The 144,179-nt window shown below is 49.6% G+C and overlaps 4 protein-coding genes across 13 annotated transcripts; 2 read left to right on the forward strand and 2 right to left on the reverse strand.

The window, feature by feature from the left end:
* Positions 1–2,036: 2,036 nt before the first annotated feature.
* On the forward strand, positions 2,037–19,255 carry LOC133359742 (actin, gamma-enteric smooth muscle). 3 transcript variants are annotated; one of them, XM_061578269.1, is made up of 7 exons: positions 2,037–2,212; positions 2,895–3,043; positions 10,618–10,942; positions 11,930–12,091; positions 12,580–12,771; positions 13,598–13,779; positions 15,606–19,255. In XM_061578269.1, the coding sequence occupies exons 2-7, from the start codon at positions 2,918–2,920 to the stop codon at positions 15,747–15,749; spliced, it is 1,131 nt and encodes a 376-aa protein (XP_061434253.1). In that variant the 5' UTR covers positions 2,037–2,212; positions 2,895–2,917; the 3' UTR covers positions 15,750–19,255. The 3 variants fall into 3 exon arrangements, with proteins under 3 accessions (XP_061434253.1, XP_061434246.1, XP_061434258.1); XM_061578262.1 differs by having other exon boundaries at positions 2,048–2,212; positions 2,898–3,043; XM_061578274.1 differs by having other exon boundaries at positions 2,068–2,212; positions 2,892–3,043.
* A 1,709-nt stretch (positions 19,256–20,964) lies between these two features.
* On the reverse strand, positions 20,965–46,882 carry LOC133359755 (DBH-like monooxygenase protein 1). Of its 2 annotated transcripts, XM_061578287.1 has the most exons (15): positions 46,201–46,882; positions 45,276–45,641; positions 44,368–44,511; positions 43,918–44,097; positions 42,935–43,018; positions 41,087–41,269; positions 40,047–40,149; positions 39,493–39,728; positions 38,163–38,248; positions 37,129–37,225; positions 35,847–35,906; positions 33,832–33,962; positions 32,610–32,760; positions 32,291–32,448; positions 20,965–23,386 (listed from the first exon to the last, which is right to left on the reverse strand). In XM_061578287.1, exons 2-15 carry the CDS (start codon positions 45,567–45,569, stop codon positions 23,281–23,283), a joined length of 2,013 nt encoding a protein of 670 aa, XP_061434271.1. In that variant the 5' UTR covers positions 45,570–45,641; positions 46,201–46,882; the 3' UTR covers positions 20,965–23,280. The 2 variants fall into 2 exon arrangements, with proteins under 2 accessions (XP_061434271.1, XP_061434277.1); XM_061578293.1 differs by having other exon boundaries at positions 39,655–39,728; positions 45,276–46,881.
* Positions 46,883–60,437: 13,555 nt separating this feature from the next.
* On the reverse strand, positions 60,438–108,913 carry LOC133359771 (RNA-binding protein Nova-1-like). Its single transcript, XM_061578304.1, is given in 5 exon segments — positions 60,438–66,111; positions 66,113–66,265; positions 68,097–68,263; positions 77,373–77,516; positions 108,133–108,913. Coding segments are annotated over 5 exon segments (1,443 nt in total). The 5' UTR covers positions 108,275–108,913; the 3' UTR covers positions 60,438–65,274.
* Positions 108,914–123,288: 14,375 nt separating this feature from the next.
* On the forward strand, positions 123,289–129,563 carry CCSAP (centriole, cilia and spindle associated protein). Of its 7 annotated transcripts, none has more exons than XM_061578330.1 (5): positions 123,290–123,311; positions 123,508–123,633; positions 124,708–125,227; positions 126,734–127,062; positions 128,313–129,563. In XM_061578330.1, the coding sequence occupies exons 3-5, from the start codon at positions 124,843–124,845 to the stop codon at positions 128,484–128,486; spliced, it is 888 nt and encodes a 295-aa protein (XP_061434314.1). In that variant the 5' UTR covers positions 123,290–123,311; positions 123,508–123,633; positions 124,708–124,842; the 3' UTR covers positions 128,487–129,563. The 7 variants fall into 7 exon arrangements, with proteins under 7 accessions (XP_061434343.1, XP_061434314.1, XP_061434307.1 ...); XM_061578339.1 differs by lacking the exon at positions 123,290–123,311 and adding an exon at positions 123,346–123,382; XM_061578359.1 differs by lacking the exon at positions 123,508–123,633 and having other exon boundaries at positions 123,289–123,311.
* Positions 129,564–144,179: the final 14,616 nt, after the last annotated feature.

Genomic DNA, 144,179 nt, shown 5'->3' on the forward strand with positions numbered 1-144,179 from the left:
AGTCTGCAAAAGTTTCATGATGATAATAATGATGATGATGATGAAACTCTCTGGCAATGAGTGAGGGCAGCCGTGGAGGCTTCTGTTTGGATTTACTGCAGCGGTGGCCCAAGCGGTGAGTGAGGGCAGGTGACAAGAGCTGGGCACTGAGCACACGCGTATTGCATGATGCAGACAGAACCGTTGGCTTTGCATTCCGTCTCTGTGCAGGTGATGGTGGATATGCACGTGGTTTGTAATGCAGCAGCGAGGGTTGGTAGGTCGCACAGATGTTGCGAACCTCCCTACCCCGTGGGTGGGCATCGAGGAGAATGCAGTACAGCAAACATGCGGACTCCACGTGTTCCGTCTGTGTGGGATAGAGTGCTTCCCCCTCGCACGCGTAGGTTTTCTCCGGATTCTCCAGTTTCTTCCCACATGTAAACGCTCTAATTGGTCGATAACATCTTAATATATAGAGGACTGCAGAGCTCGGGCAATTGTAGGTAGAGCCGGCTCGCCGTCTGGCTATATCTGCCTTCTCACTTGTTTGTGGTTCCTCCTCGTGTCCTCTGTGTCGTTCGAGAGTGAGTGCATACAAGTTGATATTAGACGTTAGATACTATGCATGTGCATGGTAGCACGTTCGCTGTGAGCACCGTTAATTTGGCATTGCGCAATAGCGCGCTCTTGGCATAGCCAGCGCACAGGGCGCGCGCCTCGCTGTGTCGGGGGAACTCCCGGCAGTTCTCCGTGCCAAGGCTGGGCATCGGACTGCCAAACGCAGTGGTCCACGACCCAGGGTGGTCACGTTGAAATCACGCCGTGCGGACGGAAACATCGCAAGCACCAACTGCAACGGGGGGGTTGGCTGGCCACATCTAAGGCGAACGGGAACACGCATAATGAATTCGTGGTTAACATGAATTCACGCGTGCACGAATGGGTGACTGGACGATAACATGAGTGAATAAATTGGCGAATGAATGGTTGAATTTATGCACGGATAACGTGAATTAATGAATACATCGAGGTATGCTTACATTGATCAATGCATTTTTTTTATGTATTAACGAATAAGTTAATGCATTATTGCACAAAGGAACAAAAAAACACATGGATTAATGAAACTCGACTATGTTTAATATTTTCGCGGATAGTCGAGTTGCAAACAAGAGGAGTTATGCAATTGCAGTTCACGGGACATCCTCCATAAAGGACATTAAGGCCCTCCAATTAGACTAGGTTTAAACTATAACTTTACTACGAAATATATTTATCTTGCCAGGTCAGGCCCACTGAGCTATGTAGCTCTTTTTCAGAAGCGACCTGGCCACAAATGACAGCTCAACGTAGTGGCTTATCGCGTGGAAATATATAGCAGCCAAATGCTTTAAACGCACTTTGATTTTAAATGTGGAAGGTAAAACCGGAGGACCCGGAGAGAAACACGCAAACTCCAAATATACAGCAGCAGGCGTCAGGGTCGGAATCGAACCCACGACCTCCTCCGCACCAGGCCAAGGTAGTTAACGTCTCATCGCCACCATGGCGAGATGAATGCCCTCTGCAGCATTTTCACGTTTCATCTGCCCATTTAAAATCGCACCGCTGTTAACAAACACAATTTTAAAAACCATAACAACCACGCAACGCATTTCTATCCCACCACTGAGTCGTTAGCGGCGAGAGCCCTCTTCGCTAAATGGACTACTCTTGGGTGGGAACTCTCTCTTCCGACGAGAAGTCGTCGTTCTCGGCTGTCACGTTGCAGCATTGACACCCCCCCCCCCCGTTTCAGCGTTGATATCTCGTTGTATTCCGCCCAGTTTGCGTGCCCCTACCGTTTGGTTTCCACTCTCAGCAAAAAAGAAAACGTGGTGGGGAGGGGGGTTACAGTTGTTTGAAGGTGTCCTTTTAGGGAAATCGTTCCCTTGTAATTGGTATTCAAAACTAAAATAATAAATGACGTTACAGTGCGGGAGCCCTTGACCATTAATGGGCTTTTTTTCCCATTTTCTCTCCCGCCTCCTCGCAGAAGCGTGGCGGGCGGCTACCAAATAAGGCGTCCTGGGGAATCTGGCGTTCTCGCGAAAGTATTTCGCACGCGGAATGCAGCCGTGTGGGTGACGGTATAAAAACGGGTAGCACGCGGTCAAAACGCCCCACCAAAAACTTTGTTCGCCTCGGAAATCTCTCGCACGCAAAAAATACATAAACGAGCCGTGAAAAGGTAAGAAAGTGCGCGTTTAATTTTATTGGCAGTACTTGCTGACGGCGGTGTATCGAGTTTTTTTTTGTCCTCGGTTTACTTGTGGATTTGGGTAACACACGATATTGTCTGACAAACTCTGCCCTGAGTACTGTGGGGTTGTTAGAAGCTAGAGAGTTCGATCAAAAATCAAGTTCGACAACAGCACGATCGTACGAGCTGAGCGACTTTCTAAAAAAAACTACATTTTAAGCTGTTGAAAATATCGACTCACGTGTGTGTGTCATTTAAACGTGATACAAATGTAAACCTGCAATGTTAATAGGGCATGTGCATAGTGAGGACTGCTCGAACAATCTGCATTTAATTTCAATTTAGCAAATGGAATAACAACGGATTTTGTGCAAGCGATACTTCTTGGTTCGATGTCACTTAAATTGGCATCACCTGTACAGGAACACTTTTCCTCGTGTTAGCTGCTGCTGTTGCTATTGCGGTAACGTGCAAAGTGGATCGTAGTCAACGTTGATGTTGTAAATCGTTCGTATTTTAAAACGTTGATATTGTAAAAATGTTGATGGTTTAAAAGGTTGACGTTGTAAAATGTTGATGTTTTAAAAGGTTGATGTTTTAAAACCAGCGGTGGCACAATTCTGACACATCGTGTGACACCTGCACGATGACTGTGTGGTTACTGCAGCAGCAGCCACCACCACCACCATCATCATGTGCGACGAGGAGACGACGGCTCTTGTGTGCGACAATGGCTCTGGGCTTTGCAAGGCGGGCTTCGCGGGAGACGATGCCCCCCGCGCCGTCTTCCCCTCCATCGTGGGGCGGCCCAGACATCAGGTAACGACGGGTCCCGTGCCATCATCACCGCGTCCACCTCTCAGAGCTGAGCGCGTGACACGAGAGAGAGAGAGAGACGCGCGCACTGCGGGGAGGCAATCTTCACGTGCCGTCGTTTTTTGCGGTGTGGTTGGGGTTTTAAAAATATATTTTTTGGGGGGGTTAGAGAGCGGTTTTGTGTTTATTTTGTGTGTGTGGTGTCGACACTGCTCTGTCGCGAGACGCACAACCTTGGTGGCTGGTGGCCTCACCACGCGGTTCGAGAGACAACGAAGGGGATTTCAACAGCGTTGCTTCAAAGCCGGGGGGGCGAGGGGGGGCTTACTAGTACGCTGCGAATGTTGCTGAAGAGACCCAGTTCCAGCTCTGTGGATACTTTTTTTGGGAAACCCAGCAAAAGGGCATCGCTCTAGGACGCCGACTGAGTGACCTTGGGGTGCTCTCTCGCTCATCGGATCCCTGCAGTGCAAACACAGATTCTGATTCTGAAACGAGGCACGCTGGAAGCTGCGTGGTTCCACGGTCGACACGGAGTCTCTGGGGCCGTCAAGCTGCCGAGTTTCGTCGCGATTCGCCCAGGGAGACTGAGCCGACCGCAAGCAGATGGGCTGCTGTGGACTGAATGACGATCCAGCCACGCCACGTGTGTCTGAGTTAGTGAGTTAGTGAGTTTCGATTTAAAGCTTTCGTGACTGCAGGGATTCATTCATCTTCTTGGTTCTTTCGGTAAAGTCACGTCGAAGGGAAATAATAAAATAATAAAAATAAAACATAATAAAATGTTTTATTTTTACTATTTTATTATTTCCCTTCTACGTGAGTTTACCAAAAGAACCAAGAAGAGTTAGTGAGTGTGTGTGAGTTAGTGAGTTAGTGTGAGTGTATGTGAGTTAGTGAGTTAGTGTGAGTTGGTGAGTGTGTGTGAGTTAGTGAGTTAGTGAGTGTGTGTGAGTTAGTGAGTGTGTGTGAGTTAGTGAGTTAGTGAGTGTGTGTGAGTTAGTGAGTGTGTGTGAGTTAGTGAGTTAGTGTGAGTTAGTGAGTGTGTGTGAGTTAGTGAGTTAGTGTGAGTTAGTGAGTGTGTGTGAGTTAGTGAGTTAGTGAGTTAGTGTGAGTTAGTGAGTGTGTGTGAGTTAGTGAGTTAGTGTGAGTTAGTGAGTGTGTGTGAGTTAGTGAGTGTGTGTCGGGTCCCTCCAGTGGTGGAGCGCTAGTGTAGCGGTAAGCGCGCTGCGCTACGAACCTGCCCACCCGGGGTCGTATTCCCGCTCAAGGCCAACACAAGTGACGATGATCTGAACCGGTCCTGGGCCTCCCCTAGGGCGACTCGGCCTCAAATTAGTATATGGTGCGATGTGTAAACATCGTCACTGGGGAGACAAAGGCGGCCGGGCGTGGTGCAGGCCACCCCCCTCGTGTGCCGTGCTGGCCTTGTTAAGGCTATACGGGGGATCTTTGTCTTTTGAGTGTGTGTGTAGACATTCGTTAAATCGGAGTGAACACGTAGAATACACTCGCTGGATGTTATACTTAATGTGGTAGGCTGAGTTGGGATTTTTTTCTTAAATAAAATAACGCGCAATTTATTTTTGTGATGTATAACTTACACACAATATAGTTCAATGATAAATTACGGTTGAATAAATATATTTTCCATTTGGTGAATTTATAAGGCAAGTTTCATTATGGTATTTTGCCTTGATTCATTTTAAGGTTTTACAAGTCCAGTGTACACCAATAGTTCAGTTTTAGTTATGAGCTGTAATATATAAGCATTTACAGATTTTCACATTCATTTGTTAGCGTGTATGTAAGATGAGCCTTTACACAGTTCTATTCCTCTTTTGATACAATGCAGCGTACACGGGCAATGATCACTCTTGAGATAAGCCATAATGAATACAGCATTATTATGCAAATGTCTCTCTTAATGAATCTACCCACATAATCCATCCCATCGTTAATGCCTTTTCATTCGGTGGTTGAATAACGGCTCAAGTATCACAGTCAACAATCTTTATTTAATTTTAAAGCTTTCGAGACCAATATTGTGATTAAAAATCTATTTTTTTGGGGTCATCGCGTGAGTAAAAATGTTGTGTCGTAAACCCTCCGCCACCCGACACAGCCAATTAATGAAGTTGTCACGTGAACAAACTTGCCAATTCGTTCTCTGCTTCAGCATTCCGGGGTATAGGAGGCAACTTGATAAATTGTCTGTCGGCTACGGGAGGGTGCATCACACCGATGTTACTCACACGATCTGACCAAGAAACCAAATATGTACCGTCAATCTGCGTTGTGATTCGCTAAGCACGTGGGCTTGCCCTGTGGAGTGACTCATGGGCAGTGAGGTATGTTGTGTTACACGAGGAGACTTTTGTTAATTTGGGGAGCAACGTTGACATTTAGTTTGTGAAGAGTCTGGTGTAACAGCGGGCAGTTTCCACGTATCGATCTTCATGCATCTGTACGAACAGCAACATTACTTTTGCTCCTTACGTTAAGTATTCAAAGCGTGCCTAATATGCTTGTTTTTATACATACTATCGGGTTTGGTAGGGGGTGGGTAAGATTGGGTAAAAGGCCTCGTTTTGTCCTGGTGCTGACAGAAGTGGCGTCACCCGCCACGGTCAGGTTGAGGTGCACATGGGAGCCCCACTCTATAGAGGCCCTGCTGCTGCTGTTGGTGTCTGCAGCTCAACAGAAAAAGCACGTGCGAGCACCAGGACAAAAAATGCCTTTTAGCCCACGTAGGCCTCTTTACTCCCTACTATCCGGCACAGGCCGCGCTGTGAATCTGTGCCAGTCGTCGCGTTGCACAACTCCGGGGAGCTTTCTCTGCCGACGTATCGAACTTGCCCCTGTCTCAACAATGTCCAAGTGGCAGCCTCATGCCACGTTCTATGCTCATATTATACCTTTTTAGAAAGGAAAAAAAACGAACCGCCACTGAATATAAAAATTGAACTGAGATTCACGAAGGGAAACTACTACGGGAGCTGGACGAGGTTGAACTTCCTCGTACCCACAAAGGCAATGGGCATGAGGTCACTTGGACTGCAGCGCGTGCATTCCCCCCTACACTGACCTGGGGCTTGGCCACCACAGTCCTCGTGACTTACATTCACTCGCGGGGATTTGTATCCTGAAATGCAGCTCCTCTGAGCATGTCTGGGTCAACATTTAACGATGTCCGTGTCGCTGAGATGTCACGGTGTTCATTGTGTTCTCGGTAACGTGAAGACACGTTAACAGGAGGGCCGCAATCAGGTTATCGTTTCTTTGTTGCGACCCAACACCCGTGGACCGTGTAGTAGACCACTCTGGGCTGCACTCCTTCATTGGAGGAGGCAAAGTAAAACGCCGCAAATTCCCTCTCCCGAAGCCCTCTCGTGGCTAGCAGGCCTCGCCATTGGCACGTCGCTCTCGTGCTTATTGCCATCGTGCGCCAGAATAGAGAGCGATTATGAAATAGTGACATGTTCTCGATCTCACGATCGAGATACGAAGAATCATTATTCAAAGTTGTTCACATTATGGTTTTTCTCTCTCTCTCATGATTTTAAAGTCGGTCACGTAGTTTTTTTGTTTTGTGTATTTCGCTGTCGTACGGTATTCAGTTCCTAACGCCTGAGCCTCAACTCGACTCGTGTGCTTCGTCTCGACAAGTTTCCTGGACTTTGGGTGACCAGGCGGGATGGGACTATAGGGGAGGGTGGGGGGTGGGGTCCAGCAATATCCTGGTGCCACTCATGGCCATACAAGGGGATTGACTTCCAAGATCGAGTTGTGGTTTGGGGGATCTCGAGGGGGCGTGCGACATTTGAAGAGGACTCGCCCACGTCAACGTTGGAGTCCGCGGCAGATCACGGGCCTCCAGCCGAGTGGCACAGCGGTCGTCTCGCAGCGTACGTTGGGACCTCTTTCGCAACCGCGCATAGCCGAGCGTGCCAAATCGGAGGCGCAATCTCAAGGCCACCTTCTTGGTTCTTTCAGTAAAGTCACGGAGAAGGGAAGTAATAAAATAATAAAAATAAAACATAATAAAATAATTCTCACGACGTTTCGGCCACAACGCAAGCAGCCGTCTTCAGGTGGAGAACAGGTCTGTCAAGTAGACAGAGTCTGAATGGCACGCTCCAGGCTTGGAGCGACTATTTATGCTGGGGTGGAGGGGCGAAGAGCGTCTTGACAAAATAATTTGCATATCAAGAGGAATTTAGCATATTTATGGGAAATGCAGATATGCGATTAGTACTACTTGTGATATGCGTAGGAGGTTTGGCGAGGGGTTTAAAGTCATTATGCCCATGCATTATGCAGGAATCCACATTCAGGGAGTCAGGGGCCTCGACCCAATATTTGTTGTTGTTGCTGCAGCTGGGAGTGGCCCGCGGACACCTTTGTTAGACACGTGACGAGCAAAGTTAGCCAGTTGCCCCATCTCGGTCGGGATGGCCGGGGTTTTTTTTTTATCTGAGCTCACGTCACGGTGAGGTGGGTTGGTGGCTGCTGGTTGGTGCGAGCAATGAGACGGAGCCTCTACTCCACCACTATGAAAACAAATTAAGAATAGGTTTTTACCCTTTCTGGCAATTTAACAGGAGGTGTTAAGATGTTCTAACGCCAAATAGAAACCTTTCGCAAGGAATCAAGTCTGCATTAACCACACATTATTGTGGTGAAGATGCAAATAAACTCTGATAATATATGGCGTTGTCTTTGAAATTGATTGGGCTACACCAGAGCCTGCACTCTTTATGGCCTAGTTTCACTACCAGTGTCAGACCAGAGAACGCCAAAGGCGAACAGGACAAGGACAATGCACGGAACAGAGTATTTAGAGCTCGGGGTGAGCAAGAGGTGTCTGTATCGTGTTTGAACATCTTAACGCCTGTTTTGTTGCCAGAAAGGGTAAAAGCTCGTCTCATGTTTCGGTAAAGTCACATAGATAGAAAAATATAATAAAAATCACCACGTTTCGATCGCAACACAAGCAATCGTCTTCAGGTAAAAAAAATACAGCAGGCGGACTGCTGAGGCAGGAATAAATATGTTATAAATACCTGCCTCAGCAGTCCGCCTGCTGTATTTGTTTTACCTGAAGACGATTGCTTGTGTTGCGATCGAAACGTCGTGATTTTTAAAATTATTTTTCTATCTACGTGACTTTAACGAAAGACCCAAAGAGTATGAATTCCTGCAGTCACGAAAGCTTTACGTCAAGATCTAGTCTTATTTTTCATACTTTGGTACTTGCAAAAACGTCCTGTGATATCTACTACACGAAGTTGGTGCCATTGGCCCACAGGAGACTCATCGACCTGGGGTAGTCCTTCCTTTGTATTACCCAGGGCCCCAACTACCCTCATGTGGTGGTGCCCTCGTCACGACTGGAGCGGTTCCATCTGCCCTTTGGTGGTCGCGTTTCACTCGGGGTGCCACGGCCCCTTGACCTGAGCCCTCTCTCCGTCTTGGCCACCTACTGTTAGGCAGTTGCTCGTGAGCTTGTCCATCTGCCACTGTTGGAGGGGGCTGTGGGACTTGAGGATTTCTGAATAATATTGCTCCACGTGATATCGTAAGCTGTACAGATTCCTCCATCTCTCCAAATTGAACCTACCAGGATTTCAGTGTCGAAACCAATGATGATTAGAATCCTTCGATGAACAGTAGAGGGATGCTCTGCATTACAGCGGCATTAACTATATATCTTGAACTTAAATATATACGTTCAAGAAATGTACCTTATTTATTTATAAATACATGCAGATAAGGTTAACAAAAGCACTTAAGATAAAGTGTAATCTCGACGACTCAAATAAGTTCACGAGGGCCTCACCTATGCAGCCCATGTGACCGAAGTTGTAGTGTGTGTATGTTAACACACTGTGTGTTAAGGGGCCGTCCATAAATGACGTCACTCACCTGGGGGGGGGAGTCAGACATTTGTGACGATGTGTGACGAGGGGGGGGGGGTGAGAATGTGACGTCACAACAAAATGCGCAACTTTAAATAAATATAGACAACACGTTCTACTTAATTAAATAGACTTTTTAATAAATGTTTTCTCCTACAACATCAGAGTGCAGCGCCACAGGAAATACGCACTATAATGACAATAGTTTAAAGCGATTTGAAGCATGTATTTTTTTTGGGGGGGTTCAGAGCTTTGTGACGTCATATTTGAGGGGGGGGGGTCTGACTTTTTGTGACGCCGTGTGACGAAGGGGGGGGGGGGGTCAAAATCGTAATTCATGGACGGCCCCTAACATACGGTGTGTATGTTAACACTGCGCATGCGAAGCTTGTCAAAGTGACTCATAAATCCAGAACAAAGACTCCTCCTGCTATTGCCCCCATTCAGTTGGAGGGCTCGAGACACTGCGTGGTCTCTGAGGGAGATGTACACCATGTGCGTTGAGTTGTATGTAGGTATGTTGAACCTTTTTCGCACCGTACGTAGCCGACCGTGCTAATCGGAGGTGTGTGGGATAAGGACAACAAACTAAACGCGAAAATCAGTTTTAAGGAAGTTAGTTTTTCAATCTCGATGATTTAAAAGTGCATAACTCCAGTGGCTTCCTCATATGGGAAGGACGAGTTGCACAAACAGCGTGAGAACAAATATCGGTGACGAGACGAGTCTATCAGAGCCCCAGCTTAGACATGTCGGTGCCCGGGGAAAGGTGCCACCTTCACAATCCCTGTGGGCCACCAGCCTGCTCACTGCTCTGCTTCATTTCCAGAAATTCTGCTGAAATGAAGCTAAACGGTCCCACTCCCGCTCCGGGCCTCGCCACAGCAATGGAGGTCCACACTACAAACATGCAGTGTGGAACTTGTCGCGACGATCCTGCGGGTAGTCGGATAATAACGCGAGGTTTCAACAGCTCCTCGCGTTTGACGTGGGCTCACACTGAGCGTGAGTGAGTGTGGGGAGCGGTGGTGCAGCGGTTAGCGCACGGTGCTACGAACCCGGTGACCCCAGTGAGTTCGATTCCCGTTCACGAGCACCAACACGTGTGACGATTATCTGAACCTGTCCCGGGCCTCCCCTGGGTCGACTCGGCCTCAAATGAGTACCTGGTGCTGTGTGTGAAAAACATCGCCACTGGGGAGGCAAAGGCGATCGGGCGTGGTGCTGGCCACCCACCCCTTCTTGTGCCACAGCGCCAGCCTTCATAGGTGCACTTCGCTAATAGCACTTGCCCCAACAGTCTGTTAGGGCTACACGGGGGATCTTTGTCTTTGGGGAGCGAGCGGTCGTATAGCGGTTAGTTCTCTGTGCTACGAACCCAGCCACCCGAGTTTGATGTCCGCTCACGGCCACCAACGCACCGTGTCGAATACCTGAACCTGTCCCGGGCCTCCCCTGGGTCGACTCAGCCTCAAGTGAGTACCTATGTAAACATTGCCACTGGGGAGACAAAGGCGGCCGGGCGTGGTTTCTGGCCACCCACCCCCTCGTGTGCCACAGTGTCGGCGGCCTTCGTAGGCGCTGCTGGCTGACAGCACTTGCCCCGACAGTGTGCTAAGGCTACACGGGGGGGATCTTTGTGGTGCGTGCGTGCAGGGCGTGATGGTGGGCATGGGCCAGAAGGACTCGTACGTGGGCGACGAGGCGCAGAGCAAGCGCGGCATCCTCACCCTCAAATACCCCATCGAGCACGGCATCATCACCAACTGGGACGACATGGAGAAGATCTGGCACCACAGCTTCTACAACGAGCTGCGCATCGCTCCCGAGGAGCACCCCACTCTACTCACCGAGGCGCCCCTCAACCCCAAAGCCAACCGCGAGAAGATGACCCAGATCATGTTCGAGACGTTCAACGTCCCGGCCATGTACGTGGCCATCCAGGCCGTGCTGTCGCTCTACGCGTCCGGACGCACGACCGGTGAGGCCCTTTCGCTTTTGCTTTGACTCTCGCAAAAGGCGAACTGCTTTGAGGTGTTTGAAAAACAAAGAAAAAAGCCATCAACGCGTGCTCTTGTCTTTATGAATCAACGTAACATTTGGCATGTTCATGAGATCAACGTAATATTTTGACATGTCTGTCAGATCAACGTAACTTTTGACATGTCTTTGAGATGAACATGACATTTGACATGTCTGTCAGATGAGCATAGCAGTTGGCATGTCTATCAGATCAACATAAGATTTTATATGTCTGTGAGATGAACTGAGAAAGGTATGGAGGTATTTCTATGTAAGGACACTTATCATTGGTAATACTGATAAGGCATGTCTACCTCGTCTGGTCGAGTGGAGGATGCGTAGCAGATAACCTTGCCATCCATCTCCATAACATCTTGTTTTTGTTGATGCTTAGACTATGTACCACGGACATTGCTTCTGCTTTGAAGCAAATGGGCCAATATCACAATGTCCGTGACGTGTTACGGACATACATAATACTGTGTCGGTGGATAGTTTGTCTCGTGTAAAGAGTTATCACTTGGAAATGTGGTTCCATATACAAAGTGGATATCAAACAGTGATCTATTAGACTGGGGATGACCATTGTAGAAGCGAAATAAATAGTCAAATACAGCTCAGGAAAAACAAATATAAAGTTGATTACGTATACAGATGTTTCCGGATCATAGGCTTTGAAATGGAAAGATGTTACTCTACTACTAAAGAATATTTTTGTCCCTTTTTAAAAAGTGCACAGAATCACTTTTTTACGTAGAATTTTCCCAGTCCACCGCAAGATCTGGATGAAGCTACACGCCCCATTGTTACATTCAGACGACATAGCAGGCGCGGTGAAGCCCGTATTGAGGGTTAGAATACACTCAGAATTGAGTGGCATGAAACTACGCATGGGAGTGTTGTCAGGCCTCACCACGAACCAAATGTTCATTTTTTCCTGCTCCAGGTATCGTGCTGGACTCTGGCGATGGAGTGACCCACAACGTGCCAATCTACGAGGGCTACGCGCTGCCACACGCCATCATGCGCCTGGATCTGGCCGGACGCGACCTCACGGACTATCTCATGAAAATCCTCACCGAGCGAGGATACTCGTTTGTTACCACAGGTACTTGATGGAGCACGATGTCCAAATCAAATGAGAAATAACGCGAATCGATCGCGCGGTGGTATGGGTCAGTGGTTATTCGTTGCAAGGCCACCGTGGGCCACTGACGGCCCACTGGTGGCCTTTAGTGCGGCCCCTGACGTGCGGCCCCCGACAATACACAAAGAGCGACAACACCATCCCATCATTATCGTGCCGCTGCCACACCGATGATGTCTTATTGGCGAAAGTGCCCCCCCTGGTATAGGTCAATATTCATCATCGATAATAATATTCATGATTTCAACTTGTAGCGCACGGTGATCCAGACTGAACACCTATCTGTGTGAAAATGGTTTTCTCCCTTTCGCACTTCTTATTTACTGGGTTGTTGTTGTTAACTATTTTCCGCCTTTCCACGAGAACGATTGTTTAAGGGCGCTTTATGAATTTAACTGATTATTGTCGACACCCGCCGTTGCCGTTTTTTTGTTGTTGTGTCGAATAAGCCGAGCGGGAGATCGTTCGAGACATCAAGGAGAAGCTGTGCTACGTGGCGCTGGACTTCGAGAACGAGATGACGATGGCGGCCTCGTCGTCATCGCTTGAGAAAAGCTACGAGCTGCCCGACGGGCAGGTCATCACCATCGGCAACGAGCGCTTCCGCTGCCCCGAGACGCTCTTCCAGCCGTCCTTCATCGGTGAGCCCAGACGCTCCCCCGTCACTCCCAGAGGGTCACACACCCCACCACCCACCCCCCACGTTGTTTAATCTCGCGCACGCGCACGCATCGCCAGGCGTGCACTTGGTGAGGCGAAGTCATCCATAATAGAGTTTTTTTGGGGGTTAGATCGCGTAAATATAAATGTGTCGCTAAACACGCCACCACCCGACACAGTCAACTAGTAAGGTTTGTCACGTAAACAGAATGTGGCCAATTCGTTACTAGTACAGTACACCGGTGTGTTGCAGAGCAAATCCACAATATCCATAACATTTACTCAGATTCTAAATGTTGTGGATTTGCTCTCCAACACACCGGTGTGCTGTACTAGTAACGAATTGGCCACGTTCTATTTACGTGACAAACCTTACTAATTGGCTGTGTCGAGTGGTGGCGGGTTTAAACAACACATTTATATTTACGTTATCTAACCCAAAAAAACGAAAACCTGTATTATGGATCATATTGGTCGCGAAAGCCTTCTTCGTGTTAAAGCCATCCAGTGTCCCCGTCGGTCCGTTTGTGACATATACGTCACGCTGCAATTGCAAATGCAACAGGATGGAGACAGCCCTTGACTCAAGAGCTGCTATCCTGTCGGCGAGTCGCGTTTTATGACGAACAAATAATGGGACTGGGTTATGGTTTTCTGTCGCGTGCCAAGCGTCTGATCGGCACCACGAGGCGCGGTATACAATTGGGGCAACATGACGCTCGCATGCGCGCGACAATGACTCGTGACGGTGGGGGTTGTATCATCGCATTGAACCAACCGTGCACCTTGTCGATATTTCTATCGTAGGGATGGAGTCGGCAGGGATCCACGAAACTACGTACAACTCCATCATGAAGTGCGACATTGACATCCGGAAGGATCTGTACGCGAACAACGTGCTGTCCGGTGGCACCACCATGTACCCGGGTATCGCGGACCGCATGCAGAAGGAGATCACCGCCCTGGCGCCCACCACCATGAAGATCAAGGTATCGTCACTCATCCCGTGACGGGAATATTTAACGACCTGGAGATGTTAGCGCTGTGGCGAGATGTTAGCTACCTCGCCTGGTATGCAGGAGGACATGGGTTCGATCCCAACCTTGCCGCCTGTATATTTGGAGTTTGCGTGTCGATCTCCCCTTGGTCATGTGGATTTTTCTCCGGGTCTTCTGGTTTTTCCCTCCACATTTTAGAAAAATGCGTTTAAGAGTAACTGAACCTTATGGCGGGACCCCGGGGTCCCATAAGCCCTCGGCTCTCGCATAAAATGCGTTGCGACGTAATTTTGTCTGTTGAAAGCGAACGATACAGAAATCTATTCCTCTCGATGAGCTCTAAACGATGCGCAATTCTAAGTTTCAAAGTTTTGTTTATGACTACGGCAACTTTGGCAACTTGCTTGGTGAAGAACGAGAGGATGGAATTGTGAAAATTCCGTCACAGTTCCTATGATTGCTTTTTCATTGCTTTCATAGCTTTATTTTGGTGATTTCGAAAAGTGTATTGGTTTGGCCATGTTTGTTTGTTGTAGTACAGAGTTAGACTGATGGCCTTAATCTAAGTTGTCTTGTGGTTGTTGTTGTTGTTTGACTTGCATCCCACTGGGATTTTTGCACACAGCGTTGGTGTATCGGTGTTTTTTCTGCAATATTTTTGCTGTCTTTTCTTGGATTTTCTGTTTGCACTTAGTCACATATTCACTTAAGATGTTTTTTGTTCATGTTTTAGTTTTTTGTTTGTTGCGGTTGCACCCGATTCAAGAGCTGAATGGCTCACAGGGCTATACCTAATAAATGAACTTGAACTTGAACTTAGTGGGTCACGGCGTTTATGTGCACCGAGGGTCGTAGTCGTCCAAAAATAAATTAACTAATTCGGATTTTGACTTCCGTTTATTCGGGACCCCTGGTTCCACCATGAGGTTCAATTTACTGCTATACATTACCACAAGGTAAGGCACTCTGTTGAACTATCATTTGTGGCCGGATCGCAGTGGAGAGCTATGCAGCTCAGTGGGCCTTACCTAGTACAAACAATATTTGAGTTAAAAAATATTAAGTTTTAGTTTATACCAAGTCATACATTTAAAAAAGCCTAAATTATAAAATAGGTAAGAGTCTATTAGATGCCTTTATCACAATATGCTCAGAATGATCCCATTCTAAGCAGTCACCGACAAACCACAAGCCCTTTGTCCACGAGGTGACACGGTTTCTGCGTAAACTCGCTCTGCATCCACCAATCCCTTCCAGGCAGTGAGTATAGCCTTAGGAGTAATTTCTGATGCATTATTTGGGTTTCATATATCATGGGTTGAAGACGAATTTGAGTTTCAACATTGTTCAATTAACCTTCGAATGTAAACACAGTTGCAAGATCTTCCTGCAATTGCACTACTTTGAGGCCCATTGAGACATTCTTTGGTAAAAGTAACAAGAACCCCACCCCCACCCCCAAAATAAAATGATGGTGACACATGAGTGTCGCAATAATGATGATGATGATTGTGATGATGGATGTTGATAATGGTAATGATGGCTGTTGATGACAATTGTGAGGATTATGATTGTTATGATGATGATTATTATTGTGATGATGATTGAGATGATGGTTTTTGTTGATGATTGTGAGGATTATGACGGTGATGGTGACGATTGTTGATGATGATGATTGTGATGATGATTGTGGTGATGATTATAATTGTGACGATGATTGTGATGATGATTATTGTTGTTGGTGACGTGATGATGACTGTTATGATGATTATTGTAATGATGATTGTGATGATGATTGTCCTGACGATTGTTCGCAGATCATCGCCCCGCCTGAGAGAAAGTACTCGGTGTGGATTGGCGGGTCAATCCTGGCTTCGCTCTCCACCTTCCAGCAAATGTGGATCAGCAAACCCGAGTACGATGAAGCTGGGCCCTCCATCGTGCACCGCAAGTGCTTCTAGCCTGGCGGCGCAGGGCCCCGCTCGCGACAGCAGCGGGCATTTAACGGCGGCCGTTGATGTGAACAGCCCGAATGAAATGACCGGCCGATAATATCGCCATATGGAAAGAAATGCAACGTTGTAATGTGTACTACGTTTACTGAAATACAGTAATTTCGGTTAAACCCAAAAAACTCACATTTAATGTACGATTTATCAGATATTGTCGATTTAACGTTCATTAATACTCGCATTTAAAAACAAAAATAGACTGTTGACGTTTCGCTTCTATTTTGTTTTTATTGTTACTGGTAAGGTGCACAGCAAGGCATTAACACTCGTTTGCATTCTTAGACATCACCTGCGGGTGGTGGGAGCGCTTAGCACGGCGCCTCTGGCGTGGGACTCGGTAGGCTCCCGACAAACAGGCCGATGTGTCCATGCTAATACCAAAACTATGGGCCGCGTTGTCAACCCGCTGGAGTGTTGCGCTCCTTCAACAGAGGAGGAGGAACAGCCAAACGATACACTCTCTCTCCAGAAGCTCTCTAACGGCTCGCAGAGCTCGTCATTAGCACTTAGCTCCTGCACATAATTTCCATCATGCACAAGAATAGAGCAGTGAGCTCCCTCCAGCCGTCTCTAGTTCTGCTCTCTAGCGATGTAAGCAAGTCGGTGATTTAACGTCTCTAACGTGACTATTGATGCCATCCAATGGGTGCAAGCAAATCGAATGCAATTTTGCAATACATTTGCAATCTGTAACTGGGCTAAGACTGTCAAGCCGTAGCATATTCTGCACGCAATAAAACCCATGACTTGAACGCGGGCTGCCAGTTATTACTTCGTTATCCGAATTAGACTTCTCAGCCGCCTAATGCTCATGCACAGAAGGTGATCAGTTTGAGCTTTAGGCATCACGACAGAGGAGTAAGGAGTGTACGCTAACAAGAAGGAGAATGGAGTGGGAATTCGATGGTTGAGCAGGATTACCTCGATTATTATGATTAATAAGTAGTTCAGTTTGGGTTAGATCGTGTAGGTATAGTGCCAATTTTCAACGACACCCTCCACCGCCCGACAGAGCCGATCAACAATGGCAATAGAAATTGATACGATAGCTACACGACACAACCCAAAATAAACCCAAGAGCGAATCCTAATGTTGGCCGTGAGAACCTGCACCGTGAAAACAATTCACCCGGGTCATCGTCTTACAATCTCGCAGGGGTGTCTCATATCACACCCCGCAAAGATGAACAATCATGAGCCAGGCGAGGCCGCATGCCAAGCAGGGTCACTGCGCGGGGCTGTCCTGAACAGTGGCATGTGGCCACCACCATCCCTTTTTTGGTGCGCCGCTGCAGCCATGAGTAATTGTTTTGTTACACACGGGGAAGGGACGTTGCAACGCCGCTGAAACGTCGCTCGCCTCAAGTTGTTCTCGAGCATGTTGTGGCACGACGGTATTGGAGGAAGAGAAAGCCGCGTTGCGCGCGATCGAACGCGACCGACGGCCAAGCGCTGCGGTGAATTGGGGAAGGCAGCGTTTATCTCCACTCGTTGACTCCCCACCCCCCCATTGACGAGGGAACCGTGTATAAGAAGAGGTCCTCACGGGGTCATGTGGATGATAGCCCCTGAAGCTGGTAGACCAGGTGGCTGAGTGGGGGCGGAGCGAGCGGCTCGGAATTGGAGGTTACGAGTTCGAATCCTCATTGGAGGTCGACTCAGTCTATCATCCCGCCAGGATACATAGAGGAAGGTTTGGCCATTCCATAGGAATGTGGAATTTCCACCCCGCTGGCTGCTCAGGGCTGTGAACGTGAGAGGAGCCACCGATGCTATCGAATACTCATTCGAGCGGGGAATCACTTTTGCTCTATTCACCGCTCTCAAGTGGGGGAACCCGCGTGCAAATCGACGCGTCACCTTCGCCCAGTGATGACAGTGACGACGACGTCTGCCCTAGGTAGTACAGCTGTAAGAGGGCTGGGGGGGGGGATGCTTGCAGTTTCATTTTCCGATGGGTTTTTTGTAATGCCGAGTAGTGGTGTGTGCTGCTGCACGGTGCTGACGATGCACACAGCCTTGACGGATTCCCTGGGACGCCACCGATTCTGGGGCAGGGAGACACTTGACGCCACGGTGGCTAGGAGATGTGAACAACCTCGCCTGGTATAAGGAGGCCGTGGGCTCGATCCCGACCCTGACGACGCCTGCTGCTGTGTATGTTGAGTTTGCATGTTCTCTCTCTCACCGTGGTCGCGTGGATTTTTGTCCGGGTCCTCCGGTTTTCCCCTCCACGTTTAGAAACACGAGTTGAGCGTATTTGGCTGTGATAAATGTCCACACGATAAGCCACCACTTCGTTGAGCTGTCATTTGTGATAGCCAGGTCGCTTCTGAAAGAGAGCTGTGTAGCTCAGCGGGCCTTACCTGGTAAAATATTTAAAAAACGAGTTTTAGAGTTCAGTGTTCACTGTGAAGCCATTCAAGCGTCGGAGTAAGCCGTCTTCCACGGAACCGCCTGCACGCCCTTTCATCTGAAACTAGAACACCACGAGGCCACCGCTGAAAACAGTCCCGTGCCTCCGTTATTTATACGCGGCGCAGCTATTGATTGAATTTCGTATTTTTATTTCTTTTAGGGACCGATTTTGGCAAACATCACGTTCGACATTTAACGCGTTGATTTCTTTCCATATTGATCATGAAAGCGAGATTAAATGTCCATTTTGTTTACCATATGTCATTGCCTATACCTATACCGTCTTTGTTTTGCTCATGTAAACTTGCACGCTTCTAGGATGTAGGGGTTTTATCCGCATTCTTGCAATATGCTTCTGATCATTCCTGCACAGTGTCTGGAAATTGTCCCGGATTTTTAATTCGCGTAACGCTGTTGAAAAAAAGCCCCTTCGGGCAGTGACGTTGCAGCTGTGGGTCTGTGTTTCTCCCCCCGGGGCATGCCGTGATTTGTGCCGTGACATTACAAGTCCGGTGGGAAAAAAATGTTCACCGTTATTTAGAAGCACTTCGTGACACACAAAAAGACAAAAATCTCCCCACTATGGCCTTAACAGACTGTCGGAGCAAGTGCTGTTAGCGAGGAGCACTTGTGCAGGCCGAGACGGCACACGAGGGGGTGGGTGGCCAGCACCACGCCCGGCCGCCTTCGTCTCCCCGGTGGCGATGTTTTTATACGCCGAATCAGGTACACCGTTTGAGGCTGAGCCGACCTAGGAGAGGCCCACGATCGGTTCAGATGAATCGCCACCGGTGTTGGTGACCGTGAGCGGGAATCGAACCCGGGTGGCCGGGGTTCGTAGCGCAGCGTAGCGCTGACCGCTGCACTGGCAGCAGGCCGCACACCAAATGTCAGATGAGCCAAACTCAACGGCGTGAGTTGGAAGTGGCACCCAGTCTCCGTGTTCCCGACTACGGCGCTTCAGCCTTTCCATGTTGACACTTTACTGTGTGTGTGTGTATTGTCTTGTTTACATTAAAATGGATAACACTTGTAAACATGTAGAGCTGGACATTCTGGGAACTCCAACAAACCGGAGTTTCAGAAACCCGTGGCCAATCTGTAAGGGATGGGCATTTAGTCTGCGTGAGTTTGCGATGGAAACAACACCTTCATGCGTAGTCGAACCAACATTTGCCCAAGATAATTTTACTCGTGAATCACGTCACCGCGAGAGGCAATTAAAAATATGATTATTCCCAGTAGCCGCAACCTCCGAGGTGTCCCAGATGAAGATGGGTGGAAAGAATAAAACTTCATTTTGGCTACAATAGTGTGCACATTGTACATTTTTTGCTCTTTGGTGGCTTGAAGTGGTAGGCCGTCATGAATGAGTTGCATACCTCCGGCTGAGGCTGAGCCGACCTAGGGGAGGCCCATGACCAGTTCAGATGAATCGCCACCAGTGTTGGTGACCGTGAGCGGGAATCGAATCGTCGAGGATGGGGCGTGGGGGAGGGTGGAAGGGGGCACATTTGCGAGCTCAAAATCAACACAAGTGAGAGGGGGGTCACTACTCTTTGGTTCTTTCAGTAAAGTCACGTAGGTATAAGATAAAATTAAATTAAATCACGACGTTTCGGGCGCAACACAAGCGTCCGTCATTAGGTGGGACAACCACAGCAAGAAACAATTGCTGAAGTGGGCAAAAGGGCTGCTGCAACAAGAGGCTATATAGGTAAGAGAGGAGCAAGGGGGGGAGAGATAGAGAGGGGGGGTAGGGGGAGGGGAGTGCTGCGAAAACGTTTAGAGGACGAGCAGACAGAATGCGGGGGGGGGGGGGGGGAGTGGGCGGGGCTGGGAGTGGGGAGCTGAAGCAACAGGAGATGCGGAAATGAAGGCAACACCATACAGCAATTAAGGTCACTATTCACAAAAAAAACAACACAATGGCTCAGAAAAGTCATAAATGGCCCTAGTCCACTTGCTGTGGAATTCCACTTTTGGTACAAAACGAGCTGAGGTCTCCCTCGCCGACAAACGGGCGAGGCCTCTTCTTTTGTGAAGATGGCGGGTCAGCTCCTTGAGCCGGACACTCAGTGCCTGTGGCTCACCACGGTGCCACACGCGCACACTCTCTGTGTGTGTCTGTGTGCGGCACCCTGTTCCTTGCAGTGGTGCGTGCAGGTGTCCACTGTTGCTTCAAGCACGCGTGCGTAGGCATGGCCGTGTACGCTTGTGCAAGTACGCACGTTGAACTTTCGCACCGTACGCACAGTAGCCAGGAGCGCCTCGCAGCAATCGGAAGGCCACAAAGTTCACTCGGTCCATCATCATCCCTCTGGGATCGATCAAAATGAGGATGACTTTGTGGGGGCATAACACAAGTTTTTGGCGTTAGATCGCGTAAATATATAATTGTGTCGTTAAACCCAGAATAAAAGTATCCTCCTGTTGCACACTCGAAATGAAGGACGTGGGCAGGTGCTCCAAATCGAGGGCAAGCACATTTATTTATTGTGGTTATTATTAATCTTGGGAAGAACAGCACCGTCACTCTGTAAAATGCAACAACACGTGTGTTACAACCAGCCTTGCGCCCGAGTCGCCATTAACCATGTGACTGGTATATCCGCGTGGTCATTCAATAACCCTTTCCCTTAAACCCAATTCTACTACTGATAAACCATCTTTGTCTTTGACAATCACATTTGCACACCACTATTCGACTATTACTTTAATCCTAAGCTGTACGTATATCTATACTATCCACTTATATCCGTATCTTACACCCATTATATGTACTGTATGTGTACAGTATACGTACTGTATATCACTATTGTACAGCTTACTACTTTACATGTGTTCTATTCTCAATAGCATTGCAAGTAGTCATACTCTGGGTACATGGGCATGGTTATAGACTAAACAGTATTAGAGTTAGAGAATTACAATGACAGTAACTAATTACAGTGCGTCATCCCTTTACAATGCACAGTGCTAAAACGCCTCTAATTGCATATATCACAAACGAACAATTCAAAGCCAAGCTTAAAGTCTAGAACAAGTCTAGAACAAGTCTAGAACATTTATATAACGATCAAAAATGTTTGGGTCCTTTACCTGTAAAATGCAACAACACGTGTGTTACAACCAGCCTTGCTCCCGAGCCGCCATTAACCATGTGACTGGTATATCCGCGTGGTCATTCAATAACCCTGCCAGCCACCTACAGGCCCGACTCAGTCATCACATGCTGCTGTACACACATGCGTTGATGCACTGCACAGCACATCAGGACTTTCACAGAACCACACTTTACTCCCTTGCTGCACAAGGACATACTTAAAAGAGTGATTCATTCCTAATGTGCCACACTCCCCATATAGAGGTTAGTCAATCTTGATTTGAAGCTTTCGTGACTGCAGGATAACATAGGTAGAAATAAAATAAATCACGACGTTTCGGGCGCAACACAAGCGTCCGTCATCAGGTTAGATCGCGCAAATATATAATTGCGTCGTGAAATGTGTCCTCAAGAGAGACTGGCCACTGCATTGGGAATGTGGAATGTCCACCACTCTGCAGGCCCGTAAACGGGAGGTGAGCACCAATATCTCGCTGCTCATTGGGATCAGCAGAAAATCGCTTTGCAAAGAATGATGAGGGGTCATACTCTGCTGGAGGAGCATCCGTGCATGCTGATAACTACTGCGATGTGTGCAGGAAGGCATGCCACGTGTACCGTATAGAGACGCCTACGTCCACGATAAAGGTGTTTTTGGGTTAGATCGCGTAAGTAGACATGTGTCGTAAAACCCACCACCACCCGACACAGCCAATGAGTAAGGTCTGTCACGTAAATAAAACGTGCCAATTCGTTATTCCTCCAGTACACCGATTGTGTGCTGGAGAGTAAAAACCCACGACATTTGCAATCCTGCGTGTTAAAGAGACACCTCCAGCACGTGGGCGCACGTGCGGGTCGAGGATGTGCACACGTCACGGCTAGAAACACGCGCAGTAACCGTCGAGTAAGAGTAACTTGAATGTACGCATTACGTTGAATTTATTTCGCACCATACGTAGCCAACCGTGCTAATTGGAGGTGCGGTGGAAGTACAACAAACTAAGCACAACAAGCAGTTCTAAACAAATCAGTTTTGAATTTAGCATAGTGGTGTAGTGTATAATATTGTAGTGTGTAGTGTAGTGTACAGTAGTGTGTATGTATGTAGAACTTCTTTGGCACTGTACGTAGCCAACCGTGCTTTTTGGGGAAGGGAAGGGGGGGGGAGCACCGCTCGAACACTCGCGCAGCGCAAAACAGCAGCGCTCGTCCCCTCTGCTGCAGAGCGTCACTCTTCCCCCTGGCCCAGCAACGCCATGCAAAGATTGTAGACCCACAGTGGAACGCCGCCGTGAGGACGGTGGTGTCGGGGGACGCTGAAGTCCACTCCAACCGGGAGGGTCCCGGCGCTGTCCCCACGCCGTCTCACCCGCCACCCACAGGGACACCACCGCGCTACGCGAGAGGAAAAACAAAAGCAACTCCGACCTCCGATCCACGCGGACCCTGAACAATCCCACTGCGGGCGCGCTCACGGTCACGCCGGCTGTTCTGGGTAACAGCGGTGGATACCCACAGCACCTGGCACCACCAGCCCATTGTCCAGCTGGGCGGAATTGTGGGATACATGTAATGTTAAGGACCAACCCATTTTTCAGCAATACGGAATTGTGGGATGCATGCAAAGTCAAGGCCGAACACCACCGAGCCACTCAATCAACAACAAATTCACCACTCCCTGAACTAGCGCCCTGTAACAGAGAGACATTAATGACAGGGTGACGTGTCATGCGGCAATAGGCTCTTCTGTAGCGCATAAGAAACAGGGCCTATTCCTGAAATGTGACTTTCTTGTTACATCACTTCGGACACAACGCGCCCCCTTGCTATACCTGTCGCTCCGTGTCATCCCATCTGCGTATTGATTTTAATCTCTCACATCGAGCAGTGCACCAACCACCGTGGCAGAAAGGCCACAAATAAAACATACACGTTACACATGCGAAGGTCGCTTTAATCAGTTGCTTTATTCACACCCGAGCCACACCGAGAGTTGCCACCTCTGGGGGTAGCGAAGAAGACCAGGATGTGTCTTGGGAAGAAGTCTATCTCACAATATCTGGGGAAAACCAGGACAGATGGCAACTCTATAGCCACACTGCTTTTAATGACCAGTGAAACATTTCCACGCCACGTCAAATAAAAATCAACGTTTTTATAATTGTCATTATTAGACTTCAGCATAATTAAGTAAAGAGAAGAGCGATTTAAAATCATCCCTTTACCTTTCAATCGTCATGTCACGAGACGGAACATTTTCAGTCGGGAACTCTGCAAGCGAGCGGTGCGTCACCCTGTGCCGAAAAATCGGCCCCGGAAGATGCTACGGAACTTTGGCTGAGGTCACTTCAGTCTAAAACCTTTTGCCCAGCAAAGAGTGCGGTGTTTTGTCGCGTGTCAAACAGATTTTTATTGAAGTCTTGGTACTGGGCTAAGCGAAAGTTAAGTGTGGAAGGAGAAATCACATAAAACTATTCTGATATTTGCCTCAGCGGACCTCTCTATCCACAAGTGTGTGTGTGGGAGGGTGGTGGCATGGCACCAGCGGTCTCAAGGTCGGCCTCTATGGAGAAGGCTCGTGAAGAACACTACTGGTCAGTTGGAGAGAGTCGCCCTCCAGCAACAATGGAGGGCAGTAGAGCCGCTCGCAACAAGCGAAGCACCAGGTGGCTAAAATACAGCAAGTTGGCACAGTAAGGGGTACAAGCTGGTGGTGCATCTACCGGTCATCTCAGTCAACCCATGGCACCTGGGGTCTGTCTCTGACCTGTCAGCGGCCTTCGACACTTGACGTGGCCTCAAAGTGCACCAAGCCTGGCACAGACGCCGTGGTGACGTCTTCATCACTTCGTGGCGAATGGCGGGTATTGGTATTGGTGACGTGGTATTTCACACATGACACTACGGACCGAGTGACTTGATTTTGGTTCCCACCCTCGGCCAACGTCAGTGCTGAAAATCTGAACCAGCACTGTGGCTCCCCTTGTTTGACCTAGCACTGAATGAGTACTAGGTGCGGTGTATAAAACATCAGCAATGGGAGGATGATGACAGCCAGGCTTACTAACAGCACTTGCTCCAGCATGAAAAATAAGAATAGGTTTAACCCTTTCTGGCAATAAAACAGGCATGAAGACGTTCAAACACCAAATAAATACATTTTTATACTTTGATCCTGGCAAAAAAAACGTTTCCCATGATATAGCTGCTCAACCTGAGCTATAATTGGTCTGTTACTTGTGTAGGGGTGTTAAAGAGAGGGCCCGTTATGCATGGCAGCCTATGGAAAACAAACACAGTGGGCGGGGCTACGTAAGTGCACGAGCAAGTGCTCTCTACGACGTCCGAGCCAGACACCCTGGGGGGGGCTGGTTCGAACGTTATGATCCCCCGGGGCCCCACCCCTCAGGGAGGGGTTGGGTATAAAAGGGGATGTTTCAAAGGGCTCGGCAGTTATGTTTAAGCTAAGGGAAGAAGATTGAAGACGTCTTAGATAGAGCCCTGGACTCCCCTGGTTCGATGTCCTTTTCAGGGCCGGACAGGATTGAGCCAGCGGCGTGGTCCCGGAAGCCAGAGCCGGTGCTCTTGTAAGAGCTGGTCTGGAACTCCGGGTACCGGGCCCGACTTACCAGTGTCGGGCCAGTTAGCCTCCCCTAGCCCATTAGTGGAGGATTCGGGGCTAGGACAGAGTTAGCTAGGGGTGTATCCCGAGTTATACGGGTGAGGGGGCCGATACCCCCTCGAGAGTGTATATGCCCACTGTCATACTGTGAAATAAATATACGTGTGCCTCAACCTCGGCGTCAAGCGTCTTCACCGGTACTTCAACTGGTGTCAGAAGTAATTCGAACATGGACACGCAGAAAACAGCGCGGGCCAAAGTACCGCAGGAGGAAGACACTGCCGAGATCGTCGAGCCCGAGACGGCTCCACAGGACAAGGTGCAGCCGGGGCCTGACGCCTCCTTACCGGGGCATCGAAATGAAGAGGGGCCGCAGCCAGACGCGTTACGGCTGGCTCACGGGAGGCTGGCGGAGCTGCTGTATGCCGCTGCCGCCACGCTGGAGACCATCACGCGACTAGGGGCCGGTGATCCAACACGGGGCGAGGCGAGCCAACGACCAGGGCGCCTTCCCGCCATTTCGGAGCAGTCCGAATTTGAAATTCCCGCCATCGACGCTACAGCTGTTCGGGGCGTGGCCAGCCTAGACATCCGCTCCGACATCGCCGTCGCTGAAGCTGCAACGTCATCACAAGCGCGACAGGCGATCCCATCGGCCGTTCGCACCGACGCACAGCCGAGTGGTGGTGACATCAGCCTGCGGGAGTCCACAACGACCGCTGCGCTTCATCAGAGACTGCCCCCGCTGAAGGAGTTCATCGGCGCGGAGGGGGACTGGGCCGGTTTTCGCCGACGTTTCCTCGCCCATCAGGAGATGGCGAAATGGTCCGATGAGGAGGCTCTCTGCGCGCTGCCGGCGCTCCTCGACGGCGACGCGCTCGCCGCCCTCACATCGGCGCCGAGAGAGAAGCGGTCTACGTTACCGATGGCACTACAGCTGCTGGGCGGGGTCTATGGACCATCGGCTGAATGCCGACAGCAATTTTACGACCGCAAGCGGGGTGAGAAGGAGTCGCCCCTAGCATATCGGACGAGCCTCCTGGCGATGGCTAAGTCGGCCTTCCCTCGTATGGACGACGACGGCGTGGACGCGATGGTCACGGAGAAGATCCTCCTCCTGGCAGATGACCTTGACATCGCGGTCGTCGCCCGGGAGGACGAGGAGATGACATCGCTCCAGGCGGCGCGGCTCCTCCACGCCAACCTCCTGTCACTGCGGCGGAAAGCCAGCAGGGCATCGGCGGGGCGTGCGGTGGCTGCAGCCACCATTCCGACGGAGGAGCTCTACGCCGTCGACCACCGACCGCAACAGGCGACAGGAGCACGGTCGGGCCAGGACGCGCCGGGCCGTTTCAACCGTCCGTCTCCTCCAACGGCGCTCCCGCGGTGTTTCAACTGCGGCGTCCGGGGCCACGTCGCCTCGGGGTGCCGCGCTCCTCGACAGCGCGGGACGACACCTCAACGGGACGACGGGCCTCATCACAAGCTCCACCATCATAACCCGGCGAGTCGCGGCACCCCACATGTTTGGCCCACGCACACACCCGTCACGCACTCAAACACCGCAACGAGAGGGGGGCCGATATCGCGCACCATCGCACCATCACGCACCACCCCGGGTACTTATATCGAACCCGGCCAGTGGTCCGTGCTGGCCGATCGTATGGTAGCCGCATCGTCGGGGTCGTCGGCCGTTGTGGGGCACATCGACGGGGTTGAAGTGCGCATCCTGGTCGATACGGGAGCATCGGCGACCATTATTTCGGAGTTGATTTACAATATTCTCCCTGTCCGGAGTCGTCCTTTGATGCCTGTTAACGTACCATTCTATGCGGCTAACGGGGGCTCACTTGGCATCATCGGACAAATTCGTGCCCAAATTTGTATTGGGGAAATTAAATTGTCTGGGCCGATTTTTGTTTCCTCCTCGCTGGCGGTTCCGTGCCTGCTGGGGACGGACTTCCTGGCCAAAATGCCGATTAGGATATTGATCGACCAGGGATGTATTGAGCTCCCGTCGGGCAGACGCATGGCGTTTCTGCCATCGCCTGTTACGACTCGGACGGCGTTCGCGACGGTGCCGGCATTCGTAGAGAGAACGGTGCGCGTCCCTCCGGGGGCGCAAATGTTGATTCCCTTGAAACTTCGGCGGCCCTTCGCTAAGGGTGTTGGGGCCCAAGGGGTTCTGCTGGGGCCGTCTAGGGCCGGGGTTAGTGGACCTCATTTACTTCCGGCCCAGACCATAGTAAGAGGGGACGGTGAACCCTTCATCGCGGTCCTCAATGTGGGCTCGCAGACGGTGGTGGTCCCACAGGGGACCGTGCTTGCTCACGCAACGCCGGTGCCATGTGAGGAACCCGTCGCAAATCACGTCAGCGTTGTCCCTGCGCCGCGACCGCATTCGGACAGCGATGAAGGGTGGCTCGAGGCGCTTTGTGCGGGATCGACGGACCTGTCAGATTCAGAGCGTCAACAACTTAAAACACTACTGCGGGAATTTTCCGACGTTTTTAGTCGGAATAAATACGATTTGGGTTGTACTCACCTGCTGCGTCACCATATTGACACGGGTGACAGCGCGCCAATTCGCCAAAATCCGTTTCGGTTGAGTCCCGCCGAAAAGGACCATGTCAAATCGGCTGTTGATGACATGTTGGCCGCCGACATCATTTCTCCTTCCACCAGCCCTTGGGGAGCGCCGATCGTCCTGGTTAAAAAGCAGGACGGTTCGTTGCGGTTTTGCGTTGATTTCCGGCGTCTTAACAAAATTTCGGTTGCCGACGCATACCCGCTCCCTCGGATGGATGAATCGCTGGACGCCTTGGCGGGAGCGCGATTCTTTTCCACACTGGATTTACTTTCGGGATTCTGGCAGCTTCCTCTGGACGATGATTCAAAGCCTAAAACTGCTTTCCGTACACCGCATGGCCTGTTCCAATTCAACCGGTTGCCGATGGGCTTACACTCAGCGCCGGCAACTTTCCAGCGTTTGATGGAATTGGTTTTGGCTGGATTGCAATGGGAGTCGTGCCTCATTTATTTGGATGACGTTATCGTCTTTAGTAAAACTTTTGACGAACATCTCCAGAGGTTGCGGGCGGTTTTCCTAAAGATGCGGGCTGCTAATTTGAAATTCAAGCCCCAAAAATGCCATTTGTTGCGCGATTCGGTGCGTTATTTGGGGCACATCGTGGGACGCTCAGGTATTGCTACCGATCCCGCCAAAACGCAGTGTGTCAGCTCCTGGCCGACTCCCACCTCGGTGGGAGAGGTCAGGAGTTTCATTGGGTTCGCGTCGTATTACCGACGGTTCGTCGCTGATTTTGCGACATTTGCAAAACCCCTGCACGCTTTAACATCTAAAGGGGTTCGGTTCCACTGGGGTCAAGAGGAGGAGGCTGCTTTCTGCTCCCTTCGGGACGCCCTGGTAAAAGCCCCTCCCATGATTTACCCAGATTTTTCTAAGCCCTTTTTGCTCGACACCGATGCGAGCAACACGGGTATTGGGGGTGTGCTTTCCCAGGTGGTTGATGGCGTGGAACGGGTGGTCGCGTACGGTAGTCGGGTGTTGTCTCCTGCGGAGCAAAGATATTGTGTCACCCGTAGGGAACTGTTGGCAATTGTCTATTTCATCCAACAGTATCGCCCATATCTGTACGGTCGGCATTTCACCGTCCGCACAGATCATGCGGCACTACAGTATGCCCTGCGAGTTCAACAACCATCGGGACAGTTGTCTCGATGGTTGGAGGTTCTCCAGGACTTTGATTTTGAAACCACCTACCGTAAGGGCGTTCGCCATACGAATGCGGACGCTCTGTCGCGCATGCCAACCACCTCCGAATGTGCATGCCTCCTGGGGTCGGGACGTTGCAGGCCTTCAGGGGACGCATCGGTTCCGATCTTAGCAGCCACCGACGACGACGAACCATTGGTTACTAATTCGATCGAACAACAGGGAAGAGATTCCCTGTTGGGGTTGCCCGTCACTGAATGGGGGCGCCTCCAAATGGAGGATACCTCCCTCCTCGGGTGGCGTCGTCGCGTCGGGGGTGCTGGGCGGGTGAAGGGTGATTCGGATGCATGGGAAATGGTGCAAGGTCTGCTGATGCATTGGGACGGCAAATCCCAGCGACATCGGCTGGTGGTCCCTTCTGAGTTGCGAGGCAAGGTGGTGTGGGCCGCGCATGAGCGCCTATTACACCTGGGGACCCAAAAGACTCTTGCACTGCTACAACTTGATTTTTTTTGGCCTGGTATGACGAGGGATGTTGGGGATCTATTGGGATCATGCCCTCGGTGTGCGCAACGGAAACCGCCGGCGCGGGAGTCTAACCCGCCCTTGCAATCGATCAAAGTGTCCAGAATAAATGAGCTTGTCGCGCTGGACATTTTGGGCCCATTTCCCGCCACCCCCAGGGGCAATAGGTATTTGTTGACAGGTGTCGAGTATTTTACGCGCTGGCCTATGGCCTGGCCCCTTGCCAACCAGTCGGCAGCAGCCATCGTGGAGGCCTTTGTTCAGGGATATGTCCTGGACAAAGGTGCTCCGGAGCGGCTGCTGACCGACCAGGGCAGAAATTTTTCCGGTAAATTACTCAAACAAGTCTGTGACCTCTTAGGCACGAAGAAAATTCGTACCTCCCCGTATCACCCGCAAACTGACGGAATGGTCGAGCGCCTGCATCGCACCATTACGTCAATGATGTCACAGCAGGTCTCGGACTCGCAGACTGACTGGGACCTGCATATTCAAGGGGTCTTGGCGGCATACCGGATGGCACCCCATGCAGCTACGGGATTTTCCCCCTTTTACCTCATGTACGGTCGCGAACCCGACCCGCCTGTTCGCGCCCAGCTGCAGATCCCCGACCCGCAAGGGAAAACTAAATTGGCTGACCACGTCAAATTTAATCTGGCCAAATTAACAGAGGCGCGGGATGCTGCTATGCTAAACTCGGACCTCCGTCAAAAAGCGAATGAGCGCCTCAGGCTGGGTCGGGCGCACGTGATACAGTGGAAGCCGGGGGACAAGGCATGGTTGCACTGTCCCCAAGTGCCTCTGGCTACCTCCCCTAAGCTGGCGCGGCCGTGGCGGGGCCCTGTGGAGGTGGTCGAAGTTTTGCGACCACAGTGCGTGCGCATTAAATGGGGGAAGCGGCGATGGTTCGTGCACCCCTCTAGGTTAAAACCCCTCGTTGCGGTACACAAACCCACTTCACACATGCGTGGCCAAACGTGTGGGGGGTCGACCGACTCACTGGGTCCGTCTCCGTCGTTCTCACCTAATGCCTTGCCGGCCGTGCCACCTCCAGGTGCATCAGGACTGACGGGCTCACGCCCGACCACCCCTCCTGGGGATACCGACGGTCGCGCGGCATCGGATGAGGTCTCACTCCGGGACGGACAATTGCCACCTTACGGTCCGCCACCCGGGGTTACCCTGTGTGAGGTGCCCGCTGCAAGGACGCGCGCAAAAATGCGCAGACTGTTATGAGGCCAGAAGATGTGTACATAGGTTGTGTTCATCGTGTGTTGTGTGGGTGGTGTGTTCCCTGCCCATTGAAATGTACATACGTTGGGTTCACCTGGTGTTGTGTGTATGGTGGGTTCCCTGCAAATTGTATATAGGTTGTTTTTTTTACGGAATTCGTATTTATTCAAGGGGGGGTGCGTCGGGTTGTTTTCTCTTCTTGCTGTTGCATTTTGTTGTGTTCTTGTTGCTGTTCTTGTTATTGTTGAAAAATAGTGAGGCACACGTGCGGTCAAGGGGTAAATGCACTTTTATTGTCATTTTTGTATGTTGGCAGCCGGGACGGCTGCAAGCTATGCGGGGGGGGGGGGGGGGTGATGTAGGGGTGTTAAAGAGAGGGCCCGTTATGCATGGCAGCCTATGGAAAACAAACACAGTGGGCGGGGCTACGTAAGTGCACGAGCAAGTGCTCTCTACGACGTCCGAGCCAGACACCCTGGGGGGGGCTGGTTCGAACGTTATGATCCCCCGGGGCCCCACCCCTCAGGGAGGGGTTGGGTATAAAAGGGGATGTTTCAAAGGGCTCGGCAGTTATGTTTAAGCTAAGGGAAGAAGATTGAAGACGTCTTAGATAGAGCCCTGGACTCCCCTGGTTCGATGTCCTTTTCAGGGCCGGACAGGATTGAGCCAGCGGCGTGGTCCCGGAAGCCAGAGCCGGTGCTCTTGTAAGAGCTGGTCTGGAACTCCGGGTACCGGGCCCGACTTACCAGTGTCGGGCCAGTTAGCCTCCCCTAGCCCATTAGTGGAGGATTCGGGGCTAGGACAGAGTTAGCTAGGGGTGTATCCCGAGTTATACGGGTGAGGGGGCCGATACCCCCTCGAGAGTGTATATGCCCACTGTCATACTGTGAAATAAATATACGTGTGCCTCAACCTCGGCGTCAAGCGTCTTCACCGGTACTTCACTTGCATTGTATATGTGCTGTTCGCCTTTTGGCATTCTCTGGTCTGACACTGGTGGGCCTAGGCCATAAAGAAGCCTGTCTCTGGTGTAGGCCAATCAGTTTCAAAGGAAATGCCATATATGAACCTTATGGTGGTAACCCGGGTTACCATAGTACCCCTGCTCTCGCATAATGTCCGTGATGCAGTAATTTTTAGTCTGTTGATGGTCGGCGATGCGGTAATCGACTCATCTCGACGAGCTGTACACGATGCACTATTCAAAGTAGAATTTTTTGATAACGGATTTTTTATGCTGTTTGGCGTTTCGACATCGCGGAGTGGCACTGATTTCGGATTGATTGGTACCCCAGTGGCGGAGTTAAGTAGACCCCTGGAAAAAATAGTGTCCCAGAAATAAAATATTTAATTGCCTCGGCCATTTTGTATTATTTTGTACCCCGGGGTACCGCCATAAGGATAATATTACCAGAGCATGTTTGTTTGCATGTTTGTCACAAGTACCTGTGGTTCATGCAAACTTGATTCCTGGCAAACGGTATCTATTTGGTGTTTGAACATCTTAACACAACTGCTGTTTTATTGCCAAAAAGGATAAAACCTATTCTTGTTTTTCATACTTTCATACTGGCAACAAAAGTCCTGCAGATATTTCACTCGCTTTTCAACAATTCCTCCGGTTTTGCTGAAAAACTCAATTACCAAAAAGGTCCCATGATAAAGCACTTACTGCCCCATGCATCAACATAGGCCGCACGGGGCGTCTTTCTCCTCGCACGTGTGTGTGCGTGGGTGGAGTGTCGGTGTAACGGGCCGCATGCTGTGCTGCAAAACTCAGAAGCCTGGGTTCGATTCCCGGCAAACTGCGAGCATGAGTGACGTCCGAACTGGTTGGCGGCGCTCACGTGAACGCCACGAGGGCGAGCGGCACAGCCAGAAGGGCCGGCACAAGTGACGGCCGGGCCCCTGCGTTTGGCGGCGGCTCCCTTGGGACGCAGGGCGGCGCTTCGGGATCCTTGGGGATCTTGGGAACGTGCTGGGCCGGAAAGGCACTGGAGCTGTGCTGTAGGGTTTGTGGGAGAGGGTTCAGAGAGAGACAAAGAGGGGGTGGGTGGGGGGAGAAGGCGGTGCGTTTGTTTTGATGGGGACGAGCGAGCTGAGTAACGATGGCTGTTCGGTCAGTCACTCATTCGTTCCTTCCCCCCCCCACCTCCCTTGCCTCACCTCTCCCACGTGGATCGCGAGATGCTCCATGTCTCGGGCGGCCGCCTCCGCGCCGCGCACCGTGGATTCGGTCCAGTTGACTCGGTCGTAGAGCAGGAAGACAGGGACACCCTGTGCCTCCGGGGGGCTGAGCACCATGTACGGGAACTCGCTGCACCAAGGCGGAGGGGCGGGGGAGACGGATGACGCAGTGTGAACCAGAGCCGGCGTGACTCCTCATCGAAACTATAAAACCATTTTTTATTTTTACCAGGTAAGGCCCACTGAGCTACTATGTAGCTCAACGAAGTGAGTGGCTCGTCATCGTGTGGGAATTTATAGCAGCAGCCAAATATTCTGAACGCACGTTGAAAAAACGGAGGACCCGGAGAAAAATCCCCACGGCCACGGAGAGGGACATGCAAACTCCAAATATACAGGCGTCAGGGTTGCGATCGAACCCACGACCTCTTGTGTACCAGGCGAGGGAGTTAACATCTCCTAGCCACCGTGGCGCCCCTCAGTAATAGCCGAGACGAAGCGTCGGCTGGCGAGCCCCGTTCATGCTGCTGCTGGGTTGACAGCGGCGAATTTGAGAAACTTTCCGAATCATATCGGCCGTGAAGGTCCACGCGCTGGTTTAAACATTCACTCGCTTCGGTGAACGAAGCCGGCGGAAACGCCGTCCCAGCTCAAGTCGATCATTCACGAGATATCCCTCCGACCGGCGGTGTGCGACGGAGAGGGGTGCGATGTGGTGGCGGTGGCGGTGTGGTGATGGCGGTGCGGTGGTGGTAGTGGTGGCGGTTTGGTGGTGGTGGTGGCGGTGTGGTGGTGGTGTGGTGGTGGTGGTGGCGGTATGTTGGTGGTGGTGGTGGCGGTGTGGTGGTGGTGGTGGCTGTGTGGTGGTGGCAGTGTGGTGGTGGTGGCGGTGTGGTGGTGGTGGCGGTGTGGTGGTGGTGTGGTGGCGGTGTAGTGGCGGTGTGGTGGTGGCGGTGTGGTGGTGGCGGTGTGGTGGTGGTGGTGGCGGTGTGGTGGTGGTGGCGGTGTGGTGGTGGTGGCAGGTGTGGTGGTGGTGGCGGTGTGGTGGTGGTGTGGTGGCGGTGTGGTGGTGGCGGTGTGGTGGTGGCGGTGTGGTGGTGGCGGTGTGGTGGTGGCGGCGGTGCGGTGGTGGTGGTGTGGTGGTGGCGGTGTGGTGGCGGTGTGGTGGTGGTGGTGGCAGTGGACAGGACGGGCATCTCACGGGGTCACGGTGAATCCCAGCGAGGGGGCCACGGCGGCCATGTCGTAGAGGCTGAGGCACCGGGAGACGTTCACCCGTGGGTAGTAGTAGATGAAGGCGATGCACATCTCGTCCTGCGTGGAGAGGCCACCCTGTGGGGAGGAGGCAACGCGAGAGGGAGAGAGAGAGGGGGCCGAGACGATCACAGAGGGAGACGTCGTCGTCATCGTCGCCGCCGAATCTGTCGATGCCACGACGCTTTCCACTCCTTTGTTGTCCTTCTCCCGGCACCTCCGATTAGCGCGGTTGGCTACACTACGACGGTGCGGAAGAAGTTCAACGTACACCCCACACGTACCATCTCCCACAATGTAACAATCCACCCGTTACCCGGTCTGTACGCATTACGGGGGAGTGCTGGCGCTAGCGGTTAGCGTAACTTGTGCTGTGAACCCCTTTGCTGACCCCAGTTTTGATTCCTGACCGCAGCAGCGAACACGGGTGGCGATTGACACCTCAATCCAAGACCGTAGCCATGGAGTCAACATTGGGGGGGACCACATCTTCCAGGGTGTCTGGGGGTCCCAACCCAGAAAAATAACTAAATTTGAAAACTCATTTCCTGCCTAAAATATAAAAAAGTCACTAACACATGGGATGGACTTTTTATTTTTTTTACAATAATGTCTAATAGTGTATTGCATTACATTGCTCTGTTTTAACTTTTGTACCATTTGTTGTTTCATTGTATGTAATGGCAGAGATTAGGGATTAATTAAGAACCATAACCACAATCATATAAACAGCAATCTATGCATTGATTTATATGAAGACAAGTCCAGATATTATGGCCAAGGTTTATAAAATTGTTTTTATTTACATAGCATTTTGAGCATATTTGAATATTGGGGGGATGTGCCCCCCCCCAATTTATATTACAATTACGGACTTGCCTCAAGCACACCCTGGCCCCGACAGTCGCCTGCCGACTCCTCATTGGTCTTCGCCAATTGGGCGACCGGACGCGTGGAGGCCACTCCGACGTCTTGCCTCGGCAATCGGCAACCTCGTCCGTTGTGAGCGCAACACCCCACCCGGTGCCGACCGTTCTTCCCTCGTCACGTCCACGCCGCTCACCTGCTGCATTTCTCTTCTGGACTCCAGCACTGCCCGTACCCTGTTCTGCTACTGAATTCCTTGCATCCGTCTCAGACACCCAAACTAAACTATTAAATGTGTACCAGGTAAGGCCCACTGAGCTATATGGCTCTAAACACACGTTGATTCTAAATATGGAGGGAAAAGCCGGAGGACCCGGAGATAAATCCACGCGACCATAGAGACATGGAAACTCCAAATATGCAGGTATCAGGGTCGGGATCGTACCCACGACCTCCTGTATACCAGGCGAGGTAGTTAACATCTCCTAGCCAACGCAGTGCCCAAAGGCGAGCAACAACCTGTTCTCAAAATGCCAGCAACGTCCATATGGTCAGGATCCAGTTGTCTGATCCGTACCAGAACAGAGGGCACTCTCGCCTTCAAAAACCCTTTTTCCACCCGGACTCGTCTCACGTCTCGTCCAACGTGGCTTCCACAGCCCATCGCTAACCTGCCCCGCTCAAGCTATGCACCCCCCTTGAGCGTGCCAACCATGCTGCTTAGCACGGTTGTCTACGTCCTGTGCGAAAAAATCCCAACATACGTACGTATTGTGGAAATCACTGCAGTGGTGGAAGGCAGTGGGAAATTAAGGTCATCCCCGTCATCATCATCATGTCGTTGTGATGTACTCCTAAGCGCCCACGTTATTTTTGCTGCCCGCCTTCAGCAACCCGCACTGATCAGCACTGGTGAAGTATGGTCAAACAACTCACATGACTGGACATTGACATGCAGAGGCATTAATCCAGCAGTGACATTGACTAAATGCTGTATTATTTGTTAATAGTACTCTTATTCCTGACGTTGTTGTTGCTGTTGGTGAGATTTGTGGTCAGAGAGGAGGAGACGGTGGTGGTGGTGAGAGCACGCACCGTGGTGGTGTGTGAGCGGCTCGTGCTTCTGTAGGTGCACTCCGTGACAAGTTCATCGCCCTGCCAACACACACATGCACAACACACACGCACAGCACACACGCACAACACACATGCACCTCCTATTAGCACAGTTAGCTACGTACGGCGCGAAAGATGTTCAACATTCATACATACAACACACAAACACAACACACGCACAACACATGCATCATCAAGCGCTCACAGCGACATGGTCAAGAGGTCGCACGTCTTCCATTCCTCGCAGAGAAGGCTTCACAGTCTGAGCCCAGTGGGTCACCCTGGTTAATACTGCGGCTGTGGGTAAAGGTGCAGCCCTGATATTCTTTGCTCGTGCCACCGCTGGCAGAAGGGTCTTCCACTCGGGCAAGCTCTAGAGAGGACTATTAACTAGAAAAAAGAGATACTTGCCATCTGCTTCACAAGCCATAACTTTATAAATTAAAAATATTAGGCAGCCATGTCTCCCAAATGTTCTAGATTTGAAAAATTCGGAGTAAATTACTATTCCTTATTTGACCAGGTAAGGCCCCACTGAGCTTCGTAGCTCAGAAGCCACCTGGCCACAAATTAGAACCCAATGAAGTGGTTTATCTCGTAGAAATGTATCGAACGCAAATACTCTAAAACGCATGTCTCTAAATGTGGGGTGGGGAAACCGGAGTATCCAGAGAAAAACCCACGTGATACTGGGGAGAGAGACACGCAAACTTCAAATATACAGGCGTTAGGTTGGAACTCACGATCTCCTGTATACCAGGCGAGGCAGTTAACATCTCGTCACTGTGGCACTACAAACCGGTTAAACTAAACAAAAATAAGTAGCAAATATTGCTCTCTACTGGCAGAGAAGACTACAACCGTCTGTGAAACAAGACCTCCACGATAGCCCTGCACTACAAACACGGAGCGATGGACCACCAATTAAACACGACGAACAATTTGGAACCCAATGAGAAGTGATCGCCACGCAGCAGCAGCAGCATGGGCAAAGCGCTGCCCCCCATCCCGCGAGGGGGCAGCACTGACGCAGCTCCGATGTTCGATGTCGCCAATTGGGCCGCCGACGTCTGCAACTGGGGACGGATGAAATTCCTCTCCGCGTACAATCGGTCGGTCGGCCGCGAAGCTCCACGTTCGTGCTTTCCAGTGGCAAAGCGTACAACTGGGCGACTCTACGACGGGGGGGTTTGATTGCGTGGGCAGCGAGCGTGACCCGTTCGACCACCCCAAGGCCACCGTTGCGTGACGTCGCACTCACGGGCAGGACAGAGGTGAGCTCCTTCAGATAGCGGGCCTCTTGGTAGTTGAAGTCGTACCCCATGTCCCTGCCGAGGTGGCCGATCTGCTTGCCTTGCCTGCGAAGGAAGCGAATCGACGGAGTCACCGCGTGGCGTTAGCGGATCTCCCTTTTTTACGAGGCCAGTGGTTGGAGTGGCAGCAACCCGCCTGCAATCTTGAGTCTATCTATATATATAAAATCGCAAATCTGTCTGTCTGTCTGTCTGTGTGTCGCTGGACCATACGCAGTTTCATTGGACGGCGGTTGCCCCTGGCAACGGGTAGCGACGCATTCGCTGCGGGATGGACGCCATTTTTAATTCCCGTTAAAAATATGCGCACGCATTAACACGCGACTCTGAGGTAAATTCATCAAAGTTTCACGTCCTCTTCACTCCCCCCCACCCCAATGTGTGCTATTACTATTATAGGGTCGGTAGATAATAAAATTATAGCCATTAGACAGTATTATTGTAGCGCGGGGGGGGGGGGGGTTAACGGCCCCAGTACCCAACCTCAGCCGGGTGGGCAATTTAGGCGAGGCCGGAGGCTCTGCACGGTACTAGGCCTCGACACCCCACCACACTATAGGCCGTACATATTACTGCACAGCGGCCAAGGAGATCGTGGCTGGGGGGGGGGGGGGGCAGGGGTAGCAGCCCATCTGTGTATATATGTAAGGTTTTTAAGGAATATATTTTTCACCCGGGCAACGCCGGGTACTTATGCTAGTCCAGGATAAAATAATGCCATTTATTGTGATTATTACTGCACACACACAGAGACAAGACATCCGAGGTCACCCGTCTAACGCTTCTACCAACCATGGCTACTGTTCCCAACAACTCAATGTCTTGTCTCCTGTTTTGTGTCCTCCGGACTGCGATCAACCACCACGCTGCAGGTCACTCACTGTCGTAAAATACTCCACAATTCTACACGGCTGGCCCTTGGCGATTATGACTTCGTCGCCCACGCGCAGCTGCATGTTCGGGACGCGGGACGCCCACTCACCTGAAGTGCCGCACCTGCATCGCCGCTCCTATCAGGTGTGCGTGCAAGATCGTGGCAAAGACCTGGATCTCTCCGCTCTGTCGAGCCTGCGTGTGGCCGCATGGACACAGAGAGACACGCACATGACAATAGATAGACATCAATACGGGGGGTGCCGCGGTGGCGAGATGTTAACTCCCTCGCCCGGTATGCAGGAGGTCGTGGGTTCGATCCCGACCCTGACACCTGCTGTATATTTAGAGTTTGCATGTCTCTCTCCCGGTAGTCGTGAGGATTTTTCTAAATGCATGTTTAGAAACATGCATTTAGAGTCTTTGGCTGCTCTAAATTTCCACGTGACAAGCCACTTGGCTGGGCTATCACTTGTGGCCAGGTCGCTTCTGAGAAAAGAGCTCAGTGGGCCTTAGCTGGTAAAATAAAAACAGACTTAGGCATACATACACACGCACACAAAGACCACCCTATAGCTGTTATAGGCTGTTGAAGCAAGTGGTGTGGCCAGCACCATGCCCAGCCACTTTCGTCTCCCCGGTGCTCATGTATACACATGGCACTGGTGTCCGCTGCTGTCGTCAGGAATCAAACTCAGGCCAACGGGGTTCACAGCACAGTGGGCTAACCGTCGCGCCAGCAGCACACCCCGTTATGCATACAGACCGGATCGCAGGTGCTGGTTGGATTGTTACATCGTGTGAGATGGTATGTTAACTTGTATTTAAGGGCTTGTCTCTTGGATTTTTCCTCACTTGATACAGTGAATTTAGCTGTGACGGTCCCACCTGAAGGCGGGAGACTTCTGTTCCCTCCGAAACGTCGTGATTTAATTGATTTATTATTACTTTATTTCTATTATTATTATTTTTAACCTACGTGACTTTACCGACAAAACCTAAGAGTATGAATCCTTGCAGTCACGAAAGCTTCAAATCTAGAATTAGACGGTATGTTTGTTGAACTTCTAGCCAACCGGGGGGAAGGACAACAAACTCAACACAAAAAGCTGTTATAAATAAATGAGTTTTCAATCTAGATTTAAATGTGCATAGCTCCATTGGCTTGATAATATCGGAAGGAAGAGTGTTCCAGATGGCCGCAGAAGCGCACCTGAAAGCGCGCTATGTGCTGACCGCCTTTGTTCGAGGGCCACTCAAATACCGCCGCTGCGAGGATGGGCGGAGTTTGCGTGATCAGTGTGGCGACGAGGAGAGGCGTTCATCCCTAGTTGACTGACCACGGCTGACGATGATTGTTGTTGATGTCCTCTGGAGTACTCTAACTTTGGACAAACCTCCCACGCGTGCCCGCCCCGGGCCCTGCCGGGGCTGCTCACCGATCTGCCCGGCTCGACTCCCGCCGGGCGAGGCAGGGAGCCGCGGAGCGCGTCTCCGTGCGGACCCACGGTGGAGAAGCCCAGCGTGGGGCAGACGGCGTAGCTCACGAAGGAGGGCGTCACGGGGGGGATGAAGTGGGTGGGTTGCGGGTTGACTCCCACCTCCAGCATCCCCGAGTCGTACGCACGCAGCTCGGACGTGATGTAGAAGCGCAGGCCCGAGCTGTCCGTCACGCCTGGTCATGTGTTTGATGCGCACGGGACACAGGCGCAGCGCCGGGGGGCATGGGTTAGGGTTGGGCCGTGGTTGCCACACCGTCCTGGTTCTTCCCCAGGAGCAGTCCTCTTGTCGACGTAACTGGTGTCTGTTCTGGGAAATCTGTAAATCTTCTATACAGCTCAGTGGGCCTTACGTGGTAAAAATTGTTTAGTAATAGTTTCAAAGCTCCGTTGTTTGATCAGTTTCTAACACAGGCCCCCCGTTACCAGTTATATTTGATTCCTCGCACACAGGGAGCCCCCCCCCCCGGCGCTGCTGGCGCTAACCCTCTCACCTGCCAGCTTGGCTGGGTTGTCGTAGTGGGTCTCCAGCATCACGAACTGGGGGTCCCCTTGCGTGCCCAGGGAGAAGCCCGCCTCAGGGGGGTAGTCGAACGTCTGCACAGGAACACGCACGACGGCGCGACGCTGAGCATGCTCGCAAATTTTGATTGAGTTCACCCCGGGCGAAACCACTCAGGCCAAAAAAGACTCGGCGCAACGGCTCTCTCGAGCTCTCCCTTCGAAGCGAAGGCCCTCTACTGTCAGCAGTGGCTTTGAGCGAGCCATTTTAGGGCTGTGCCTTTACCCGAGAAGGAAACTGACACTATTGAGACACATTTCGTATGATGGACAACAACAACAGGAAAGTTAAAAGCGTGCTGTTCGGAAAAATGAAAAGAACCGGAAAGGGAGAAAGACCTAACGGAGGATGGCTTGACGACGACTCGAGCCATACTGGCACAGGACAGAAATGAAAGTGGAAACAAATGAGGAAATGTGCAGGGGACACCTACGGGGCTATCCGCCCATGGATCGTGATGATGATGACCTTGACCTCCCTAATTCGTTTGCGAATACAATCATCGCTCGTGTCATCCCGATAGGTCGTTTCCCATCTGCCGGCGAAGTGAAAGTTTACTCCGAGAGGAAAAGGGCAAACTTAACTGCGGAGTGGAGGCAGAGAGGAGGCAAGAGGAGGGCGGGAGAGACGGCGGTGAGATGACATCACAGAGTGGAGGCCAACCGCTGGACAGGAGCAATTCGCGAAAAGAATGGATGGGAGACGACGGGGGAGGCATTCGCCCAAAGCAATGGGTAGTTGGTTGGCTACGTACGGCGTGAAAGAAGTTCAACATACATACGTTACTACTTCTGTGGCGCTTCTGCAGTGCTCCCTCTGGGGGAGGTTCTTCTGCCAGCAGTTGCGTGGGGCCAGCACTTGCAGGGCGCCGATCTTTACCTCCTGCCCACCAATTTTTAGTTTTTTGTTACCGCGATCGAAAAAAAGAGGAAAATATAATGCACGAGCTGAGCAATCGAAGGTGCCACTCACGCCGCCGCCCACGGCCCAGCCGGCCATGATGCCGCCGAAGCAGTGGGTGAAGGAGTCGGGCATGTTGGGGTGGTTGCACTCATGGCTGGCTCCAACGTGGGACGCGTTCGCGTTCGCCGAGCACGTGTACACCAGGATGTGGTGCACGAAGGCCTCGTTGTTGGCCTGCAGCCGCGGCACCACCTGGCACGGAGACACGGACCGAAGATCGCCCACACACCCCCGACGAGCAGAGCCGTCTCGACGAAATAATAAGAAGTGGGGCTTAAACCCTTTCTGGCAATAAAACAGGCGTTGTGTGAAGATGTTCAAACACCAAATAGATGCCTTTTTGGCAAAACATGCCAACAAACATGCTCTGATAATATACGCGTTGCCTTTGAAACGAGATTGGCCTACACCAGAGACAGCCTTCTTCATGGCCTCGTCTCTGTACCAGTGTCAGACCAGAGACCGCCAAAAGGCGAACAGCACCAAGACAATGCAAGTATCAGAGACACGGATAGCTCGGGGCGAGCAGTCACATCTACGGGATACCTTTTTTGCCAGTATCCAAAATGATGAAAAATAAGAATGGGGTTTTACCCTTTTTGTCGCTTTCCGGGGTACTTTGAAGATTTACAATTAATTGAAATTGTCACGCGTTGCCGCCACCGCCGCCACCACATGGCGTTCGTCCCTCGCTCTCGCACAGAGGGAAGGGCACGAGGTGCGAGGAGGAACCACAGGCGAGCGGGCGAGGCAGCAGCCACACGCGGTGAACTCATAGCTGTCAACCCGTACGGTTTACCCCGTATTCTTGTCCAGGGAAATTGAGTTTTCATGTCCACAAGGCGCACAGTCGTTTATTTGTGTTTCTCCCTTGTGATGGGACTTTGTAGGATGAACGTTGACATTTTATAAGGGCACGGGGGTGACCAATAAAGTCTGAATTTGTCTGTAATAAGGTAGGCACTGATAAGGGGTTGACAGATATGTGAACTGCTGCCTTGCCTACTAAAAACGACTTTTATTTGACCAGGTAGGACCCGCTGAGCGATACAACAGCTCTTTTTCAGAAGCGACCTGGCTATGACAAATGATATTCCAACGAAGTGGCTTATCACGTGGAGATTTACAGCAGCCAAAGACGCGAAACGCACGTGTCTAAATGTGGAGGGAAAAACTGGATGATCCTGAGAAAAATATATACGTGGCCACGGGGAGAACATGCAAACTCCAAATATACAGGCGTCAGGGTTGGGATTGAACCCACAAACTCCTGTATACCAGACGAGGTAGTCAACATCTTGCCACCACGGCGCACAAGGGGTTAGCACCACGCCCGACCGCCTTTGTCTCCCCAGTGGTGATGTTTACACACCGCACCTAGGTACTCATTTAAGGCTGTGTCTACCTAGGAGAGGCCCACGACCATTTCAGATATTTGTCACTGATGTTAGCCATGAGTAGGAATGAAAATTAAGCCTCAGTCGCTGAGCTCACAGTGCTGTGCACTAACCACTGCGTCACCGCTCCCACCTTGAGTACACGTTGCGTGTTTGGAGGTGCCTTTGGGTTGCCACCTTCTCCGCTGGAGACTAAACCCGGACATGTCTCCGAGTGAGCACGAGGACTCTGATCAAGTCGGTGTGGTTTCTGAACAATACCGGTGCCAGATCTCTGTTCAAATCAATTCCTGCTGACTGAACGCAGAGACACCGATATTCCGCACCTGTCCGGGGTGACACACGCACACACCCCGGGCAGCTGGCACCCATTGCACCGCATCGGTGCGGCCGTGTCTGCCGCCGCGCCCGTGCGCATGATGAGCCCCAACGCGAAACCTCGCGTGGCCCCGCGGCTCACCTTGATCAGGTGATGCTTGCGGTCGAGTTTCGGCACCGGGAAGATCTCACACTGGTAAAAGGTCGACTGCGCTGGGATCTCGAACTGGGGATTAATCGTCGCGCACAGAATGAGGGGGTCGGTCAGGGGCAGAGTTACGCGAGGAGGTGGAGCTTTTGTACTTTGACGGCGAGTGACCGTCGCATGCTGGAATCTCCACAGGCGGCCCGACACGGTCCGACGCAGCGCGGCGGCGCTCGCTTAACCGCCGTCCTCTCTTCAAATGGAGGCGCGGTGCTCTCTGGCCGTACGTAAAGGTCACCGTAGGGGTCAGTGTTTCTAGACTCCGATCCTCACGACCCCACACGTTCTGCCAGTCTTTTAATAAAACTGCCAAATGTGCAGCCCTGAAATTCAGGCCCACAGGGCTTCCAAGCTTCTTCACCACGTAAAGCAGGCAGTGCCCTTGGTGAGCTGCATTTCTTTCATAATGAATGCCGGCCCCCATGAGTTTGTTGGGGCGCTAATATATTCGTCTAATTTTTTTTTACTTCTAACAGCGTTCGCTCGCCCTCGTAGTCGAGAGAGAACGACTCGGATGCACGAAGAGGAACCACAGACGAGCGGGAAGGCAGCAGCCGCGCAGTTAGCTGGCGTCAATAATTACCCAAGCTCCGCGATCCTCGTTATATATTGAGGTGTTCTCGGCCAAGTAACGAGTGGTATACATGTGGGAGGAAACCGGAGCACCCGGAGAAAACCCACGCGATGCGAGGGGGAAACGCTCTATCCCATGCAGACGTTACAAGGTGGAGTCCACATTTTGTGCTGTACCGCCTTCTCAAGAACAGGGTATGGCACCTCACTCGACATCTGCGCGATCCGACCAACCCCCGCTGCCTCCGCAGTGCTGCATTGCCGGCAGCCACGTGCAGCATCAGCCACCGCCGCCCGGGCTCTTGCTCCGTTTGCATCACCCCCCGGGACCGGTTGGCGGAGGTCACCTTGTCGTAATTGACGTCGAAGTGGGCGTGCTGGGAGGGGAGCGGCTGCTCGGACGGAGGTCCGTGCCCCAGCAGCTGGACGCTCATGGAGCCCCGAGTGGTCGGGCCGTGGTACGGAATGTCGGCCTCGCTCGCCGGGTCCTTCGCTCCGTAGGCCCAGACCACGCGGATCGTGTCCTCCTGTCCGGGGGGCGCGACAGCAGCGGTGTCAACGAATGAGTGGACGAACGCGCGAATATGATTAACCAAGTGAACGAGTGACCGCATTAAATGAGTGAATGAGTGAATTAACGGGTGAACGAGTGAATGAGACGCGTGAACGCAGGAACAAATAGCCAGCGGACGAATTAAATAGTAATTCTGGAGCGAACGTGTGGATTCACGAAAGAACAAATGGGTAAAGGAATGAGCGATGAACGAACGAGCGAATGAACGGGGCGAGTCGCTCACGTTGAGCTCCATGTCGTGCGCGTCGCACGTCCTGAGGGGCCGCTGCAGCCGCATGTGCGTGTGCGTGCCGTTCTCCCGGAGCCACACGGCCGAGTAGTCCTGGCTGGCATCGCGCAGCACCTCACGGTCAATCACGTGGCCGTCCTGTCACACAGGGAGAGGTGGGGGGGGGTCAGAAGGAGGAGGCGGAAGGAGACACTTCAGAATCAGAATCTAAATTTGTATTTATTTATTTTACCAGATAAGGCCAACTGAGAGCTGTGCAGCTCTTTTTTCAGAAGCGACCTGGCTTGTCACACATGGCAGCTCGTCAAGGTGGCTTATCACGTGGAAATGTAAAGCGGACCAAATAGTCTAAGCGCGTGGTGTTGATTCTAAACGTGGAGGGGAAAAACCGGAGAACCCGGAAAAAAATGCAAGCGACCACGGGGAGACAGAACACGCAAACTCCAAATATACAGCAGCAGGCGTCAGGGTCGTGATCGAACCCACGGCCTCCTGCATACCAGGCGATGGAGACAACATCCCTCCACCGCGAGCTATGAAGCTCTTTTTCCACAGATGTCCCGATAGTGGCGGGTCAGAAAGTTACACGAAAACGAACAATACAAAAAACACGACAGGAGTGCAAAGCATAGAGGTCGGCAAATCATGAACAAAAATATCAGTTTACTCGGTGGGGGCAGAGCTTAAACACATCAACTGCAGTGCAGGCCTCCTCTGGCAGACGACGGCGGGCGCGTACTAAAGCTTGTTTTGTTTGTTGGGTCAGATCGTGTAAATGTCAATGTGTGTCGCTAAACCCGCCACCACCCGACAATTCGCAAGTAAACCTTTGTTAGGGGCAATATTGGTCGCGGCGTTGAACTGACACGGGCGTTGAGCAGCTGTCTACCAAGTGCCCTCACCATGAAGTGGGCAGCCCCCGTGCCGTCCACCCATCCCAGCGCCACGTCCGAGCCCGCCATGCTCCCCGTGGGGCTGAAGCCCACGGCCACCCAGCCGAGGGTGCGGACCCGGACCTCCATGACGATGCGGTCGGCGTCGAAGCCCCACGACAGCTGCAGGTCTCCCTCGCTGGCCTGGGCGCTGAGTGGCAGCTCTCCCTCGACGTCCAGAGACCTCGAGGAGGCAGCAGCAGCAGCAGGAGCCGCCACCAACATCGCCGCCACCAACATCGTCACCGGCATCTTCGTCGGCATCGCGGCGTCAAGAGCAACCGAGCGGGATCGACGCCACCCGCGTGCGTATAGGGTAGAGGTGCAGCCCTGCAACTGCAGGTGGAGTCGCCCAAGTGCCGGATTATCCAAGTAGCAAAAGTAGCTGCATAAGTAGTAGCTACGGGCCCCGCACTTTCAAGGGCCCCGCGCTAAATGCTTTAAAGCTATCGATTCTGGTTCAGTGATTCTGCACTTGCTCTATTACTATAGTACTATACCGCCTTCAACTTGTATGACCGACTGGGTGTTTAAGGTTAGCGATTTGTCGTATTATCTGGCTGTATAGAAAATTTACTATGCAAGTTAAAAATGTTTGTTTGAATATGTATGTCGCCCTCGCCGGAGGAAGATCTAGAGAACCTCAACTACGCTGCTCAAACGTCTTGCAAGGGTTATGAGTGCCCACACTTTACCCCACCACACGCAACCTATCGATGGGCAATTTTTTTTTATATGGATGCGGTGAACAACAAAAAAAACGGTTTCTTAGCACGGTGCGCTAACCACCAGTTATTTTTGTTACGAATTGAGTATTCTAAGAGTTGTTGTTCTGTACTGGATCGATAACTCGCGTGTGAGCGCTGAAGCTGAGTTATCAATTAATTACATTTACCGCAATTGGTGGAAGGTAAAACTTCGCTCGGCTGTTCAGTGCGGCTGGGAGCGAGTCTGCTGCAGGTCTTCTCCTGGTCCCCACTCTTCGCGCTGTTAAATAGCCGCTCGACAGATACGACGGACTGGTCAGGTGAGTAAATGTCGCAACTTTCCGGAGATGACCAACGTGATAGCGGTGGCTCAACCTCAAGTCCAAGACTCCGAAAAGGTCCACGGGTGAATTCCGCCATCTAACAGTGCCGTGACAAGTCGGATCGACACCACTCGCACCACGCGACCAAAGTTCACGTGGGCTTCATGGATCCGTCATCGCTGCCTTGCCCCTATCGGAGGTCGGGGGCGATAAAGGGCTCGCCGTAAACAGAGCCTCGTCATACCACGTGCGAGTGTCTAAGACTGTGTATAGTCCTGTAGAGGCGGTTGTGGTGGTGGAAGACTTTCACGCACAACCACATAGGTACGTGCACGGCCCCCGATGTATTTGTCAATCCACAACCAGGTCTCGAAACAAATGGGGGACATCTGTTGCAGGGGGCCCCAACTGAAAAAAACAAAAACACCAGAGTGTATACACACCCAAGGCAGTTGTCGAAGCGGTAACCAAATCATGCAATGACGAGGCAGACGAGAGCGGGTTGCAGTGCTTGGGGAAAGCTGAATTTGAAAATGAAAATCAACTTACGAATATGAATATGGTAATGTGCCAATGAAGGAGGTGTTTAATCAGTGCGGGCTGCATGCCAGCGTCACATTGAAACAACCACCAAGCCGCGAACATTGTTAATGTGCGGCCATTGTGTAGGTTAAGGTGACCACCAACGCAAGAGTGAAGAAGCGATTGTGCCCACCCACTGTGACACCCTGCCGCCATTTGTACAATATAATCGGCCACGTGGCTCAGTGGGCACGCGGCTAATAACCGAAACGAAACAAAGCGAGACTTTCCGTTGACTTTGAGCTGCTTTATTGTGTACACCAATTGTAATCGATAATTTTCAGAGGTGGGGGGGGGGGGGCTGGCAATTTCGCCGATGAGACATCATCAGTGTGAGAACCACCACACGTTTGAAACAGTTTCGGAGTAGCTACATAAGTAGCTACGGGCCCCGCAATTTCAAAGGCCCCACGCTAAATGCTTTCAAGCTATCAATTCCCATTCAGTGATTCTGCACTTGCACTATTACTTTAGTACTATACCGCCTTCAACTTTTATGAACGACTGGGTGTTTAAGGTTAGCGATTTGTCGTATTATAGTAAATGAAAAAATACATTTTACGATGCACGTAAAAAAGAGTGTATATTTATTTATTTATTTTCTTTTTCTTTATGGCCCCTTTATAATATATTCTACAGGCCGCGCACTAGCTTAATCCGGCACTGATTTGAAACCATTGTTGGGTTTGACAGCAGCACGATGATGATGATGGGTGCTGTTGTCACTCTTTGTGTGTTGTCAGGGGAACGCACGTCAGGGGCCGCACTCAAGACCACCAGGGGCCGTCAGTGGCCCGCGGTGGCCTTGTAATGAAGAACGCTGGTCTCCATGCAGGCAATAGAGAGGACAATTGTTCCTCGTTCGGTTTGAAGCTTACAGCAGCATTTGACCGGACATCATCCACTGATGACGTAACGCATCCTTGGCGTGCATGAGGAAATGGCAGATCTCTCCATGATGTCAGATCTCTGAAGCTCAGTGTGGTTTGAGCCTGGACAGTTCTTGGATTGGCAACCACCGTGCATGAACACAGGTGTTATACAGAGGCTGTGGTGCTGCGGTGTGGACAGCAGAGGGCAGTGCTGGGAAATTAGATGTTGTACTCTACTCATGTTACCACGTCTATGCTCCCCACCTATTTGTCTGAGTTTGACCCAAGCACTCCGGCTATTGGCATCTGTATTCGGGTACCGATATCTGGTACCAGTAATGTGTTGAACTTTATTGCAAAAAACTTCACGGCTTTGTTAGACATTGTACTGATAAAAAAGGTCAGAGTTTGGTTTACAATGAAAAATGGGGTAACCCTATCCCTGCTTTAATTCACCAAACAACACTGGATCATTGTTTAGGAGGCCTTCATCCAGCAGTGGATTGACAAAGGGGCTATGAAAGAGAACTTATCTTCAATTGGATCAGGTGCCCAGAGGCAAGGCTCGTAGAGAGTGGTCTGATTGGCGTACAAACTTTGACCCGTAAAAACGTTTATCTCAAAAGCCACTGATTGTGTCACGCCGCCACACTCACCCACGTCATTCATTGCCCTCACTCGTGACTGTTCGGCCACCACTAATACTACGTCCCCATGAGCACTCTCAAGTATGCAGGCCCCCGATTTACCAAATCAGGCACTAGAGTTGCCACAATTAATTGTTTACATGACACAGGGCAGGTGAGGGCATACAGACTTTCAAAAACCTTTGGCAGCCAACAGCACATTAATACGCTGGTGGTCTAATGCTCCAGGATTCAGTTTTTGACTCATCTAAAAAGCCTTGGCACCATACTCGACAGGAATATTGTCGTTTGATCACCGCGTGCAAAATATAGTCAGGTCCTGCAATTTCCATATCAGGGCTGTACGACACATTCGACTCCTATTGAGTCGTGACAGCCAACATGGTGGCATGTAGTGTAGTATCGACAATGACGATTATGCAACTCCCTGCTCTACGGGACGTTTGCCAAAAACATCAGCAAGCTACAGTGTGTACAAAATTATCTTGCACGTGAAAAAACGGGGTACTGCAAAACACGACCATGTCTGTCCAGTGCTCACCCGAGCTGCATTGGCTTCCATTTGCCAAATGAATACATAAGGTCATACTCATTACACACAAAGTGCTTGCCACAAATTAGCCTCAATACCTTGCTGATCTCATCAAGGAGCATAAACCATCACGCGAACTCCGGTCATCCTTGCAACAGCGGCTTTTGGCTCGCCATCGAACAAAGATGGTCACCGCATCACGCGCTTTCAGATGCACTTCTGTGGCCATCTGGAACGTTCTTCCCTTCCGATATTAGGAAGCCACTGGAGCTCTGCACTTTCAAATCTAGATGGAAAACTCATTTATTTAGAACTGATTTTTGTGTTGATTTAGTTGTCCTTCCCACGCATCTCCAATTAGCACGATTGGCTACGTACTGTGTGAAAAAAGTTAAACATATATAAAAGATACACCTCAGTCGCTGCTGTTACTGCAAGAGACCCTTGTTGATGTGGTTGCAGAAGGTCTATTGCTTATCCAGGATTTAGCAATGCTTGCAAAGTGGTTGGCATGTTATTTCGATAAGATTTCCAAAAACGAGAGGAGCCTGACGTAACTTTTTACATTTCAAAACTTGTAGCCAATATTCCCGATGTTGAGACATATCTCTGGGTCTGTAGAGTATACACAGCCACTAGAGCAGCGGTGGCCAATACACAAGCGCTGTGATCCAATTAGGTGAATCTCAAAGGGGCTGTGCGATCCAACAAACAGCTACGGCCAACAATGACGTGGATTTAACCCTGGAACACAGCACAGCATTCCCTCGCTAACCGCGGATTCACGTGGACACGGTTTATTATTTCTATGCGAAATGTACCAACCGCGGCCTGGAAAATTGAGGATTCCTTTGTAAGCATGGGGTCCGCATTACAGCGTCATCCGTGGCCACCCGTGTCGCGGCGTCGTCCGTCTCTTTTGCTGTAATGTGCTGCACCTCTCGCAGCGCACAGACAGCGTCGCATCGCAACCGCAATCACGTTCACCTTTACCCGTTCTGAGACGTCTGCAAGTCGCAGGGTGGGTGTCGCATTCTTCATCGAATCTGAGAACGTGCAAGCGGTTGGCGTTAATTTTATTTGAGATGCATAGTAGCACGGTTGTTTTTTAAAGACATCGTACTCACCGCAGAGAACTGTAGCGACACCACCGCACTCTACGATAGTTGGCGCCAAACTGTGCCACACGCCCTCCCGCATGGCCTTGTGGGAGCCTCCGTATGTCTTCCGACCTGAAAACGTAACGATAAAGTTATTTTATTTTTTCTTCCGATTCCGATAACGTACACATATGCCTGTCCAATTATTTGTCATTAATGACCCGGAGGAAGAGGGCGAGAGTGGGCTGAGTTCCTCCTCCTTATAACCACCACTCCCCCCATCATCTCATTGTCATTATCGTTAATATTAAAGGTATGTAAAGTCAATGTCACGTATATTTCTTTAATGTTATTGTTTAATGTACCTATTTTATTCGATGTTTAGTTAATAGACAGGCACATTAGTTATGCTATGATGAGTCTGACAGCGGCTGTGGTTCCCATAACCCCCTATTTCCCATAGGCTCCCAGTACTTGACCAACCGCGAATTTTCCAACTGCGGCCTTTTCCAGGTACATAACCCCCCAGTGGTTGGCGAGGGATAGCTGTACACGCAGTACTAGCGCCATCTATTGGTAGAAGTATGTACGTTTTTAAGGTCCGAATTCTAAGTGGGGTATTTTTATTTGCCATTAACAATAACGAGCATTGTTGTCTGCTTATATCAGTGTTTGTTCTCATTTGTCTTGAGATCCACGATGAAAGATTGTTGCAGTCCACCCGTCAACCGCGATCCACGTTTTGACGACCACCGCTGCATTATCGTCACAACTTTAGAGCCGGGCTAGATTCTCATAATTAAATTATCCATTACTCTGCTGATTACCTATTCAATGGCTCAAGCAATTATAACATGGAATTAGTTGCGAAAAAAGAGTAATGTCCCCATATGTGCTGCTGGACGGGAGGTGATGGGCGAGGCTTGGTGATGACATCATCGGCCACGTGACGGTGGGCGCGGCATGTAAGGGGGTTTCCCGCCTTCCCCAGGCAGGGTGTGCGCGCGGCCGCCATTTTAATGGAGCCCAAGTAGTGAACCACAGAAAAGTAGTGAATGTCATGGACTTCATTGACTATTCATCCCAACTATAGAGAAATCATATACATTCAGCACTTGCACCCCAAAGTAAATCATAGTTACAAAATGGTGCTGAGCTCACGAATGGAACTCCTAAGGGCAATGATTATCCTGTTTGTGATTGCTTACAGTGGTAATTGACCTTACATCAAACCACTGATATAACACATTATTGGCGTGCATTAGAAAATGGCCATTTTGTCTATGAAGTCAGATCTCAGAAACTAAGCTGGGCAGTTCTTGGATTGGCAACCACCGTGCATGAACACAGGTGTTATAGAGAGGCTGTGGGGCTGCGGTGTGGGCAGCAGAGGGCAGTGCTGGGAAAAAAAACCCACCCAGGGTTGCTGCCTTTCTGAGTTTGACCCAAGCACTCCGGCTATTGGCATTTGTGTTCGGGTGGCAGCGGTTGATTTATTTACCTTATATCTGGTAGCAGTATTGTGTTGAACTTTATTGCGGTAAACTTCGCGGCTTTGTTAGACATCGTGCTGAGAAAAAAAGGTCAGAGTTTGGTTTCCAATGAAAAATGGGGCAACCGTATCTCTGCTTTAGTTCACAAATCTTAATTCACCAAACCGCACTGGATCATGGGTTCAGAGGCCTTCATCCAGCAGTGGATTGACAAAGGGCTATGAAAGAGATTTGGATCAGGTGCCTAGAGGCAAGGCTCGTAGAGAGTAATCTGATTGGCAGACAAACTTTGACCCGTAAAAACGTTTATCTCAAAAGCCACTGATTGTGTCACGCCGCCACACTCACCCACGGCATTCATTGCCCTCACTCGTGACTGTTCGGTCACCGCTAATACGGCGTTACCATGAGCACTCTAAATATTCCGGTACTCAATTTACCAAATCAGGCACCAGAGTTGCCACAATATAATTTTTCACCACATGACACAGGGCAGGTGAGTGGACACGGACTGAGTTTTTTCCCCAGACTGCGTGGATGCTTGGCCTGGTTCGAGGTATCCGTCGTCATCTTACGTTCTACCTTCATCAGCCTGCAGTGACACCCCAAGAGCGATAGTATTTTGAGACACAGAGAGTGACTGGAAGAAACTGAGGGACACAGGAAGACACTGGGAGATATTGAGAGACATTTAAAGATACATAGAGGCACAGGGAGACACTCAGATACAGCGAGACACAGACACTGAACAATACAGGGAGATAGAATTACCATGTGGTACCATATCAGATAGATATCAGGAAGCCTGTAATATTTTTCCCACTTATTTTCGTGTGTTAGGTTTCCGGGTAGTAATATATCAAATAGATATCAGGAAGTCTGTGATATTTTTCTTATTTCCAGTTATCTTTCGAGAGACAGCTTACTCGAATTTGTTGTAGATGTGTAACGAGCGACTTCCAGACACGACGTGTAGAGGGCTTCGTATTTATTTCTAACACTTGCAGACACGACAATCACTAGTGACAGAAGAATACATAGGGCTACGCATAGCTGACCCATCCACACATCCCCATCGTCGGCGTCTAACTATATAGCTGGCTGACTAATATAGCGACGACGACGGTGGGAGCCGTACAGCGGATTGACCATACGGCTGGACAATGAAGAAGAGATGAAGGCGAAGACAGCGACGGCAGCCAGAACCTGGAGCCTACGACAGCCCCGAACCTCTGGTCTCGTCCCCCTTATATACTCCCCGGCGTGGTCAGACCCGACCTCCGGCCACGTCCCCTTCTAGAACCTTCTAGCAGGTTCCCGGAGCTTCCCGACTGACCACGCCTTTAACCTTTAGCCCAGTTACGCCGCCCTTATAGTCGTTTTTTATATAACGCACCCATACTCGTGATTACCCCTCCTGGTCAACAGATGGCACCCTGTCATTACACATGTATCAGGGCATTATCACGAAGCCTGTGATAGCCGTTGGTCCTACTTAGCCTCTGTGAGGCAGGTTGCTAGGCAGGAATATATCGGTTAGATATCGGGGAGTCTGTGATAAACCTTGTTACCAGTAATATTAGTAGGACCTGTTACCAAGGTTGTAACGTATATCAGGCAGTTAAGCTGTAAGTCTGTAAATATATATCGTGCTGCGAGTTATTGTGTGACAGGTTATTGCAACAGCTCCAAAAGGGACGCCATTAGACCCGAAGCCGTCGTGAGTTCACCCCTTAGCCCCCCGTGTTTCGGCGCCCGTCGTAGGATTTGCTCACCCAAGGGGGAAGAGTCAGGGCCGTATTATCCAATAGGCCACACTAGACACTGTGCCTAGGACCTATGAAAACTAAAGGGCCAACGACAAAATGTTTGGACCATGTTTGTTTTTGTTATCGATGAAAATGAACGGCATCCCTTTAAAGCTGCATCATCTGATATGATAATCATAGTAAACAAAAATAGTTGAAGAAATTTTTGATATTTTTTTAGGCTTGCCTTGCTTTTTTTCTCAATAATTTCAAATTAAATCTGCTTATCTGCGGCAGACAGTGGGCTTCGATCGAATTAGGGCACAGACTAAATAATGGACGTATCGGCGGTAACGACATCTGTCCAGCGGCTGGACAGATGTCGTTACCGCCGACAGCAGCGGTCGTAGTAACATGGGGCAGCAGAACCAACTGTAGAGAGTTAATACTGAAGGCCTACGAGACAGAAGTGCCGCGTGCCTACAAGAACCTTCATCCAGCCCTGGGAAGAGTGCACCGAGGCACTGCGCCACAGTGCGGCTGTTAATATTTTGAGGGATGCCGAGAGGAAACCCCTATGAGTAAATAAATGTCGGCATGCCGGAGATCTAAACGGCTCTTGAGTTCGAATAGCGTGCTGGACTCTCATTGGTGTGGATCTGTTACAGGGGGGGGGGGGGGTGGGGAAGCCGAATGTACTAGGGCAAACGCAATCGGGCTTGAAGGTGTAGAATATTCTAATCGGATTGGTCATCAGGGAAAACTAAATGAAAACGAGGAGTCGGTTACCATTTAGAAAAATGCATGGGATTAGTGGAGAGTCATGGAAAGTTCCAAAAATGTAGGGGAGGAAAATACAAGCGGGGCTAGAAGGGGGTTCAGGGCGCCTGAACAGAGTGATTCCCTAACGTGTGACGACGCCCTGTGTGGAAGACGTGATGAAGACGAAGTTCAAGGCTCACCTGGCTGGAACTCCCTTGCAATATTATAGATTTTTTTTTAATATAAATAATCTCTAGGGGATGCCAGTGCCTAAACTGGTTTGTTATTTGTCAGGGCACCCCTAGACCAACTCCCCTGGTCTATTTAGTGGTAACATTTCAGTGGTTACATTTTTGGGTGAAAGCATTTTCCTTTAGCTTGAGTTACATAGGCCGGGACACCTTGTGGTCAGCCTGTGCTCGCCTGAAAGGCACCTGGGCGCAATTGTGGCTTGGAACGTGTTACCCACAGTGGGCCGGGTTTGTGAGCCATCCCAAGCTATTTGAGTCAGATAAGTAAATTTTTGGTGTAATTAGGCAACCTTCAAAGTTTAAATCTCATAAAGGCACTGAGTGCCATTTGAGCTGGGTAAATCTAAACATTTAACATGTTTTTCTAATGTGACTTGTTACTTTGACTTGGTATTGTGAGCCTCCGTGCCTTATCCATGTAGGTAGTTGATGCGATGGAATTTACACATGCTACGATAAATTCGGTTCCAAAAGACTCATTGATTCAAGCAACGCGACAACCAGTAGACACGTCAGAAGTTACTATTTGACCTTCCCCCCATTTGTGTCCCTCTCCAACCGAATCCCTGCCACTACCCGCACTTGCCACTTTCACTTTTTCTGTATTCTCAAAATCCATCCCCTCCTCTCACTATTTGCTGCTAAACTCCTGGTTCACTCCCTCGTGTTTACTCACCTTGACCACTGCAACTTTATTCTTATCTGCCTTCCCGCCTATGCCTTCACTCCTCTCTAACAACAGATACAAAATGCCTCAACCTGGGTAATTTTAACCTCCCCCACAGTTTCCACACTTCTGCTCTACTGTACCTAACTTCTATGGCTGTCTTTTTAAATGTCTCACTCTCGTCTACAAATGCCTCTATGGTCTTTCCCCACCATATCTTGCTTCTTTCATCTCTCACTACTGTCCCGTCCCATCCTCTATGCTCCCAATCCCTACTGTCCCGCTTTGTGCCTCCCATCACCCTGCGCCCAGTCATGCTTCTTTCCTTTTGCGTTCTTGGCCCCTTAACTGGAACAAACTCCCACTGCACATAAAACAAGAACTTTCCCTGCACTGCGCTTGTCCCTCTCTTAAAACAACCCCCGTCTCTTCTCCCTTGCCTATCTTGGTACTAATTCTAGATTTGAAGCTTTCGTGACTGCAAGGATTCATATTCTTAGGGTTTTTCGGTAAAGTCACGTAGGTAAAAAATTAAAATTAATAAAAGTAAAATAAAATAAAAATCACGACGTTTCGGAGGCCACACCATCACAGCACGATAGCTGTATCAAGTACTTGATACAGCTATCGTGCTGTGACGGTTCCACCTGAAGACGGAAGCTTGTGTTGCCTCCGAAACGTCGTGATTTTTATTTTATTTTACTTTTATTAATTTTAATTTTTTACCTACGTGACTTTACCGAAAAAACCTAAGAATATCTTGGTACTGCTACTTCCTGCCCCGGCCCCCCAGCTACGACCAGGCTTATCCCAAACCCTGTCACTACCCCTACCACAAGCCCTCCTTAACCACTGCCACCTGTCCCCCCTTACTGTCACCATAGCTACACAGCCACTTTGGTTTTAACGACTATCATGTAATGTGCAATTGTAGAATTATTGTAATGTGCCTTGGATGAATATAAATCTATATCAGATTAGAAAATGAAACATTGACTCTTTTCAAATTTTGACATGGTAAATTACTTACCAATCCATGTTTTTCCATTGGGAAGGGAACCACATTAACTATTTCCAGTTTGACAAGCTTAATGTATAACTTGTCCCTATTTTGCCTCTGCAAAGGCCACCATATAACTATTTTAACCTGCGCACACTTTGTTTCTACTAAGGGAATCAGACTTACTTATCCTTACTGTGTGACCGCTGTCCACTTCGTAACAGTGCTTCACCTATTCTCACACCTGTCAACCCCTTATCAGTGCCCTCCCTTATCACAGACCAATTCAGACTTTATTGGTCGCCTCGTGCCTATAATTCTCAACGTTCACTCTACACGGTCACATCACAAGGGAGAAACACAAACAACTCGGCAAAACAAATTCCCGTATTGAAACGGCTGTACGCCATGAAAACTCAATTTCCCTGTACAAGAAAACAGGTCAACCGTATGGGTTGACAGCTTTCTATTCTGGAGTTTGCAGTTTGTCTCAATGGTTGACCGGCGAACCATCTTCACCTTTGTGACTGCTGAGACACGCCGGCTGTTGAGGAAGGATGTCTGGCTCTCTTGGACAGTCAGCTGGCCACACTTTGACACCACGACCACCACCACCCGTGTCTGTGGTGTCACAGGGACTGGTGAGAGACGTAGTATAGTTCGACAAGGCAGTCGTGTTTTCGCATCAGCTGAGACGCGACCCTTTTACTTCTCTATTGCCCACTCAGTTCTCTTCCCTTGCCCCTCCACTACTTCCCTTTCTTCCCGTTAACCCTTTCGTCGTGATCCCTAAGTACCCTCTATTGCGGTCTGCACGCCCTTGCCATCTAAGTCAATTCGACTATGTTGCCAGTATTTTTCGCGATGTCAAGCGCCTTGAGTGAAGGCGCCGTATATAAACTTTAAAATGATATTGGATTTGAGACACGCTGCGAGCCTCGCCGAGACGGCACTCAAGTTACCGCTTGACTTTCGCAGGCGACGCTACTGGCTCCTATCAGCCGCCGAGAGACTGCGAGATATGGCTCTTTTCGTTTCAGGCTTCGAAGACATCCAGGACCCATGGGGGCCACCTGCTTTCAGTTGTCGGCTGTCAGGCTCGTTATGAGTGGGCGAGGGGGACTGGACTGAACAGTGGAACGAAGGTTGGAAGGTCTTCTGAACTGAAACTCCGACCTCTTTTATAAACTACGGCAAACCCTTGCCCGTCGCCTTGAAAATAGCCGCAATCGGCAAATCCGCAATCCACAAACTTAAAATAGCCGGAATCAAAATAGCCGCAATCGGAAAATCCACAATTTACTAACTCAAAATAGCCGCAATTAAAATAACCGCAATCCGCAAACTCGACCATTTAAAAACTCAACATAGCCGCAATCAAAATAGCCGCAATCGGCAAATCCGCAAACTCCAAATAGCCGTAATCAAGATAGCCACAATCGGCAAATCCACAATTTATGAACTCAATATAGCCGCAATCAAAATAACCACAATCGTAAAATCTGCAATTTACTAACTTAAAATAGCTGCAATCGGAAAATCCGCAATCCGCAAACTCAAAATAGCCGCAATCAAAATAGCCGCAATCGGAAAATCCGCAAACTCAAAATAGCCGGAATCAAAATATCCGCAATCGGCAAATCCACAATCCGCAAACTCAAAATAGCCGGAATCAAAAGAACCGCAATTGGCAAATCCGCAATCTGCAAACTCAAAATATCCGCAATCAAAATAACCGCAAATCGGCAAATCCGCAAACTCCAAAGCAAATTGGAAAACTCGGGCTTGGTTCATGGTTCGTAATGCTACACCCCCTCTCCTATTGTGTCGTGTTACCACGACAACCACTCAACAAACATCACGCATCTATTTGGCTGTGCCTCTTCCAATTGACAGACGGCAAGGAGGCGCATCGCGTTCGCCTTAAGAGCCACGTGGTGTACTTTGATTTTACACTCGGAACTTTGATTTTACACATTGAATCCGAGTAATCCTTATTCGTAATGCATAATTAACCAGAATATGTCGATAACGTTGTATTTATTCAAGTTAAATGAGTGGTTATTTTTCATCACTTGGTTTTTATATATTTTGTTAACGAATGTTTTATTCACAATTTGGGGAGTGGAGCAAGATTTGACCTAGTTCGATCATATTGCAGGTGCGTGATGACTTTGTGGAACACACATTTTTTATTGATATTTGCAGCGTAATGTATTTGTTACATTGCGTCGGTGAGAAGTTTGAAGCAATTTGGTTACATAAATGTGTGCTAGGGCCTCGAGCCTAGTTAAGCGGGCACATGGTAAGGCCTTGTTTGTTATCATCAAACCAAAGAAGGTGGACTCATTTCTTTTCAGTTGATGTCACTGACAAGTCGCTAACATGCGTTTTGGGTGTCGATCGTTCATTATATTAAATATTTTGAATGCTTAAATTTTTTAGATTGTGGCTATGTTGCATGTGGGTTGTTTATTTTTTTTTTGCATCTTCAGAATCAGATTTTTTAAAATCAGAATCATTTTTAAAGACTGGAGGAATCCGTGTAAACGATGCCCTTACGAATAGCGACTCAAGGGAGACACATTGTCAGTGAGCCTAATTATTGGGTTATTTGAGATAATGTCAATGAGTGTTCATGACAGTTAATGTCCATTAAAAGTAGTTTATTATTATTAAAGTATACAAAGAGCCACGTTGGAGGGAACGGCATCAAAGTCGCGTGCTGCGTCTAGAGGCGGTGTCATCTCCACAGCAGAGGTTGTTTTGGGGGGGGGGGGGTGTTAGATCGTGTAAATATCTAAATATGTCGTTAAACCCGCCACCACCCGACGCGGCCCATCTCACGTGAGGGTTGTCACGTAGACGGAACGTGCCACTCCGCCACTCTGTACACAGCGCCACCGCTTGTGCGTGGGTTAGAGCCGAGAAGCCGCAACGTTCACAATGCGAGCTTTCTCTGCGTGCCAACGGCGTGGGTGGTGAGAGGACGAGAGAGGAGGAGGAGAGAGAAAGAGGTGCTTTACTCCTACATGGTCCGATTTCACCAACAGGACACCCTGAGGAGCCACAAGGACCATGCCTGGAGGAAAGCCCTGCCCTGCATCTCTCCGGAGAGGCCTCGCTGGAGGCAACTCTACTCCAGTCCGACGTACAACCGCATCGGTGACCTCAGCTGGAGCATCGCCCACGGCACCGTCACCACCAACGCCTCCCTGGCGCGCTTCACCGACACGTCCCCGGAGTGCCGGTCCTGCGGTAAAGTGGAGACGGTGGCGCACCAATACGTGGAGTGCAAGAGCCTGGACTTGTTGTTCAAGGTCCTGAGAAACATCCTCCTAAGGTTCAGCCTCCACTTCTCCCCGACGGTCCTCATCTTTGGATACCCGAAGGGCGAAGGACCCCAACATCTTCAGGGGCTGGTCAGCGTGCTCGTCAGCTACGCCTAGCTCGCCATTTACAGGGCAAGGAAGGTGGCCCTGGAGGGGAAACGTCCGGCCAGCAGCGTGGGCATCTTCCACGCTCTGGTCGGAGCCAGGGTGTGTGGGCTGGAGTTCCGCCATGCGCGGCTGACCCACGCCGTGCCGGCCTTCAAGGAGCAGTGGGCGCTGCAGGAGGCCATGTGCTCGGTGGCAGATCACGGAGAGCTCTGCATGCAGTTATGAGCTACCCGTCGGAGGCCATTGGACTGCGAGAAGGGCTGCGTGCAGATGCAGCACTTGTCGTAGTTAAAAAAAAGCGAGAGGGAGAACGAGAGAGAACGAGAAAGAGCGAGAGAGTGAGCGAGAGGTAGAGAGAGGGGGGGCAGAGAGGGGGGGGGGGGTAAATAAAGGAAAGCATAAAAAACAAAAAAAACGAAATGATGAACGAAGCAAAGTGCCGACTACACCGAGCATCTTCTTGTTTCCTCTGATCATAAAAAAGAGAGAGAAAGAGGAGAGAGAGGAAGAGAGAGGAGGAGGAGAGACGTCGCGACGCAGTGGGGGGGGGGGGGGGGGGGGGAGTCAATGCAGAGCGCTACGAAGGAGAACGCGGAGAGCTGCCGACGGACTTTGACATTCAATTTAATGTGAACCCAAGCGCTCCTGTGCACTCGGCGAGGTCACGGGCCAGAAGCGCGAGACCCACGGCGAGGCTGGTTACGCGCGGGCAATTTGAAAACGCTTGCGGCAGTGTGACGTTACACTTGAGAGCCAAACACTGAATTGTGCCCATAGCTCTAAACAAATATAAATATATTTTTAAAAAAAGATATATATCTGCACTCGTATAGGTCCCATTTCGATGTAAACAAATCAGCGGGGCATTTTGTTGTTGTTTTCAGGATGAACCTTGGGAGCTGCTGACATGAGTTTGGCCTGCCTCCCATGGTGGTGATGTGAGCAATGTGTTAAATGGGACGTTGTGACATGCAGGGAAATCATGAGACGGAGGACACTGAATGCAGGTGATGATTAAAGCACATTTATAACAGTAAAATGACTTCATACGTTTGTCATATATTTTTTTTGTTAACACTGATTATTCCCGGAAACAAATTACATTTCCATGGCCAAATAACAATAACATCAAGAATTAACAGTGAAATTAAATGTACACAACACACACGCATGTTTTGTTGTCAAACCTCTCCAGGCACTATCGTTGACCTAAGTGGCACAATCGTGGGACGATGCCCTTAAACGAGAGAATCAATGCCCTCTGCGGTGCCAGCCACGGACTGCACGTTCGGTGGTTTGCGGAAGTGGCGGGGGGGGGGGGACATGGCCCTGGGCTGGGACGGCTTGAAATGCCCTCGGCAACGCCGATGCACGGAACCTCATGAAATGAATCTTTGTGCAGGGTCAGCGCAGAGTTCACGGATTGAGAGCGAGAGAACGAGCGCCTGTGCACCACGTGGCCTTTCGCAACCACGTTGCCGTTTTCACGGGTTGTGCGCGCTCACAGTGGTTTTGTTTTTGTTGTTGTTGCCCCCGTCGACTGACATAAACTACAGCGCTACGTACATCACGTTAGCATGCATACGGTGAAACTTAATGTGCCTTCAGTTGGGTTGGCAGTGATCAAAACAAAAAAAAAGAATCCACGCACGTGAAGGATGCAGGAGCAGATAAAAAAGTCAGCATGCATACGATACTGCCATTGGATTAACCCAATAATGTTGTTCAAATATGCAATGGCTAATTAAATGGCAGCCAAATATGTGTTACATATCATGGAAACATTCACAATATTCATTGGCACATCGCACAGTTTGGCACATCTTGAGTTTTGCAACAAAGGGCTTTTTACATGTGGTATAAAAAATCTAAGTTTTTAAAATTTAAGAACTGTTATTATGTAACCGACAACAATTTCTGTGACAAAGTGAAATAAAAATGCATTGTGATTTGTCTCGCTGGTTGGTGGCTTGTGTGGCATTTTTTCTTTTTGACCAGAGAAGAGCCACCACTTTGTTAAGTTGAATCGAGGCAATAACTATGCCTCATTAAGTCCTTGTTCTGTGCAGCTAGAACACGAATGAATACGTGAATAGTTTAAGTTTATTCAGTGCTTTTTATTCTGTGGTGATGGGCGGGAGTATGTGAAGAAAGTTTCAGAAATGGTCGATGATAAAAAAAAATTGGTTTTCCTCTTGATTAGCAGCTTTATTTTTTGTAGTCAATTTAAAAACGCGGCGCCCCTGATGCAATTTCCAAGGGATTTCGCTCGCGAGGAGAATGGCATCCTGATTCGTTTTGTCGAAGAGACCAAACAACGCAGGTGATTGATGGCGTAAGGGAGCGAGGCTACGAATGCCTCCTCTGGGCACTTGCAAAGAGAGGCAGAGATATGTCCACGAGGAAGGCCAAAGGAGGGTCCCGAGTAATTTCTGACGAGGCACGAGAGGCCGGGAGAAATGTGCACGAGAGAGGAGTTCCCAGGTATCTTTCCCTCTTTCTGGGAGTCCACTTCTGTACTGGAGTCCTTGCACACCCGGAGTGCGTGACGTCATTGTTCTGACTTTGCCCATTGTTATAACTCCCCTTTGTTAAGCAGCCCTTCTGGCCCAAGCAGGGCAAGCTTTTAAAATTTCAATGAATAACCATTACAAGGTCACGCTTTTCTCATACGTGTGGATGGTGCACGTTTTTGTGTCTTAAGCCTGGATTATATTCATATCGTGCGATCATCAGCTGTGCCATCGGTGATATGTTACGGCATGAACATTGTTCCATTCAGAACTCGAGTAAAAAGCAGTGCGTCACTCTGTGTTAGAGAACAGCCTCTGGAAGGTGGGGCGCATCACATAACTACTAATCATGTCCCTTCAATTGCCTCATGGGGCATTGCCCTTTCACACGTGCCCGGCTAAAGTGATAATTGTTGCCTGCCAAACAAAAATGATTTAAGCCTTCAATGCCGGAAAACACAGCGAATTAAGCCTTGTCCAAATGTACGTTTGAGAACCCAGTTTAAATCATGGCTGGTTGCCCAGATTGAAGCTCAGACTTTAGGTGATCATTGCTTAGTGTCTGGATTCAGTGTAAGCCCCCATGAGCCACTGCAAGACCTCATCATGGCAGTTTTAGTGGTTCTAGGTTCGACAAGAACAACAATATTGTTTTAGGCACCTCGGTGCATTTTCGTAAATTTTCTGTAATTGTGCAAAACCTATTGTCTGAACAATTAATGTGCTCATAAGAAGTGTGTGTGTCTGTGTGTGCAAAATGATCATTAAACTGTGCCTGATGGTCTTCGAAGATAAACTCCTATTTTTGCGGTGTAATGTGTTGTTCATGTACAAATATAAATGCAGTGCGGCTGGCATTTAATTAGATTTTTTGTCTGTATGATTTTTTGTCACATGTATTAAGCCCTTCAATCAACCCGTAATCCAGTAGTGGGGGACTGGAAAGTGAAAAGTATTGATGCTGATGGCCTTAAATATCTCCGAGCAGCTGTTTTACTGCATCACAAGGATACATTTATTTCTCAGTATATTCGTTAAATATTAATATGCCCTATCAAAATGTCACCGTCTTTTTATTATGTACAAGTGCGTTCTTACGTTAGGCATTATAAGGAACATGACACCCGCACTTCTCAAGTTGGTTTAACAGGCTGCTCCGGTGACGGCATACATTGTAATCGGACTTGATAAAGCTCCCGTATCTGGCACTGCACATGCTGTGCATCGCTTTCGTATCCCGTAATGCACTCGTTGCAGACGAGCATGTTTTTTTTGCAGCAACCGTAAGCTTGGGCAATTCCATTTTTATTTTGGCACCTAGAATTAACTATAGGATAAATACTTTGTTCTGCAGTTAGCATTTCCTGATTCATGTCACATTATCTAGAACATTTACATACACAACACTGTATTACGATAACAAAACCGTGTTTATAGCCACCAACATCTGCTAGCGTAAAACCATTCACGTTAAAACATGTAAAATTACAACGGAAACTGACCAATAACTTTTGGTTGAGAAATCACATTATAGTTTACCCACGTTTATGGGTTTTAAAGTACATCAAGAAGTATCATGATTCGCATTGAACACCAGTGTTTGACAAATGACACATGATGATGATGATGTGTGTATAGATGTGAAATTTGCATGAGAAAAAGCCTGGTGATGAGTCGATTAGCATGGCTGAAGCAGCTTGGTGGAGACGAATGACTAATGAGAGTCGGATTTTCCATCAATTGACTTATGATTGATAACGGCAGATTACCCGGCACTTTTAACAATAAAAATAAACTCCACAGAACTGGGGGGACTTTGGACTCTTGGAGAAAGAAAAAAAATTAAAAGGGGATTATTATTCACACCGATCATTTATCCTTTCAAAATCGAATTGTATTTGTTGGAGCTTACTCTGCACAATTGGATATTATACGCTAGCTTCTGGTGTATTCCCAGCCAAGATAATGGGTACACTGAATGTTTCCAGTACACTGTGGTTTGATAATTAATCTAACAGATATACAACCAGACATCGAATGCAATGTTTGCATGCACCAGTAAAATGAGTGACCCATGGATTAGTTTGGCGTTAATATTAATGCGGTAATGTTTGAGCACCACTCTTTTTGTACAGCATCGGTTGCCCTTCGGTGGAAATGACAACCCATCACCCTCCATGGGAATGTGGAATTTACAACTCTAGCTCGGCCATCCAATGGAAATGAATACTGCCCCGATCGCTCGGTTAAGCATAGAGATTTGATCACTTTTTTGGCTTTCCTCAATTAATGCACGACCCTGCGGCTTTTTTTATTTTAAATATAAAATCTTGTGTGAAACTTTTTATATTTTCTATACATTGCAGAGCAGACAGCTATGAATGTGCGAATTGGGGTGTGTGAGGCCACGTGGCTAGGTGTGGATGTGGCGGAGAGTGGCCGTCATTTCGGGTTTTCCCAAGGCTGAAGCATAATTTCAACATTCCAATTAATGAGTCAAGGGAATTTAAATAATTCCTGAAGTTGAAATGCATTGCTCGTTTAACGGTATTTCGACACCATTAATCATAAAGTGACCTTTGTTTTTCTTATAAAGAAATACAAACATCTAACTGCGATAATAAATGTGTAGTTTAAAGTAAGAATCAAATTTGTTATTCTTTTTTTAATAAATTAAGTTAATTATTTTGTACACAATATTAAAAACAAGGAATGACAAAACATAAAAGGAAGGAAATCGCATTTCTACAAATGTAACATTCAACTTGATCGACATTCAGAGGCATGAGCCCTTCAGCCATAAATGGGGCCTTGCTTCATCACCGCCAGTATTTACAGCGCTTTTACGGAGCAGGTGTGTCACGTGATTGTCACAGAAATGGGGACTAATTGTATCCTGATGCTTAAAGTCACTTGGCTCACAACATAATTGTAAATGTAACAGCGACTGCACGCGTTTAACATTTGTCATATTTAGGCAAATATATATATTTTTTTCAGTTATAAAATAAAATTGTAATCGCTGATCCGCCCAAGCAAGTCTTAATCAACGCAGTTTCAAAATTAAAATTGTGAAAAGTAACACTTTTGAGGTCAGCAGAAATATATGAATATGCCAAACAAAAATAAACATTCACAAACGATGAAGTAAAATGTATCTTAAAGATGAAACTGATGATGAAATGAATTATTGAACAGTATCTGTTAATTTGGACAGAAACCCTCCTCCACCCATCTACTACCCCCCACCCCCTCCCCCCCAAACTGAATCAGTCAAGGTTGTTTTTTTTACCGTTGCATTAACTTGTTGGTCACAAGAATAGCAGGCGAGCCTAACCGATTTTCTGCGGGTTGCTAGCCCGGACGCCTTGCTCGTACGTGATGCGCTGCGTGATGAGATACTGAGCGGCATGCGTCGACGCGGTTGTCCCCGTGATGGTCACCTTCCGGTTACGCGTCCCAGGGATAAACTCTCCTTTCTTGGAGATCTGGATGCGCGCCCCCGTCAGTTCTTGGTATTCCACCAGCGTCTTTCCCCCTTTGCCGAGGATGGCACCGACCAGATTCTCGGGGACGGCGATCTCGATCATGTCCTTGTTCGCCTCCGACGATTTCTCCGCGGTGAGAATGGCGCCCGCCGTCAGGGGCGACGACGCGAAATATCCGTTGGTGAGGGCGGACGCGGACAGCCCCCCCAGGGGGAAGTGCGCAGAGCCGGGCCCCACCCCGGCCACCTCGTTCGCGTAGCTGGCCAGCAGGTTCGCCGCGGCGGCGGCGGCGGGGTTGGAGCTCGAGGCCGCCGCGGCGAGCATGCCGGTCGCCCCGGCGGGGCTGACCCCTAGGCCCAGAGGGTTTAGGTTGTAGCCGTAGCTGGCCAGTGTATTGAGGGCCGAGGAGATGGCGACCAAGTCGTTGCCGTTGAAGCCCGACACGAGGGTGGGGAAGGCGGCCACCGTGGCCAGGTTGGTTTGGCCCAGCAGACCGGCGGCCATCGCCGAGCCGGGCAGCATCTCCGCCGCGTTCGCGTACGGCGACCCCGTCGGGTTTGAATTGGCGACGGGACCCGACAGGTTGCAGTAAGAAATATTGAGGCAGCTACTGCTCTGCGGATCTTCCTGGATCTTCTGCAGGATCAGCTCAATGGCCTTCTGGTTTTGCTCGGCCTCACCAGCTGACCGTGATGACGCGCTCCTGGAGGTTGATGCCCTCTGGTTTTTGAGAGAGCTGCACCCAGGAGCCAGATGCCTCCATGATGGCCTTCACCGTTGCGCCACCTTTACCGATGATGAGGCCAGCGGTGCTGTTTGGGACCAAGATCTTTGCCTGACAAAAACAGGAAAAAAAACAGAGGAGGATCGACAGTTGTTCTTCGTGACAACCAACGCATTTTGTGAACAAGATACTGCAAGGATTAGTCACGTGCACAAAAAACAGAGTGGCAAATTTTATTTATTTATATTTTAGTTTTATATCGTGATGCACAGATCTCAGGCTTGCATTCGAATGCGGCTGGTATCTGGTTGTATTAGGGCTGCTGTCAAGGACAATTTGTATATGAATATGCAAAACAAATTAAACATTCACAAACCACGAAGTAAAAATCATCCTTAAAATGAAACCGGGGTTGAAATTTAGGATTTAAACATATGTCTGTTTCAGTTTGGTGTTTTAACATCTTAACACCTGTTTTGTTGCCAGAAAAAAGGGGAAAAACCTATTATCATATTTTGGTACTGGCAAAGGAGATGTAGATGCTCACCCCGAGCTCTCATTACTCTGATAGTGCATTGTCTTTGGGCTGTACGCCTTTTGGCGTCCTCTGGTCTAACACCGTTTGAGACGAGGCTCAAAAGAAAGCTGTCTCTGGTGTGGACCAATCAGTTTAAAGGACAATGCATATATTATCAGAGTATCGTTTTTTGTTTGCATTCTGACCACAAGCATTGTGGTTAATGCAGACATGATTCCTTGTAAAAGGCTTTAGTTTGGTGTTTTAACATCTTAACACCTGTTTTGTCGCCATAAAAAAGGGAAAACCCCTATTATCATATGTATGTATGTATGTTGAATTTCTTTCGTGCCATATGCAGCCAACCGCGCTAATCGGAGGTGCGGGGGAAGGACAACAAACCTAGCACAAAAAGCGTTCTAAAGAAAATGAGTTTTGAATCTAGATTTAAAGTGCATAGCTCCAGTGGCTTCCTAACATCGGAAGAGCGTTCCAGACGGCCGCAGAAGTGCATCCGAAAATTTGTACAGAAATCTTCACTCCAGATTGGCTCAATCAAGGTTTATTTTTTTGCATGGCTCTGCATGACCCCATAAGAGGGTTTCTTAATCTGAACAGCAATGACGCACAGAGCTTCCTCGTCTTCGGAGGCCACCCAATACGAGCATGGTTTCCGGATTGTTTCTGCGATGCGGATAATAGAGCGGTCAATCCCAGGGCGGGTTAGAGTAACCCTCTCACTATTATAACTTGCAATGTCGCGTCATCTTGCCTGAGAATTACCGTCGTGAGCGTTCAAGAAAAGGAACATTGCTTTGGGATCTGTGTTCCAGCTGTATTTAACGAGCGATGATGTCGCTTGTTAAACAGAGTGCTTCTGGGAGGTTGAGCTTGACAATGGAAAGTAACTCAGCAATGCGCCCACCAAAGAGAGCTTCGCGTTGGTGTGTTTACCTGCTGCGATGTATTCAGAAACGCAGTCATGACTGCAAATATAGAAACAATGAAAAGGTGCGTGGGAGCGTGGAGAGACGCGCGCTTGGAATTGTAATTGGGAGACAGAAGAAGGAACGCACGGATTAGGTGAATGGTATCATTCGAACCGCACGGAAAAGTTAAGTTGGCTTGGGCGTGACACGTAGCTAGAAGGGATGATGGACGATGGCCAAGAACGATCGCGGGATGGGTTCGAGTCCACGAGAGGACGTCCACCCAGGAGACAGAGCGATGAAGTCAGTTCGTGTGTGCAACAAGGCGGTGCTGGATGGATCGATGCGTCACGCGGATCGTCAGAGGCGGCGGTGGCGACTTGGGGCCGAGTGGGCCGCGGCCGACGCGATGACGAACGGCCGCGACTCGTGACGAGCGACCGCGTGCGGTGGGAACGCGGCTTGAGCTCCAGGTGCGGTGCGGTCAGGAAGAAACCTGCTTCATGCGGTCAGGGTTGACGGTCGTCTGCGGCTGCAGGATGCTGATGGCCTCCGACTTGCCGCCGGCGGTGGGCATCTCGCGGATCTTGTCGGCGATGAAGCAGTGCACCCCGTTGAGGGAGTCCGGGGCGCCCTGGATGAGCGCGACTCGCTCCGTGGTACCTGCGGGCGGGGAGACGCACGCACGCGGTGGCGTGGGCACCTCGTGAGAGCGCACGCGTGCACGAGGCGCAGACAAACAAAAAGCTGCATCGCGCGAACAAAACGTGGCTAGCCAGTGAGAAGCTGCTGTTCCAAGCAGACGGTTACAGGGGACGGGCCAGCCACCTCACCCCTCTCCGGCCACCACTAAAAATATGCGGCCCACCAGCCCACCGCTGCGTTAAGGCCGACAAATTAACGAACTATTATTTAAAAGCATCGTTGTTCTTGGTTGTTGTTGTTCGGGGAAAAATGGAAGGAATCTGAAAAAAGGAAAACTCAAAGAGAATAGCTTGACGACGATGACATCATTTTTAAGTTACGACGAGGAAGGGATGAAGAGAGAGGCCTTTCCGCGGAGAGTAAAGATGTAATGCAGGCAGCAGCAGCAGAAGAGGAAGAGAATGATGATCGTGGTATTTTGGCGAGAGACTGTGTGGTGGACGGGAGAGTTGTGAGAGGTGCCTCCCGAAGGGGGGTATCGATCAATCGGTGCTGTTCCTGTAGCGAGCACAGCAGCAAGCCGTGGTGCGTGCCACCCTAACTCCCACACCTCGAGCGATGCCACCATCTGTCTGGGTTTGACACGGCCAGTCTGGAGATTGGCATCTGCTTTCGGGCGGAAGGAATTGATATATATCCAATGGCGGAGCCGGGATTTTCAGGTAGAGGGGGGCAACCCCTCCAGCAACGAAAAATGATAGAGGAGTTGTTGCTTTTTATTCCACGTGTGCCAATTAGACTATTGTCCTATCATCTCATAGAGTCCCTGGCACTTAATAATTTGCTACACAGTGGCAGTGGAGGTCGCAAAATGCCGATTTACTACTAATAAACCCCAATGATCCGATCGAAATTAGGGATTTCGATCGGATCATTGGGGGGGGGGGGGGCACGTGCCACCCCCAATGATCCGGGTACCAATATTGTGTGGAACTCTTATTACAGTTTTGTTTACAATGTAGTTTAAAATAACATACTCCCTTAGGTGGTTACAAAGTAAGTGGTAGATCTTGTCATGGCAGGTCTGCGTCTTTGGGAATCTAGGAATTTGCATTTCGGATGGCGGGATTTTATTTGCGCCGAAACCTGGGACCAGCATTGTTGCGTTACGCTCTCTTACCGCACAGCTTCGATAAACACAGCGCCACTGCGCGATGTGCTCTACACGGTGGGAAGGGTGGTGGGCGACCATAACGCACACGCCACCGTCGGGAAACCTCACAAAACCCCTGCTGGCCACTCGCGCGCGGTGCCCCCGGCGCCTCCTCGTGCGGTTGGGGGGGGGGGGGGGGCGAGATGGCGATTGAGTAGCCAGGGACAGAGGGAAGGGGGGCACGCCCCGTCCAATCTGAATACAAATCCAACCCCACGTGCGTATTTAGAGTCCCCGGTGAGAGAGATTCGGAGAATTGTGTCAAAGTAAATATACAAATTATTAAATGCACTACACAGTGGATATATCCACGGCACCCTTCAGCGGAGGGCGATGGGTTTTTTAGCTTTGCAAAAAAATTGTTTGAGAATATTTTAATGATTTGAACGTTTCCCTGTGATGACTTGAAAGGGTCAGTCGTGGAACGACGGTGGTGGTGGTCGTGGCTGGAGGAGGCTCGTGAAGGCCGCTGCTGCTACTGGGCAGTTGGAGGCAGTCGCCCTCCAGCAACAACGACGGAGGGCGGAGGAGCGACGCTCACAACAACGAGCGGAGCGCCGGGCCGCTAAAATGAAGTGAGTTGGTACAATAAGGGGCACAAGCTGATGGCGCATCTACCGGTCATCTCAGTCAGCCAACCCATGGCACCTGCTGGGTCTGTCCAAGACCTCCTGTCAGCGAGCCTTCGACACTTCACGTGAGAGCCTCAAAGTGCACCTAGCCTGGCACAGGAGCCGTGGTGACGTAATCGTCACTTAGTAGTGAATGGCGGGAATTGGTGTTGGTGGTGTCTGCCGACTTTGTGACCCAGTGGCCCTCTGTTGGCACCGCGCACGTTCGCGGAGCTGCTGTTTGCACGTGTAAATGTACTTTGTGTTGAACTTCTTTCGCGCCGTACGTGGCCCCCAACCGTGCCAATCGGAGGTGCGGAGACCATCTCGTGTAGCGGAGTCTGCCACGCCAGTCTTCTCTCTATCTAAACTTTGTTTATTTAACCAGGTAAATGCCCACTGAAGCGGCCTGACCGCAAGTGATAGCCTAATGAAGTGGCTTATCACGTGGGAATTTATAGCAGCCCAATACTCTAATCTTGAAAGAGTTTTCCCACTCGTACGGTAAACATGCAATAATATATTATAACCTGCCCGTCCACGTGTCTGTATTCAATTTGTGCATGCACGCAGTCTGTGTCAGTGACGATTTCTGAACCGTTCCAAGGCCTCCCCTAGGTCGACTCGGACTAAAATGAGTAACTGGTGCGGTGTGTAGTAAACATCGCCACCAGGGAGACAAAGGCGGCCGGGCGTGGTTGCCACCCACCCATCCCCTCGTGTGCTGTGCCGGCCTTTATAGGCGCTTCTCGCAAACAGCACTTGCCCCAACAGTCTGTTAAGGCTATACAGGGGATCTTTGCAGTGTGTATGTTTTGTGCGTGGAAGTCCGCGTGTCTGTGTGGTTTTGTCTTAAGGCTTGCGAAGTCCCCTGCACGCTTGGAGGAGTGGGAAAGGAGACTTTGACCGTGACATTTGGCATGGGCATTTCGTCGTCACACGTGACACATCAAACGCAACGTGAAACGTGAAGTAGTTGCATCTCCAGCAGAAGCAGCACTGTGTATCGGAGCGACCACTGTGATTATGACACGGAGAATTGCGCCGAAGATCAAAGGCACAAATCAGACATTTCTGACAGCCCTAAAACAAACGCAGTCGCCGCAGTCGCACGGCTGGGCATATCATCATCACGGTCAGCATCTTCATTGTGAGTGGCTGCACACAGCACACAAGGCGGCATTGATCTCCTGGGGCAGCATCAGTAGCACCCATCGTCATTGTCATCTTCAGAATCAAAATCATTTTCTTCAGCATTAATGATGATCAGCTGCTACTATGGATGGCAAAATCATTGTCTTCAGCATGATGTTAATCGTCATGATCAGCTGATACTGTAGATGGCAAAATCATTGTCTTCAGCATGATATTAATCATCTTAATGAGCTCTTACTATGGATGGCAAAATCATTGTCTTCAGCATAATTTTAATCATCATGGCCAGCTGCTACTGTGCATGGCAAATAATTGTCTTCAGCATTATGTAAATCATCATCATGATCATCTGCTACTGTGTATGGCAGTCACTAAGAACTCGTTGCTGTGACTACTAACCCAGAAATTCCTTTGCAAAATCATCAATTCGTATCCGTCTTAATTTTGGAGCTTTCGTGACTGCATGAATTATTCTTTGGTTCTTTCGGTAAAGTCACGTATAAAGATAAAATAATAAATTAAATAATAGCATACGACGTTTCGATTGCAACACAAGCAATCATCATCAGGTATAATGAAAAAGCGACATAAAATCTAACCAGAAAACTATAGACAGACATATAAGCAGACAGATATCACCAAGATACATAGAGAGAGCAACATCGTATGCTATTATTTAATTTATTATTTTATCTTTATACGTGACTTTACCGAAAGAACCAAAGAATAATTCGTATCCGCTGAGCTTGTCCAACGGACTTCACGGAAGCCGGATGCTAGGAAGTATGTCCTGGCGTCTTCCCATTGTCGGCATCTTCGTGCGGGTATAAGAAGGGCAGCGATGCAGAAGTGGCAGCAATCTCATCCCTATTATCTGTATTTATCCGCACTCTACCACTCGGATGAAAGGAATGAAGTGTACGGATGAATACAAAATCATTGGGAGGGATTAAAAATAATCCCAGTTATTCATATTAGTTTTTTTGGGTTAGGACTTGTGGTCGTTTTATTCCCAAAAATGTTCACTCATCGTTAACCCTCCACAAGATTTGTGGCATGGAACCACCACGTGGCCTCGCCCAAACACAAATACGGATCATTGTATTCGCGAGGAATCTTACGCATTTTTTTTTATATCCAGTGCAGTGGACATTGAAAGAAAGCCAAACCAACTCCGCCGTACTGCTGCACGGTCGGCCCCAAAAAAACGCTCTCAACATTTGCGAGAGCATCTGTCAGATTGTTATTCGAGAAGACGCTCCGCTAATTAACTTTCCGGGGTGGGTATGGGAGGGAGGGGGGGCAGGCTGGGCGGGGGGGATAACGGCCGGCTCTGCGGGAACGCCGACGACTAATTGGGAGTCAGCTGCCAACGGCGCAACCGGAGCCGGGTCCGGTTTTTGTTTCTTCTGCTGCCGTGGGCTGCCCGCTGCCTCGTCCCAGCGAGCGAGCGAGCGAGGGAGGCAGAGGGAGGCAGAGACGCCGGCGGCTGTTCCGCGTGGCGAGGCGGCACGGCCACATCCCGCGCCAGCGCTCTGCCTGTTGACTCCGTGCGAGCGGTCGCACTCTGCGTTGGGCACCTTGGGTGCACGACTGCAAGTTTTGTGGGGGGGGGGCGGTTCTTTTGAAAGTAGTAAACTCACATTCACCCCCCCCCCCCCACCTCGTGGTCATGGGCGCAGTTTGGAGGGCACGGGGGGGGGGGGGCAACGCTCCCCCCCCCCACCAAACTGGACACCATTTTTTCCCAGTAGTTTACAATTAACATTCCATGTTTTTTTTTATTAATTATATGCACCCGCGATTCCTAATGTGAATTCCTTCCCAACCCCGCCGCACACAAATATAGAAGTCAAACTCGGCCTATGCTCGCGGTATATCAGAATCGGAATCTTTATTTAGACTGGAGGAGGAGGAGGGATCCGATGAGCTATGAAGCTCTTCTTCTTGGTTCTTTCGGTAAAGTCACGTAGAAGGGAAGTAATAAAATAATAAAAATAAAACATAATATTATTTTATTACTTCCCTTCTACGTGACTTTACCGAAAGAACCAAGAAGATGAATCCCTGCAGTCACGAAAGCTTTAAATCGAAATCTATAAAGCTCTTCTTCACAGGTGTCCCGGTATAAGTGGGTACACCACAGTCACGGTCGGATAAAGTGTGGATATGCCACCTACTACAAGATGCTTGGCTGGTGTGGAAGAGTAGGCCAAGTACCCGCTAGAGAGGGACTCTGTAGAGCTACTTCTAGTGGAGGCCCTTCTGCCAGCAGTGACGTGGGTCCAACGCTTCCAACCACGTGCCATCGTTAGCCCAACATTGACACAACGTTGCATGTTCACTCGGATGTAATAACGTAAAAGAAATAGCATCAAATGTAAACGTTCAAACAAACCTAAAAAAACCCTACCCTATGTCCACTGCAGAGAGCTATTTTTGAGCGGCTCCTAAACGCAAAGGCGAAATGCCACGAATCCTCGAGGATAAATAATAACAACATTTCCACGCGGCCGGACGGGCCACGCGGGCGGGGGGCAACGCCACTCGCTACCAAACAAGGCGCGCCAGCGGAGGGGGGCCGTCCCGTGCCCTCGCTCGCTCGCTCTCGAGCCGTTCCCCAAGGTAAACAGCTGAGCGGGGAAGGATCGGGAGACATTCGCGGAGCAAAAAATAGCGCTGGTGCACCACTTCGTGGAGGGACGGAGTGGCCGGTCGGCACGCCAGGTCCATGGCGGGGCGGCGGGGGGGGGGGGCGAACGACCCCCCCTCCCTGCCCCCCTGTCCCCCCCCGTTCAAACGTGGCCATTTGTGGAGTGACTCAATACGCCAATCTGATGCGATGCGTGTGATGGCTCATGCGGCATGGGGACACGTTGCTATTGTCCGTGATTTACCACCGATTAGTTCGGTTCAGCAGGCTTTTCACGTCCGCCACTGTCTGCAATATTGTGTACGGCAGGGGTCCCCAACCCCCGGGCCGTGGACCGGTACCGGACCGTGGCCTGTTAGGAACCGGGCCGCACAGCAGCAGGAGGTGAGAGCGGTGAGTCCGCGCGTGGCCGCCCCCATTGTTTTATTATTTACCACTTACATCCGCGCCTCTTTCCCGCACTGCGCACTTGTCACAGTGTCGGTGAGCCCACAAGCTGCTAACCCCTAGTAGCCAACATGAGTAAAAAACAAACGTCGCTGGAGAGCTTCTTTGAAAAGGGGGAAAGACCCAATGATGACCCCCCCCCACCCCGATCCGTGAAAAAATTGTCTTCCACGAAACCGGTCCCTGGGGCCACAAAGGTTGGGGGCCCCTGGACTGTAGCGGTATCCGTGTCTTAAAGAGGAGGGGGGAGGGGGGAGGGGGGGTCCTTGCCCGTAACCGTCTGGCAGTTCAGCAGCATTGATGCAAGCAAGCCTGGCTCTGCTGATGACAGCATGTCAAAACCGCTCCAGAGTTTCGCTTGGACTGACTTGATGCTGCTGATAGTATCACTCCCAAAAAGCCGATCGGTTTTTTTAAGGAAATATATTTTTTGCTTGAATGTATGAAGAGACAGAGTTATATATACACACGAAAGGGACAATTGTATGAGCCTTTATTTTGGTAATTATACACTCCACGATGACGCTAATTATTATTTTGGTGGTATGCATTCCGTTAAGAGTTTGTTTTGTCACAGCTGTTTTGGCAAATGGGGAAAGTTCCCATTTCAGCAAAGTGCTCTGCCCGACGCGAGATCAATGGTCATGTGTCTTTTTAAAGAGCGTGACGCTCAAAACGTTTCACCAATTATCTGCCAGATCTCTTTTGAAGCCTCGATCATCAGCCACGGTCAATCGACGTCTGTATGAAGGCCTTTCCTAAGCCTCCGCCAACTCTCACGATCACGCGATATCACAATCCACCGAGTACCTACACACACACACGAGCTGATTTGTGTCAAGCCTCATTGCCACGTGATAATAACAGTGGGTCGGTCCGTTTGCAATAGAACAGGAAGGTCAATGACTTCCACACACCATGAGCATCACGGTGGCGAAATGTTAACTCCCTGGCCTGGTATGCAGGTGGTCGTGGGTTCGATTCCGATCCTGACGCCTGCTGTATATTTGGAGTCTGTATATTCTCTCTGCCTGTGGATGCGTGGATTTTTCTCCACGTCCTCCGGTTTTCCCTTCCACATTTAGAATCAACACGCGTTTATCGTACTGTAATTGGCTGTTACAAATGTCCGAATGATGCACCACTTCGTTGAGCTATCGTTTGTGGCCAGGTCACTTACGAAATAAAAAGCTATACAGCTCAGTGGGCCTTACCAAGTAAAATAAAATAAAAAAAAGTTGAATTTAGCAAGGGAGCAAGGCCTGGCTCAGTGCCTGACAGGACCAGTTGCCAGCCAAGACCCCACCACGTGTAGGGTTGCCACCTGTCTGGCTTTGACCTAGACAGTCCAGTACCGTTGTTCGAGCGCCATGAATTGTTTTGCACCGATACCTGGCGGTGGTACTGCATTGTGTTGAATTGGTCACGGGATACTGCACAGTGCTGATGATAGATCCGCGACTGACTGAGGAATATGTCCAAGGTGTTGGTCTATGGTGGCAAAGGGGGTCACACTATTCACATGTGCCCTGACATAATAATGTCCCACACCGGTCCAGACGTCACCAAATATCCAGATTTGAAGTTTTCGTGACTGCAAGGCTCCATACTATTTGGTTCTTTCGGTAAAGTCACGTATAGATGAAAAAAAAACTGAAAATAACTATATTCTTAGGTTGTTTCGGTAAAGTCACGTAGGTGAAAAAATTCAAATTAATAAAAGTAAAATAAAAATAAAATAAAAATCACGACGTTTCGGAGGCAACACAAGCCTCCGTCTTCAGGTGGAACCGTCACAGCACGATTGCTGTATCTTACTTGATACTTGATACGGCAAGCGTGCTGTGACGGTTCCACCTGAAGACGGAAGCTTGTGTTGCCTCCGAAACGTCGTGATTTAATTTAGTTATTTTAATTTTATTATTTTTAGTTGAATTTTTCATCTACGTGACTTTACCGAAATCGTTGCACTCAGATACCGAAATCCAGTTGCTGTGGTGTGAACTGACGATCTGTATGTCCTTGTGTGTATGTTGAACTTCTTTTGCACCGTACGAAGCCAACGGTGATAATCGGAGGTGGAGGCGGGACGGACGAGACCGCCGCTGGCCAAGGTGCACATTACCTCCGGGATGTTTTGAGAAATGCTTTCGAAGACAAATATGCATTAACATAATCATTATTTTGATTTAAAGCTTTCGTGACTGCAGGGATTCATATTCTTGGTTCTTTCGGTAAAGTCACGTAGAAGGGAAATAATAAAATAATGTGAATATAAAACAATCAAAATTCTCACGACGTTTCGACTGCAACACAAGCAATCATCATCAGGTGTGAAACCGAAAGAACCAAGAATATCATCATTATCATTGTGCCTGTTTACCCAGGAAAGGTTCACTGGGTCTCGAGACTCTTTTCCAGAAGGGTTTGGCAGTTAGGGGTCGTCGATTGCTGCGTATAATCTCGATCGAGTAATTTGGCGGTGTATTTTTTTTGCGTGCCACGTTTGGACCATGACCCCGGCACACAGTGATGGCCTATTCTTGCGAATGCGGCGACGGAGTCTTTCAATGTGCACTCCGCGAAGCGGACGGGCCGCGTGTTTCTTTTTCCGGTTAACACACACCGCGGCATTCAGAAAATATTTATTTTCCTTAAATATTTACTTATACTGCAGGAGGAATTTGATTAGCTCTTTTTTACAGATGTTCAGTAGGGGCGGATCAGAACCTTACAACCACAAACAAAGTACAATAGAGGTAAACAAATCATCCAAAAACATACAAATGAAACTAAACCATCCCCATCTTACCAGGCAAAGGCCCAATGAGGTATTTACTTATTTTGCAGAAGCGACCTGGCCACAAATGACAGCTCAATAAAGCGGCTTATCACGTGGAAATGTATAGCAGCAAAATAACCTCAACGATCTCAATGCACGTTTCTAACCAGGGCGGCCGTCCCGAGTCGAACCGCGAACCTCTGCGACGTGCGGCGAACACGCGAATTGAAGTCCCCTGGCCACCGTTGGGCGTCGGAGAGACTCACCGGGGTAGAAGTCCTTGGACTTGGAGAGTTTGATGGTGGCGCCACTGTCCTTCTGCAGCTGCACGATCGTCTGCCCACCTTTGCCGATGATGGAGCCCGCTGCATAGCTCGGAATGAGAATCTTGAGGAAGTACAGGCCTTCTTCTGCGGCGGGGGGGGGGGGGGGGGGGATTAGAAGACGGATACAGCAACATCACGACTCGCGTCTCAAAAGCCGAACACTCGCCGGGTCGATTTAGCGCGCGGGTTTAATTTGAGGTGGCGGTGGATTTGACGCATTGGTGATGCGCATCCATTGCGGGGGCTGAATTGGCGGTGGTCGTGGTCGCCGTCTCTCCACAAATAAAATTTCGCTGTCCGCGTGCGCTGAGCATTCCACATGGGCATCGCGACACCCCAACACGTGGTGACCCCCCAACACGTGGTGACCCCCCAACACGTGGTGACCCCCCAACACGTGGTGACCCCCCAACACGTGACACCCCAACACATGGTGACACCCCAACACGTGGTGACCCCAACACGTGATACCCCAACACGTGGTGACCCCAACACGTGGTGACCCCAACACGTGACACCCCAAACACGTGATACCCCAACACGTAACACCCCAACACGTGGTGACACCCCAACACGTGACACCCGAACACGTGGTGACACCCCAACACGTGACACCCCAACACGTGACACCCAAACACGTGACACCCCAACACGTGGTGACACCCCAACACGTGACACCCCAACACGTGACACCCGAACACGTGGTGACACCCCAACACGTGACACCCCAACACGTGACACCCAAACACGTGGTGACCCCAACACGTGGTGACACCCCAACACGTGGTGACACCCCAACACGTGGTGACCCCAACACGTGGTGACCCCAACACGTGGCGACCCCAACACGTGACACCCCAACACGTGACACCCCAACACGTGGTGACACCCCAACACGTGACACCCGAACACGTGGTGACACCCCAACACGTGACACCCCAACACGTGACACCCCAACACGTGACACCCCAACACGTGACACCCAAACACGTGGTGACCCCAACACGTGGTGACACCCCAACACGTGGTGACACCCCAACACGTGGTGACCCCAACACGTGGTGACCCCAACACGTGGCGACCCCAACACGTGACACCCCAACTACGTGACACCCCAACACGTGGTGACCCCAACACGTGGTGACCCCAACACGTGGTGACCCCAACGCGTGGTGACACCCCAACACGTGGTGACCTCAACACATGGTGACCCCAACACGTGGTGACCCCAACACGTGGTGACCCCAACACGTGGTGACCCCAACGCGTGGTGACACCCCAACACGTGACACCCCAACACGTGACACCCAAACACGTGACACCCCAACACGTGGTGACACCCCAACACGTGACACCCCAACACGTGACACCCGAACACGTGGTGACACCCCAACACGTGACACCCCAACACGTGACACCCAAACACGTGGTGACCCCAACACGTGGTGACCCCAACACGTGGTGACACCCCAACACGTGACACCCCAACACGTGGTGACCCCAACACGTGGTGACCCCAACACGTGGTGACACCCCAACACGTGACACCCCAACACGTGACACCCCAACACGTGGTGACCCCAACACGTGGTGACACCCCAACACGTGACACCCCAACACGTGACACCCCAACGCGTGGTGACACCCCAACACGTGGTGACCTCAACACATGGTGACCCCAACACGTGGTGACCCCAACACGTGGTGACCCCAACACGTGGTGACCCCAACGCGTGGTGACACCCCAACACGTGACACCCCAACACCTGACACCCCAACACGTGACACCCCAACACGTGACACCCCAACACGTGGTGACCTCAACACATGGTGACCTCAACACATGGTGACCCCAACACGTGGTGACCCCAACACGTGACACCCCAACACGTGACACCCCAACACGTGGTGACCTCAACACGTGGTGACCCCAACACGTGGTGACCCCAACACGTGACACCCCAACACGTGACACCCCAACACGTGGTGACCCCAACACGTGGTGACCCCAACACGTGGTGACCCCAACGCGTGGTGACCCCAACACGTGGATGTGACCCGGCCGATCCTCCCCACGATGAGCTCCCGCCGCTCTCGCTCGGCTGTCGTAGGAATGCTTCCCAAAACAGTGGCAGCTACATTTAAGCACGCCTTCGATAAGCACACTTCTGATATAAGCAACGCGCGCTTAGGTAACCCTGGTGGGGGAGCGCGGAAGGCGAAGTGAAACTTCTGAAACGAGCACACTACTGGCTGGTGTAAGCACAACTGGCCTTGCTCCCTAGGGGGTTGTGGTGATATCCAGCTTCTGCTGGAGTCATCGTGCGATTGTGGAAAGCTTCCTACGGGCGTGTACAATGCACGCCAGCTGTTGCACTGAGCCTGCGTTGATGGAAAGGAATGTGTCTGTGGATTGATCCAGAAATGTCCGGGGGTCGTGCACTCTGCGGAGACATTCTGCATTGTTTGGAAGTGGGGGTTTTCACTAAATCGCTCAGATTGGGTGCCCCCCCCCCCCTCGTGCATGCCCTGCCTGGGTCTGCGATCCAACCCTCTGTGTGTGTGCGCCAGGCAGGATGCACGGGGCGCGTCCCAACAGCACCACTACCGAGGAGATGGAGCGATGAAATCGGCCTGCGTGAAGGCGCCAGTTGTGGACCGTCACAATGGAGAGCAGCGAGAGATGGCGATGGCTTGGGGAGGCCTTCATCCAGCAGTGGAGTCATCGTGGCTGATGATGCTTAGAATGCGGCAAACATTTGCGCGAGAATGCACATTTTTTTGCAAATGTATTGTTTGATGTTTCGTTTTTTTTACGTAATTTGTGTCTAACATTAATGCGTACCTCCAATCTGTGTCAAAGAACGAAGACGTCCACAGATTATCTGTCACTTCTCAAGCTGCCCCGTTGTTGCGTTAATCACCGGCGCATCACGTGTCAATCAACAACTGATCCCGCAATCACGTGAAACCCGAATTGTGCGAGATATATCAAACAGATTGCTGCTCCCAAGTCACCGTTCGAATGCTGGACAGGGAAGGTGAAGATTTGTGTTAGTGTTCCCTTGATTATGAGTCGTAGTAGTATAATAAGTATTACTCGTCACGTAAAAAAACATGCCCATCACCATGCCACCCGCTCGCTTCACGCGTCATCTACAACCTGCTCACATTACGGAGCGCGAACTGCACTGCGTTCCCATGACACTTGTTCAAACTAAAAAACAAAAAAGCGTCTGCACACATCACGGCTTGGACATCGCACAAAGATGGCCACTGCGTCGCGCGCTTTGAGATGCGCGTCGGAGGCCGTCTGGAACGCTCTTTCAATATTACGAAGCCACTGGAGCTATGCATTTTAAATCATCGAGATAAAAACTAATTTCTTTGTAACTGCTTTTCGTGTTTATTTTGTCCTTCCCCCCGCACCTCCGATTAGCACGATCGGCTATGTATGGTACGAAAGAAGTCCAACATACAATAATACATTTACATATATTGCTATTGTCGGACATTATTGCATAGTTTTGTTTAACAGTAAAGCAGATGCACACGGCTATTATAGCCGGGCGGTGGTGGCGCACGCCTGCAAGCCAGCACTGTGGAGACAGCGAGGATTGGTGGATCGCACACATGTTGTGGAACTCCCTTCTCATGAGAAAGTAAATACCATGGCTTGTCACGAGAAGGTGGTACAGCAAAACTGTGGGCTCAACCTTATCTGTCTATGGGATAGAGCGTTTCCCTCTCGCCAGTACTGTGTGATAATGTCAGCCACTTTCTGGAGCTCGAGGCAATTTAGCACCCCCGGATTAGCACGGTTAGCTGCGTACGGTGCGAAAGAAGTTTAATTTACACCATGAAAAAACAAGCATTCAGGTAAAAAAAGGCTTCAAACGGAATGCCAACAGGAATCCCAGCATGTCAAGATGACGTCACTTCATTTGACCCCCCCCCCCCCCGTGGGTCACTATCACTTGTGAACGTTTGCTTTACGAAATGAAGCGCTAACGCAATTGACAAATTACGGACGCACTTTTCGATTTACGAATTCGAATTTCCGCGCGAAACGAAAATTCACGCGCCACGAGATCATCAAATGAGAAGCCACGCGGTTGGGGGGCGGCTACGTCATCAACCGTCAACGGCAGCGTCACACGGTGACCCTGCAGTGCCACGGCCACGCCTCCACGTCGCCTTTCCGTTTGATCCAACATGCGGTGGATCTTTTGGTTAAATTCCCTGAAGAGGTTAATTATTTTTGGTTAAAAATTTTTCATTATTATCATTCAATCGGCATAATGTGTATGTTCTTTATTATAATTTGTGTATCATGAAAAGTGACAACAGGTGGATATGTTTAGGCTAGGAGTAGAGTTGAAATGACTGTCCGAAACACATTGCAAAGTTTAGTATTAAATTGATGGCAAAAGCCTTTTCCGGTTTACATAATTTCGTTTTACGTTTTTTTTCAAGAACGCATCCCCCTCGTAAATCGAGGGATACAATATTGCCCACAACTGCTTCGGTTCACTAAATACACACCTGGAGAGATGTCTTCACGTATAGCAAATATCAAGACATCCAACACCCAACATTTAGACACACTCGAAATGGTTGTTGCTTCTTATGGATGATAATGATGATAATAAACATGATTTATAACACACCTGTACTTTGCAAATAAAACTCAGCGTTCAATCGAGAACTCAGAGGCGTGAAAACAGAGCTCAAAGTTCCTCGTATGCCAACGTGTACAGGTCAGAGCCCGAACAGGTAAATCCTAGAAGTGTTGAGATTCTGGATAGTTGAGAGCCTGGACGGGTGAGAGTCTGAACCAGGTGAGAGTCTGAACCAGGTGAGAGTCTGAACCAGGTGAGATCCTGAACCAGGTGAGAGCCTGATCCAGGTGAGAGTCTGAACTAGGTGAGATCTTGAACCAGGTGAGGGTCTGAACCAGGTGAGTTCCTGAACCAGGTTAGTCACTGAACCAGGTGAGAGTCTGAACCAGGTGAGATCCTGAACCAGATGAGAGCCTGATCCAGGTGAGAGTCTGAACTAGGTGAGATCTTGAACCAGGTGAGAGTCTGAACCAGGTGAGATCCTGAACCAGGTGAGACACTGAACCAGGTGAGAGTCTGAACCAGGTGAGAGACTGAACCAGGTGAGAGCCTGAACTAGGTGAGATCCTGAACCAGGTGAGAGCCTGAAACAGGTGAGAGCCTGAACCAGGTGAGAGCCTGAACCAGTTGACATGCTGAACCAAGTGAGAGACTGAACAGGTGAGAGACTGAACCAGGTGAGATTCTGAACCAGGTGAGAGCCTGAACCAGGTGAGATCCTGAACCAGGTGAGATCCTGAACCAGGCGAGAGTCTAAACCAGGTGAGAGCCTGAACCAGGTGAGACACTGAACGGGTGAGAGCCTTGAGCTGCTGCTTGACGCTGGTTGGTGCGTGATTGCTGCTGCTGCTGCTGCGCATGTGTGTAGCGAGAGAGAGCGGCAGATGATCGATGCAGCTACGGAGAAGCGCCGCTCCGCCAGGACGCCGCTGGATCTGGGCACGATGAGCGGCCTGTTTTAGACGTGCTGCGTATGACGCGGTGCTTCGCCGTGGTCAGTGGAGGGAGAAGGGTGGAGATTAATGGGCTGGGAGACCTTTAAATATATTGAAATATTTAACTGAAATGTTTGACACCAAATAAAAACCTTGGTCACACAAATGCCCTAGGTCATGCTCCAATCCCCACTGGAGTTAAGTGTAAAAATACAATGCTATAATTTTTTTTTGTAAATACTTATTCGAGCAATTCGTATCACTCCAGGCTATAAAGACGACATTACGGATATTGCAGAGGAAACAATACGGGTTACTTTAGCGTGCACTCTGGAATGTAACAACATTTTGTAGAAATTGACACCGCTGTAGTTCAATTAACTTCACCATTGTATTATTGCGTATGGCAGCAACATGTTCAGGTGCTGAATGCAAATGTGGAGGTCTGCAAGCCACGAGAGGGCTTCAGGAGAGAGTTCGTTTCGCTGTTCTCAGTTGAAGGATCACAGACTGCAGTGGGTTTACTACGTGGTCCATAGTTTGGGCTGCATAGCCACAATCGCACTGTGGCTTGTCTTTGATGTATTTATATAAGCCTATATGCATCTCTATGGGTCTCTGTATATCTCTGAGTCTATATGTATCTCTGTGGGTCTCTGTATATCTATCAGTATATATGTATCTCTATGGGTCTCTGTATTATATATATGACTCTATGTATCTCTATGGGTCTCTGTATATATATGACTATGTATCTCGATGGTCTCTGTATATCTATTACTATGTATCTCTATGAGTCTCTGTATATCTCTGAGTCTCTATGTATCTCTATGAGTCTTTTAATATATATGCCTCTATGTATCTCTATTGGTCTCTGTATATATATATGACTATGTATCTCGATGGGTTTCTGTATATCTATTACTATGTATCTCTACTAGCTGTACTACCCGGCTTCGCCCGGGACTTGTATCCACCACGGCCGGCCGCCTTTGTCTCCCCAGTAGCGATGTCAATACGCTACAGCAGTTACTCGTTTGAGGCAGAGTCGACCTAGGAGAGGTTCAAATAATCGTCACCGGTGGTGGTCGTGAGCGGGAATGGAACTGGGTTCGCCGGGTTGGTAGCGCAGCGTAGCGTTAAGCACTACACCCACCGCTCCACACACGCAGACACACACAGACAGAGACACACACACACACAGACAGCACGCTAACCACTACACTACCGCTCCCCACACACCACACACGCACACACACAGACACACACACAGACACACAGACACAGACAGCACGCTAAGCACTACACTACCGTTCCCCCTACACAACACACGCGCGCGCGTCCATAGGTACACATACACGCGCTTGCTGCAGACACACACGACTGTCAGGGTGCGTACGGCAGTAAACGACTGAAAAAAGAAAGCGGCAATGCTGCGCGAGGAACGCCTTAGACCTGCAACACATTTGTGTAATGCGAGCGTAAACACACAAACACATACAAACACATACACACACATACATACACAGAAACACATACACACACATACATAGACACACACATACATACACACAAACACATGCACACACGTACATACACACATACATACAGACACGCAGACATACACATAAAGACATACAAAAAAACCCACATACATACACACAAACACATACACACACATACATACACACATACATACAGACACACAGACATACACATAAACACATACACACATACACATGACCCGGCTTCGCCCAGGACTTGGATCCACGATGCCCGGCCGCCTTTGTCTCCCCAGTGACGATGTTCACACATGACAGGAGTTACGCGTTTGAGGCTGAATCGACCTAGGGGAGGCCCAGGTCCGTTTCAAATAATCGTCAGCGGTGGTGGGCGTGAGTTGGAATGGAACTGGGGTCGCTCAACCAGCTTAATGACTATTTGTACAAAGAACATATAAAGAATCGATTATAATAACCAGGCTACAGTCCACATTATAGACTGCCAGTACACGCAGTCAGCTTCATAAGCAGGCTAGAGTGTACATGATAGAGTGGCAGTACGCTCACCGAGCTTAATAAGCAGGCTACAGTCTACATGATAGACTGGCAGTACGCCGACCCAGCTTAATGACTATGTGTACAGTGAACATTTAAGTAATCGATTGTTGGCGCGTTGGGTTTAAAAGTAATATTAATTGCACACATTGTGGTGGGGGTGGAGTGAAGAGTAGGAAAAACTTTGATGAATTTACCTCAGAGTGGCGTGGTGGGTGTCGAGGCCTAGTAGCGTGCAGAGCCTGCGGCCTCGCCTAAATTGTCCACCCGGCAGAGGCAGGTACGGGTGGCGTGCCTTCCCCCCCCCTAGCGCTCCAACAACACTGTGTAATGGCTATTATTTAATTATTTACGGAGCCTATGAAAGTGGCGAAGGCGTGGCTAGCCGTTGGCAGGGGCAACCGCCGTCCAATGAAACTGCAGCCCTTGGCGAAGGCGTCGCTAGCCGTTGCCAGGTCCAATGAAAGTGGCGAAGGCGTGGCTAGCCGTTGCCAGGGGCAACCGCCGTCCAATGAAAGTGCGTATGGTCCGAAATCCACACACACACACACAGACGGACAGACAGACATGCACGATTTTATATATATAGATGAGTCTCTGTATATCTATGAGTCTATTTGTATATTCATGAGTCTCAATGGGTCTCTATCTCTATGCGTCTCTATGCGTCTCTATGTATCTCTATGGCTCTCTCTGTAGTTATTTGTGTCTGCCCTACGGTCCATAGCTTGGTTTGCATGACCACAATCGCACTCCCCTGGCTCGCGTCTGTCATTTTCCATTCATGAAGGAGGTGCGCGCATTGGCCTGTTGTTGATGTCCTGATGCGGTTGCTGGTGACACCAGCAGTGTTTTTGAGGAGGAATCTCAAAGGCAGGAGTTGATTTAATGCAATAAATATATTAATTTAATCTCGACTCATTTTTTATGCATTCTATTTTTAACGTTTCCGTTTTGTTGGATGTCGTCATTCTGAATGCGTCGTTAGCCTCTGATACACTCGCATAAAATTAATCTTTTTTTACATGCTCGACTGATTTGCATGCATTGTGGAGCATGTTTTGAACGTTTTCTAGAGATGCATCGTCGTCAGACACCCAATTAAGCGCCTCTACGCCTGGGTAAACCACTACGTAGCCTTCTTCTTCTCAAATACCGTGAACAACTCGAAGAAACATTTTAATAAAAAAAAAAACCTTGAATACCTGATAACCAGCAGACTTGAATATAAATATAAATGCCAGCACAGCAATGAATTCAAACATAACTTGTACACAACTAGTTATCCTGTGTGAACACACAACCCTTCAGTAAATTATTTGCATCTTGAGCTGCCTCCAGTAATCTCCCTACATGTACATATTCTGCTCTGTTCCAGTTGTATCCTTCCAAAATGGCATGTGTTTTCTTACCAGGCTTGCTGTACACGATTAGTTTATGTTGGTTTAGATCGTGCGTGGACGATGTCAATCCCCTGGTACCTTGAAGCTTCCACTACCAAACAGAGCCAATCAAAGTGATTCGGTTGTTCAGCTCACACTGCCGGAGCGTTGAAAAGCAAGCAACATGTTGACAATTGGTTCTGTCGGGTGGTGGAGGGGTGTAGTAAAAACAACAAATCTACCTGCGAGATGTTACCCAAATTATGAATGAATATTGATCGTAAAAGCCTACGTGTGAAGTTATTTACGTGAATATACCGCTTGTGTTGCCATCGAAACGTCGTGATATATTATTTTTTTGTTTTCTTTTTCTACCTACGTGACTTTACCGAAAGAACCAAAGAGTATCGATTCCTGCAGTGACGAAAGCTTCAAATCAAGAATGAATATTGTTTTGCTCAAATACTGGAAGCAACTAAAATTAGGAGTAACTTTGCAGGCTTATATATGAAGTTATTCAAACATACATGTCGTTCATTTATATTGGCTCTTATAATTAAATTGTCATAAAATCTGAAGCGCTTAATCCTTTCTTCGTTTGCAACAAGACCGAGTTTGATCATGGAAAGAGCGACATTCCAATTTGGCTAAAGAAAGAAAGTCAATAGTGAATTAGAGTCGCTGGAACAGAAGGCTCAGAAACATTGACAGTGACAGAGAACATGAAACAAAATTGAAAAGCGTGGATATATATGTGTGTGTGTGTTTGAAATGATACTGACGCAGCAAGTGGAACGCACGGATCAAAAACAACAATCGGAGACAGCGTGTTGTTGAATGTCACGGTAGATGGATCGGCATAGGTAGAATTGGTCGCCAGAGCAGGTGATGGGAATGGCTGAGACTGATGGTGGAATGAGAGCCAATGGAGGGAATGACCCCGAAAGGACGACCGCCAAGAGCAGAGGCGGATGGATCGTGGCATCGAAGGGCAATGAGCGATGTTGACAGCCTGGGGATTAATCCAGCAGTGGATAGACAATGGCCGATGAAACAAAAATCGTAATTTCTTGTTACGTGGCCACTCGCAATGAACATTAAAAGAGAGAAAAAGGAACGCAAGGATGGCATGGTAGATGGTTTAGTAACCCATCCCACAGACATTGAAACAATACATTTCAAACTCGAGGTTCTTCCAAAGAACAGATAATAACTATAGGAAATTGAGAATTTTAATACAATGAAATAACTGATCTTCTAAATATTGCTTTAACACGTAGGCTTTTGCGACCAATATTGTGATTCATTATTTCGTTTTGGGCCAAATTGCGAGAGTTAAATGTGTTTCGTGCACCCTCCACCCACAATTTTGGCGGCTACCTGATGATGCTGGTTGATTATACTGGTTGTAAGTACTAGCGAAGCGTCGTGCCCAACTGTTAAATGTATATGGATCGCCCTCCAACACACCGTTGTACTGAAGCAGGCTATAAATTGGCATGTTTGTTGACGTGACAAGAACTTTACTAATTCATAATAAGGGTTTTTGGGATAGATGGCGTAAGTATAAATGTGTCGAAACCCTCCACCACCCGACACGGCCAATGAGTAAGGGATTTGTCACGTAAACTAAACGCCAGTTAGTTACTACTTCAGCCCACCGGTGTGTTGAAGAGTGAATCCACAACATTTACAATCTGACGTTTCACTGGTAATTACATCCAGCATCATTGGGGTGATCCGCCCGATTCACTCTTCAACACACCGGTGGGCTGAAGTAGTAACTAACTGGCGTTTTGTTTACGTGACAAATCCCTTATTGATTGGGCGAGTCGGGTGGTGGAGGGTTTCGACACATTTATACTTACGCGATCTAACCCAAAAACCTTATTACGAATAATGTTGGTCGCGAAAGCCTAAGTGTTAAACTAACTTTACTAATTGGCTGTGTCGGGTGAAGCGGGGTGTATGGACAAAAACTTTTCTCACTCCATCTGACCCAAAAATGTATGATTAATCATTCCAAATATGTATCAGCCACCCAGAGCAAAATGTGATCAACTTTACAGAAAGGACAGCTGAGTAAATAAAAGATTACATTCTTTAGCTATAAAACTCACCGATTTGTGCAGGACTGTTTGGTTATTCTGTAAAACTAGCCTTCGATAAAATACCACAATCCTCATGGACTAACTTGAACGATTTAAATTCAAAACAAACCTCGCCCCTCTCTTTTAAAATTGGCCTCGATAACTCTTCACAACTCAAAAGAGACACCTTCACCACAATACAACGTACAGGAGACGGACTGCAAATTGATAGAGATTGTAAACAGAGATTACATTAACAAAAACATGATAAGCGACACTGATGCGTGCCACTGCAGTGAGACACAGACCCTGGGACTTTCTCTCGTGCTCCCGCTGGAGCCGTACATTGTGGAAGACCTCGCCAGGGGCTACAGAACAGGCCACATCATCATCATCTGTCCACTGCTGGGCACATTATCATCAAGTGCCGGATACTGAATAAGCAAGTGAATGTTGGCACCACACGTGAAGAAGAAAAATGGGTGTGTAGTATCATTTGGAGGAGATAATGGTTTGACGGTACAAATGAGCGATATTTCTGGTAAAATCGCAAAGGAATTGGCTTTATGCCAACGCTCATTGTAATTCTGCATGATGTGAACAGCATTTCTCTAGGGAATAATGGTATCAATGTATTTTGAAACCTACTGGTTTGAGCGGCGGAACTTTACTGTCACGTAATCACGGCTCACGGAATACACCGTGATGGTTTTCGACAGCGTGAATTATCCTTAAGCATTTCCTCAACTCCAGAGCAGTGGCCATCCCCATGATGGAAAATGGCCGTCCGCCGATGCGGATATCACAGAACCCGTTCTGAGATCCGTTCAAGTGACCTCTTTTCCCCACGAGGAGACTGTACGTCGTCACGTGCCCCGCTTCAGAGCAATGCTCGGCACTTGTAAATGTTATGGATTTACTCTCCAACACACCGGTGTGCTGTACTAGTAACGAATTGGCATGTTCTGTTTACGTGACAACCCTTACTCCTTGGCTGTGTCGGGTGGTAGCGGGTTTAACGACAAATTAATATTTACGCGATCTCACCCAAAACACCTCGATGAGTGATAATATTGGTGGTGGAAGCTTACGTGTTCAACTGAAATTATAGTCAGTAACGAGACTAAACTAAACTACACTTTTCAATTCACCAGGTATGGCCCACTAACCTATATATAGCTTTTTTCAGAAGCGATGGCTTATCGTGGGGACATTTACACACGACTACGGGGGTGAGAGAGAGAGACATGCAAACTCCAAATAATCAGCTAGCCGTCGTCAGGGTCGGAATCGAAGTCGCGACCTCCTGCATACCAGGCGAGGGAGTTAACATCTCCCTTGTTGCGTTGCTGTCCGAATCTTTTGAACGGAGGATCTCAGCGATGGCAGCTCGTCAAGAGCACTCAAGTCAACCCGGAAACCTCGAGCAGTGGCGCAACAATGGCATCATAACGACGGCACATCCTGGCGTTCAGGTGTCGGGATCAAACCCACGTCCTCCTGCGTACCAGGCCAGGGAATTAACATCTCGCCATAGGGGCAGAGTGCAGGGGACGTGTGTGTTGGCTGCAGTTCACGAAGTCAGTGGACTGACTACAATACTACACCTTGGCTATTGAAGATGTACATGGCGATATCTGCAGCGTCTTGTTTCGAGAGTAACAGGAAGGTAGAGGCGATGTTCAAAGCACCCGTGGGCGTCTGGGGTGCATCGTAACGACGACACATCCTGGCGTTGAGAAAGGGGGCACTGGGAAATTTAAAAAACGCATGCTAACCCAGGGAGGCCCATTCGTCCACTGGAGATAGTTCGACTCGATCTCGCTTTGCCGAGAGTGGGTGGGACCAAAGCGGATTGCTGTTGGATTATATCTAAGTTCATTGTGTGAACCATCTGTGGAAACGACACGCGCTGATTGAGCACATTGTTCATTGGGTACACATTGGTAAAGTTGCTATTCGTGATCAAATTTGGGACAGTGCAGTATTCCTGAAGGCAGCCCCCCCCCCCCCAACCCTCACTGCCCCATGCAGCTCGTGTTCACAATTATTACTTCCCAATCTCTCTTCTTCAATGCCGACTGAATAAATAAAAAAACAGAATCATTCGTTTGGGTGAAACAATTCACTCCCCGGCTTTTTTCTAATGGATTGTCGCACATTCGGGGGGGGGGGGGGAGTTCACGATTTTGATTCAATTCCCGTGATTATTTCTCCATGTCTCGTGGCTGCGACTGCAAACCGGAGGGTGGAGACGCGACCCCATGCCGTACGTGGGCGAGATCGATCCCTGCGCTCGCGCCCGTCGATGGACGTGCAGCGAGCGTTCATAATCCAACGTCGATGGATCGGTGCGTTAATCGGCCCGCCTCGAGGTCGCCAAAGACAGCGGCCGTCAGCGCTGGGCCCTCAAATCCCTCGTCCCGAAAGCACCGACACGCAGTAACACCGAGACGCAAACACCGAGACGCAGACACGTATACACACAGACACGTATGCACACAGACACGTATACACACAGACACGTATACACACAGACACGTATGCACACAGACACGTATACACACAGACACGTATGCACACAGACACGTATACACACAGGCACGTATACACACAGACACGTATGCACACAGACACGTATACACACAGACACGTATGCACACAGACACGTATACACACAGACACGTATACACACAGACACGTATGCACACAGACACGTATACACACAGGCACGTATGCACACAGACACGTAGACACACAGACACGTATACACACAGACACGTAGACACACAGACACGTATACACAGACACGTATACATAGACACATATACACACAGATACATATGCACATAGATACACTGACACACACAGATAGACACACACACAGACACGTATACACACAGAGATAGATACACACACAGACACGACAAAGATCCCCCGTACAGCCTTAGCAAATTGTTGGGGCAAGTGCTGCGAACGATTAGCACCATTGAAGGCCGGCACGGCACACGAGGGGGTGGGTGGCCAGCACCACGCCCGGCCGCCGTTGTCTCCTCAGTGGCGATGCTTACTACACGACGCACCAGGTACCCATTTGGGGCTGAGTAGACCTAGGGGAGACCCAGGAGCGATGCCGATAAATCGTCACTGGTGTCGGTGGCCGTGAGCCGGGATCGAACTCGGGCAGCCGGAGTTGGTAGCGCTGACCGTTGCACTGCCGCTCCCCGACGAGGCACGAACACAAACCACGCGCCGACACGCGGATTGAGGCAGCGCCACCCGAATTCCTCCTTCTCGATCGCATCCGTAGAAGTACGCGATCGCGAATTGCCTCTCGGGCGACAGCGCAACGCCACCCACCCACCAACCCACCCACCAACCCATCCACCCACCCATCCACCGACCCACCCACCAACCGACCCATCCACCCACCCATCCACCGACCCACCCACCAACCCACCAACCCACCGACCCATCCAGCGGAGCCCACTGCGAGTGTTTGGATCGGTGTGCTCTGGAATGAGAACAATTAAAGAACCAATCTAGAATTAAAGAACCACCGCCGGTCGAAGCGGTTCAACCACCTGTGGGGCCGTGGACACCTCAGCTGGGTGGTCCGAATGGAAGTAATCCGTGGCACTGTTGAAGATACAATTTTTATTTTATTTCAGAAAGCACGACAGTATATCTCATGTTTTTTATACTGGTCACTGAAAAAACGAGCAGCAGCATCCGTCTCATTAATGTGAGTCAATAAAAATCAAGTTAATGGGGTATTTTTAAAAATATATATCAGTCATTTACATTTTTTCACGGTGTTTCTAAAGAACGTTTATAGTGTTTCTGAACTGCTGCATTGTGGGTCTGCGATGTATTAATAGTCGACGGGTACCGCGAGATCCGACCATGTGGGTCCAGTGCTCGACGAGTTGCATCGGCTTCCAGTTGCCGAACGAACACATTGTGAGGTCGCACTCATTACACACACAAAGTGCTCGCCACAAATGAACCACCAATACCTCGGCTGATCGCGTCAAGGAGTATGAACCACCATCACCATGCCTGTCAACCCCTTATCAGTGCTTACCTTATTACAGACCAATTCAGACCTTGTTGGTCGCCCCATGCCCTCTATAAATCTCAACGTTCATCCTACAAAGTCCCATCACCAGGAAGAAACACAAACAAATAGACAAAAACATGTTTTTGCCCGTCTTGAAACGGCTGTACGCCGTATGGACCTGGAAACTCAATTTCCCTGTACAAGAATACGAGTAAACCGTGTGGTTTGACAGCTATGATCATCACGCCAACTCCGTTCATCCTCGCAGAATGGGGCGTTTGGCTGGCCATCGAACAAAAACGGCGGTCACCGCATCGCGCGCTTTCACATGCGCTTCTGCGGCCGTCTGGAACGCTCCTCCTTCCGATATTAAGAAGCCACTGGGAGCTATGAACTTTTAAAGAATCTAGATTTAAACCTCATTTTTTAATAAATTATTTTTGTATTTAGTTTGTTGTCCTTCCCCCGCACCTCCATTTAGCACGGTTGGCTACGTAAGGTGCGAAAGAAGTTAAACATACATAGCAATACCCTGCCATTCGCCACTAAGTGACGGTGACGTCACCACGGCGCATGTGCCAGGCCAGGTGCACTTTGAGGCCACGCGAAGTGTCGAAGGCTCGCTGACAGGAGGTCACGGGACAGACCCAGCAGGTGCCATGCGTTGACTGCGATGACTGGCAGATGCACCAGCTGTACCCCCTACTGTGCCGAAATTTTCCAACTAACCATACGTACGTTGAGGGTTCACGGTGGCCTCTGGGGCCAGAAGTGTTGGACACCACGGCTCTAGACAATCGGGGGGACTATCGTACATTTACGCACCCTCCTGGTTGACTGTGCTCTATCACGGATTACCGATGTGAAGTATCATTAGTTTGCTTTATCCCTGATTGCTATTTTCCGTGACTCCCAAAGACACTTATAGCGTGTGGCCGATATGGAACTCTTCCCACTGTCTGTGTCTCAGCGCCGCTATTCCACAGATAATGCAAGGGGGGCATGGGACAGGTGATAGATTAGATGAATCATCTTACATAGAGGCGCTAATCTCGGCTCATATTTGTAATTATTTTCAGACTAAGATGCTGATGCAGGGCCTCTCGAGGAGGGCTCCCATTTGCACCTCAACTTGCTCGTGGCTGATGACCTCCCTTCTGCCAGCACCAGGACAAAAAATGCGTTTAAACCCACGTGGCCTGGAAGCCCACCGCGATCACTTCAAACCCAGTTGAACAATATTGAGGAACTGAAGAGTAACACAACCATATAAAGTATTTTATTGCTGGTGAAATATGTGGTGAAAAATTATGGGGTGGCGAGATGTTAACTACCTCGCCTGGTATACAGGAGGTCGTGGGTTCGATCTCGACCCTGACGCCTGCTGCTGTATATTTGGAGTTTGCGTGTCTCTCTCCCCGTGGTCACGTGGATTTTTCTCCGGGTCCTCCGTTTTTCCCTCCGCATTTAGAATGAACGTGCGTTTAGAGTATTTGGCTGCTGTAAATTTCCACGAAATAAGCCACTTTTGTTTCGCAATCATTTGTGGCCAGGTCGCTTCTGAAGAAGAGCTGTATAGTTCAGTGGGCCTTACCTGGTAAAATAAAAAAAACTTTAGTTACGTTTAGTCTCATGTCACTGACTAATTTGTTTAGTTTTTTTTGACAAACAAGCTCTATTTAATTTAAATCATATTGCAATGAGCAGACGTGGACAATCATTCCCTCAAGACCATGCCACTGTTGGGTTGTACAAGAAATTCCTAACATGTTTTTTACGTGGAGAGACGGGTATGTGAAGGTGACATATCGTCCCCTTTTATCAATGTGTTATTTATATTCTCCACTATGACGCTAATGATGATTTTTGAGTTCCGTATTTCCTCGTAAAAACACAAATCCAGGTGATGTTGAGAACTATACTACAACTGCAAGGGACGCCGAGAGGAGACCCCTTCGGAAGCAAATAAATAATCAACGAATCGTCGGCGAGTCTAGCGGCGTGTGAGTTGACAGAAGTTAAATGCATTCCTCGCGCACTGTCAGCGAAGGGCCGTTGGTGCCAAATGCGTGAGTCGCGTTCGCAGGAGCCGCTCTCGGCTGCCGTACACCGACGTCTGCGGTGATGTGAGGGTCGCAGGCCTCACTCCAAACGTCGACCGGCAAACCGAAGTGAGAGGGCTATTTTGCTGGTGGAGTTCGCGCATCAAGACGGGGGGGCAACGGGGTCCACAGAGTGACAGCCGTCACTGCTGCACCTGAGATCGGTCGCAGGTGCAGCGGTGACATTTCTGATGATGTCGAACCATCGGACGCCGAGACCGCGTCTGTGGCATCGCGTGTGGAAGGACTGCAGCCGGTCCAAATCGGCTTGGAGCAATGTCAAGGCCTCCGCACCATACAACAGCAAAACTGACTAAACACACAGCACTGACATAAGCAACGCGAGTTCAACCCCGATGAAGTTTGGGGAGCTGAGTGGAGTTCAAAAGTACTCGCAAACAAACACCTTGTTGTGAAAGATGCAGAAGATCCCCTGGGTTTGATCTTCCACAAAGCTCACGGTCCACCCGAAAACGCATCCGCACAAACCATAGCAGATGCAGATACCCGATGCGTGAAGTAAAAATAAAAAAATGCTCCAGTAGTAATGTGCTCCTGTGGTCATCCAGAACAGACCGTACAACGTATGACGACGCAATGACCGATCCACAGATACGAAGGAGACATCACGGCGATAACACTCCGCTGCCCCTGACGCAGTCATCTGTGGCTTGACCACTTGAATGTCAAAGTGCAGTCGTTGTTGTGCATCTCCATCGGCCGTACGAAAGAAGAAGAATACCGAAATGTGGTGCTCGATTCCAATTGGGCATCTGTCACAAAGAGAACTGACGTGGCAACGATCTCATCGGAGGGTGGCGAAACACTCAACTCCGATTGGCGGCGAGATTAGTTAGTAAAAGCTCGGGAAAAATGAATCGTAAATGAGGGAGTTGTTGATTGGAGGGGACGAAGGGCATTGGTGGAGGGACGGAGAAGGTTCGAGAAGGGTGGAGACGAGGCTGATAAGGAGCACGATTAGGGGACGTTCGGGGCGCCAGAACGGGGTGATTGCCAGACGTTTCTTCGCGCTGCAGGTTGTACGTGCGGAATTGAAAAATAAAGAACGAGTTCATCACGATTTCTCACCCGACTGGAACTCAAACCGGTCAATCCCTAATCAGTGCCCTACCTTATTACAGACAAATTCAAACCGTATTGATCGACACGTGCCCTTAGAAATCTCAACGTTTATCCTCCAAAGTCCCATCACAAGGGAGGAACACAAACAAATAGACAACCATTATGTTTTTTGTCCGTATTGAAACGGCTGTACGCCGTATGGACCTGAAAACTCAATTTCACTCTATAAGAATACGGGGTGAACCGTATGGAGTTGACAAGTATGGGAATTCCTTGACGCGAGCAACAACACGGCCGCCGCTTGACTTCACGTCCATGCGTGCCTTGCTGACTGATATAAATTATCCAAATCAGTGTCAGTTCGTAAGCGACTCAATGGGTTTTTTATCATTTAGTTGCACATATTCAAACGATACTATGCTCCTCTGTGCGTGGCTGTTTCATGAATATTTCCTGGGCATATGTTCCGCTTCACCATTGATCTGCTTCGGACACCGAAGGTCTCGAACTGTCACAGCCTCCCGTCGGTTCTCTGCTGTCGCCCCTCGGTGTAAAACTCTGTGATCCCTTTGCACATCCCCTCACATCGAATCCACCTCTGACTTTCAAGGAACATCTCAAGGCCTCGCTCTATCTGTCCGTGTCAGGCCTTTCGAGCAGTCCTGAGGCTTGACTCCGCGCCTCTGAGTCGTTGACTTGTCTGCAAAAACTGGCGCATTATAAATGTCATCATCGTTATTATTATTATGAGATAAAAAAAATCCGCGGGAAATATTTTTGTTGGTGAGCGCCATCTGAAATGTCAATGAACAATTGAGAAAATGTGCACACAACGCCAGCACCTCTTTCACTCCCTCGGCCCCCCCCCCCGCCGACCCGTCGCCACATCTCTCTGTGCGTGCCGAGTCCTTTCCCAAAGACGTCGGCAATTAGCTCTGGCCAGCCCTTCCATTTAGCTCTGCCCATGGTATTTACTCAAGGACTTTGCATTTGTAGTTGCTCCTCACAGTGTTATCCAATTGCTCGAATTTCTTTTAGTGACTTGATTCACTCTCTCCCCCTGGCTTCTACTGCACTCCCTCTCATTTCCCCAAACAAAACATTCACATCTAGTCTCTTGTTTACCACCATTACATGTTCAATACATCTATTTTGCATTTCTCTAATGATCCTCGTTAACTTTCTTTTTGTGGATTGATATCCGTAATACATTTATGTTACATCATCTTGCAATGTCTAATAATGCTGGAGTTGGGTATATTCAGATTCTGATAACCATGCATAATATGTAAAGTAAAATCACGTTCATGCAACAGTGTAAATTAATCGTGGATACATGCATAATAACCTAATGCCATCAATCACAGAGATAAGGAAACACATGATGGATATTTAAAAATTTCTTACACTTGTATAATTATGTTAACTCCTTCTTCCCGGCCTCTTAATACTAAACTCTGTTCAAAGCATCGGAGTGAATAAGCAATGCGGTGCTACTGTCACGGAACTTTATAAAAGGGTGCCACTATTTATAGCTGTGGGAAAAAGGTCTCACGTAGCAGTGCTCAGTGCATGCGGCACTCGCTGTGGTGCAAGCTTGGCTGGATAGCTGAGCGGTCGCGTCAGGCTTGCCACTGTTAACACTTTGTACCAAATAATGTGACAAATAAGAGTCCCTCAACTACCCCGCATTGTCCGTAAGCTATTGGCAATGTATGTCATCTTGTTTTTAAATTGAAAGCTAAAAATAAGACACTTGTGAATCTAATGCGGTGTTTGGCGGTGTCACGAAGTGCCGTATTTTACAGAGGCGCATACATCAATTGTGGAAAATCAATTACGCTTCGTACTTTGGTGGCTTGAGTTTAAGTCTTATCTTAAACAAATCTCAGACACATGGATTTTTTTCAGATAAAGTATGCGCAGACAGCAGACACTCTCACAAGGCTATCACAGCAGCATTGAAGTAATCCACCCAAAAGTATAGACAAACTGCCTAAAGCCTAAAACCAAAGCACTCTAAGTCTGTAATCCCTCCCCCAAAAAGTGCAAGACGAATACCCCTTCTCGTCACTCAATACAATTCCATACAATTTCTGAACGAATATATTATAACTCTACATCATTATGATCATCATCAGATATACTCAATATCATAATCACCGCCATAATAAACATTCACATTCATCATTTTTAAAAATCATCATCATTGTAAATAAACGTCATTCTCGTCGTCGTTGTCATCATCATTTTTCTGGGGTCATTCGGATTGGCAGCATGACCACTCTCGTGGGAATTCCACAGTCGTAGGCCTGCAAGATCCGACCACTCTCCATCCAGTGTTACAAAGGTCGCACTCATGACACACGCAAAGCGCTTGTCACAAATGAACCACAACACCTTGTCGGATCTCGTGAAGGAGCATAAAACATCATCACGCGAACTCCGCTCATCCTCGCAGCAGCAGCGGCTTTGGGCTGGCCGTCGAACAAAGATGGTCACTGTATCACGTGCTTTCAGATGCGGTTCTGTGCCTGTCTGGAACGCTCTTCCTTCCTTTATTTAGAAGCTATTGGAGCTGTGCACTTTTAAATTCAGATTGAAAACTGCTTTCTTTAGAACAGTTTTTTTGTGTTTAGTTTGTTGTCCTTCCCTCCTGCCCCCCGTAAATCCGATGAGCATGTGCGGTGCGAAATAAGTTCAACGTTCGTACATTGACACATTGGCCCCTGAAATTACTCACTACTTGTCCCGTCAAACGTATTCTCCCTCTTATTTCCTCCAACAAAATATGACCTCAGGTACAGATGTTCACACACAGACACACACTCCCATACATCATACACAACAATGACAGCAACAATAAAGCCAATTCACACTCGGACGTCCGTTGCCATCAAACGTATGAAACTGTGGCGACGGCTGCATTATGTCAACAATAGGGGAAAATGTCCGTGGTGATGTGTTTTGACCACTGCGTCAAGATGCGCACGTGCGACCTACACACCAGAACACGCCTCCTGTCACAGCCGAGTGGGGAGATTTGTAGAATTTGTGGATATATGGAATTGTGCTCAGATATGTTTGAGTCGATAGTTGGGGTGATCACCTGCAGGGCAGTGTCCCCCAGGTCACCGTGCACATTGCTGGGTGTCTGCTTTTAATTTATCTTGTATGAGTTTCGCTCTCCATAGCCGATTAAATGGTTATCGAGACGTTAGGAATAAGAAGAGCTGATCTTGGCAATGCTGCCAATTGGATGGTTGACTTTGTCGAAAAAAGTTGGCTAAGCTTCAGAAACAGCGGTGGGGAAAAATCAGTTGGGGGGAAATCGTTCACCATTGTTAAGTTGTGTTTTCATCACTTCATTGTCCACGATAAACACAATTGCTTAAGGGTCCGTGAGGAATTGTATTGCTTCATAACGTCACCTCTCTGTATCATAGTTCGGTGAATATCCCAGCTGAGATGTCACCTTGTGGCCACTGCACAGTCAACTCCCTCAAAAGGCATTGTTTGTATGTGTGCACGTTGAATTTATTTCGCACCGTACGTAGCCAACCATGCGAATTGGAGGTGCGGCAGGGGGAAAGACAACTAAACACAACAAGAAGCAGTTATAAAGAAATTAGTGTGTCAATCTAGATGATTTAAAGGTGCATCATAGCTCTCAGTGACATTCCTAATATCGAAAGAGCGTTCCAGACGGCCACAGTTTGAGGCGCCCAGGTTCGGCCTTTTCAGTCATCGCAGGGAAATGTTTTCTATTCATTTAATTCCTCTCCAAAAAGTGAAAGCTGAAAAAAAGCGATGGTCTTCCATGGACAAACGGACGCCGCAGAGAATTTCCCAAAGAGAATCGCGCCGTTTGAATCGCAGTGGTTGTTTAAGATTCATATATATGTAAATTACTTCCAAATTACATGAAGTACTACTGGAATGACCAAACGCAAAATGACCCCTCCTGAGAGAAATAACGCCCATGAGCAGGCCAGCCGGACTGCTGTACGTATGTTGAACTTCTTTTGCGCCGTATCTACGCAGCCAAACGTGCAAATCGAAGTTACGGTGCAGGGGGGGGGGACAACAAAGTAAACACAAACACACACAAAACAACACACAAAACACACAAACACAAAACACACACAAAACAACACACACACAAAACAACACACACACAAGACAACACACACAAAACAACACACACACAAAACAATACCCACACAAAATAGCACACGCACACGAAGCCACAAACACACAAAATCAGTTCTAAAGCAGTTCTAGAGGTGAGCGAAGACACTGGCGGAAACGCATCTTTGTGGCTCAATAATGGCGCCCACCCCCTACGTCACATCCGCCCACCCACTGACCACGCCCACCCACCCACTGACCACGCCCACCCACTGGCCACACCCACTGGCCACGCCCACCCACGGCCACGCCTACCCACTGGCCACGCCCACCCACCCACTGACCACACCCACCCACTGACCACGACCACCCACTGACCATGCCCACCCATGGGCCACGCCCACCCACCCACTCGTCACTCAGCGACACCCACTGACCACACCCACCCACTGACCACGCCCACCCACCCACTGACCACGCCCACCCATGGGCCACGCCCACCCACCCACTCGTCACTCAGCGAGACGGCGGCGGTGCGGCAGCTGCGGAGGAGAGCGGCCGTTCGCCCCCCGCCCCGCCCCCCGCCCCGCCCCCCCGCTGCTGCTGCCCCGCCCCCCCCGCCCCCCCCGCCCCCCCCCCGCCCCCCCCCGCCCGCCCCGCCCCCCCCGCCCGCCCCGCCCCCCCGCGCCCTGCCCCCCCGCTGCTGCCCCCCCCGCTGCTGCCCTGCGTGCGCCCGCAGGGATCACGTCGGCGTGGCTGCCGACTGAAATAACACGGGGGGGGGGGGGGGGGTGTAGGGGCAAATGTGGCCCGTGACACTGGTTTAAAATACTTTACAGTAAGAAATATAAAGTATTTATTTTCTTGTTTACATACGCTTACTTTTGTCATTTGCAAGTAGGAGTCTTTAACAGGCAAACTGTTAAAAGTGTAAAACGTGTGCAAGCCCATCAATTTGCAGGCGACGTTCCAAAGGGCAATGCAGGACATAGCTTGAATACCTTTGGCGAGATGTGAAATGTAAAGTTGGTGTTTGCAAAGCGATTGTCAACTTTAAAAAGAAAAGTTCGTCTTTATCCCCATTGGTAGATCGGAGTGTGTCTGTTGTCCTTCCGCCGCACCACCGAGTAGCACGGTTGGCTACGTACGGTGCGAAATACGTTCAACATACAGGACATACATCCACGTTACTATGGCGGGGATCTGCCGGTCGGTGTGACGACTACCTGGTGGCTTCTCACGGAGCGCTCCTCGAGAGATGATGACTTGATTTGACATTGACCACCATTTAAACTTGAACGCTCACGATTGGGAGCAATGGTACCCGTCGTACTACATTATGCCAGGGTGAGCAGGACATTCAACCCACGGCTAATTAATGTGGCCGGTCGTGAGATACTGTGTGACACGCATGTACCGTACAGCCTAATAATAATGCTCCTGCGGAATTAGAAACTGACATTTAGCACAGATATAGTCGAGTCTTTGTTACCGTATCCCGAATATTACGGAAAACCAGCCGTTTTGGAGAGCACAATCTATACTTACTAATTAAACTGTAATCTAAGTTCGTATCGGGAGGTCTTCTACGCTGATGAATCCAAAAATGGCATTCGTGCTTTCTGTAACTTCGTGGCAGGAGTGAGTGGATATGAATTAATGCAAAACCTGCTGCCCGTTACTATATTTATTATGTACGGACAGGCAATCGGGACTGCACTTTTTTTTCAGAAGGGAAAGAGAGACGACAATTTGGTACGAATATAGTTGGGTCTCTATATGGTCATTACCGGACACTTTTCTAAAATCTACATTTGAATAATTGAACCATCAAAAAATATTGGCCTGGTAAGTTGATTGGTTTCACTCATTAGGTAAGCTCAGCCTACACTGTGCTAAATTGATTTAGCCCCCCGCTAAACATAAATAAAAAAAATATGAATCGTATTATTGGTGAATCAAGTAAGTCACCTCACGTGAAGTTGCCCACTAAAAGGCAATACGAATGGGACAGAGGCTGCTACCAGTGGTCATTTGAATGTCCTTGAAGACGAAAAAAATTCACTATACATTGACATTTTCATCATCAGCAGCAGGCATTATCCATCCACTGCTGGATGGATGCATTCCTTTCCACACATTCACTGCTTCTACCATCCATTTATCACTGCGACGGTCAATTTTTTCTTAATTACCAATACTAAAACAATGCTTTTTTAATGATCAAATACGTTATGCTCGGGTGTCCATTAACATTTTCACCCCTTCGCCGATCTACGGTACATGTACACACACACACATGTATTGTGAACCTACACACACGTGTATTGTGAACCTACACACACACACGTGTATTGTGAACCTACACACACACGTGTATTGTGACCCTACACACAGACACACACGTGCATTGTAAACCTACACACAGACACACACGTGTATTGTGAACCTACACACAGACACACACGTGTATTGTGACCCTACACACAGACACATACGTGTATTGTGACCCTACACACAGACACACACGTGTATTGTGAACCTACACACAGACACACACGTGTATTGTGACCCTACACACTGACACACACGTGCATTGTGAACCTACACACAGACACACACGTGTATTGTGACCCTACACACAGACACACACGTGTATTGTGACCCTACACACAGACGCACACGTGTATTGTGAACCTACACACAAACACACGTGTATTGTGAACATACACACACACGTGTATTGTGAACCTACACACAGACACACACGTGTATTGTGACCCTACACACAGACACACACGTGTATTGTGAACCTACACACAAACACACGTGTATTGTGAACCTACACACAGACACACACGTGTATTGTGACCCTACACACAGACACACACGTGTATTGTGACCCTACACACACACGCACACGTGTATTGTGAACCTACACACACACGTGTATTGTGAACCTACACACAGACACACACGTGTATTGTGACCCTACACTCAGACACACACGTGCATTGTGACCCTACACACAGACACACACGTGTATTGTGAACCTACACACAGACACACACGTGTATTGTGACCCTACACACAGACACACACGTGTATTGTGACCCTACACACAGACACACACGTGTATTGTAAACCTACACACAGACACACACGTGTATTGTAAACCTACACACACACGTGTATTGTGAACCTACACACACACACGTGTATTGTGACCCTACACACACACGTGTATTGTGACCCTACACACACACACACGTGTATTATGAACCTACACACACACGTGTATTGTGACCCTACACACACACACACGTGTATTGTGAAGCTACACACACACACACACACGGGTATTGTGACCCTACACACACACACACGTGTATTGTGACCCTACATACACACACACGTGCATTGTGAACCTACACACAGACACACACGTGCATTGTGAACCTACACACAGACACACACGTGTATTGTAAACCTACACACACGTGCATTGTGACCCTACACACACACACGTGTATTGTGACCCTACACACACACGTGTATTGTAAACCTACACATAGACACACACGTGTATTGTAAACCTACACACAGACACACACGTATATTGTGAACCTACACACACGTGTATTGTGACCCTACACACACACACGTGTATTGTAAACCTACACACAGACACACACGTGTATTGTAAACCTACACACACACGCGTGTATTGTGAACCTACACACACACGTGTATTGTGACCCTACACACACACGTGTATTGTGACCCTACGCACACACACACGTGTAATGTGACCCTACACACTCACACGTGTATTGTTAACCTATACACAGACACACACGTGTATTGTGAACCTACACACAGACACACACGTGTATTGTTAACCTATACACACGCACCTGCTATTTATACCCGTAGTGACCGCTGTCACATGCACTCATAGGCCACAAGCATAGTCCACGCACATACACTTACAAAGATGACTATACACAAACAGAAGCCCCCCACATCGCCTTCAACAGACCGCTGGGGCCAGTGCTGTTTGCGAGCAGCTATGAAGGCCCGCACGGCAGATGAGGGGTGAGTGGCTAACACCACGCCCGGCCGCCTTTGTCTTCCAGCACCAGGTACTCATTTAAGGATGAGTCGACTTAGGGGAGGCCCTGGACTGGATTAGATATTCATCACTGATGTCGGCCATGATTGGGAATCGAACTTGTGCGAATGGGTTCATAGTTCACTGCGCGACCCACCACACGATCACTCCTCACAATACACGGATGCCTACACAAAGACAACAATCTCCTTCATAGCCGAAAGAGGCTTTAGGAGCAACTCCTGTTAGCGAGTAGCACTTATGAAGTCCGGCACGGCACACGCGGGGGTGAGTGGCCAGCAAGCACACCCGGCCGCCTTTGTCTCCCCAGTGGCGATGTTTACTACACACCGCACCAATTGCCCATTGGAGGCTAAGTCGATCTAGGGGAGGAGGCTCATGACCGGTCTAGATAATGCACAAATACACCTACATCGGGTGTGATGGCGCATGCCTTGTGACTCAGATAAAAGGTTGGTGGATAATGCAGGGATTGAGCCTGTGTGAGACATACACCGTCCAGGCAAAACGTGTGTTTTTTTCTCTCTCCGTAGGAAGCAGTACAACAGGTCGCTGTGTAGGACGTCAGTGTGGCGTTGCTGGTATCCAGTGCATCTCTGTGTCCGTGCGTGTGGGTTTACTCACAGGCACCTGACTTGCTACTCACACATACACACGGGGACTCTTCTTCCTCAACAAGGACTCTCCAGACATCCCAACGCAGAGCCTTATACAAATTCAGTGGAGACTTGAGGCTGTCACGGGTAATCACTTGATTATCCTCCACACGCCTATACACACACATGTCTATGCACACGCGTGTGTATACTATACACACACATCTCTGCACACGAGTGTGTATACTTCATACACATACACACACCACTATAGTATACATAGTCCACACACATACATACATCTCTGCACCAGAGTATGCATACTCCACACACACACACAATCCACTGCACATTAGTATGCATACGACACGCACATACATACACAGCAATGGACGAGTATGTATCATGCAGGACCCAAACATAATCTCATGCGCTTGAGTATTTACACTCCACACACACCTATGCACACGTTAGTATGTCTACATATGATTAGAATGAGTATCAGGATATTTATACTTGAGGAATCCGATGAGCTATAAAGCAATTTTTTACAGATGTCCAGCAGTATGCAGACGTATCCCACACACACACACACTCCTATGCACATTAGTATACATACTCCACACATCCCAATGCATTTGAGTATGTATACTCGACTGCACACACACACACCTCGACAATTGCGTACACTGCACAAACGCAGGATATTACCGGATTGACAGAATTATATGACGAATCGGAAAGTAAGAAAACTTGTGCTCAGGGTCAATAAGATTACGAACATCTGGTCAAACAAAGATCCCCCGTGTAGCCTTTAACAGACTGATGGGGCAAATGCTGTTAGCGAGCACCTATCAAGGCCGGCACGGCACACGAGGGGGTGGGTGGCCAACACCACGCCCGGACGCCTTTGTCTCCCCAGTGGCGATGTTTACACACCATACCAGGTACTCATTTGAGGCTGAGTCGACCTAGGGGAGGCCCAGGACCGGTTCAAATAATCGTCACCGCTGTTGTTGTCCGCGAGCGGGAATCGAACTCGGGTCATCGCCTGGTGTCATAGCGCAGCGTAGCGCTAACCGCTGCACCACCGCTCCCCCCAACACAAACACACGCACGGCACGTGTCGAATTATAAGACGCGTGCGTCTTATAATCCGGTGACTCTGAGCGATCGCGTGGGCCGCACAGACACGCGCCGTTGCGCCGTGCCGGGCAGCTCACTTCGTAACGCGGGCACGTCCTCCTCCTCCTGCACTGCGCTGCACACAAACCCTCGCTCGCTCTCTCGCTCTCTCTCTCTCTACCAACCCCCGTGTGCGTCGTTCCAAAGGGCCCAGCCGAGCCACCCACGGTAGCATCGCGAGCGAGTGCGTAACGCAACAGCAGCAACAGCAACCTTTGGGGTTAGCGGTCATCGTCGCGGACAGAATTATAAGGTCACACGATGGTTACGGACCATCTCCCAGATGAGCCCCGTGTGGCTGATGGGAATTGTGTAAATGAAACGCATCTCTAACTTGATGTGTTTTGTTGTTGTTTAAATGTGCAAAGGTGGTTGAGTTTGGGTTGGGAGGGTGGACGGATCTGTGAAAGACTATTATGAATGTGTAGGCGAACTCTCCCTTACACCGTGGCTCGCACAGCTCAACATCATTGGCATTCAACTCCTGAACACACTGCCGCTGCTGCTCGCTGCCGTCATCATACGATGTGCGTGGCGTTCGTCGCAGCGATATACAGCCACGGGGCATTCCTCAACCGGGACACGGGTGGAAATTGCGCTTGCGCACGTTTGTGCGAATGATTGTTGAATAGAATTAAAACAAAATGCAACACCGAAACCAGGAGGCGCCGTGATGAGACGTATGTGTGTGTGTGCGTGCGCGCGCGTGTGTGTGTGTGTGTGTTACGCATTGCTAACGATCACTGCAGCACGCCTCGTGGTGTAACAGATGGAACACAATCGGCGATTCAACGGCGAGCGGGGATGACGACCGCCACATACACTTGGAGGAGTTTTGTTTGAAATTATAAATAATTAAATTACACCGCAACATTTGCGTCGTCCGTGGCCACAAGCGGCCACATGCTGCAATAGGACGTGTCTGTGTGTGTGATGCTATCTCGTGTGTCTGTGTGTGTGTGAGACCGTGTCCCTGTCTCTACGTGTAGGTGCGTGCGTGTGACTGGATGTATCATAGGTGCTCGCTAACAGCACTTGCCCTAAAAGTCTGTTGAGGCTATACGGGGGATCTTTGTCTTGTACGTGTCTCTGTGTCATTCCGAATGCCTCTGGACGTGTCTATGGTTCTCTGTGTCTCTCTCTCTGGATGTGTCTCTGTGTCTCTCTCTGGACGTGTCTGTGTGTCTCTCTCTGAATGTGTCTGTGTGTCTCTCTCTGACTGTGTCCATGTGTCACAATGTCTCTCTCTGAATGTGTCTGTGTGTCTCTCTCTGACTGTGTCCATGTGTCACAATGTCTCTCTCTGAATGTGTCTCAGTGTCTCTCTCTGAATGTGTCTATGCGTGTCGCGGTCTGAGCGTGTCTCACTGTACGCCTCTATGCCTGTCTCTGTGTCTGTGCGTGTGTCTCTGTGTCTGTGCGTGTGTCTCTGTGTCTGTGCGTGTGTCTCTGTGTCTGTGCGTGTGTCTCTGTGTCTGTGGTGTGTCTGTGTCTGTGCGTGTGTCTCTGTGTCTGTGCGTGTGTCTCTGTGTCTGTGCGTGTGTCTCTGTGTCTGTGCGTGTGTCTCTGTGTCTGTGGTGTGTCTGTGTCTGTGCGTGTGTCTCTGTGCGTGTGTCTCTGTGTCTGTGTCTCTGTGTCTGTGCGTGCGTGTCTGTCTGTCCGAATGTCTTTGTGTGTCCGTCTCTGCATGTGTCTATTTGTGTCTGAATGATACTGTCTCTATATGGTATCTATGTCTGTATGTCTGAATATATATCTGTCTCAGTCATGTGCATGTCCGTGTCTAACTGACACCTCGTCTACGCGTTATCGTCCCTGCGTCTGTCTCAACGTGTCTGCGTGGCGCGTGTCTGTGTGAACGTGTCTGTGTGTCTGTCTGAACGTGTGAACGTGTCTGTGTCTCTGTGTGTGGTGTCTGTGTGGTGGTGTCTGTGTGTCTGTGTGTGTCTGTGTAGTAGTGTCTGTGTGTGTGTGGTGGTGGTGTCTGTGTCTGTGTGGTGGTGTCTGTGTGTCTGTGTGGTGGTGTCTGTGTGTATGTGTCTCTGTGTCTGTGTGGTGGTGTGTCTGTGTGTCTGTGTGGTGGTGTCTGTGTGTCTGTGTCTCTGTGTCTGTGTGGTGGTGTGTCTGTGTGTCTGTGTGTCTGTGTGAACGTGTCTGTGTGTGTGTCTGTGTGTGTGTGTCTGTGTGTGCGTGTCTGTGTGTGTGTGTGTCTGTGTGTGTCCGTGTATCTGTGTGTCTGTGGTGTGTGTGTGTCTGTGTGTCCGTGTATCTGTGTGTCTGTGGTGTGTGTCTGTGTGCGTGCGAGCCACAGCACCGCACCGCCCGTGTTGCTCCTCTTGGTGCTGCCCGCCTCGGTGGGCGTCTCCAGGGGCCGCTTGCGGGAGTCTGGAGGGTCGAGCTCCAGGGCCAGTTCGAGCTGCTGCTGCTGCTGGGATGATGCGGGGCTGGCCATTGTGATCATTGCCGCTCGCTCCCTCCCTCCCTGTCTCTGCCGCTCGAGCCGAGAGCCGAGCCACTAGCGGCGATGCTCGGGCCACGCTGTCCCCTCCTCTACCCCCCTCCCTCCCTCGGCTCTCCTCCTTGGACTCACGTCCCCAGCAGCCCGTGGACGTGACGAGGAACCGCGGCTCTGCGTGGCCCCTAGCAGGCAAGGGGACACGGGGGGGGGGGGGGGTGGCTTGAGTTGAGTTATGACGCCCAGCGGTGAAGACGCAATCCTCGCCGAGCCAAGAGAGAGCGGTGGTACAGGAGGAGGAGAGACGGAGCCGTTACCGCATGCACAGTGCGGGCACGTGCTAACATTTACCCTTCTTACCGCGGTCGGGGGGGGGGGGGTACACGAGCAGAATTCACAATTCACCCTGACCGTACCATTGCGCCTCCCGCACCCGGGTATCTGAGATTATCACACACGGCGCGAATGAAACCTCGTGGATGTGCGTGTCGCTACGCGCGGCAACGGACGCACGGCCGCGCGCGCATTCGCGTCGGCGACAAACATCGACGCGAGTTTCACTTTGACGCGAGTTACAAAAAAAATGTTTAGCTTCTGTTTTATTTGTTTTGTCGCCGTGGCATCCGCCGCATCGCAACGCGAACCCCTCGGCGGTGGCGGTGGCAGTGGCTCTGCCGCCTCCTACCGCATCGCAGAACGCGGCCTCCGGCAGACGGATCACGCGGAATCCATCAACCTTCGCGAATGGCATTCACACGCGCGGAGTTCATCTCGTGCGTCCGGTGACTCTTGCCGGGGTGGTGGGTGGGTGGGGGGATCAGCGATGGTGTCGGTGCGGCGCTGCTTGAATCCGCCGGATCAGCTGAGACGCTCGATTCGAATTCCGATTCGCAGTCACGGACCGCCGGCGATTGAACCGGCGAGCCGATGATCTGAATGGAGTCGCCGGATGGACTGCACAATGACATGTGGATACGTGTATCGCGATTCAACAACAACAACAATGGTCTTCTCGCATTTTTCCGATTGCGATGAGATCACAACAAAGGTCGCTGTCATTGCAACGGACGTCTGTGCAGCAGGGCGTGTGGGGGGGGGGACATGCAGGGCCCCCTGGTCTGGATAGGAGGCACTCGAAGAGAGTCCTCGCAATGAAAAGTCACGATATTCTTGGCTCTTTCGGTAAAGTCACGTAGAAGGGAAATCATTAAATATTTTTTTTTTTACAAAATAAAAATTCTCACGACGTTTCGGCCACAACGTAAGTAACCGTCCTCAGGTGAAGTCCTAATGGCGCTGTCCTTCCCGACAGCTCTCCATTAGGACGCTGTCTTTCCGACAGACCTGTTCTTCACCTGAGGACGGCTGCTTGCGTTGTGGCCGAAACGTTGTGAGAATTATTTTTTTTTTTCGATTTAAAGCTTTCGTGACTACAGGGATCCATATTCTTGGTTCTTCGGTAAAGTCACGTAGAAGGGAAGTAATTAAATAATAAAAATAAACATAATAAAATACAATTCTCACGACGTTTCGGCCATAATGCAAGCAGCCGTCCTCAGGTGCGTTGTGGCCGAAACGTCGTGAGAATTGTATTTTATTATGTTTTATTTTTGTTATTTTATTATTTACCTTCTACGTGACTTTACCGAAAGAACCAAGAAGAATTTTTATAATGTTTTATTTTTATTATTTAATTGTTTCCCTTCTACGTGACTTTACCGAAAGAACTAAGAATATGGATCCCTGCAGTCACGAAAGCTTTAAATGGAAGAAGAGTAACGATGTCACCTTCCACTCTCAGGCACGGCCCGGCGAAGGGCCGCACGCACTGCGAGTTCTAAATTCCAATCTGGCTCCTGCCGCCAATGAGCACGACGGAGATTTAGTGGGGGGAGAACTAAACAGGCTCTTAAAAATAGAGGATTATATCTATTACTGGCTTTACAATTCGTTGTAATTGCATCAATAAGAATTGCTTATTGGTGTTTTAATAGTCACGACAGACTATGAAACAAATACACAGAGTACGTACGTCTCTGAAAACGCATCCTGCCATTCCGGAGAGGAACCCTAAAAGTCTGCGGTGATTGAGAAATGAAGCGGTCCGGAAGCCCACGCAGAGACAGCCCCCAAGTCAGCACCCACCACGTGGTGCCCACCACCCACGTCCCGACAGAGACCCGCGGCCGGACCGTCTCGGCCTCCTCTTGTATGTTTGGTGAACCTCTTTCGCGTCGTGACGTAGCCAACCGCGCTAACCGGAGGTGCGGGGGAAGGACAGACAACGAACAGACGCAAGAGGCAACTGTTCTAAAGAGATGAGTGTTCAATCTCGAGGACATGGAAGTGCACAGCCTCCTCCTGCACCCACCAGGTTCTCGAGCACAGAGAAGCCAGCTTTTGATGAAATTCACTGATTTAGTTTTAGTATCCGCGAGGAAGGCCCCACTCGAGTCACGAGGACCCCTCTTTCAGGAGCGACCTGCATTTGGCTGACTAATTGAGTGAGTGATTTTGAACCTCGACTCATTGTAACTTATTTTAAATTTAATAGTTTATATTTTTTTAAAAAAATCACAAACAGTCAAGGACGTAAGACAAAACTAAACTAAATTTCGATTTAAAGCTTTCGTGACTGCTGTCGGAAAGACAGCATCTGAATTCAGACGCTGTCTTTCCGACAGCCCTGTTCTTCTTGCGTTGTGGCCGAAACGTCGTGAGAATTGTATTTTATAATGTTTTATTTTTATTATTTTATTATTTTCCTTCTACGTGACTTTACCGAAAGAACCAAGAATATGGATCCCTGCAGTCACGAAAGCTTTAAATGGAAGAAGAGTAACGATGTCACCTTCACTCTCAGGCACGGCCCGGCGCTGATGGGCTGCACGCACTGCGAGTTCTAAATTCCAATCTGGCTCCTGCTGCCAATGAGCACAACTGAGATTAGTGGGGGGAGAACTAAAAAGGCTCTTAAAAATAGAGGATTATATCTATTGCTGGCTTTACAATTCGTTGTAATTGCATCAATAAGAATGACGCGTCTGAATGAAGCGTCTGAATGACGCTGTATTTCCGACAGACCTGTTCTTCACCTGAGGACGGCTGCTTGCGTTGTGGCGGAAACGTCGTGAGAATTGTATTTTATTATGTTTTATTTTTATTATTTTATTATTTCCCTTCTACGTGACTTTACCGAAAGAACCAAGAAAACTAAACTAAACGTTTTTATTTTACCACGTAAGGCCCACTGAGCTGGTTATATAGCTCTTTTGCAGAATCGACCTGGCAATCACAAATGATGACTTATCTCATGGACATTTACAAGAGCCCAATACTTTAAACTCGCTGTTTTCGAAAAAAAAAACCCAGATGACCCGGAGAAAAATCCACGCGAACCACGGGGGAGAACTCAAAATAATCAGCGAGGCTGCGCCTTTTGGCGTCATCTGGTCCAACCCATATGAGACTAGGCTCGAAGGAAAGCTGTCTCGGGTGTGGACCAATCAACTTCAAGGACAGTGCACATTATCAGAGTTATGTTCTTTTGTTTGTATTATGACTGCAGGTATTGCGGTCTATGCAAACATGACTCCTTGCAAAAAGGTGTCAGTTTTGTTGCCAGATAGAAGGGTAAAGAACCAATTATCATATTTTTACTGGCAAATGAGGTCCCCATAGTAATCAGCGAGGCGTCGTCAGGATCGGGATCGAACGCGCCACCTCCTGCATACCAGGTGAGGGAGTTAACATCTCCTTTGTTGCGTTGCTGTCCGAATTTTTTGAACGGAGGATCTCGGCGATTGCAGCTCACCAAGAGCCCTCAAGTCAACCCGGAAACCTTGAGCAGTGGCGCAACAATGGCATCATAACGACGGCACATCCTGGCGTTAAAGTGTCGGGATCAAACCCACGTCCTCCTGCGTACCAGGCGAGGCAATTAACATCTCGCCATAGCGGCAGAGTGCAGGGGACGTGTGTGTTGGCTGCAGTTCACAAAGGCAGTGGACTGACTACAATACTACACCTTGGCTTTTGAAAATGTACATGGCGATATCTGCAGCGTCTTGTTTTGAGAGTAACAGGAAGATGGAGACGATGCTCAATGCACCCGTGGGCTCCTGGGTTGCTCACTCGGCCCATTTTCCCAGGAGGCTGCAGAGATTCGTTATGGGGAGATTTACATGAGACCAAGGTAACTGCCCACCTGAACTGGAGTCTCTGGCAGAGCTGACCTGGTGGATAAAGTACTTCGTCAACAACTACTGCACAGGCTTTCGGAGACTGTGCCGTATGTGGTTCCACCAATGTCTTAGGCTTTTTCGGTAAAGTCACGTAGGTAAAAAATTAAATAAATAATATAAATAATAATATAAATAAATTAATAAATCACGACGTTTCGGAGGCAACACAAGTCTACGTCATCAGGTGGGACCGTCACATCTGAATTTACTGTATTACTTAATACATAATAATTTACATAATAATAATTTATTGTATTACTTTTTTTTACCTACGTGACTTTACCGAAAAAACCTAAGAATATGAATCCTTGCAGTCACGAAAGCTTCAAATCTAGAATTAATACAGTAATCACATATTTTACAGGCGGAACCAGATCACGGATTTTATGTAATGTGTTGAATCGGACCTGGATCTTGTGGTTATTCAAGATTTTGGAGATCTTTTTTGTGATCCCCGCAATGTAGGGTAAGGTGATAGTTTTGAATGGCTCCTCAAGAGGGTCCTTTTTCATGGTTGGAGTGATGGCTTTGCGGATTGTGTAGTCGGAATAACCATTAGCCTTATTGTTTTATATTAATATTATTTTATTATTTCCCTTCTACGTGACTTTACCGAAAGAACCAAGAATATGAATCCCTGCAGTCACGAAAGCTTTAAATCTGTTATTTATGTTACAGACACGAACAGTTGTGCTTTGTCTTGTAACAATGGTGGGCACTTACGTTATCCATATTAGTTTCAAAAACTTAAATAGTTGTTTGGACGTGACACACACCCCTGGACCTTGCCACTGGATTATTTAGTCGATATTCGTCAATTAAATATTTTGTTACCGTACGCTTGCTATTCGAGCAACTCTTATGGCGCACGGCTATCACGACGGCGCTGTGTATAGAAACGTGCGTTTAGATCATTTCGATTATTTGGCTGCTAAAAATGTCCACGTGATGAAAAGCCACTTCGCTGAGCTGTCATTTGTAGCCACGTCGCGTCTGAAAAAAAATCTACATAACTCAGTGGGCTTTTATCTAGAAAAATAAAGTAGTTGAGTTGTATTTGTATATTTCTGTCGTGATTAGCTTACCTTTCCTATATTTTGCACTCCCATCGTGTTTTTGTATTGTTTGTTGTTGTAACGTTCTGACCCCGTGCCCCTATTGGACATCTGTGAAGAAGAGCTTTATAGCTCATCTGATTCCACCTGTAAGTATGAATACTGATTCTGTTTCACGCAGTGGGGGTATAGTCTGGCAGTAAGGGGATGGTGTCTTCGCAGTGTTTTACCAAATTAAGTGATGTGCGGGTTTTTGCTTACCATTTGGAAAATGTGGACCCGTGGCACCCGCACAACAAGACAAACATCCCCCGTATAGCCTTAACAGACTGTTGGGGCAAGTGCTGTCAGCGAGCACCTATCAAGGACGGCACGGCACACGTGGGGGTGGGTGGCCAGCACCACACCCGGCCCCCTTCTTCTCCCTAGTGGCGATGTTTACACACCGTACAAGGTACTCATTTGAGGCTGAGTCGACCTAGGCGAGGCTCAGGACCAGTTCAGATAATGGTCTCTAGTGTTGATGGCCGAAATCGAACTCGGGTGTTCGGGTTCGTAGCGCCGCGGGTTCATATAACCGCAGCATTAACCAGGGCGGGTTTGCCGGGGTTTGAACCGCCGAAACTATTACAATAAAGCGAACGCACATTACAAGGTGTTTAAACGAACTTTACACCAACTCCTTAACTAGACTTTAGGGAGGGTCGCGTGTGAATGTGTATCTCCCGGCGCAGGGCAGGTCTAGCCGCGGTAATGAGTGGAGGTGCGAATGAATGCGCTACTTACAGCGAAAGCTGTTAACATCGGGGTCGTGATTAACGCGGCGTGCGTGAAGCAGCCCCCCCATCGCAATAGCGATACCAATACCTCATGGGGTAGGGAGGTGGGAATCACTCTGGCACAGCAAATTCACCAAACTGATGAATACCCGTGCGTTTAACGCGTAGGAGGATTTCGCGACCAATATCATTCACAATCGTTGGTTCTTTCGGTAAAGTCACATAGGTAGAAAAATAAATAAAACAAAAAATTATCTGATAATTGTTTTTTTACCCTTCTATCTGGCAACAAAACTGACACCTTTTTTACAAGGAGTCATGTTTGCATAGACCACAATACCTGCAGTCATAATGCAAACAAAAAACATGGTGTCAAGGTGTCAGTTTTGTTGCCAGATAGAAGGGTAAAAAATGAGCCACTCTGTCTACAGGAAAGCCACCCATACGGATGCTTACCTAAAACCGGATTCCCACCACCATCCATCCCAGAAGAATTCCCTCATCAAGATTCTATACCATAGAGCCCAATGCATTTCCGACCAGGAACACATTGGCAGTGAACTCAAACACGTACGCCAAGCTCTTAAGGCTAATGTTACTCCGACTACACAATCCGCAAGGCCATCACTCCAACCATCAAGAAGGATCCTGTTGAGGAGCCTTTCAAGACCATCACCTTACCCTACATTGCTGGGGTCACTAAAAAGATCTCCAAAATCCTGATTAAACACAAGATCCAGGTCCGATTCAACACAGTACATAAAATCCGTGATCTGGTCCCGTCTGTAAAAGATGTGGTTCCAGACATACAGTACCCTGGCGTCTACAAACTAAGTTGCCTCTGTGGTAGCAGTTACATTGGAGAAACCAAACGACATGTCTCGGACCGCATCCGTGAACATAAAGCAGACCTGAAACACGGTAGGACAAACACCTCAGCCGTGGCAGATCACTGTTACAATTCAGTGGGCTCACATGACAATGACTTCTCCAAGACAGAGGTTATCTGCAAGCCATCTGGCTATCATGAGAGATTCGTTCATGAGGCGATCCACATATACAAACACAGAGACAATTTCAACCGAGAAGATGGATTCTGGCTTAGCAATCATTGGAAGGACGTAATAAACCATTTCGGATCTTAACTGATTGTGTTCACGTTTACGGTAACTTTCAGACCGCGTTCCACTCACTGGCATGGTGCAGTGTGCAGAGTAATGTATGGTGTCGTAATTGTATAGTAAATATATAGCAGTGTGATACACATTAGGGTGGGTAGAATAATACATAGTGTTATATTAAAATGGATAAGGCAGAAACTGCAGCAGCAGCAACTGCAGCAGCAGCAACTGCAGCAGCAGCAGAAACTGCAGAAACTGCAGCAGCAGCAGAAACTGCAGCAGCAGCAGCAGCAACTGCAGCAGCAGCAACTGCAGCAGCAGCAACTGCAGCTCCCTTTGATGCTGTTAATCCTGCATAATGCACATGCATTTGTAGTACTAATCACATTCCTGCGTTTCCCATAAATATGCTAAATTCCTCTTGATATGCAAATTCCTTTGTCTAGGCGCCCAGCTTATATATATGCTCCAAGCTCGTGTGCTGTTTCATTCAGACTCTGTCGCCTCGACGGACCTGGTTTTCACCTGAGGACGGCTGCTTGCGTTGTGGCCGAAACGTCGTGAGAATAATTTTATTATGTTTTATTTTTATTATTTTATTACTTCCCTTCCAGGTGACTTTACCGAAAGAACCAAGAAGGTAAAAAACCAATTATCATATTTTTTACTGGCAAATGAGGTTCCAATGGTGGAAAAAAATTATCTATCACGTTTCGATCGCAACACAAGCGGTCGTAACAGCTGTAGCAGCTCTCGCTGGTTCAGCAGCTCCACTGCTGGATGATTATTTTGTGTTCCGATCGAAACGTCGTGATCTATTATTTTTTGTTTAATTTTATTTTTCTACCCACGTGACTTTACCGACAGAACCAAACAGTATGGATTCCTGCAGTCACGAAAGCTTCAAATCATCATTCATAATGTAGTTTTTTTGGGTTAGATCGCGTGAATATAAATGCGTCGTTAAACCCTCCACCACCCGACACAGCCAACTAGTAAGGTTTGTCACGTAAACAGAACGTGCCAATTCGTTACTAGTACAGCACACCGGCTGTGTATTGGAGAGCAAATCCACAAGAGTGTTGTAATTACTGGTGAAACGTCATACTGGGATTGTAAATGTCGTGGGTTTACTCTCCACACCGGTGTGCTGTACTCGTGTAGTGACTTGTAGCGTCACTACCGTGGGGACACACACAAACACGCGTGACGTCACTTCGCGGGAGAGCGTCACTACCACGCGGGTCCACACACACATGACGTCATCACGTCTGGATGCGGGAATGACGTCACGGCTGGTTTGGGGGATCTGGAGGCCGTGCGTCAGGGCCATAGGGGTTGTGTGAGGCCGTGGCACTCTGAGTGAACTCGGCTGGACATGTGACCGGATCAAGGTGGGGGCCCCGGGGGTCCCGGGGCACCTTGGGGACCACGTGGACAGGAGAGGAGCCTTCTCGAGAGTTCTGGAAGGTGGGCGTGGCCAGGGTGTGGCCCGGACACTCCGAGGTGCATATAAGCGGCCTCCGCACCGGGTTCGAGGCTGCTCGTGTCCGCGATGAAGATGCCTCATGAAGACGCCTCGTGAAGGAGAGTCAAGCCTCAAGTCAGCGTGGCCATCGAGTCGTCCTCCTGGCTTGGCCACGCTAGTCGTGTCAGAGATTCAGTGTTAACGACGATAGGTCGGTGGTCACCACCCTGTGTTAAGTGTTGCCGTTGTGTTAAATAAATAGTGTTGCCTCCCAAGAAGTTGTCTGTGCGCCTAAATCGAGCCCACTACACTAGTAACGAATTGGCACGTTTCGTTTACGTGACAAGCCTTTACAATTTGACTATGACGTTTCGACAGTAATTACAACTAGCATCATCCACATTCCCAAGCTGGAGGATGTGGAATTTTTATTGCCCATCGTCGCGATCTTCCGCTTTGGCATTCCCTACCAACGTCGCTTCATTTTCCCAAGCACACAATATAACCGTGCTCGATGCAAGACACGTGTTAACGTTTTTCCATGACAACTTTAGTGGTCAGTTTAACACGTAGGCTTCCGCGACACATTATGTTGGGTTAGAGCACTTAAATATTGGCTGTGTCGGGTGGTGGTGGGTTTAATGACACATTTATATTTATGCGATCCTACCCAAAAATAGAACCCCCATTCTGGATAACTTTAATATAGTGCCGTTTGTTGCTGACCGCTGGATGCTTCGGACCCTGTGCTCGGCAATAGTGTAGAAGAAAAAAAAACCACAACCCACAGCGGCCGGGCAGTGCATTCATCCGACCACCGCTCATTTTATTGCCCGCTGAGAGACGAGCCGAGCCGACTGACCGTCGCCAGGCACTCGAACCCACGGCCTGCGACCGACTCGACGAAGATTTGTGCACACAATGTTGAAATGCGGTGTTTTTTCTGGAAGACTTTGCTGTTTTTTCCTGGATTGTTCTGTTGCGTGTAGTCACTTTAAGATGTTTCTTGTTAGATTTGAAGTTTTCGTGACTGCAGGGATCCATAATAAATGTATACCTACATGACTTTGTTTTTGTTTTGTTGCGGTTGCACCCGAGTCAAGAGCCGCATGGCTCACAGGGTTATACCTAATGAATGAAAAGTTAAATGAACACCTGTCCGGGTCTCTCCCGGATAGTTAAGGAGTTTGGCGGCGGCAGTGTTCGGGTTGGCGGGAGTTGATTTGCACTGAGGTCTCGTGCCAGGATTGTGTGGAACTTTACAGCAGATCCCGAGTGGTGACTGAGACATATATCTGGGTTTGGTCTACAATGGAAACTCACCCACTCATCATTACCTCACCCATTAATCTGCCAAGTCACTCAACAACTCACCCACTCTCTCAGTTACCCACTCATTAATAAAGTCATTCGCCAAGTCACTCAATTCACCCACCCACTCAGTTACCCACTCATTCATTCGCCAAGCCACTCACCCACTCATTCAGTTACCCACTTATTAATTAATTCATTCGCCAAGTCACTCAACTCACCCACCCACTCAGTTACCCACTCATTAATTTATTCAGCTAGTCACTCCATAACTCACCCACTCATTCAGTTACCCACTCACTCACCCACTCAAGCACTCAACAACAACAACCGCCATTCGCCACTAAGTGGCGGTGACGTCACCACGACGCTTGTGCCATGCCATGTGCACCTTGAGGCCACGTGAAGTGTCGAACGCCCGCTGGCAGGAGGTCACAGGGCAGACCCAGCAGGTGCCACGGGTCGACTGAGATGACTGGCTGATGCACCACCTGTGCCCCCTACTGTGCCAACTTGCTGTGCATTAGCCACCCGGCGCTCCGCTCGTTGTTGTGAGCGTCGCTCCTCCGCCCTCCGTTGTTGTTGGAGGGCGACTGCCTCCAACTGCCCAGTAGCGTCCTTCACCAGCCTCCTCCACAGAGGCCGATCTTGACACCGTTGGTACCAGTCATCGGCAAGTCCACTGAGCTCCACGTCCTCCTGTACCACGTCACTCCGTCTCTTCTCTAGCCCGTGCCACGCCCGTTTAGCCCTCTCGATCCGGCCGAACAAAAGATGGTTAGGCATGCGGTGGCTGGGCATGCGGGCTACATGACCCAGCCAACGCAGCCTTGCCTGCCGGAAGAGCTCACCGATGGGACTTTGCCCAGATCTTTCAAGGATTTGTGAGCTCACACAATCCAGCCTGGTTTAACCCAGGATGGATCGTAGGCAGGCCAGCCTAAATCTTTCCAACCGGCGAAGATGCTCCATTAGGGGGGTCCACGTTTCGCAAGCGGAGAGAAGGGAGGGAATGACTGTGGCCGAGAACACCTGAAGCTTCGTGCGGAGCGACAGACCAGGTAGCGTCCACACAGCATTACGCAACCGATGAAAATATATTGCCGCTCGACTGATTTGGAGTGAGACCTCTGCTGTTAAACTGGAGCCGGTCATAAGCACACTGCCCAGGTATGGGAAACTCTCCACTCTCTCCACAACTGCCCCATCACCGATTGGGAGTTGTGGGGGTGGAGTGTCCGATGGTACAAAATACCCAGGCAGGTGCTTCGTTTTGGTGGGGCTGATGGTAAGGCCCCACCTATTAGTGGCACACTCCAGTCTCAGCAGCAGCGTCTCCAACTCCTCCTCAGAATGAGCAGCTATTACCAAATCATCGGCATACATAACGTGGTTGACCAATAGGGAGCCATCCCTTGATCGCACCCGGGCATCGATCAGCCTCCCATTATATCTGTACCAAATGGAAATTCCCCCGGTACAGCTAGTGAAGGCTTCACGAACTACGTGGTCAAAATAGATGTTAAATAATGTGGGAGCCAGAGGACATCCCTGTCGCACCCCAAGGTGTACAGGGAAAGGCTCTGACTCCCGGCCACGTAGTTTAATCCGGGCCCGCTCACCATCATGAAGGTCCTTCATGATCGTGAGCAGAGGGTCAGGGACTCCGAAAGCACGAAGAACAACCCAGAGCTCAGGCCTACTGATGGTATCATAGGCCTTGACCAGGTCACTCCATAACCCACTCACCCACCCACCCACTCACCCACCCACCCACTCACCCACCCACCCACTCACTCACCCACTCACTCACCCACCCACCCACTCAACCACCCGCCCACTCACCCACTCACTCACTCACCCACCACTCACTCACTCACCCACTCACTCACTCACTCACTCACCCACTCACCCACCCACTCACTCACTCACTCACCCACCCACTCACTCACTCACCCACTCACCCACTCACTCACCCACTCACCCACCCACTCACCCACTCACCCACCCACTCACCCACTCACCCACCCACTCACCCACCCACCCACCCACCCACTCACTCACCCACTCACTCACTCACCCACCTACTCACCCACCCACTCACCCACCCACTCACCCACCCACCCACCCACTCACTCACCCACCCACTCACTCACCCACCCACTCACCCGCCCACCCACCCACTCACCCACTCACCCACCTACTCACCCACTCACCTACCCACTCACCCACTCACTCACCCACTCACCCACCCACTCACCCACTCACCCACCCACTCACCCACTCACCCACCCACTCACCCACTCACCCACTCACTCACCCACCCACCCACTCACCCACTCACCCACCCACTCACCACCCACCCACCCACCCACTCACCCACCCACTCACCCGCCCACCCACTCACCACCCCTCACCCACTCACCCACCCACTCACCCACCCACTCACCCACCCACCCCACCCACTCACCCACCCACTCACTCACCCACTCACTCACTCACCCACCCACTCACTCACCCACCCACTCACCCACTCACCCACTCACCCACCCACTCACTCACCCACCCACTCACCCACCCACTCACCCGCCCGCCCACTCGCCCACCCACTCACCCACCCACTCACCCACCCACTCACCCACCCACTCACCCACTCACTCACCCACCCACTCACCCACTCACTCACCCACTCACCCACCCACTCACCCACTCACCCACCACTACCACTCACCCACCACTCACCCGCCCACTCACCCGCCCACTCACCCGCCCACCCACTCACCCACCCACCCACTCACCCACTCACCCACCCACCCACTCACCACTCACCCACCCACTCACCCACCCACTCACCCACTCACCCACCTCACCCCACCCACCCACTCACCCACCCACTCACCCACTCACTCACCACTCACCCACCCACTCACCCACTCACCCACCACTCACCCACCCACTCACCCACCCACCACCCACTCACCCACTCACTCACCCACCCACCCCTCACTCACCCACTCACCACTCGCTCACTCGCCCACCCGCTCACTCGCCCACCCGCCCACCCACTCACGCAGCCATTCACCCACCCATTCCACCCACTCACTCACCCACCCATCACCCGCCCGCCCACTCGCCCACCCACTCACCGCCCACCCACTCACGCAGCCACTCACCCACCCATTCACCACCCAATCACCCACCCACTCACCCGCCCGCCCACTCGCCCCACCCACTCACCCACTCAACCACCCACTCACCCACTCACCCACCCACTCACCCACTCACTCACCCACTCACCCACCCACTCACCCACTCACCCACCCACTCACCCACTCACCCACCCACTCACCCGCCACTCACCCGCCCACCCACTCACCCACCCACCCACTCACCACTCACCCACCCCCCACTCACACTCTCACCACTCGCCCACCCACTCACCCACCCACTCACCCACCCACTCACCCACCCACTCACCCACTCACTCACCCACCCACTCACCCACTCACTCACCCACTCACCCACCCACTCACCCACTCACCCACCCACTCACCCACTCACCCACCCACTCACCCGCCCACTCACCCGCCCACTCACCCGCCCACCCACTCACCCACCCACCCACTCACCCACTCACCCACCCACCCACTCACCCACTCACTCACCCACTCACCCACCCACTCACCCACTCACCCACTCACCCACCCACCCACTCACCCACCCACTCACCCACCCACTCACCCACTCACCCACCCACTCACCCACTCACCCACCCACTCACCCACCCACTCACCCACCCACTCACCCACTCACCCACTCACTCACCCACCCACCCACTCACTCACCCACTCACCCACCCACTCACCCACTCGCTCACTCGCCCACCCGCTCACTCGCCCACCCGCCCACCCACTCACGCAGCCATTCACCCACCCATTCACCCACTCACTCACCCACCCACTCACCCGCCCGCCCACTCGCCCACCCACTCACCCGCCCACCCACTCACGCAGCCACTCACCCACCCATTCACCCACCCAATCACCCACCCACTCACCCGCCCGCCCACTCGCCCACCCACTCACCCACTCAACCACCCACTCACCCACTCACCCACCCACTCACCCACTCACTCACCCACTCACCCACCCACTCACCCACTCACCCACCCACTCACCCACTCACCCACCCACTCACCCGCCCACTCACCCGCCCACCCACTCACCCACCCACCCACTCACCCACTCACCCACCCACCCACTCACCCACTCACTCACCCACTCACCCACCCACTCACCCACTCACCCACCCACCCACTCACTCACCCACCCACTCACCCACCCACCCACTCACCCACTCACCCACCCACCCACTCACTCACCCACTCACCCACCCACTCACCCACTCACCCACCCACCCACCCACTCACTCACCCACCCACTCACCCACCCACCCACTCACCCACTCACCCACCCACCCACTCACCCACTCACCCACCCACTCGCCCACCCGCCCACCCGCTCACTCACCCACTCGCCCACCCACTCGCCCACCCACTCACCCACTCACTCACCCACTCACCCTCCACTGGGGTTGCTGTGCCACGAGGCAGCCCAATGGTGCATGGCTCCGCCACGCTGTGGTCACCATGGCAACGGCTTCCCCGGGCCACGGCGGGGCACGTGACGTCACATTGCAGTCCATGGGGGGTGGGGGATTAAAATCACGGTCCGCGACGTCATAACGCGTTTAACCCCACAGAGCTTATCACTCGCGTAATGACGTCACGAGCTCTTGTGTGCGGATGACGTCATGAGGCGGATCGTGCGTACTGAGGGAAGTTGACGTCACGAGAGGGTTTTGGGGCGGGAGGAAGTTTGCGAGGAGGGTGACGTCATGAGAAGGCGAATTGCGTGCGTCGTGACGTGACGTACGAGACGGTTCGCGCTGTGTGGGGAAGGTTGACGTCATTAAAGGGTTTCGGGTGGCGTGAGAAAGGTGACGTCACGAGAAAGTGTGAGGGGGGGGGGTACATGACGTCATCGACGAGCTTGATGTTGACGAGGTACAGTGCGGGCCACTGTTGTTTTCGGTGGGAGCGACTCTGTGGAACCATCAACAGACGTCGTGTGAGAGGTCTCGTGTGTGTCGCATGTGTCACACGTGTGTTGCATGTGTGTTGCATGTGTGTCACACGTGTGTTGCACGTGTGTTGTACGTGTGTTGTACGTGTGTTGTATGTGTGTCGTATGTGTGAGCAGCAGTGCAGCGGTTAATGCGCTGCGCTACAAACCCGGCGACCCGTGTTTGATTCTCGCTCGCGGCCAACACCCGGTGACGACTATCTGAGCCGGTCCTGGGCCTCCCCTAGGTCGGCTCGGCCTCAAGTGAGTAGCTGGTGCGGTGTGTAGTAAACATCGCCACTGGGGAGACAAAGGCGTCCGGGCGTGGTGCTGGCCCACCCACCCCCCTCCGTGTGTCGTGTCGGCCTTCATAGGTGCTACTCGCTAACAGCACTTGCCCCTACAGTCTGATACAGGCTATAGAGGGGGTATTTGTGTGTGTGTGTCGTGTGTGTGTCGTGTGTGTGGTGTGTGTGTGTTGTGTGTGTGTGGTGTGTGTGTGTGGTGTCGTTTGTGTGGTGTGTTGTGGTGTGTTGTGTGTGTGTGTGGTGTCGTGTGTGTGTGTGTGTTGTGTGTGTTTTGTATGGTATGTTGTGTGTGTGGTGTGTTGTGTGTGTGTGGTGTGTTGTGTCGTGTGTGTTGTGTCGTGTGTGTTGTGTGTGGTGTGTTGTGTGTGTGTAGCGTGCACAGAAGCTAACACACACGCACGCGTTCGGCACCGTGTTGCCTCCGGGGGGAGGAGAGGGGGACGCGATGAGGTGAGGGCAGTCGCTTGGAAGGAGCCATCGGCGGGGCAGAGATCTGTTACCAGTTCACATCCTAGCGCTGTTGCCTGTTGACTCTCCGGGATCTCCTTGTGGGGACGTCTCAACGGTGGCGTGGTACTGTGGGGAGACTCGCCTCCCGACTGCCATAGGAATGTGGAATGGCCACACCTGCCCCAAGGCTGTAAGTCAGAATCAGAATATTTATACTGCGGTAGGAATCTTAAGCTCTTTTTCACAGATGTCCAGTTGGAGGAACGGGGTCAGACCGTTACCTGAGTCATAGATACAAAGCTCGTTTGAGCGGAACATTTTAAACTTAAATTGGTCCTGGTTTGTCTTCAAAGCAGTCAATAGCGATCCGCATTCACATTCCATTCCTTATCCTGAACGTAAACCCTTGCAATCCGAGAGATGAGCCACAGAGCAAGGCCGTCTACCCTTGTGTACAGGTTACGTCCGGAGTCAACTTCAACCCCTCGGCTCAGCCCACCAGAGCCGAGTTGTTGCATGAGGCTAACAAATGCATTGCTCGCAAATTCACGGCAATCGGTCTTCTCTCGTTCATTCACAGCGTTGAAGAAGGGGCCCCAAAACGACGAGCTGCCCATGGACCCGCGTGGTGAGCTGGCGTGAGCCACGACCATCACGAGGCCACGGTTGCACGCGTGAAGCAGAAGAAGTCCGGAAGGACGGCTGGGCAAGCACCATGCCTCGCGTGCGCAGCGAGTACATGCAGCAGTTCTGCCCAGCGGAAGGTGCGCGGGACGTGGCGTCGCAGTGCTACCAAAGCGGCGTGCAGTACCGGCGGGGCCGCCGCCTTCTCGAGCACGCCCACGTGCCGCTGCTGTGGGACCCGGCTCACGGCGACTCGGAATCCGGTGACGATGGCGGCGGCGGCAGGCAAAGCCCTCCGAGGGGTGCGAGCTGGGAGGTTCAGCCGCGGGAAGATGATGTGGAGGGCAGCGGCGGCAACGGCAGCCCCAGCAGCCCCAGCAGCTGGCAGGGCGACAGCGGGCAAGGGCAGGGCGTGCTGCTGGACAAGCAGGAAGGGCAGCACGGAGGTCTAGCAGAGTCGGCAACTGCGCTTGCCGGTATAAATATATATATAAATGCAGTTGTAAATGGATGCTACTCCAGAAGTGCCAGAGGGGAGACTGCTGAGGTATCCTTGAAGGGTGCTCAGACAACCAAATTGGTCACAGGATGAGAAGTAGTATCGTGATTTATCCTGTCGTGAATGGCAACTTGAATGGCTGCAGGCCTTCTAGAACGTTATTAATCATGGGTAAGGTTTTTTTGGGCTAGATCGCATAAGTATGAATGTGTCGTTAAACCCACCACCACCCGACACAGCCAATTAGTAAGGGTTGTCGCGTAAAAAGAACCTGCCAATTAGCGATGACATCACCTTTACTCTATTTAAGACCGGAAACAGGAAGACGTCTTCACAGTTTTGGCTAAATTTCGATTTAAAGCTTTCGTGACTGCAGGGATTCATCTTCTTGGTTCTTTCGGTAAAGTCACGTAGAAGGGAAGTAATAAAATAATAAAAATAAAACATAAAAATTCTCACGACATTTCGGCCACAACGCAAGCAGCCGTCCTCAGCTGTCGCCTCGACAGATCTGGTTTTCACCTGAGGACGGCTGCTTGTTTTATTATGTTTTATTTTTATTATTTTATTCCCTTCTACGTGACTTTACCGAAAGAACCAAGAAGATGAATTTTGGCTAAGTCGCCTGATGAAGCTGGTTGTAATCACCAATGAAACGTCGTACTCAGATTGTAAGTGTTGTGGGTTTACTCTCCAACACACCGGTGTCCTGAACTAGTAAATAAATGGCACGTTTTGGTTACGTGGCAAACCTTACTAATTGGACGTGTCGGGTGCTGGCAGGTTTAACGACACATTTATGTTTTTGCGATCTACTCCAAAAAACTTTATTATTAATCTGAAAAGGCATATGTGACCTCATCTCACTCGGGTCATGCAAATTGCTATGATTGATTGCAGAGTTCTGGTTGTTTACTAGTCATGTTATTGGTCATGTTCTCTGCAACACCTATAAACCATTCACATGCTAACACGCTTGCATTTTTGGCCAGGCTGCATTTGAAAAGAAACTTGTTTTGAGCTTCATAGGCCATCCGCGAAATAATCTTGACTGAAAAATAGGTGGAAGCCATTGCTGATCATCGTTCTCTGGTTATATACCAGGTAGTTGTGGTGCACCACTGCTGTGCCCCAAAACCACCGGGTATACAGGAGGTCGTGGTGTCGACCCCAACCCTGATGCATGTATATTTGAAGTTTGCATATTTTCTCCATGGTCGCGTGGATTTTTCTCCGGGTGCTCCGGTTTTTCCCTCCACATTTAGAATAGTCGTGCGTTTAGAGTCTTCGGTTACTGTATTACATTCTCACGTGATAAGCCGTTTTGTTGAGCTATAACTTGTGGCCAGGTAATTTCTAAAAAGCTCAGTGGGCCTTTCCTGGTCAAATAGAAAGAGGATATAGAACAATGCAAAGGCAATAACAATGGGTAGTGCATACATTGTCGCTCACATGTTTCTCTGTATATCTGTGTGTGTTACAGGTGAGCGGTTGCACAAGAAAGGGAAGAGGAAGAAATTGGCGGTCAAACAAGATCCTGCCAAAAAAGAAACGCAAGCTCCCGGCTCCTTATCTGGACGTAACAAAACCAGTGGCCAGTTTGCTTCTGGCTCTGCCCAAAGGGTAGTAGCATCCAACTGTAACGCCAACATAGCATCTCCAAACGTGTCCAAAAGTCAAAAATCATATGCCCTGTTTCCCAGGGCCACGCATCAAAGACCACCATTTCTGAGCTATGGCTGGGCAAACGACGTTCTGGAAACTGGCAGAAAAAAGACTCACAATATTCTCCCTTCGGCTTCAACCGTACAAGTGAGTGTCATAAAGCGAGGAACTCCGTTCGATATACTTTCCAAATTAATGTGGTACCTGGTATATTTCCAGAGTATGTATATAAGTATGTAAATATATATAAGAAAGGGCCATAGATGTAAGTACTGTACTTTACTCAGATTGTAAGTGTTGTGGCTTTGCTCTCCAACACACTGGTGTGCTGTACTAGTAACGAATTGGCACGTTCTGTTTATGTGACAACCTTACTAGTTGGCTGTGTCGGGTGGTGACGGGTTTTAGCGACACATTTATATAGTTACGCGATCTAACCCAAAAAAACCTGTATATTCGACTGTACTGTAGAGTATAAGCCAGCTCATTTAGCCACAACACTTATTAAATGAAGTGTTATAATATAAGTGGCCAAGGAATGCAAGCTTTATCTGTAGGTTTTACTACATTTTAGCAATGTAACCAGCCTTGACCAGTTTGAACAAAGTCAACAAAGTTTAGATCTCACACATATTGTCATTGAACAAAACAAATTACTTCGCGTTTGTAAAAAGCCATCAAATAATATTGGCCATACTGTTGCATATTGTGTGCGAGCGTTGTGCAAGTGAGCGTGCGTGCGTGAGGGAAACGTGCCGAAACATGCATTTGTGTATACTTTTAATGAAATGTATATGAGACTCCCTATTCCAAAAAAAACACGTCTAGTCAAATTGTGCAGTGTCAGCATGAACTTTTGACACATCGGTGTTTAAGTTTCTCGTGACATTTGCTATGCTAGCAATACGAGTCTGGAGAGCGATACTCTGGTGACTACTTTTTAATTCTGGTTTCCCGTCGGACATAAAGTTAATATTGTATCGGGTATCAAGTTTGAGTGTTTAATCTCAGTCGTCAATCACTTCGTTTGAGGAATTTTGCACCACGTGTATAATGTGCTGAGAGGGTGAATTGTAGGTAAAAATGTAGCAAAAAGCCCAAGGTCGGCTTAATCGTGTAGCCACAATTTGCCTTTTAGGAAAAAATGCAAGCGTTCTAGATGCTTTTTAATCGTGTTTTAAGATTTGCATAATTACATATTTGAAACACTGGACATTGCTTGTGCACATGTGGGTGACTTCTCTTGCCATATTCTGTACACCACATTTGTCCAACCGTGGCTCGATTTCCTGCTTTCACTAATAATTGAGGCTCTACTTGAATTTCCATGATGACATTCAGCTATTACAGAAAACTGATTGTGTAAGCCTTTGTTTTAAATTGTTTATTTGTCTTAGATTCACGAGTCTGCGATAAAAGCAATGCACAAGCGCAAGAGCGCGAGGCGGCAATTCAAAAAGAAGAAAGAGCAACTGGCAGAGAAACAAGAGGAACATTTGCAGAGCTCGTCTGACGTGGACAACCCATGGATGTCTGAATATCAGCGAAGTTATTCAGCACGAACAAGATAGCTTTTACATTCTCATGGTTTATCGAGCAGAAATTGTTTTTTGTTTTTATGAATAGCCAGTGATCAAAATGTAAATGTGTTAAGTCCCCACATGCGACCTATTGGGCCTTCATCCCACGTTAACTGCCGTTCAATACACGTCTGGTGTTCTGAGAAGCGCCAGTGTGGCATGTAGATCAGCTGTTAATCAGCAATGTGACATTCCAGATTTTATATCGAATGTGCAGGGCATTCTTCACGTGTTGTGTCGACCCATAGAGGGCAATATGCTTTGCAGTGGATGCTTTGGTTGCACATCTGGACTCCTCATTGGAGTACAGACACCAAGAATCCGTAATGTGTAGTTATGTGGTCTAATTGTTCGTCTAAACAGTGTTTAATATATTTTTACAAATATTTCCACAAAGTAGTTGTTTTTTTAAACAATTCTTAGGAATGTGTATTGGGGAAATGGGAGGAGTATTCCATTAGTCAACAGATGAATGTGACGTTAACGTCACGGTACAATTTTAACTAAGAAAAGTTTTAAATGACGTAACTGCTAATGTGGTAACACCTCGTAAATTAAGCCATATAGTTGTAAATGTATGTCATACAAGGTAACCTTTAGACATTTTTGTCCATACTATTGAAATCGAGCTCATGTCAAACCACTTGTGATTGTGTTGTAAAGAAAAAGCATATCTAGGCAATAAAAGGTGGCTTATTGAAAATTTGTGTAAGTACACATCATGGTAAATGCTAAACTACCATACCTTAATGGTCTCATATCTTACTCGGTACCTTATTAACAACTCTTTGCCCTGACAAGAAGAGTTGCAATCGATACGTCAAACCTGTGAAATATGGATGACCCCAAACAATGTAAACAAAAGCTGAATTGTGCTCAAAATGCATCGTGAGATGTGCGTCAGGGATTAAACGGAGAGAAAGCGTAAACAAAGTGATATCGATCATTTCTAGATTTGAAGTTTTCGTGACTGCAAGGATTCATACTCTTTGGTGTTTTCGGTAAAATCACGTCGGTAAAAAATAAATAAATGAAAATCAACTAAATTAAATCACGACGTTTCGGAGGCAAGACAAGCTTAGGCCTCTATGGAGATGGTGTCCTCAAGCTGCCCCTCACCAGTCTAACCGAGGAATTCAAGTGTGCAAAAACCAGGCTCCAGATGACACTGAATGAATCTCGAGACCCAGTGGTGAGCAACAACGCGCCGACCTTGGCAACTGGGCGCAAATGGAGGCCAGGAAAAGCAGTCCAGGAGGCAACAGCAGCCCTCAGACATGCTGACATTGTGGGTCATGTTCAGCAAGGGAGAGGAGGCTTTGGACTAACTAGCCGTGCTGCTTGGAGTAAGGCCAATGCACCAGAGCGGCGGAAGATGGTAGTGCAGGAAGTACGCCATCAGGAGGAGGCTGCAAGGTGGGCCAAGGCAGTCTCTCTTGCCAAACAGGGACAGTGGACTCGATGGGACAGTGTGGAGAAGAGGAAGATCAGCTGGAAGGATCTGTGGGCCATGGAAGCGAGGCGGTTGAGCTTTTCCATCAGAGCAACATATGACGTCCTTCCAACACCAGTTAATCTTCACCAATGGTATGGTGAAGATCCGGACTGTGCCCTCTGTTCCATGCCAGCCAACCTCAGGCACATTCTCACAGGGTGTAAAACAAGCCTCACCCAAGGACGCTACACTTGGCGTCACAACCAAGTCCTTAAAAACCTTGCATCCGCCCTGGAGGACAAGCGAACTGCCACCAACTCCCTACCACCCCCAGCAGCATCACACCCCTTACGGACGACCTTTGTCCGCGAAGGGGCTAAACCACCAAAGAGCGGCTCTACACCAATAGAGCGAGACCAGCTGCGCTTGGCCCGCGACTGGAAAATGCTAGCTGACATTGGCCGGCAACTTGTGTTTCCTCCGGAGATCGCAACCACCACCCTAAGACCTGACATGGTGCTCTGGTCCCGTTCGCTCAAGAAGGTCTTCATCATTGAGCTCACAGTACCCTGGGAGGACTCAGTAGATGAGGCTTATGAGCGAAAACATCTGCGCTATGCCGATCTAGCTGCTGAAGCACGGCATCATGGCTGGAACACAGAAGTCCGACCAGTGGAGGTGGGCTGCAGAGGTTTTGTGGCAACATCTACAACCAGACTGCTTAGAGACCTGGGAATTAAGGGCCAGAGCCAGCGTTCGGCAATCAGAGCTGTATCGGAGGCGGCAGAAGGCAGCAGTCAGTGGCTCTGGATGAAGAGGAAAGACCCCAGCTGGGCCCCAAAGTGAGAGGGCCAGGAGGTATGCAGTCAACAATGCTTGACTCAGGGATGAGGACGCCCCTGCCATGCATAGTCCCATGGGATGTTGGCTATCAACAACAAGGCAACTCCTATGACTAATTGGGAATGGGACGCAAGCGTAGGATTGATCACCCTGTCGCTGGCCGCCTTTGGGGAGGGTGTATAGTATGAAAGGCCGAAACACCCTAGGACCCAAAGGTTCACTACTGACGATGCGCTCCCCAAATTTCACCAGGCTCACTGTTCATGAACTCTTGGAAGTGCTTGCACAAAGGATAATAACATCTCATCCTGTGTTCTTTGGAATCTTCAGGTGGAACCGTTACAACCAAAATCACCCCAATACCCCCCCCCCACTCCTGCATAATGAATAGATGTTATCAATGGGCTTATCTCAGCTTAGCACCCGCCCCCCCGACTCCACACGGCACGCCCCCCCCCCTACCTTGGTTCCTCCCCCCCTCTTACCCTATATAGTCGCGTTTCTCTATTAGCTCTCTTCACTTACTACAGTGATTTTGGCTGTAACGGTTCCACCTGGAGACGGGAGCTTATGTTGCCTCCGAAACGTGATTTAATTTAGTTTTTTTTTTCCCTACGTGACTTTACCGAAAAAACCAAAGAGTATGATATCGATCAATGAAAGGACCCGAGCTTGACAAAAGGGGGGGATGATGGCTGGTGGAGAAGGCTGGTGATGAAATGGCAGTCGGAAAGTGAGGGAGCACTTGAGGGGGGGATGGCCGCTGTGGAGGTGGAGCGATGGAATCGGTTCGGCATGGGGAACTCTTCATTTGATGGCGGATCATGGCTGAAGATTGCACGAAAATCTGTAATTATATATTTTTAAAAATCTTTCATTCTCTGGTGGGGGAATAAAAATGTGTTTACAATTTCACAAATTACCTTTGGACTTTCATTGTACTTAAATATTTCGTTTAAATGTGTAATAAATCCACTCCGGACAATATCGTATCTCTTGTCTTTATTTGTTCTTCATTTACACAGCTCTCTCACACCGCTGGGTTCCTTTTTCCCGTTTCTCCCGTTACTCCCGTTACTCGAGCGTGGCGTTCGCTCGCTTTCCTCGCTCCCTCACACCGCTGGCTAACGGCGTTCGGGAGACAGCCTCCGGCCTGCCACGTGGCCGCTGGCGTGTCGGAGGCGCAGACGTGGTCTCTCCTCAAACCTCTCCACACTGACCACGAGCTGTCTCTCTCCACCCCTTATAACACCTGGCTCACGTGATGTCACGCAGCCAATCATAAGCCTCACCCCTGGAACCTTCTAGATGTTGCTATACAGCCCCAGGGCTACGCCCCTGGCTCGACGTCCCATTGGCTGCGGGCTGAGGTCGGCAGAGCCTATCACCATCGCCCAGTTACCCCCGGGTGCATCCTCATATTACAAATGTATCTTATCAGCTCTGAAAAAACACAATCTTTGGTGTTTTCGAGCTGTGGGGCGGAAGGCTTTAAAAACTGCCTCACGGCAAGTGTTTTTCATAACCACGATTATGATTCAGTGCGTGGCTCTCGTGACTTTGATTATGCATCATTTGCTTGGAGACAACCGTGGGACCTGCAGAATATTGAAACGCTGATTACGGTAGAATTTATTTCATTAAGAGAACAAAACGTAAAATGTTTTGACTCAAAAGAACAAAACGGCCATTAGCGACAGGCGGCTCTACAAATTTCCCAATAGGGCCCTACATTAATAAAACAAAGTTCAAGTATTTATCTGGTAAATAAAATACCAATTCTCAGGTTCTGGGATAACACAACTGAAGTAGAGTGGATACTAATCTGGTTTAAGTTAACTTGATAGTGTCATCAACATAAAAAAGCGGGCTACCTTCATATCTCCTCGCACGGCTTTTAGTTCGCCGTCGTACAAAGACGGTCACGGCATCGTCTTCTTTCGGATGCGTTTCTGCAGCCATCCAGAACACTCTTCCGTTATTAGGAAGCCACTGTAGTGATGCACTGTTAAATTGCCTATATTGACAAACTCATTGCTTGATAATAGTTTTTTGTGTGTGTGTTTAGTTTTGCTGTCCTTCCCCCGCACCTCTGATTAGCACGGTTGGCTACGTATGGTGCGAAAGAAGCTCAACATACACACATGCATCTCTGTCTCCGCTTAAAAAAAAAGCATCTCATACACAACCCATACGCCGCACAGCCTTCTGGGAGAGCATGAATTCAGCAGTATTGATTCAAGGCAAGCAATGCTGCTAGTTTATGCATCCTTATAAGGCTGTGCCGCTGATGGGTTGTGTAGGAAATATATTCAGTGCTTTTACAGGCAGTCATCGACTTACGAACATCCCCACTTACGAACCAGCTTCCATTGTTTTGTTTTACATTTACTTAAAACGCGAACCCGCACTTGCAAATTGAACCGCAGCACTATTTGATTCAGCTGAGTGATCCTCTGCGAGATGTTAAATGGGTTGGCCTCGTTCTGGGAGTGAGCGTTTGTGTGTGGGTATTTAAATACCGTAGATTGTGGTGTTCCGACTTACATACCGTTCTACTTACGAACGGGATTGCTAAAAGGTAGATTTGAAGCTTTCGTGACTGCAAGGATTCATACTCTTAGGTTTTTTCGGTAAAGTCACGTAGGTAAATTTTTGTAAAAGAAAATAATGAACACATTTATTTATTATTTTATTTTATTTCTATTATTACTTTTATTACTTTAAAAAAATTTGCCTACGTGACTTTACGGAAAAAAACCTAAGAGTAAGGTAAAAGGTGTTTATTGACTGTCAGTGTCGGTTAAGGTTGTCACTATATATAAATATATATACTATTTTGTGTTTAACATCCTGCCTCACATCATACATTGCAACATTCTGACGTTCTGGGCGGTAGTACCAGGGGCATCGACGGCATCTGGCACACCGGACTTATCAGAGCAGGTGGGGGGCGGGGAGAGGGGGTGGAAGGTATTTTCTTTGGGGGGGAGGTTGGGCGGTTGGCCGGTCATTGCTGTCCTGGGTTCAGGTGTTTCAGACTGGTCTACGGTTCCATTGTTTCAGACTGGTCTCAGGTTCCATTGTTTAAGACTGGTCTAAGGTTCCATTGTTTAAGACTGGTCTATGGTTCCATTGTTTCAGACTGGTCTCAGGTTCCATTGTTTAAGACTGGTCTACGGTTCCATTGTTTCAGACTGGTCTAAGGTTCCATTGTTTAAGACTGGTCTACGGTTCCATTGTTTAAGACTGGTCTACGGTTCCATTGTTAAAGACTGTCTGAGGTTCCATTGTTTAAGACTGGTCTAAGTTTCCATTGTTTAAGACTGGTCTAAGGTTCCATTGTTTAAGACTGGTCTAAGTTTCCATTGTTTAAGACTGGTCTAAGGTTCTATTGTTTAAGACTGGTCTAAGTTTCCATTGTTTAAGACTGGTCTAAGGTTATATTGTTTAAGACTGGTCTACGGTTCCATTGTTTAAGACTGGTCTAATGTTCTATTGTTTAAGACTGGTCTCAGGTTCTATTGTTTAAGACTGGTCTACGGTTCCATTGTTTAAGACTGTCTAAGGTTCCATTGTTTAAGACTGGTCTAAGGTTCCATTGTTTAAGACTAGTCTAAGTTTCCATTGTTTAAGACTGGTCTAAGGTTCTATTGTTTAAGACTGGTCTATGGTTCCATTTTTAAGACTGGTCTAATGTTCGATTGTTTAAGAATGGTCTAAGGTTCCATTGTTTGAGACTGTCTAAGACTCAGGTGTTTGAGACTGTCTAAGATTTAGCTGTTTGAGACTGTCTAAGATTCAGGTGTTTGAGACTGTCTAAGATTCAGGTGTTTGAGACTGTCTAAGATTCTGGTGTTTGAGACTGTCTAAGATTCCATTGTTTAAGACTGGTCTAAGATTCCATTGTTTGAGACTGTCTAAGATTCAGGTGTTTGAGACTGTCTAAGATTTAGCTGTTTGAGGCTGTCTAAGATTCAGGTGTTTGAGACTGTCTAAGATTCAGGTGTTTGAGACTGTCTAAGATTCAGGTGTTTGAGACTGTCTAAGATTCAGGTGTTTGAGACTGTCTAAGATTCAGGTGTTTGAGACTGATCTAGAGTTTACGAATGTACTGCATGTTCGTGTGGATTCTTCTTCCTTGCCTCGAGCTTATCGCTCGTGTGCTCAAGCGCTGAGATTGGGCCAAATGGATTCAGCCATTGAGTATGAGAGGGGGTTCGTGATTGAGAGCTGTCACTTTAAGCGTGTTGTCTATTTTCTCCTCACTTTAACGGAGTCAATCTGCATCCCAGTCACTTCTGCTTCCAGGGCAGCGGACTTTGATTCATCCGAGTTGGTGCGCCGTGCGTAGCGATGGTCAGATTCAGGGGGCATCCTTCCTGTCCCGTTCCCAGTGACTTTAGCACTCCGCTTAGCTCCGTGGCCCACTCAGCTGACGACAGCGGTCTTTGGGGCCGTCCATAAATGACGTCACGCGATTTTGGACGATTTTTGCCCCGCCCCCCCTTCGTCACACGACGTCACAATAAGTCAGACCCCCCCCTCAAATATGACGTCACAAAGCTCTGCCCCCCCCCCCCCCCCACAAAAAAAAAACATGCTTCAAATCGCTTTAAACTATTGTCATTGTAGTGCGTATTTAATGTGGCGCTGCACTCTGATGTTGTAGGAGAAAACATTTATTAAAAAGTCTATTTAATCAAGTAGAACGTGTTGTCTATATTTAAAGTTGCGCATTTTGATGTGACGTCACATTTCTCAAACCCCCCCCTCCCCCTCGTCACACATCGTTACAAATGTCTGACCCCCCCCCCCTAGGTGCGTGACGTCATTTATGGACGGCCCCTTTACTCTCTGGCCCGTATCATGGGGTCGTACGGCCACAGTCGCACGACTGTGGTGACCTGTCTTCATTCGTCGACTCGTGGGGGGAGGGACGTGTCCGCATCGGCGATGATCCGCTGCAGTTGCGATGGGACCCGCCAATTGTCTCCAAAGTGTGAGAATCACGAGTTGCGACGTTGATGCGTCGTTTATCCTGCAGGCGTGGGTCGAAGTCATGGGGCCAGCTGTCGAGACAATGTTGGCGGAGCGGATTCCCTAAATGTTTACCCAGAAATGTGTTGCTTCAATTCGATTTCCCAACAATAATCACTGGTCAGACGCTGTCTCCCCGACAGACATGGTCTTCACCTGAAGACGGTTACTTGCGTTGTGGCCGAAACGTCGTGAGAAATATTTTATTATGTTTTATTTTATTATTTCCATTCTACGTGATTTTACCGAAAGAACCAAGAAGATGAATTCCTGCAGTCACGAAAGCTTTAAATCGAAATGACCCCTTGTATAAAGGTATCAGTTTTTGTACCAGTTGAAAGGGTAAAAACCTATTCCTATAATTTCAGGGTGCTGATTCCAAATGTTATCTCAGGTTTGCTCTATCACATCTCATTTTTAAATCCTTTATATTAAGTTCACTTGCTTGCTTACGACCGTGCAAATCTTTCGGTCGTTTTTTAACCCACTTCCCGTGATCCAATCGAGCTGACATTTTGCACACAGACTCGTTGTGCGTGACAATGTATTTTCGTGAAAAAATTCAAAAATTTTACACTTTTTAGGAAAAAATAAATTATATTTAATTACCAATTTCTTAATGGTGGCAGCCATTCATCTGACCCATAGGTGGCAGCCATCTCAAGCCAGAGGACGAGAAGACTCTAGCCGCCACGCATATAAATAATTTATAGTGAAAAACTTAGTTTTTACGGGTTACTTTTTTATGCTATCGGCATACCCCATTTTCATTGATTTTACCCGAAATTAACTCTGTCACTTATGATTGCAAGTTATTGCGAGTCAGTGACTGCTTTAGTGTTAAAATATGGTGCTGTATTTTTAGGATAGTTTGTTTATAATATAATTTTATGTAGATATCCACATTTATTTATTATTTTTCTTCTGCAGTTTTTATTGAAACTGCAATATTTGATATCTCAAAAACCTGATGTGATAGATGCCAGATTTGGAATCAGCACCCCGAAATTACCTTAAACCCGTTGGAATACTTTATGCCAGAAAAAGTGTGTTGACCAGTGGATTATAATCCACGCGTGTCTGCCTATCGTGAAATACGTTCCACTAATCGCCGAGTAGGAATCAACGAAACGGTTATTAACATTAAGCGTTCACAATTGGTTAGTGTATGACCCGTTTCGCCGGGGGGGCGGGCCGGGGGTCAAACTCTTCAAGGCGAGGGGGCTTCGACACCGCGTGCGCATCGCGCGTTGCTGAACGCGGTTCGCAGGGTGACCGCAGTCAGCTGAGCCTCGTTGGGGGGCAAAGCGAGCGTGGCTGTTATAAACACACGTGATGACGTCATCGCGTAACATGTTCATTAGCACAAGTATATTGGGGGATTTAAATCTGGGTGAAGCACCTCAGAGGTAGCCGTCGTCTCCATTATACCAAGAAGGCATGGTGGGTGCTGTGAATGTGTTGGTTATTAAATCGTCGTCTTTCTTCATATCGTCATTGCAGTTTTAGTTTTATTTTTGTATATAAACAAAAATCTATGAAATAAAAAAATCGCTTAGCGTGGTTTTGTTTTAAGATTCGGCAAGAAAAAAAATCAAGTTGGCTTTGAACCCGGGACTCGAAAACTAAGCAGCCTCACACACTCTCTACTCTGCTGGTGGTGCTGGTGGTGCTGGTGGTGCTGGTGGTGCTGGTGGTGCTGGTGGTGGTGGTGCTGGTGCTGGTGGTGCTGGTGGTGGTGGTGCTGGTGGTGGTGCTGGTGGTGGTGCTGGTGGTTGTGGTGCTGGTGGTGCTGTTGGTGGTAGTGCTGGTGGTGGTGCTGGTGCTGGTGGTGCTGGTGGTGCTGGTTGTGGTGGTGCTGGTGGTGGTGCTGGTGGTGGTGCTAGTGGTGCTGGTGGTGCTGGTGGTGGTGCTGGTGGTGCTGGTGGTGGTGGTGCTGGTGGTGGTAGTGCTGGTGGTGGTGCTGGTGGTGGTGCTGGTGGTGGTGGTGGTGCTGGTGGTGGTGGTGCTGGTGGTGCTGGTGGTGGTGGTGCTGGTGGAGGTGGTGGTGCTAGTGGTCCTGGTGGTGCTGGTGGTGCTGGTGGTGCTGGTGGTGGTGGTGGTGCTGGTGCTGGTAGTGGTGGTGCTGGTGGTGGTGCTGGTGGTGGTGCTGGTGGTGGTGGTGCTGGTGGTGGTAGTGCTGGTGGTGGTGCTGGTGGTGGTGCTGGTGGTGGTGGTGTTGGTGGTGGTGGTGCTGGTGGTGGTAGTGCTGGTGGTGGTGCTGGTGGTGGTGCTGGTGCTGGTGGTGCTGGTGGTGGTGCTGGTGGTGGTGCTGGTGGTGGTGGTGTTGGTGGTGGTGGTGCTGGTGGTGGTAGTGCTGGTGGTGGTGCTGGTGGTGGTGCTGGTGGTGCTGGTGGTGGTGCTGGTGGTGCTGGTGGTGGTGCTGGTGGTGGTGGTGCTGGTGGTGGTGGTGGTGCTGGTGCTGGTGGTGCTGGTGGTGCTGCTGGTGGTGGTGCTGGTGGTGCTTGTGCTGGTGGTGGTGCTGGTGGTGCTGGTGGTGCTGCTGGTGGTGGTGCTGGTGGTGGTGAGAAGTTGCGTAGCTGTTAGCGCCACGCTGCGCTACGAACCGAGTTCGATTCCCGCTCACGGCCAACAGCGGTGACGATTATTTGAACCGGTCCTGGGCCTCCTCCCCTAGGTCGACTCAGCCTCAAATGAGTAATCTGGTTCGGTGTGTCGGTAAACATCGCCACTGGGGAGACAAGGGCGGCCGAGCGTGGTGCTGGCCACCCCTCATGTGCCACAGTGCCGGCCTTCAAAGGTGCTCGCAACAAAAGCACCAGCCCCCCCCCCCTCCCAACAACAACAACAATCTGTCACAGGCTACGCGTGGGATCGTTGTCTTTGCTTGCTGCTGATGGTGGTGATGGCGGTGACGGTGACGGGTGGGATTGGGTTCATGCTTGACCCAGGGAGAAGGGGGGGCTGTCCAGTAAGGCGGCACGTGACGAGAAAGCAGAGTGCGGGCGCGCGGCGTGAGTGTTCAATCCTCCTCCCCCATCGCGCTCACCCTAAAGGTGCTCTGTGCAGATCCCGGTAGCCGTGCGGTAAAGTCACGTGGGTATCAAATGAATCACGACGTTTCGGGCGCAACACAAGCGTCCGTCATCAGGTGGGGAAGCTTGCGCCCGAAACTGTGTTGCGCCCGAAACGTCGTCACCTACGTGAGTTTACCGAAAGAACCAAGGAGCATCATCGGGGCAATGGTTTCACGCTTCAACACACCGGTGGGCTAAAGCAGTGAACTATTTGTCTTTTGTCAACGTGACACTTTTTTGCCGATTGGCCGTGTCGGGTGGTGGAGGGTTACGACACATTTATAAATAACGCGATCTAAACCCAAACACGTTGATTATGAATAGACCACGTGGTTGATTGAATTGCTTCACCAACTGCGAAACGATGGAAAACAACACTGACAGCACCACGCAAACTGACACGTGCATGGTGACGTCACCACGCACATTGACACGTGCATGGTGACGTCACCACGCACATTGACACGTGCGTGGTGACGTCACCACGCACACTGACACGTGCATGGTGACGTCACCACGCACACTGACACGTGCATGGGGACGTCACCACGCACATTGACACGTGCATGGTGACGTCACCACGCACATTGACACGTGCATGGTGACGTCACCACGCACACTGACACGTGCATAGTGACGTCACCACGCACATTGACACGTGCATGGTGACGTCACCACGCACACTGACACGTGCATGGTGACGTCACCACGCACATTGGCACGTGCATGGTGACGTCCCACACACACTGACACGTGCATGGTGACGTCACCACGCACGTGTCAGTGTGTGGTGACGTCACCACGCACGTGTCAGTGTGCGTGGTGACGTCACCACGCACACTGACACGTGCCTGGTGACGTCACCACGCACACTGACACGTGCGTGGTGACACGTGCGTGGGTACACGGTGACCGTCTTGCCCGAGTGCGCCCTGGGCGGGAGTGATTGCGAGGCGTGGATGGGCCATGATCGGCTCGATAGCAACGGCAGGAAGCTGCGATGGGCTTAGTGGTCACCCGCGCACCGGCATCGACACTTTGGTTGATTTCGCTGCGTTTGTGTTGTTTCGTTGCGTAGATGTGATATGGTATCGTAGATTTTTGTCCCTGAAATTGTACCCCCCCCCCCCCACAAGTCATTCTTTACAAAGTGTCCTTTGCCGTTCGTCGTGTTCTCCCACGTCGCCCTGGCGACAATCCAACACGGAATGAGCGATGAATACGTCCACAGACGGGGGGTTTGCATCAGTAAATAATGGAAAAAAAACATTCACACCCCCCCCCCGTGCATCCATATGAATCACAACACACATGATGCATGTGCATCATTATATGCGTTTTTTTTTATTCCCCTCCAAAGAACGTGAACACATTTTTCGTTCCTATCATCCCTAATTCACGCAACATTTGACGCATCAATCACTTGTTCCGTCTGCTTATTTGCTCGTGTTATATTTCAGCCGGCCGCACGTGACGGCATTTGTTGACCTTGGCGCTGCTCCGCGCGGGGCTCTGGATGAGGATGATCGATGCACGGACGGGGGCCGTGGCCCGAGATGTTTGCGCGTGACACCTCCTTCGTTTGCACCTCGAGGTTCAAGTTCAAGTTAATGTATTAGGTGTAGCCCTGTGAGCCATTCGGCTCTTGAATCGGGTGCAACCGCAACAAACAAAAAACAAAAACATGAACAAAAAAACATCTTAAAGTGACTATGTGACTGAGTGCAAACAGAAAATCCAAGAAAAGATATTGCAGAAAAAGCACCGTACACCAACGCTGTGTGCAAAAATCCCAGTGGGATGCAAGTCAAACAACAACAACAACCACAAGACAACTTAGATTAAGGCCATCAGTCTTACTCCGTACTACAACAAACAAACATGGCCAAACCAAAACACTTTTCGAAATCACCAAAATAAAGCCATGAAAGCAATGAAACAGTGATCATAGGAACTGTGACGGAATTTTCACAATAAATGACATAAACAACATGAACCACCAAGTCCACGTGGCGCTGGGAACGCGAATCGCCGCTGCTGAAGATCAGCGGCCTACGCCGGACAATGAGGTTTGTCTCAATCCTGATTCGAAGCTTTCGTGACTGCGGGGAATCCATCTTCCTGGTTCTTTCGGTAAAGTCACGTAGAAGGGAAATAATAAAATAATAAAAATGAAACATAATTAAATACAATTCTCACGACGTTTCAGCCACAACGCAAGCAGCCGTCCTCAGGTGGAGAACAGGTTCATTCGGACGCTGTCTTTCCGACAGACCTGTTCTTCACCTGAGGACGGCTGCTTGCGTTGTGGCCGAAACGTCGTGAGAATTGTATTTGATTGTTTTATTTTTATCATTTTATTATTTCCCTCCTACGTGACTTTACCAAAAAAAGCAAGAAAATGAGGTTTGTCTCAATGTTGATTCGAAGCTTTCGTGACTGCAGGGAATCCATACTCGTTGGTTCTTTAGGTAAAGTCACGTCGATCGAAAAATAAAATAAAAAATATATCACGACGTTTCACTCGCAACACAAGGCACCGTCCTCAGGCGGAAAAAATAATGTGGATTATTACAACGTCTGGTAGTTAACATCTCGCGGTGGCTAGGAGATGTTAACTACCTCGCCTGGCACGCAGGAGGTCGTGGGTTCGATCCCGACCCTGACACCTCGATACTTGGAGATTTTCGTGTCTCTCTCTATTTCTCTCTCTCCCCGTGGTCGCTTGGATTTGTCTCCGGGCCCTCCGGTTTGTCGGCTTCCCTCTGCGCATTTAGAAGGAACATTGCACGCGTTTGGAGTCTTTGGCTGCTGCTGCTGCTTTAAATCCCCACGCGATTCGCCACCCGCGTGGTGCTGTCACTTGCGACAGGGCGGGTCGCTCCTGAAAAGAAAAACCGTAGCTCAAGTGGGGCATTACTTTGTAAAACATACAAAAATCGTTTACATCTTGACTTAAAGCGATCGAAACGTCGTAGTTTTGTTGTTTTATTATTATTTTTTCGAACCCACCTACGTAACTTTACCGAAAGACCCTAAGAATAGTTAGGGCCATAGTTCAAAGCTACGCATCTTTCACCGCTCGCAACCCCCTGCCGCGTTGCGCTCTCCGTTGCTCAGAGACCCCCCCCCGACCCCGACACCTCTCGACGGCCGATCCCGGGCGGCCACGACTCTTCCTCCCGCGCGCGAACGTCTCCTCGACGTCCCTCCGTGCTGGCCCAGGAGCTCGCGCGACGCCACGGCCCCGCGCCTCAATCAGGACGCGCGGATCGCCCTCGAACGGGACGCTCCCCGTTCGCCCTCCGCGTCGAATGTCGATGGGGAAACGAAACCCGCGGCCCGTACGCGGCCTCGCCCAGAGCCAAGGGGAGGCCCGTGCTCGTCCTGGTGGCCCGCAGAGCGTGGCGCTCGATGATGGGGACGGCGGCCATCCGGGCGGCCCTGGCTGGAGGGCGATTGGCCCCCGCGACTACTGCCACAAAGACAAAGATCCCCCGTGTAGCCTTAACAGACTGCTGGGGCAAGTGCTGTTAGCGAGTAGCGCCTATGAAGGCCGGCACGGCACTCGAGGGGTGGGTGGCCAGAACCACGCCCGGCCGCCTTTGTCTTCCCAGTTGCGATGTGTTGTTTTTACACCACATCAGGTACTCATTTGAGGCTCAGTCGACCTAGGGGGGGGCCAGGACCACATCAGGTCGATGGGGTGGATTTGAGGTGCCTGCGATTTGAGGAATCCTCGTTTAATTTGTAATAAATCTATGCAACGTGATTTAAGAGCAGAATAGCACAGACACCTGTCGTCACGTATGCAAGATATGAAGCTTAACGTCATGCTCGTTACATAATGTCGTCTAAATCACTTTTTTCAACAACAACAAAAACAACATCAACTCCCCTTGCGACCAACCAGATCGAAACCGGCCCGCTGGAAATAATTCTGCTCGCGTCAATCTGTTGACTCGCCTGGCGTTTTGAATTATAAATGAAAGCGTATACGCGACTTCTTGCAGGCACATTGAAAAAAAACATCTTTACACGTTGGGTTTAGTGGGGCGGGGGGGTCATTGTTGTTGTGTTTACATTTAAAGTGGTGGTCATTTTTAGTGCGGGACCATCTGCAGTCATTGGCGACATGCCGATGACAAAACGTTCGAGGCGGCAAGCGACCTCAGCTGCAATCTGTAAGATCAGTCAGCAGGCCGGGGAGAGGTGCAGCAACGGAGGGAGGAGGAGGGTGGGGTGGGTTGGTGGGTGGATGGTTGGTGGGTGGGTGGGTTGGTGGGTGGGTGGGTTGTTTGGTGGGTGGGTTGGTGGGTGGGTTGGAAGGTGGGGTGGTGGGTGGGTGGGTGGGTTGGTGGGTGGGTTGGTTGGTGGGTTGGTTGGTGGGTGGGTTGGAGGGTTGGTGGGTTGGTGGGTGGGTTGGTGGGTTGGTGGGTGGGTGGATAAGTTGGTGGGTTGGTGGGTGGGTTGGTGGGTGGGTGGATGAGTTGGTGGGTTGGTGGGTGGGTTGATGGGTGGGTGGGTTGGTGTTTGGGTTGGTTGGTGGGTGGGTTGGTGGGTGGGTCGATGGGTGGGTGGGTTGGTGGGTGGGTTGTTGAGTAGGTGGATGGGTTGGTGAGTAGGTGGGTTGGTTGGTGGGTGGGAGGGAGGGAGGGCGGGTTGGTGGGTGTGTTGGTTGGTGTGTTGGTGGGTGGGTTGGTGGTTGGGTCGGTGGGTGATGATTTGCATTCAGGGGCAGTCGTCCTCGTTGGCTTCATGCCTCCTCCAGCATCACTCCCCCCGTCGTCTTTGCTGCAATGCGGCTGAGCTTTGGAAACAAGAACGCGTCAATTAAGATGAAGGAGGGGGTGGGGGGGCTCCCTCGCACGCGCAGGCAGTGAGCGGAATACATAAAGCGCTGTTGGCCAACGGCGCCGGCGTGGATGTGTTGCTCGAGTGTGAATGTTGCACGCAACGTTGTCAATATTTTGGGCGACTGAAGATGTGGAGGAGGAGAGGGGGGGGGGGGTGAAACAAAAGATGTGTTTGTGTTTTACTGCAGGCTACGAGGTGAACGATATCGCGGCATTGAGCACAACTTGGTTTAAAGGGCGGCTTCGTGTCCAGCCACTGCCATAACCCCCTCTCGGTGGAATGAATGGTGTGTGTGTGTGGTGTGTGTGTTGTGTGTGTTGTGTGTGTTGTGTGTGTGGTGTGTGTGTTGTGTGTGTGGTGTGTGTGTTGTGTGTGTTGTGTGTGTTGTGTGTGTTGTGCGTGTTGTGTGTTGTGTGTGTTGTGTGTGTTGTG

The sequence above is a fragment of the Lethenteron reissneri genome, chromosome 8 (genome assembly GCF_015708825.2).
Source record: "Lethenteron reissneri isolate LAM-NWPU_2019-01 chromosome 8, ASM1570882v1, whole genome shotgun sequence".
Taxonomy (NCBI): domain Eukaryota; kingdom Metazoa; phylum Chordata; class Hyperoartia; order Petromyzontiformes; family Petromyzontidae; genus Lethenteron; species Lethenteron reissneri.

Excerpts from the sequence above, each read along its gene's own strand:
- LOC133359742 (XM_061578269.1), top strand. The coding sequence starts at position 2,918 with ATGTGCGACGAGGAGACGACGGCTCTTGTGTGCGACAATGGCTCTGGG. Across the intron at positions 10,943-11,929 it reads CGCGTCCGGACGCACGACCG|GTATCGTGCTGGACTCTGGC; the intron begins GTGAGGCCCTTT and ends TTCCTGCTCCAG. Across the intron at positions 13,780-15,605 it reads CCACCACCATGAAGATCAAG|ATCATCGCCCCGCCTGAGAG; the intron begins GTATCGTCACTC and ends GATTGTTCGCAG.
- LOC133359755 (XM_061578287.1), bottom strand. The coding sequence starts at position 45,569 with ATGCCGACGAAGATGCCGGTGACGATGTTGGTGGCGGCGATGTTGGTG. Across the intron at positions 40,150-41,086 it reads GCTGGGCCGTGGGCGGCGGC|ACGTTCGACTACCCCCCTGA; the intron begins GTGAGTGGCACC and ends GTTCCTGTGCAG. Across the intron at positions 35,907-37,128 it reads AGCTCACCTCTGTCCTGCCC|GGCGATGAACTTGTCACGGA; the intron begins GTGAGTGCGACG and ends GTGTGTTGGCAG.
- CCSAP (XM_061578359.1), top strand. The coding sequence starts at position 124,843 with ATGCCTCGCGTGCGCAGCGAGTACATGCAGCAGTTCTGCCCAGCGGAA. Across the intron at positions 125,228-126,733 it reads GTCGGCAACTGCGCTTGCCG|GTGAGCGGTTGCACAAGAAA; the intron begins GTATAAATATAT and ends TGTGTGTTACAG. Across the intron at positions 127,063-128,312 it reads CTTCGGCTTCAACCGTACAA|ATTCACGAGTCTGCGATAAA; the intron begins GTGAGTGTCATA and ends TATTTGTCTTAG.